Source organism: Saimiri boliviensis, chromosome 16 (genome assembly GCF_048565385.1).
Source record: "Saimiri boliviensis isolate mSaiBol1 chromosome 16, mSaiBol1.pri, whole genome shotgun sequence".
Lineage (NCBI taxonomy): Eukaryota > Metazoa > Chordata > Mammalia > Primates > Cebidae > Saimiri > Saimiri boliviensis.
Window position 1 is genome coordinate 63,955,431 of NC_133464.1, and position 144,179 is coordinate 64,099,609.

A 144,179-nucleotide genomic window follows, 5' to 3' on the forward strand; every position below is an offset into this window, starting at 1 on the left:
TCACAGAATCATCTGCCTCTTTATTCCCACAGTCCCCCCCCCCACCCCCAACTCTTTTTGTTGCCAGAAGCAGCTGCTGTTGCCTTGGCAACGTTACACAATAAACTTGTTGCTCGTGGACCATCTGTACCCAACCAGGCTGTGTGGAGGCTGTTTGCCTCCTTTGCTTGTTACCTACCAAAAATCAGAATTCGTAGTTCAGCTGCTGACCGTCCTGAACAGTTCTGCGGGGGCTAACTGAACTGCTCATTTCCATCTCAGACGCGGAAGCTGAGCCCTGGTTCATTCCTTTGGATTCAGGTCTTTTCCACAAGACCCCTGGTAACATACATGTCTGTTACCAGGGAGACGGGACCCATCAACACATTACAATCCAATGGGATTAGTCAATTTTCTTGTAGAAAATAGAATCTCGATGGATGAAAGCATAGGGACATCATGTGAAAAATTGAGTGTTTTAAAATTGTATGATTTTTACTGATTTTTTAAACTGACTTTTAAAACTGAGTTATCTATTTCTCCCTATTCTAAAAGGGATATAATACAGTGATCATAAAAATAATATTTGCTTCTTAAAACAGGTTTAAAAAATAAATTTTTAAAATTACCAACAATCCTGCTACCCGAAGACAATCACTGTTACTATTTTTGTATTTTTTCTTTCATACTGTACAGTATACTTCTTTTTTAAAAAGGTGAATTTATTTTATAAATACAATTTTATATTCGAATTTTCCTAACTTAATATATGTTGGACTTTTTTGCATATTATAAAGATCATTTAAACATGATTTCTTTCTCTTTCTCTCCCTTCCCCATCTTTCTCTCTTTGCAATGTGTACCTTATTTGTTAAAGAAGTGGATCACTTTTCTCATAGGGTTCCCTACAATCTGGATTTTGCTGCTTGGATTTTCATGCTGTCATTGCTAATGTTCCTCTGTCCCCTGTACTTCCTCAAAAATGGTGGCTACATCTAGAGGTTTGGTCAGATTCACGTTTGATACTTTGGCAAGCATATTTCATAAGCAGAGTGGCACGCTTCACGGGAGAGACATGGCGCCTGGTTATCTGTCTCTGTGTGGTCGGCAGCCACTGAGGGTCACTGCCCAGAGCCATTATTTCATTGGGAATCTCAAAAAGGTAATATTCTCATCTGACCAGTATTTCTTCATTTATTAACTGGAATACTTCTGCAAGATAAAACTTCTCCTCGCTGACAATTTGATTATACTGAGGTACAGTTGACACAAGAAAGGCAGGATAAATGCTCAATTTATTCCCTTTGTTTGCCAGTTATTAAAACAATGAATTAAGTGTCACACATAATCCAAAGCAAGCTAGTTTTTTAGTATCGTTATGAATGCAGGGGCTTAAACATATTTGATGTGTTTTAATCCATTGCAGCCATCATTTTAATGATGCTTCAATTGTCCCATCTTCAGCAAGTAAGAGCCTCTTCATGATCGCTTCTGAGTCTTTAACAAGACCTTAGTATTTTCTTCCTTGTCTTTTTTTAATTGCTTCCTTACTTTCTGTGGTGATGAGATGCTCCAAGCTGGTCTAATACATTTTCTGTTCCAGACCTAGAACTAGCCACTTCTTCAAAGATACCTAGTTTGTTTGCTGTTGGGAACATTTATGTGGAAACCACAATCTGTGTTCTATGGTACTTTTTTTTTTTTTTTTTTTTTTTGATACAGCGTCTCACTCTGTCACCCAGGTATGAATGTAGTGTGCAATGGCATGATCCCCACTCACTGCAACCTCCACCTCCCAGGCTCAAGGAATCCTCCCACCTCAGCCTCCCCAGTACCTGGGACTTACAGGCCTACACCACCATGTCTGACTAATTTTCTTTAATTTTGGTAGAGATGGGGTTTCGTCATGCTGTCCAGCCTGGTCTCAAACTCCTGAGCTCAAGGATCCACCCCACCTGAGCCTCCCAGAGTGCTGGGATTAGAGGTGTCAGCCACCATGCCTGGCCCTACAGTACTCATTTTTAAAGGTCTTTTCAGTAGACAGAACTAACTACCATACCTTCTTCTCCTTCTCCTCCTTCTCTCCTTTCCCTTTTTCTTCCCCTTTCCCTCCCTCTTTCCCTTCTCCTTCTCCTCCATCTCCTTTACCTCTGCTCTACCTCCTCTGCCTCCTTAACATAAAATACACCACTGCAATCATTGCAATTCAAATTCAGGACTACAATAGATGTATTTTTAACTTCATTCATTTTATACCTGTAACTTCTTTCTTTCACACCAATGACACCAACATAATTACTCATTTGCTTCATCAACAACACACACACATCAAATTACTCCAAAACTTGGTGGTTTGCCACAAGGACTAACACTTATTATATTACAGTTTCTATAGATCAGCAGGTCATAAGCAGCATAGCTGCATGGCTCTGGAACAAGGTCTCTCATAAGATTGCAGATAAAATATTGGCCAGAGCCGCAGTCATCTGAAAGCTTGACTGGTGCTGCATGATCTGCTCCCATGAGGGCATATTCCCATGGCTGGTGAGTTGATGCTGGCTTTGAGAAGACTTTAGCTGCCCTTCACGTGGCCTCTCACACAGCTGGGAAAAGGCCCTTACAGCATGATGTCTGGCTTCCCCCAGAGAGAGTGATTCTAGGTAGCAATATGTAAGTGGCAATGCCTTTGATGATGTTGCTTCAGAAATCCCACATTTTTGTGTATATCACATTTTATTGTTATAAGTGAGTCATTATGTCTGGCTTACAGTCAAGGGAAAGGAATTCGTTTCTCCTGTTGAAAGGGAAATGTTAAAGAATTTGCAGACCTATTTCTTCCTACCGTCTGGCTGCAGCTTACTTACATTTCTCCCATATGCAATATACACACCCTTTTTCCAAAGACCCCAAAAGTCTTATTCCTTTACAGCGTCAGCTCGCAATCCAGGATCTTGTTATCTAAGTCAGGTCCAGGCATGACAGAGACTCCTCAGCTGTGGTTCCTTGAGTTCAGCTCTTTAAGTACAGTTTCTCACAATCTGAGGAACTGTGATCTGAAGAAAACAGGTATCTGCCACCTGCTCTTCCATTATACACTTAATACAATGGTAGCAGAAGCAGAGGATAACTGCCACCCACCCCTTTCAAAACAGGAGAAAACAGGAAACACAAAAGAGTCCCTGACCCATAGCAATTCTAAAATTCATCAGAGCAAGTGTTGAAAGTTCCTTGATTAGAACGCAAGACCTGAGAATGAGTCTCCATAGCTCCCAGCTCCCATATCTGAGCCCTTGGTTCTACCCATTAGGTCATTCATTCTTTTTCATAAAAGGTAGCCCACGTTCTCTGCTGAATAGGTTTCTCATCTTGCTTTTTGCTTGTAGAAGCTTGAGGGTTCAAAGGCCTCTTCTCATTTTACATGGATTCTGCAAGCTTTCAATCCAAGCTCCTGATAGTTCTGCCAATTTACTTCTCTTAAAAACTTCCTGGATCTCCTGTGATTCTTTTTTTTTTTTTGAGGTCTTTATTTTTCTTAAAAAGTTTTTTTTTTAAATTTACTTTAAGTTCTGGGATACATGTGCAGAATGTGCAGGTTTTTTACATAGGTACACATGTGCTATGGTGGTTTGCTGCGCCCATCACCCCATCATCTAGGTTTTAAGCCCCACATGCATTAGGTATTTGTCCTAATGCTATCCCTCCCCTTGACCCTCACCCCTCAACAGGCCCTGGTGTGTGATGTTCCCTGCCCTGTGTCCATGTGTTCTCATTGTTGAATTCCCATTTATGAGTGAGAACATGCAGTATTTGGTTTTTTGTTCCTGTGTTAGTTTGCTGAGAATGATGGTTTCCAGTTTCATCCATGTCCCTGCAAGGACATGAACTCACTCTTTTTTATGGCTGCAGATCTCCTGTGATTCTTTCTGTAGCCTCCTTAGATTAAACACATCCACAGACTCCTCCAAAATAAACCCTTCTCAATCTTGGACTTCCTTTAAAAGCCTTTTCAAGATCCTTTAGGTTTTCATTAATACTCTCAACTCCTATCCACTACTGATTCCAAAGCTGCTCCTAAATCTTAGGGTTTAGTTTTGGAAACACCCTATTCCTGGTGCAAACTCTATATTAGTTATCTATTGCTGCATGACAAATTACCCTTGGAGACAAGTTACCCTAAAACTTAGTGGTTTAGAGCAGGCGTCCCCAAACTACAGCCCGCGGGCCGCATGTAGCCCCCTGAGGCCATTTATCCGGCCCCCCGCCACACTTCAGGAAGGGGCACCTCTTTCATTGGTGGTCAGTGAGAGGAGCACAGTATGTGGCGGCCCTCCAACGGTCTGAGGGACAGTGAACTGGTCCCCTGTGTAAAAAGTTGGGGGACGCCTGGTTTAGAGCAACACTAAACATTTATTCTGTCACAGTTTCTGCAGGTTAGAAATTTGAAAGCAGCTCAGCTGGACAGCTCTCATAAAGTTGTGCTAAAGGTATTAATTAGCCAGGACTACAGTTATCTAAAGGTTTGACCAAGACTTTGGGGTCGGTTTCCAAGGTGTCTCATTACATGGCTGGCAAGTTGGTACCCATGGTTGGTAGGGAGATATTAGTTCCTTTCCAAATAGGCCTCTCCAGGAGGCTAATGGAATCTCCTCATGGCATGAGGGCTGGTCCCAGATCAAGCCATCCAGAAGAACAATGGAGAAACTCCAATTCCTTTGACAATCTAACCTCAGAAGTGAGACATCATTTTCATACTTCTTATTAGAAGGAAGTCCCTACGTCTGGCTCAGGTTCAAGGGAAGGGGAATTCGGTTTTACCTTTTGAAGGTGGAGATATATTTTTAAACTACCCAAACACTACTACCAACAATATAATTACTAAAAGTAGTTAAAATTTTCACATTTGTTTTTGTCCTTAGAGGGTATCTTACTAAGGACTTCTAGTCTAATTACTATATCTAAATTCAATTAAAATTGTTCTCTCTATGTGCATATGCCACCAACTTCAAAAATAGTTGATTTATTTTGCTTTTGACAAAAGCTTGTCAAAAGTTTTTGTCAAGGATTTCTTGTTTTGTAATTTTATAAAACAATTTCAATGTTTAAAAGACAAACTGTAGAACAAGGTATATCAGAGAAGTCTGGCTTAATTTCTGCACCCTCTACCCTCTTTCTTCCCTTCCTGTTTATTAATTTTATTTTCAGTTTGTTAGTTATTCTTCTTTTTAAAAAATACAAATAGCTATTCAAATAAATATGTATTCCCCATTTGAAGACAAACATTTGCATGTTATGCTCACATTTCTTCATATTTCTTTCTTCTTCTACCAATATAAGAGTCTGAATTCAAGCCATAGTAGTATTTGGAGATAATTGTTATGTCTACAGCTAATGGTCACCATTGTGGAGATGTATATAGTTATTCAACCAGTCCCCTATAGAGGGATCATCTGGAGGTTCCTAGTGTTTTATCATTACAAACAGTGTTTCAGTGAATAGTGTTATGCATATAGCTTCTACATGTTTTACTGAAGCATATTTCAATAGCTATAATTTTTCCATATTGTGGATAGATAGGTATACCTTAAATACTTTGTCTACTTGTATTGTGGACATATAGTCTCTTTCTGTTCCCCCCCCCCCCCGTAGTATAAATGATACAACAGTGAACATCCTTGTACTTAAATCTTTGTTGAAATTTCTGATTATCTCATAAGAACAGATTTCTAGAAATTTCTTTTTTTTTTTTTTTGAGACGGAGTTTCACTCTTGTTACCCAGGCTGGAGTGCAATGGTGTGATCTCGCTCACCGCAACCTCTGCCTCCTGGGTTCAGGCAATTCTCCTGCCTCAGCCTCCTGAGTAGCTGGGATTACAGGCACGCACCACCATGCCCAGCTAATTTTTTATATTTTTAGTAGAGACGGGGTTTCACCATGTTGACCAGGATGGTCTTGATCTCTTGACCTCGTGATCCATCCACCTGGGTCTCCCAAAGTGCTGGGATTACAGGCTTGAGCCACCGCGCCTGGCCCTAGAAATTTCTTTAGTAGGTCAAAGTTTATGGACCAGCTAGGCACAGTGGCTCACATCTGTAATCCCAGCACTTTGGGAGGCCAAGGTGGATGGATCACTTGAGGTCAAAAGTTTAAAACCAGCCTGACCAACATGGTGAAATCCCATCTCTCATAAAAATTCAAAATTTAGTGGGCTGTGGTGGCACACACCTATAGTCCCAGCTACTCGGGATGCTGAGGCAGGAGAATCACTTGAACCCAGGAGGCAGAGACTGCAGTGAGCCAAGATCACACCCCTGCACCCCAGCTTGGGTGCCAGAGTGAGACTCTGTCTCAAAAAAAAAAAAAAATGAACCATTTTAGGCTGTTGGTGCATGTTGTCAAATTGTTTTCAAGAAAAATGTGTAGTAAGTTTATATTCTCAGAGGTAGTAAATCTCAGTATCTGTCATCAGAGAGGTCTGGGCTCAAATCCTACCTTTACAATTTATTAGTTGAGTGACCTTGGGCAAGTTACTTAATTTTCCTGAGTCATAGATTCTTCATCCACAAATGAGACCAATATTACTCATGGTTTTGTGGCAAAGAAATAAATAAGATGTTTGACTACATATGTACTTGAGTACATAGGCCGAGTATTTAGATTAGTTCTTGACATATGGCAAGTATTTAAATGTTTGTTTTTATCATTCTTACCACTAGCAGAAGAGAATGTCAGCCTTATAGCAGATTCATCATCACTGGATATATGTGTGTGTATATATATATATATATATATAAAATCCTCCAGTATACACTTTTTTTTTTTTTTTTTTGAGACGGAGTTTCGCTCTTGTTACCCAGGCTGGAGTGCAATGGCGCGATCTCGGCTCACTGCAACCTCCACCTCCTGGGTTCAGGCAATTCTCCTGCCTCAGCCTCCTGAGTAGCTGGGATTACAGGCACGTGCCACCATGCCCAGCTAATTTTTTGTATTTTTAGTAGAGACGGGGTTTCACCATGTTGACCAGGATGGTCTCGATCTCTCGACCTTGTGATCCACCCGCCTCGGCCTCCCAAAGTGCTGGGATTACAGGCTTGAGCCACCGCGCCCGGCCCTCCAGTATACACTTAATACGATAGTAGCATAATCATAGGATGACCACTATAGACCCACCCTGGGGTACACAATATAATATATATTATGTATAATACAATATTTTAAATAATTGTTATATTTTAATAATTTAAATATTATTAAAATATAATATTTTAATATATTTAATAATAGTAAAAATATAAAGAAGTTTAAAACCAGCCTGTCCAACGTGGTGAAGAGTAAAAGAATGTTTTCTTGTTTTAATTTGCATTTCTTTGATTTCTTGTTCTAGTGAACATTTTTTATTTTCATGTTAATTTTTATTTTTAAGACCACTTTATTGAGGTATGATTGAGATACAAAAATCTGTACATTTTTAACGTGTACAACTGGATTCTGGAACTCTCCTAAAGCTATTTTTATCTGTGGACGGTGGTTCACTCAGAGGGGGGTGGAGGGCAGGGACCTTCTATTTTACCATCTTGTGGAGCACATTACTCCCTACTGACTCATCTTTTCATTACTTCTTCTGGGTACTCTGTTGATATTCCTTGTCTATTTTTTTCTATATAATTTTAGTTCCTTACAATGCATGTACTAGAGTTCTTCATTAGAAATCAAAACCTTTTCTCATACTAGCTGCAGCTATATCCTCCATATTTTGTTTTTCCATTTTATTTGTTAGACGTTATTTGGACATACAGAGTTTAGTATTTTATTTAATCAAGGATTTCCCTCTGTGATCACTTCAATAGATTTTTGAAAGCCTTTGTAAAGTACTTCACTGTTTTAAAATTCAATTATTTGCTCATCCACGGGTTATTTTAGTGTTATTGAGGGCATAGATCTTATGTATAGAAAAGTGCGCTGCTCATACATTCACAGCCTGATGAATTTCCATGAAATGGGTGTAGTCATTATATGAGTTTGCTAAGTCTGCCATAAACTGTGTGGCTTGGATAACAGAAATTTATTGTTTCACAGTTCTAGAGGCCAGAAGTCCAAGGTGTCAGGAGCGTTAGCTTCTTCTGAAGGTTGCAATGGTCCCTTTCATGCCTCTCTCCCTGCTGCTAGTAGTTTGCTGGTCGTCACTGGTCCTCTTTGGCTTGTGGTTGTGTTGCCCCAATCTGTGCCTTCGTGTTCACAGGTCGGGCTCTCTTACATGCAAGCCTCTGCCTGCATTTTCCCTTTTTACAAAGACACTAGTCATATTGAATTATGTCCCACCCTAATGACCTCATCTTAATTTGATGATCTCTGTAAATACCCTATTTCCGAATTAAGTCACATTCTACGGTACTGGAAGTTAGGGCTTCAGCATGAATTTTTTGGGGAAAACAATTCAATTCATAACATTCATGAAACTAGGACATAGATCAGGACACAGAATAGTATCAGCTTTCTACAAGCCCACTTCACATGCCCTTCAACTGTCCCTCCTTGCCAAGGTTACCCTCTCCTGATTTCTCACACCCTAAGTCACCTTGTCCATTTACTTCCCATAGATGGAATCACATGTACATATTCTTTTGCATCTGGCTTTTCTACCTCAAATTTGTATCTGTGAGATCCATTTGTCTTATTGCATTGTTGCATGCAGCAATAGTTCGTTCTTTTTCATTTGTATGTAGTATTTAATAGAGGAAAAATAATGTAATGAATTCATGTTATTGCTGATAGACATTCAAGTTATTTCTAGTTTTTAGCTAGTATGAGTATGTTGCTATGAAAATCCTAGTGCATATCTTTTGGTGAGGACATGTTCACATCTCTATTACTCATGTATGGGGAGTAGAGTTTCTGGGTCAGAGAATATATATATGTTTAGTGCTAGTAGAGGATACCTAATGGCTTTCCTAAGTGGTTTCTAGCAATATATGAGAGTTTTGGTGTTCTGCAACCTCACTGGTACTTTGTGTTATTTACACAAATACGTTTTTGATAAGAAGAAGCTAATGATGATGATGATGATGATAGCTTCTCATTGCTACATGTATCATAAAAACTAGGCATTGGGCTGTTATTATCTCTATTAACCCATTTAATCTTTTAAACTATGCTTTAATGAAACTAATAGCTTTATTTTACAGACAACAAAACTAAGCATAAATGAGGTTGAGTAATTTGCCCAAAATTACAGTAACTAACAATGCAGGGTTTGAATCTAGATTTGTCTGATTGTTAATCCCAGACACTTCCTAGTACAGATAAAATGTAAATTTGGTTGCCATCAAAAAGAAGGAGATGTTCTAGGCCTCATGGATAGCATGAGGGGATTGGTGTGTCTCTTGCAAAAGAGCCAACTTGGTGGTAAAAAGTGGACATAGCTCCAGATCTCCACCTCGAGTCTTGTTTGTGCCACCCTATTTTGGGACATTAATCATAAACATTGATTATTAGGGCAAGTTCCAAACATTGCTCATTATTTTTAAGACTGTCTCTAGGAACAGATTGATGTACTTCATATCTTAAAATAGAGTGACAAAGCCAGTTTTTGGGTGTAGAGTTAAAGCTATGGCTTAAGTCTAAACCCAGGGAAAGAATCTGTAGTAGTAGGTGCATGCTGCTAGTCTCATGGCTGATATGGATCAGCACTCTGTAGCCTTTCAGGCTTCACCTTCTCAGTCCTGATCTCTGGGCAATATCAGGAACATTTACCCTTCTAAGTATATAGCCAGGAGCCAGCTCTACTTTTATCATGCCCTCTACTTGCTTGACCCTGGATGGTAGAGTGGATATCAGTGGGGAAAAATACTTCAGGGCACAGGAAAAAAAAAAACATATTACCAAATAATCACCCTTCTGCCAAAGATACTCAGTAGAAGCAAGTATTGGGAAGCGACTTCAAATCAGGCAGTATGCTGGTGTCTTCAAATATATCATCTTAGTCTTCACCATGTCCATGAAAAAGAAATAAATGTCTATTATTCCCATGTTATAGTGTGGGAATTGAGCTTTGGTGAGGTTAAGAAAACTGGCTGAGGTTATAATAAGGGGAAAAAAAACAATATAATAATGGGTTTGCTCTGGGCATACAAGGCTAGTTCAACATTTAAAAGTCAACTAATGTGGCCAGATGCAGTGGCTCACGCCTGTAATCTCAGCACTTTGGGAGGCTGAGGTAGGTGGATCACGAGGTCAAGAGATGGAGACTATCCTGGCCAACATGGTGAAACCCCGTCTCTACTAAAAGTACAAAAATTAGCTGGGCGTGGTGGCATGTGCCTGTGGTCCCAGCTACTCAGGAGGCTGAGGTGGAAGAATCGCTTGAACCCAGGAGGTGGAGGTTGCAGTGAGCCGAGATTGCGCCACTGTGCTCCAGCCTGGCAACAGAGCAAGTCTCCATCTCAAAAACAAACAGACAAACAAACAAAAAATTAATGTAATTAATTATATCAACAGGCTAAAGGAATAAAATCACATGATCAATTAATAGATGTAGGAAAAGCATTTGACAAAATCCAGCACCCATTCATAATAAAAATTCTCAGTAAACTAGGAGTAGAAGGAAACTTCTTTAACTTGATAAATAATAACTACAATAAACCTATAGCCAACATCATACTTAATGGTGAGAAAATAAAATGTTTCCCACTAAGATCAGGAAAAAGACAAGGATGTCTTCTCTTACCATTTCTTTTCAACATTGTACTGGAAGTTCTAGCTAACGCAATAAGACAAGGAAACGAAGTAAAATGTATACAGATTGAGAGAAAAAGAAATAAAACTACCTTTGTTTACAGATGACATAATTGTTCATATAGAAAATTCAAGAGTCAACAGAAAACTTCTTCAAACTAATAAATGATCATAGCAAAGGTGTAGAATACAAGGTTAATACATAAAAGTCAATTGATTTCCTATATGTAAACAATGACCAAAGTAGACTTTGAAGTTAAAAACACAATACTGTTTACATTAGCACCCAAGAAGAAATACTTAGTTGTAAATCTAACAATTTTTCAACAAATGGTACTGAAACTGAGCATCTGTATGCAGATTTTAAAAAAAAGAATCTGGACACAGATCTTGCACACTTCACAAAAATTAACTTAAAACTTGAAAGTAACCAAGATGTCCTTCAGTAGATGAACAGATAAATAAACTGTGGTCACCCAATGGGATATTATTCAGTGTTAAAAACATGAGCCATTACATCCTGGATATGGATATTAAATGCATGCTATAAAGTAAAAGAAGCCAGTTCAAAAAGACTACACACTATATGGTTCCAATTACACGACATTTTAAAAAAGGCAAAACAATGTCGTAGACAGCGTTAAGATTAGTGATTGCCAAGAGCTGGGGGAAGTTGGTGGGATGGGCTGAATAAGCAGAACACAGAGGATCTTTAGAGCAGTGAAAATTCTTTGTATGATACTCTAACAATGGATTTGGGTCATTACACATTTGTTCAAACCCACTGGATGTACAACACCAAGAGTGAGCCTTAGTATAAACTATGGACTCTGGATGATGGTGATGTGTCAGTGTGGGTTCATTAATTGTAACAAATGCACCCCTGTAGTGGGGGGTGTTAATAACAGGGGAGGCTGTGCAGGTCTGGGGCAGGGGGAAAATGGGATATCTCTGTGCTTTTCTCTCAATTTTGCTGTGAACCTAAGGCTACTTTAAAAACATTAGGTCCTTAAGTTAAAATTAAAGGAGAGTTGATTTTTACATCTTAAGCACAAACATGAAATTATCAACACAATGTTATAGATCTTTGACCTATTTGATGGAATCCTCGTTTCGTGTACAATCATTTTATTTTAAAAAATACTTTTTCAAAAAAAATGCAGAAATCCCCACTCTCATGGAACTGACTTCTAGCAGGGTGACAGAAACAATAAATTTTTAAAAAGTAAAGAAAAACGAAACAAAACAAAAAACCAACACAATTGTTCCACTAGAGCCAAAAATGTAAAAATAAATTTGAACCTTTCTGAATTGTTAATGTATCTTTAAGGAATCTTTAAGAGTATATGCATACTTTTATTTTTTAAAAGAAATAAGCCAATGAGAGGACATTGAATGTTTTCCCAATGAACTGCTGAAAGCTTATTTTCTTGACAATGCAAACTGTCGAAAGCAGATTCTGGTTTTGTGGGCCAGCAACCCTTATTATGTGCCATGTAACAAGTGGGTCCAGGGACTCATGTCCTATACAAATATCACATGGATGAGGTTCTAATCAGTTCAAATGTTGGCATCTTCTAGTTTGGTGCCAGTGTAGTAATTTTAGAAAGCACAAAGTTTCCTTTTTAGTTGGTGGTCAGCTTGTCCCTTAAAACATTGATTTGGTTTTAAATTCAAGTTAAAATGAACAGCCTGGACTCTGTCCTGGCATCAATAAACTTGTGCATTATTTTTCTCCTGTATGTTATTTTGTTGTTAGTTTAATTGCCTGACTAGGTCACAGACTTAGGTGTCCCACCTGGATGCATGTGATTTGCATACATTACAATTTAAGCATTGTAGCCAGAACAAGAGGCATGTGGGAGGGGCCGATGGGCTCACACTCACAGAGTACAATTCACAGTGGGGGCTGATCCTGCTCCAGGCAGCACTGGATCTGGGCTGACTTCTCAACAGAGAAACAGCCAGTGAAGAGGAAAAACACAATACACTCAACTCCCCTGCTTTAGCTGCAAAGACTAAAACATCAGAGCTAGTCCCCCGAAACCCAAAGCCCTTCAAGTACTGCTTAGGAATCTTTTCTTCAAGAACCAGCGGCCTCCCACTCCCCGCTCCCCACCAGCCCTGTTCTGGGGAGTAAGGATAGGTTTGCAGTCTGAGGACTAGAATGCCCTCTGCCTGTACCAGCACAGAAAGGTGCTGCCAGCATTTGCAGAAACAAGTAAGTGATGTGGTACGTGCATCCTTAATCTCTATTTTAATGTCTCCAACAATCTAGTGGTTAATTAGCAATTTGCTGCCCACCAATATGCAAATGAGTGAAAAGCAAAGGTTCTCTGCATCTGTAATTATTTTGCTGATTTACAAGCCTCTTTCCTCTCAGTGTAGGTTTTTGTGTGTGTGTGAGCATTCATGCATCAGGGATTTCATTATTTTTTGAAGCATACTCTGTGCATTTTTATCCTTTGATACTTTCAGACTTCAGTAATCACAGTATTTTGGGTAAAAAGAAAAAACTATATATAGTAATATGTGCTTCCCCCCACCCCTCAACTCCAAATGGATTTGTCAGGGGTTCTTTTCTTTGATAAAGAGTGGAGAGTAAGATTTATCAAGGGGCTGTAATCCAAATTACAGAAAGTCAGAACGCAAGATTGAAAGATACACATTTTGGCTGCTGCCAAGTCCTTATCTGGAATCAGAGTCTTGTAATATTTTATTTTCTCCCAAGCAGCTCTGGTGAGTCGAGCCACGATCTGCGTTATCCATCTGCCTACTTTGGAGCGGGATGTTGTACTATTTGGCGGCTTAAACGCTTTAGGTTCTTGCCAGGGCATTAAGAAAGGCTCTCATGTTAAATTAAGTCAATTAATAAATGGAGACACATTAAGCAATCAATTTTGTCAGCCTATCTCCCCACCATTATGTATGGTTGGCTGTAATCACAAGATAAATGCAATGTGCTGATCTATGGTAATGTTCAATAATACATTCTCCGCCAGGCTCAATTCATCAGGGAGTTTCGGTAGGGAAGGCATTTGTTATTGGCTGTCTCTGCACCTCAAGGATAACATTTCTGTCCTTTTGATTGGCCGCCTCACTGCTGCAAGATTCTAACCGTCTTATTTTGATGATGAATATGAAGGCGCGCTAAGCCGGGCTGGAGCGGAGTGTCTCCGAGGCTGCGCTCCTGCCAGAGCCCAAGGACTCACCGCTTCCTCCGCTCCCTTCCCGGGCCGACAGCCCCCCAAAAGTTGTGATGCTTTTCTTTACCCAGTGCTTTGGGGCTGTGTTAGATCTCATTCATCTCCGGTTTCAGCACTACAAGGCTAAACGCGTTTTCTCCGCGGCTGGGCAACTTGTCTGTGTCGTCAACCCCACGCACAACCTAAAGGTGAGTCTCTCTCTGTGTCATTTTCTCTTCCCCCGGCTCGGGTTCAAGTCCTTTCTCGGAGGCGGCAGCGACCCTCCAGCGAGCGCGTGCAGCCCTTTGCACCCCGCTTCGCGGGGGGCTGGGACTGTGTCTGGAACCCGGCGTCTGCCTGGCTCGCGGTCTAGGTGGCTGGGTGCTGGTAGTGACCGAGCGTGGTCTCCCTACCGGCAAGAAAAACTGGATTGTTGGTCTGGTGTCTTTCCCCGACGCTGTCAGCCTGAGAGGGGCCTGGGGGGCAGAAGCGAGGGTGGTGGAGGGAACAGGGGGGCGTCCCGATCACTCCCCCCAGTATTTGTGGGCGAGTGTTCAGGAGACAGGATATGAAGTTAGCCAAATTGCTCTCTTCTGTCCCATGTGTTCCGAGAGGTGGTCAAACACGAGGATTTTGGAAGCTACTAGGGGGTGAGGAATCCTGAAACACGGACCTGGGAGTTTTGGGGGGGGGGGGGTTCGGTTCTTTCTGCAAAGTATTTGTCCTTGTCCTCAGACTCGTGTGTGTGTGTGTGTGTGTGTGTGTGTGTGTGGTGTCGGGAGGATTTTGGCTTTTCTCCTTCCTGCTGGTTAGATGCGCTCTTTGCACTGAAGACAAGAGGAGCAGGATTTGCCTGGATTGTGTAATAATGAAACCAGCTCCAAGCTGCTGCAGCTACTGCCTGGAGCTCCCTAGGCAGCTGGGTGCTGGGTTGCTTGCGGCTGCCTTGCTGCCCTGCGGACTCTGCATTTGTATCCTCAAGTCAGTGCCCTTTTAGGGATCAGACAAAATGTGGGATCCAGCACAGCCGCTACACATCACAGCCAAAACCGACTGGGAAAGGAAGGATGGGCCACTGGGTAGGGGTGAATGGGGGAGGGGAAGAGAGGAAGTCAGGGGGCTGGGGGCTGGGGGCTGGAGAGAGGCCATAACTGAACTCCCCAGATGGGAAACTCAGCACCTTGCCTCTATCCTAACATAAGAGGTGGACTCACTGAAAGTTCCTTTCCTGTCCTCCTCTGTAAGGCAGAACTGGGTGCAGGGGGGAGGGGCCGTGTCTGCAGCGCCAGTGCCAGACAGTCTGTGAGGATAGATCTGTCACTTTGACCACTGCTGTAGCACTGCCTGTTGTCCGTCACTTTATAAACTCCCACGGCCAGACTGTCCTCAGCTGGAAACCCGCAGGTCAGCACTGATGGGTACCCTCACTCCCAATTCCTGGAAGTCCCTAGGAAAGACAGCTGGCTTGGAGCTGCTGGGGCTACATGCCAAGGCCAATCCTGGCGGAGGGGTGATGGACCGTCCTGGGACCCCAGTGGTGCACCTGACCTAGGATCTGACTCTGTCTGGTACCCCAGCTCTGACGAATGCCATCGCATGCCACTGTTCACACCTGCTCTTGCTTGCGCGCTCTTTCCTCTCATTTCACTATTTTTTTTTTCTTTTATGGCTTAGTTTTATAAATGAGAATTCACTACCAGTCATCCTTGGCAAAGCAAGTATACAGTATAGACATTAAAATATAATTCTGAATTCCATTTTATGGCCACTTTTGAGACCACATTCAAACTCCCATTATTTTGTCACTTTGCGTTTGTTAGTTCCCTGGAGCAAGAAATTTTGTTTACTTCTGTTTTGTATTTTAATACCTTTAAAAATTGCTTATGAGACTTTAGCATTTCCGAAGTTTGAATTTATGTGGTTCATGGACTGCAGTCGATGATGGAGAATAGAAGGGTGTTAAGGTCTCCGAGAGGAGTCCTCACTCCATTTGTGTGTATTTCTCAATGATGTCTCCCTGGATATTAACGAGTCGTCTTGCTGCCCTAACTCAGGAGTCCAGAGTCAGGGTTGGAGGCCTTGAGTCAGCTCTGGCCAGCTGTGTGAACTTGAATCCCTCCTCCACCTGTTTGAGCCTTCCCTTCCTCACCTTTTAAATGGGCTTATGGTCTGCTCTTTCTCCGCCTCAGCTTTTGAGATTGAAGAGAGGTATTAGAAGTGCTTTATTACTCTCCTCTAAAAATAATGTATGCTATTGTATATATAATTTGTAGAGTTCCAAAAGCAAATTCAAAAGTTGTCACTTAACACCTTCAGGCAATTTAGAAATCATATATGCAATAACATAAAAGTGGATGACATATGCTTTGAGAGGCCATGGCTCACTTTTTCACTTACACTTTCATTTGGCTTTTCATTTCCCATAAAAAAAACTCTTAGGGATTTTGCTCAGAGGAACATCACCGCAGGTACACAAAGAAAGTTGGGTGCTGCTACTGTCCCCAGGATGTAGGATAGGGCACACAGGATCTGAAGAGGGTGCCAGGTAGGGAGAGACCCTAAGGGTCCAGGTGGCCCATCAGAGAATTTTTACCCCCTTCTCAAACCTAAGGGCTAATAGCCATTTGGAGAGCTTTAAAAAGACTAACTCTATAGGAACATCACTGCCCTGCTGCTTGTATTAAAAAGCACATGTAACCTCAAAAAAAAATTCTCTTTCTAAACATTGATTTCCATAAACCGACCATGAGAATGTCCCTTGGAAGTAATAAGCTGTGATCTATGTAGTGGGGACGAAAGTCCTTTTTTTTTTTTTTTTTTTTTTTTTTTTTTAAGGAAAAAGAAAACGTGTGGCAATATTAACCCAGAATAGCTATTGATCTGCTGTGCTTTCCCACACTTTTTATGACAGGCCAGTACATGAGATGGTGACCAAGGAGAGAGAGACTGCAACCTGGCTTTCAATTCTCTGGGTTGCATGTAACTACAAAGAGGGCTGGGAAGCTTGTGTTTTTCTTTGTGGAAGTGTTTATGTGTTTTATCCTTTCTTGGGCTTTCCTGAGAATTTGAACCAACAGCATTTTAGAACCGGAGGCAAGTGCTGAGTTATAATCAAAATTCACTTACAAAGCAAAGAAAATGGTGTATTTACCATGCCTGTATAGGTGACCTTCATTCTCAGTCTTATTATGGTGATTACTCAGTAACCTGGGATTCCTTCAAGCAAGCTGATGCCTTTCCTTCTAAATGGAAGGCAGAGCCTTCCCGGGAACAGCAGATCCTCTGGCTAAAGCCATCAGACCCCTGAAGCTCACCCTAATTAAAAGGGACATTTAGAGTAGCCAGCCTTGAGCATAAGAGACCTCAGCTTGCAGTGAGTGCCAGTCAGTGGAGGGCAAACAAGACCGTTTCCCTCTGCCTCTCTGTCTCTGTCTCTGAGGACTCCTTGCACAGATTAGGGTTCCAAATGGTGCCCCCACTTCTTTCCACCCCATAAAAAGTGACCGTCAAGGAGCCGGCTTTCTTGGCTGCCTGCCCTCTGCTTCCTCATTCACAGAGGTTATTGAAATGTGGTGAGCAGACTTCAGGCTGGCGCTCTTGAGGGCGCCTGTCCCTGGTCCTGATTCAGCACTCCTCTCTCCCTCCTGTCCTTTGCTTTGTTTCTAAACCAAGAAAGCCTTTCTCTCCTGGCTGCGCTCCCATTGGCACTAGTAGCTTCTATAGTGCCCTGCCCTGGGCAGCCCTACCTTCTTTTGCCCAATCTGCAGAGGTATCCTTTGAAGGGAGGAGTAGTCCGTTCCTGTGCCCAGGTTTTTCCAGAGAAGGCTCTGTAGTGCTAGCCAGACCCCCCTGGGGTCGGGTCATCAGCACTTCCCAAGCAGGCAGTAGCTAGGCTGAGGCTGGCTGAGCGACTTCCTCTTCTTAACCGCAGCTTTTGATGAGCAAGTTTCTGAAAGAAGAAGAGCAGGCCGGGCGCGGTGGCTCAAGCCTGTAATCCCAGCACTTTGGGAGGCCGAGGCGGGTGGATCATGAGGTTGAGAGATCGAGACCATCCTGGTCAACATGGTGAAACCCCGTCTCTACTAAAAATACAAAAAACTAGCTGGGCATGGTGGCACGTGCCTGTAATCCCAGCTACTCAGGAGGCTGAGGCAGGAGAATTGCCTGAACCCGGGAGGCGGAGGTTGCAGTGAGCCGAGATCGCGCCATTGCACTCCAGCCTGGGTAACAAGAGCGAAACTCCGTCTCAAAAAAAAAAAAAAAAAAAAAAAAAAAAAAAAAAAAAAAAAGAAGAGCAAAATGCTTTCTGGCGAACTTCCATGAGGGCCCCCTCTGATACCTCCACCCGGTGTCTGTACCACCCCAGACAACCCAATTAACCTTTGCGTGCACACGAAATGGGAGGGGCGTACGGGACAATCGTGGCTTTAATTTAAGTGCCTGACAGATATGAAATCTGAAACTGGGACATTTCAGTACCATTTGTTGATGCATTCATGTGCCTTTCATTCTCAGACCAACCTGTGTGGATGAATGTGTACTGAGTGGCAGTGGGGAGGGTGGGGGCTGCAAGGAAGAGGAGGAGGCAGCTGGGACCAAGAAAGGAGACAGGTGAGATGTGTGGCTGCCTTTGCCATTTATGGGGTAATCTTTGGAAATCCCGTGCTGCCCCGGGCTTTGCTAACTCTGTTTCACACAGCACAGCAGGCTGCTGAATGAGAGCTAAAGACTTGAGCATTGTCTTTAAAGATTTAGAGGTGGCCTTTGGAGTGTTCTGTGTGAATACCTACTTTAAAGCAGCTAAAGGCTTCCAGCGAGATTGTTTAATAGGTGGTGTGTAGGTTACTCAGTTCCACCTCTGACAGTTCCATTCCCACTCCTCTGGGTATTTCACTGTCTGCTTTCTCTGTCCAGGCTGTAGCCACTTCGCCAGAGGGGCTGGAGAAAGGGTAAGGAAGGCGACCCCAAGCTGCTGATGGTCACTGTGCGAGCGTCATTCTAAAGGCTTTGCAGCCTCTTCCGGCCCATGGGTTTCTATGATGATTGTATGACACTCTGTGGGCTCAGAGCAGTCGTGCGGCTTTTCTGGTTAATGGTGATTGCAAATGAGGCTCCTGAGTCACATAACGGGGAGGCCCAGAGCACCAAGCAGTAATTTGGTTAGCCGTGTGCCGGTGATTGAGTTGCTGGGGAGGCTGAAGCCGGCGGCTGTGATGAGGTGAGCCGATTACCTCTGTACTGCATTTATCCAGCAGCGCCAAAGCAAATTTGGTGGAATTCCCTTCACCGTGATCCCTCAACCTGCAGGGACTGTTTGGGAAAATTAGAAAATAGATACTGAAAGCTTTCTTTGAAATCTGCAGAGAGGTCTGAGTTATTTGAATGGCTTCCCTGGGGTAAGATGGATTATTTTCCCAGCAATTAACAAGCAGAAAAAAAATTAACTGTCTGTGGAGGTATTTTACCCTTAGCAAAGTCATCTTGACCCAACTAGCTCTGTTCCCCCAAAGGGAAACAGTGACCTGGTTAGACATGAAATGTCCTATGGAAGGGATTAACCCGAAGAATGGAGACCTTAGTGACAAAATTGAGACTAGAAGTTAGGTCTTCTAGGCCGGGTGCGGTGGCTCATGCCTGTAATCCCAGCACTTTGGGAGGACGAGGCAGGCAGATCACCTGAGGTCAGGAGTTTGAGATCAGCCTGGCCGACATGGTGAAACCTGGTCTCTACTAAAAATACAAAAATTGGCTGAGTGTGGTGGCAGGTACCTGTAGTCCCAGCTACTCGAGAGGCTGAGGTAGGAGAATCACCTGAACCCAGAGGCAGAGGTTGCAGTGAGCTGAGAGCATGCCATTGTACTCCAGCCTGGCAACAAGAGGGAAACTCCATCCCCCCCCACAAAAGGTAGTTAGGTCTTCTAACACCAGATCTATATTCCTACACTGCCCCAGGTTGCCTTCAAATTATGCTAAGCTAAATGGCCCTTGCTCCAGATGTGTGGTGTGGGAGCAAAAACTTGCAAGGGTCCCTGTCCTATACGCTCTGTCCCCTCCGAGGCCAACAGCATGGCCCCCTCGGCTGCGCCACACACGCCGCCATCTCCCCTTTACCAGGGCCTTGTTTTCTTCGCAAATTAGAGCTTCTACGTCGTCATCCTTATTGCCTCACCCCCTCTATGAGTTTTGGGCCATAATTTTGAAAGAGACAATCCTCAATGTTGAAGTCGGGAAAGATGAAAATCCCGAAAATATAAGTATGGAAAAAAACTAAAAAAATTTTAACACCTTTATTTACATTTTTAAAGAGAATTTATTTGAGAAACATACAAAAGCACAACACAGTATGTTATGGCCACTTGACACAGTAAAAGAGGCAACAGTAACATACATATTTTTGCAGGCATAAACACTCATATATACTAACAACTGTAGCATGGGCATAAGTTGTAAGTAGACAAACTATATTCATAAATAGGTCAAAAGGGGAAATGTATAAACATGTATTACTATGGTTGGTAATTGCGTGCACCAGCTTTATAACCGTGGCCGTCTGAAACACTGTGACGGACAACTGAAATCTTTTGATGGATGGCTTAAAAACCAGTGAGTCACCACTGCACATACAGTCACTCAAACTGCCAAGATCTCAAGTAGTCGTATCTTTCATGAATGCAGATGTACAGAAAGGACATCTCTTTATTTACTGAGGAAGTTTCAGCATTTGTACACACACGCACAATGCCTACACACAAAATCGACGTGATAATACACTTTCCTGGAGTCAAATTTGCAGAAAAAAAAAACATAAAACAAATGAGAACTTTCTAAAAGTCCTTACACAAGGTATACACAATGTACACATCTATTATCAGAGATAATACCAAGATGAAATACAAAGTTTAGCATATTGGCACTATGTGTGAATACTACAGAAGCAGTACATGATTAAATAATTTGGTAGCGGAGTTTTTTTTGTATCTTTCACCTGCATTTTTATTTCTGTGATCTTTGAAATGGTCACTGCACTTGTATTTGGAGAGTGGTTGTGGTCTATACATTTAAGTGTATGCTGTCCATTTGAAAGTTTGGTTTTTGCTGGGCCATTGCAATTAAGTGATTTTCTGCTATCACAGCACCAACGTAATTAGCTTTTCAACTTTTATCTTTCACCATTAAGTAGCTTCATACACTTAATTTATCACAGCATTTTTGCGAGGGGTCGGTTTCACGGATCTCTTCCGTCGCGTTGTAAGGTATGCGTAAGAATGAATGAACGATATTCAGCTTCCCCAATACCAAATCTGTATTAGTTAGAGTTCTCCAGAGAGCCAGAACCAAAAAGATATGTATGTATGTATGTATGTGGATATATGAGAGGGGATTTATTAGGAAAATGGGCTCACACAATTATGATGGCTTAGTAGTCCCACGACATGCCCATCCGCAAGCTGGAGACCCCGTGATGCTGGTGGCATGGCTCACTCCAAGTCCAAAGGCCTTAGAACCAGGGAAGCCAATGGCTAACTCTCATTTAAATGGGGGTGCTGGTGTAAATCTTGGAGTCCGAAGGCTGGTGAGCTTGAAGTTCAGATGTCCAAGGCAGCAGAAGAAAAGTCTGTCCTGGCTGTCAGAGAGACATCAATTTACCTTCTGTGTTTCTCCCAGCCATCGGTCAATGGCCACCGACACTGAGAACACCTCTTCCCCAGCCGACCCACTCAGAACCACACACTAACCTCCCCTGGAAACACCCTCACAGAAACACCCAGTATAATTTACCAGATGTCTCAGTATTTTAAAATTCAGTCAACTTGACACCTAACATTTAGTCCACAAGTCCCCGATACCCACATGCATATCTTTAAATCACACTTAGTTTCCCAATGAGACGGTAACAAGGGAATTGTTCTGCCTAACATGATGCAACCGACATGGTGCCATTATCCTGCGCACAGCCTAAATGTACTCATCCTTTCTCTAGATTTTGACTTTCAGAATCTTAACATTTGGGATTTTAATCTTTTGGGAATGGGATTTTCAGGATTTTAGTCTTTAGGGATTTTGATCTGTGGGGATTTCAGCTTTCCGGTTTATGACGTTTGAGATTGCATCTTTTGGGATTATGCTTGGCACCAATTGTGAGCATGGTCATTATGATGAAAGCAGCTACTCAAAGCTGGCTTTGACTCCCCACCTGGCTGTCCTTCACCTTCTCTTCCTCTCTGTGAGCCTCGGTGCTTGCTGTTTCTTGGGGTTTTGTGAGTTATCTTTGGCCTTGAAGAGAACTGTAAATAGAACAATTTTTTGCCTTATGTGAAGTCAGATTTGTCCTTAATGTTTAGCTTCAAAGAAAGCATGGAACCTTGTTGGGCTCTGAGCTTGGAAGCCCAATGAGAGACAGGCTGGGTCTTGGGAAGACATGCATGCCTGCAGTGGGACAAGAGCTCAACGAGCTGGGCCCTGTCATTCACAGAGCCGGGAGCCAAGCAGATAAATCCCCCTCTCTGCACACCCTGAAAACTTGCCCCTCATGACTTATGTATGACTTCTTCTCATTAGCAGAGGCCTGAGTAAGCACATGGGTAGGTGGCTGTGGGAGGGGTACCCAATTCAAAGGGTGTATATCTGCAGGCTCAGTGACACCTCTCCGAGATTCAGCAGGGCAGAGAGAGATATGGAGGCAAAAACTGCATGTCCCCGTGAGGTTGTACATTTTCTTTCTGAGGACACAGCTTCCCTCTGAAGCTTCCCTCTGAGCGGGGCCTGGATGAAAAGGGGGATGATGCCCAGTCTAGGCTGTAGTCCCTGGAATCGAGGAAGGGCAAGACAAAACTCCTATCCCACTGTTATCAGAAAATTAAGCATTAATTAGCTAAGCCCTAGGCCTGTGTTCCCCGCACTTCAACCTGTTTGTGTGTGAGTTTCTACACACACACACACACACACACACACACAGAGAGAGAGAGAGAGAGAGAGAGAGAGAAAGAGAGAGAGAGAGAAAAAAATATTGGCAATTCCGAGATGCTCCCCTGTGTGGGCCCTGAGTGGTCTCTGAAAAGCAGTGTAAGATCACAGGATACAAAGCCCAGTGGGTGAGGAAACCTGGTCCCAGCACAGCAGAAGAATGAATGGAGATAAACAAGACCCTTCTTCCCCATCCAGTCTGTAACCAAGCAGCCTCAGGAAAGAAGTAAGTGGGGAAAGCGGTGTTGGGAAAGAAGAGAAGTGTTTTAGTTGAGGACCTAGCGTATGAGTTTTAGAGTCAGATCTGGGTTTGAATCTAATGTTGTATACCTTGGATAATACCTTTGGCCTCCCAGAGCCTGCATGTCCTCCCCTATAAAATGGCTGTTGTAAAGATTAAGTAATATGATGTACAGGTCAGGCATGCATGGTGGTTCATGCCTATAATCCCAGCACTTTGGAAGGCTGAAGTGGAAGGATTCTTGAGCCCAGGGGTTTGAGAGCAGCCTGGGCAACACAGTGAGACCTCATCTCTCCAAAAATGTAAATATTAGCCAAGCATGCTGACACACACCTGTAGTCTCAGCTATTCAAGGTGGAGGGGCTGAGGTGGGATGATCGCTTGAGCCCAGGAGGTCAAGGCTTTAGTGAGCCATGATCGCACCACTGCGCTCCAGCCTGGGTAGCAGAGCAAGACCCTGTCTCAGAAAGTATGCATAGGATGTACTCAAGTGTTCAGCACAGCACCTGGCATATTATAATTACTCCATCAACAGTAGTTACCATCATTACTAGTAGGTTGAGTCCCGCTAGTTGTTACCTGATGCACAAGATGTGACCCAAGTTCCTTTGCCAAAGTTTGGGTGACCAAAGTTTTACTCCAACTGGATGTTGGAGGGAAGGGGGAAGGTACAGCAGTAAAAGGACATACCCGTTGAGGACCATGCTTTTGAAGCACACAGTGTTCAAGCTGAGAGCCAGAATGATGTTCTAGTTCAAGGACCTGGTCTAACCAATGTCACTCAAGGGGATGAGGTGACTTGTCTGAGGTTTCCAGTGATGAGGCTCCCGCAGGGCTGGGGATGGCACTTTGGTTAAGGACACTGCCTCTCTAACATGTCCCCAGGCAGCGTTGGACCTCTTCCCAGAGGGGCCTTGTTCTCAGGACCTTGCCAAGGAATAAACCAGCTGGACCACAGTGGGGCATTAAAAAGACAAACATTCCTTGTGTCTCTAGTGCTGGCACAAATACATAGTGAGGGACAGGGATGAGGCTCCAGACGAAGTTACCAAACCCTTGCAGCTATCATCCCAGACTTTCAAACAGCAGAGGGGAGCCAAAGGCTACATATTCAGCTTCACTATGGCAGCATCAGAAAGCAGATCAGAAACAAACCTAACATTTTTAGCAGAAGAACAGGGTCTTTGTGGATAATTTAGAGTTGTGGTCTAACTGGAAATGTCAGTTTTACTTGCAAGATGCTAGAGCTTGTAATCACTTCTTGGTTCTTTAATGTATTTTTAATCAAGAATCCATGATAAGGAGTGAACTGCTCATGGCAGGCTGTTTCCAGCGGTGGCACCAGAACTCCCGCAAGGAGAGGGTAGCCTGAGGAAACAGCAGGCCCTCGCTCCCCAGGACAGAAGGACAGGATCCTCTGCAGAAGAGATGGGTCACTGCAGCCCATGTTTGGAGAGAAAGGGCAGGGCTGGTATTAGGAAGGCCCTATAGAGCTGAAATCAAATACAGATCAGTAACCCAGATTTCACAAGAGACTGGCCAGCAAGCCTAGCCACTTGCCAGCTTCATAACCAGACTTCATGGCCCCTCGGATCTAACTGCTCCGACTCTGCCAAGATGTGCCAGGGAGTCCGGGGCAAGTAGCCACGTGGACCCTTGGGTTCCCGTTGTGTACTTCCGGGATGTATGATGACCTATGCTAGGCCAAGGCGGCTACCCATCCTGAAACTCTGACAATAGTTTTCTACTGCATTAGTTACGCATGCAATAAAAACAATAACGATAGTAGCAACCGCAAAGTGCTACGTCCAGGAACTGTGTTAAAGGCTAAGGCATTTAGTCGTCACTGGGAAATAGTATGTTATCATTCTCCGTTATACAAAATAGCAAAACAGAAAGAGGTTAAAGAGCTGACCCAGTGTCACCTGACTCTTGGTGGCAGAACCTTTTTTAAAAATTAAAATTCTGTGCTTTAAAGCATGCCTTGATACGTCATCCTTCAGAGTTCACTTTTCGCGACAAACAACTGAGCCGACATGCTCGGCCTTAGGATTCATACTGAGCGTATTTCATTTTAAAATGCTGAGCTGGGACCCTGTCTTATTCATCTCATGTGTATAAACACACAGACGCTCCGGCTCCGGGTGGGCACCCTGGCAGCGTTCTGTGTGCTGCTCTGTGCTGCCTGGTGGCATCAAGTCCCTGTGGCCTGCAGCAGTGACTTGTTCCCTTCTTCCTGCTTGCTGGAATCACCTCCCAAATTTACTACTGCATCCAAATCCTTATCTCAGACTCTGTTTGGGGGGAACCCAATTAAGACTATGTGTATGTATATTTTTTAACCACTTAGCATTTACTGAGCACTTACTAAGTGCCAAGCACTGTACTAAGTGATTTACCTGAATTGCCTTTTTAAAAATCCTCAGGATAATCCATTAGCGTATTTCTATTTTACACATGAGGAAGCTGAGGCACAGAGAGATGAAGTAACCTGTCCAGAACCCATTCCATGAGCAGCAGAGTTTAGCTCATGCTTTTTCTTTTCCTTTTTTTGAGTCAGAGTCTTGCTCTGTCACCCAGGCTGGAATGCAGCGGTGTGATCTTGGCTCACTGCAACCTCCACCTTCTTTTGGGTTCAAGTGATTCTCATGCCTCATCCTCCCAAGTAGCTAAGATTGCTGATGCATGCCACCATGCCCAGCTAATTTTTGTATTTTTGGCAGAGACGGGGTTTCACCATGTTGTCCAGGCTGATCTTGAACTCCTTATCTCGGGTGATCCACCGGTCTCAGCCTCCCAAAGTGCTGGGATTGTAGATGTGAGCCACAACGCCTGGTCTAGCTCATGCTTTTACCTTGCTGTTGAGCTAGCTCTTTCTCCTGATTATAGAATTGGTTGTCTAGAAGCTTCTACAAAAAGCTAAGCCCTTCCCATTCAAGCTTGGTAAAAATTATGCTTTGTATACAATATTTCTGGAAAATCTTTGCCACAACTTTACCTAAATGCCCAATTCGAAATTATCCTGTAGGAAAGGAAGTGTGTGCTCTCTGACCGTGTCTTTTGAGAAATGAGTTACCTGGTTTCACGGGTGGACAAAACGTCTGAAATTTGGCCTGATCTCCTAATGTGGGTCCTGTGATGGTCTTGGCATTATCCAACAGTGGAAGCTAGTTGACCACCTTGGAAATGCACATGGTCTGTAAGCATCAAAATAGTATGAAACAGCTGCTTTTTCTCAAAAAAGACAGAAAGAAGGAAAAAGTAAAGGAAAGAAGTCTTTTTATACAAAGCAAATGGCCTTTAAGAGAATGCGGCTCTCACCGTGTAACACCTGTTCTCTAAGAGATCTACAGGCTTCTGAAACTTCCTTTCTCATTAGCAGCCATACTCTATAACTATTTTTTATTTTTTCTAAAATCAAAGAGGAACAAAATTTTAATGACTATTTTCTACCTCATTTAACTCAGCGTCTACGCTGGTTTCTGGTAAACCCTTCCCCTTATGCCCTTCGAACATTTTCTTTTTCAAACGCTGCTGTGAGAAGAACTGGGGGAAGGAGGCGTCAGGGTGAGAGGCGGGCTTCTGGAAGGGAGACGGGATGACGCCTCCAAGCTGTGTGTCCAGGTGAAAGCCAGAGAAAGAAGGGACTGCGTCCACATTGACCCTAGAAAGCGGGAGGGACACCCTCAGGCCAGGAGCCAAGGAGGGAAAGTCACCAAAGGAGGCCCCAGAGCCACCTCATTAAACAGCCCTGACATCTGGGAAAAGTCACCAAGGGGTGCAGAAGGCTCATAGGAGAGCCTGGAGCAGAAGGAATGAAAAGGAAACGTGAGGAGAGGCCTCAGACATGGGTGATGTGCAGTCTCCACCACTCCCTGCTCTCCATGATGTCAGCTTGTCACAGTGCCCCTCAGGGTGGTAGCCTGGGTACCCTGGGGCCGGCGCTGGCACTGCAGGAACCTAACCGTTCTCTGCCAACCTCGTGCCCTGCTCGAGCCTCCCCGTAAGCAGGAGGGCTGATGAGCACATCAAGAAGCTGCCTCATTGAAGCCAAAGTGCTACATCTGTTTATGGTAATTAAATAAATGCCAGTTGGACCCTTCTCAGTGTGCTTACTGAAGCAAGTGCCAGAAACGCGCCGCTCTCCAAGAATCGGAGAGAAATTAGAAACAGAAAGGCGAGCTCCCAGACACTTACCACCCACTCCTTGAAAATCTTGGCCTAGGAAGTTTTCCTGAGAATCAAGAGGCTAAGCTCTCATGTGCAGTTCTGGCTGGCTTCCGTGTGGGGTCTCCAGCTAGTCGTTTATACTTGGCTGGTTCTTCCGTCAGATGAGAACATGACACTTGCCCTTTACCTCCCTCCAAGGTGACCTTGATGTGCAGAGATGGGTCTTGACAGTTGAACTGATTTACAGGCTGCCGCTTTTCAAAAAAAGTTTGAGGCGATTTACACCAAATGGTGGGGTGACACGGTGAATACAATGGGAATAAAATGGAGAATGCAAACAGGTTAGTTTTATGGGCTTAACTCATTTATAGCGGGAGACAGAAATTGCGTAGAAAAGTCCACAGATGTATTTTAAACATTCCTCAGTGTATTGGAAACATCAGGGACTTTGGGCTAGGATGTGGCTTTAAATTTAGTTCTAATATTCCGATCTGTGAGATCCTTGGCAAGTTACTTAATCCCCTTGAGCTTCATTTACCTTGCCTGTAATCATGCATACAATGCGAGGCTAATGAAGAATGAATGTGGTAAACGGAAGCAGAAGCACCCAGGCCGGCGCCTGGCACACAGTGGCGCTCCCATCCACGTGGCTTTCTTTCGGCCTGCATGCATTCCGTTCTTCTTCCCTCCCTCTCCCCTCCCTTCCTTCTTTCCTTCTTGTCTTTCTCTCTCTTTCTTCCTTTCTCTCTTTATTTCTTTTCTTTCTTTTTTTTTTTTTTGAGACGGAGTTTCGCTCTTGTTGCCCAGGCTGGAGTACAATGGCGCGATCTCGGCTCACCGCAACCCCCGCCTCCTGGGTTCAGGCAATTCTCCTGCCTCCGCCTCCTGAGTAGCTGGGATTACAGGCACGTGCCACCATGCCCAGCTAATTTTTAGTATTTTTAGTAGAGACGGGGTTTCACCATGTTGACCAGGATGGTCTCGATCTCTTGACCTCGTGATCCACCCGCCTCGGCCTCCCAAAGTGCTGGGATTACAGGGTTGAGCCACCGCGCCCGGCTCTATTTCTTTTCTTTCTTCTTCTTTCCCTCTCCTCTCTCCTTCCTTCCTTTTTCTTTTTCATTCTGTTTCAAATTTAAATAAGGAAGTCCCCCAAAAGCTCCTCACAGTGTTTGATGAGTGAGTTAGAGAAGAACCTCTGGGAATGAGAACGAGTTTGAAATTAGGAAACGAAGTGCGCCTCGACAGGCAGGAAAGGGAGAAATTTTCAAAATGGGGAATGACTCTATGAACGAATCCAAAGCCACCAGATGAGTCTCTTCAAATCTCTGAGTCTTTTCTTTGTTACTGGAGTGTAGAATTAGTATGATTAGTTTCCTCCCTTGCCCCCTAGCTACATCTCCCCAAAAGATTTGGGAGTGGAGAAGGCAGAGCTGGGAAGATGTTTTCTCCCGTGAAACTAAGAAGACCAGGGCCACTGTTGTGGTGTCCCAGGGGGACACAAATCCAGACAGATGTGAAGCTGCACTGCGAGACATGGGCTGGGACTAGGGCCGCAGATGGCCACACATTGACCGCTAGCCAATTATAAAATAAAGATGGCAAATGCAATTCTCTTTTACTCTCTGAGCTCACGGGGGTATGTCCATGCAGGCAGAATGCGGGGTCTGCAAAGTGACCACTGGCAAATATTACAGGCAACTGGGGACATCCAGGAATGTCCAGCAGCAGGAAGCAGGGTCATGGCCACAAGGTGACTGACTGAGGCAGGATTTCTTTTTTTCAACTTCTATTTTAAGTTTAGGATACATGAGCATGATGTGCAGTTTTGTTTCATAGGTAAACGTGTACCATGGTGGTTTACTGCACGGATTATCCTGTCACCCAGGGATTAAGCACAGCATCCATTAGCTGTTCTTCCTGATGCTCTCCCTCCCCCTGCCCCCTCACAGGTGCCCAGTGTGTGCTGCTCCCCCAGCATGTGTCCGTGTGTTCTCATCAATCATCAGCTCCCACTTATAAGTGAAAACATGCTGTATTTGGTTTTCTGTTCCTGTGTTAGTTTGCTAAGGATAACGGCTTCTAACTCCATCTATGTCCCTGCAAAGGACATGCTCTGTTTCCTTTTTATGGCCGCATAGTATTCCATGGTGTATATGCAGCACATTTTCTATATCCAGTCTATCATCGATGGGCATTTAGGTTGATTCCATGTCTTTGCTATTGTAAATAGTGCTGCAATGAACATATGCATGCATGTGTCTCGATAATAAAATAACTTGGCAGGTCTTTTCAAGATGTAGTCCTTGCCTCCTCCTCTGTGAATTCTTTCCTGATAATACTTGACCCCCTCATTTACCTCACTGGTCCTCAGCAATTTTAAGCACAAAGCTCAGACTCTCCACTCTATGCATTCACTTGCATATCAGTGTCACTATCAACGGTGAGTTCCCCACGGGCTCTGTATCCCCAGGCCTGGTATAAATTGGCTTGTATAGTAGGTGCATAGTAGATGTAGGTCTAATTAATAAATCAAAGGCTGAAGACTGCAAGAAAAATGCAAGAAAGTGGGAAAACTAACCATGTTATCAACACAGAGGCTGAAAAACAGGAAAGAGTCAGGTGTCTCTCAAAGCAGGCTGTAAGGCAAAAACGTGATATTCAGAGGACTATGATGTACAAGGCCAGAGCCCGAGGAGCAGTGTTAAGAGTGTTGTTTCTGAGCCAGACTGGGTCTGAGCTCACAGATGGGGTCAATGATACATAAAGTTTAGCATAATGCTAAGCGCTGGTCTCTGCAGTCACGCTACCTGGGTTCAGCTACTTCCTCTACAGATGCCAGTCATGCGACTTTGGACTTGAAGTTTAGCTTTTTGGGGACCTCAGTTTCCTCATCTGTAAAATGGGGTAGTAATAACTGCCTGTTTCCTCTGGTTGTTCTGAGGACTAAATGAGTTAATGTAATAAAGTGCTTGGCACAGAATACATGCTATACGGATGTTAGCTGCTATGATTGCTATTGTTGTTGTTATTGTCATTACTAGGTGTGAGGAGGGCACCCTTAGTTCATTGATCCTGGTGCTGATGCAGAGAAAGGAGAGAGGAGAATCTAGTGTGTCCAGCTTCCATTTACTAGATTATAGCTCCTCTAATCTTGATGGATTAGTTGTTGATAATCCAAAGACTGGTTCTCTACATGCTATTGAGAAATGCTTCAAGTTCCATTTTTGGAGAGCCTGGGAAATAGTCACTAACACAATGATACCAAAGGTTGGCTTTTTAAAAAAATAGGTTGTAGATTTGTTTGTGAGTATATTTAAATAAATCAGGGAGCTTTGTGGTTTGGGAGGTGATGGGAAGGAATCAATCTTTCTCTTTTTGCCTTTCTAGTCTATCTTGTGGGCTTTCACAGCTGCTGAAGGAAACACAAGAACATTAAAAGGACCCTTTTATCATTGAAGGAAAGTTTCTATTTACTTGTCTTTAAATACACACTTATAAAGCACTTACTATGTGTTAGGCACACCCTGTTCTAATTACAAACATTAACTTATTTGATTCTCAAATAACCCTGTGAAATAGAGCTATGATTGTATAGATGAGGAATCTGAGGCCCAGAGAGGTTTAGCAGTGAGTCCAAGGCCACACAGCCGCAAGTGGTGGAGTCAGGATTGTGAACTCAGGAGTTTGTCCAGTGTCACCTCCAGACAGCCTAAGTTTAGGTACTTGCACAAGACGGTCAGTGCACCTCTTCTGGCTCAGGGTAGGTCAGCTTGGGTGGCCCGGCTTTGGAAGGGAGGTCCCATAACCCACAGACAATCAGCTGGAAGCCCAATGGGTCAGCCTCCAGGAGGACAGGGGCGCTGCCCACCAGCCACAGGCCCTGAGCTCCCAGGGAGAACTGCCCTGGAACCCAAAACCTCTCTGCTGCATCTTCCTGTCGGTTTCCTAGTCCCCAGTCTCAGAAGGTGCTAACTTCTGAGTTTCAGTGAGATTTGAGGCCCAGGGTATGTTCTCCCCGTTTCCCAAGCAAGAAGCAGCTCTAGGAAGCCCATCGATGTCAGTAAACAGGGCTGTGTGATTGCTGGGCCTTCACAATTGGACAGCCTTTTCTTTCCCCAGGTAGAGATAAATGTTGATAACTCAATGATGATAAAAACGTTGTAAAGTGTCAAGCACAGCATGTTTAGTTACAAAAGCTAGGAATAATTGCTTCAGCTTTGCTGCTAAGAAAACCAGTTGTTGAGTCCGGGATAATTCTAGTAAGAAATTGGCATTCAGGGATTAATCGTTCGGAATGTAATGACTGCTACAGCCCAAACTAATGAGAACAGAAGGCAGTTTCCAATTAGAATTCTGGGAATGAAATAGGCTTTGCCAGGCTGAATGGTACAGAATGGAAGGGCTTTTATTCCCCCGTTTCTTCTTCTTTTTTTTTTTTTTTTCTTTTTGACCTCAGTATTGGTTGGGCAAAAAATGAGAAAGCACTTTGCAAGAACAGCTTCTCAGAAGATTAGCCAAAGTCTGTGCAGACACCTCAGGAAAACGTGATTGATTGTGAAAAGCCTGGCTGAGCTCTTCCTGGAGGCCCTGAGCAGGTTGGGGACAAGAAGGCCAGGGTGAGTCATCACCACGCTAGGGAGAGGGAGCCAGCTCTGGGCATGGAATCAGACCTGTCCCTGCCACTTACCAGCTCTGACCTTCAGCAGGTCATGTCCCCTTTCTGTTTCTGTCCCCCTCTTGCAAAACCAGCATGGATAGCAGCACTTACTCTGCCAACCGTAATGGTTTCTCGTGAGGATCAAATGAGAAGATATCTGACAAGGTGCTCTGCAATCTTTAAATCACAGTGTGGGTAGAGAGCATCATTCAGATGAATCACCCTCTTTCTGGTCCTTGTATTTGTGTGCTTAGCTCTGCCTTGTTCTAAAAAGGACTGCCGTGTGTGTGTGTGTGTGTGTGTGTGTATTTCTTGCAAAGCTATGAGCGCCATGTAGAATAACTGTCATAGCAAGCAGTTGGTCAGTACCAAAAAAGACCCAGTGTAGTTGACCAGATCCAGCTACACGACAGCCTGAGGGCCCTGGGAGGGAGTTGATTCACTCTATGGGAGTCTAGGATGTCTGACCTTCAGTGATGCCTTTGTCAGACCTGGAGCTTGAATGATGGAGGAGAAATGAGGAAAAGAAGAGGGAGTAGCTCCTTCCTTCAAGTGGTTATTTATTGAGCACATGCTATGAGCATGTATTTATTGACACCTGCTGTGGAGAGAAGTGCTAACATGGAGGGAAGAAAAGAATCCTCGGAAGATGCCCACTATAATGGGTACCTCATGGGAGAGGTCCCAAATGTGTCACCAGTTTCCTAGTTTCTATCCAGTTTCCTCCCACCTCTGTCTCTGCTTCCTGGCTGAATAGAATTTCCCTGAATTCTTTCAGCTACCCAGAAGGCACATGCATCAAAGTCCCACCGCAAAATAAAGACTCCTCAGATTGCCAGCAGGACGTGGATGATCAGAGTACATTCTGAGAGAGGATTTAGACCCGATGCTCTTAGGATAAATCAATGTCAACAGAAAATAGCAAGTGTTGATGAGGATGTAGAGGAATTGGAACCTTTGTGCATTGCTGGGAAGAATGTAAAATGGTGCAGCTGCTATAAAAAAGTATGAAGCATCCTCAAAAAAAAATTAACATAGAATTACCATATGACCTAGAATTATACTTTGGGGCATATGCCCAAAAGAGTTGAAAATAAAAAGTCAAATGGATGTTTATTGCAGCATAATTCACAATAGCCAAGAGGTAGAAACAACCCTGGTGTCCGTCAACAGAGGAATCAATAAACAAATGTGGCAGATACATACAATGAGATGTTATTCAGCCACAAAAAGGAATGAAATTCTGACATCCTACAGGAGTAAACCTTGAAAACCTTGTGTTCAATGAAATAAGCCAGACTCAGAAGGACAAATATTAGATGATTGCATTTACATGAGATATCTCAAATACGCAAGTCCATAGAGACAGAAAGTAGATTAGAGGTTACCGGGGATGAGGGACGGGGAAAGAAGGAGTTCCCGCTTCACGGCCACAGCGTCTCTCTGCGGTGAGGAAAGGTTCTGAAAATAGGTAGTGGCGATGGTCACACACATTGTAAATGTAATTAATGCCACTGAATTGTACACTTAAACACGTGGCGAAAATGGAAGATTTTATTTTAGATATGTTTACCACAATAAAATATATATATACTTTGCTCAAATCAAAACAAACAAACAAAAGGCCAAGTCCCCAGCAGAGTTGAGCATGGCAGGGCCCTTAACTGCCTGGGTGGTGGCACCCCGAACCTCTCTTCCCTCCTTTCTAGGCACTTCTAACTGGCCCTCCCACCGCCGGCCTGGAAATGCTCTCCCACCCTCAACAAGTCCGTCTTCTCAGGTGGGGTTCCTTGGCTGTACGTTCTCCAGGACCTATGCTCTTTCTCCCCAGAACATGCAGCTTAGTGGTAGGAAATCTGAATGGTGTCTGACTCCCCCATGAGCCATGAATGCCGTGAAAACAGCGTTCTGGTTTCTTCTCTCCACCATAGAGACACTGCCCATAGTAGGCCCTCAACAAATACATACATGTTGGGTGAAGAGACACATGAAGGAATGAGCTGTGCGGTCTTTTTTCTCACATCCCCCCTTCCTCTTTACCCCATTATCCATCATTCACAGCACTCACCGCTGTCTGAAACAATGCGATGTCTTTATTGCTTTATGTTTCCACGGTGCCCCTGCCTTCTCATTAGAGTATAAACTCCTTGACGGGACAGATTATTTCTGCTTTGCCTACCATAGCTTCCCCAGTCTAGAACAGTGCCTGGCACATTGGAGGGCCTCAGTCAATATTTACTGAGTGAATGCATAGCAGACCTTCATTAGCTCCTTCCTGGATTATCTTCTGCTCCGTATCAGGGCCAGCATTGTGTGTCTACAAATGTCAACTTGCACGTGACCCGCTTCTACTGAAAGCCTCAGTGCCTCCCCCCATTCCTGGAGGTAATAAAATCTGTGTTCCTGTTGGAGCAAACACTGGCCTCTCCTGGCACCCCCTCGTCACTGATCATATCCTTTCACTGCTGGAAGGCTCTGAGCTCATTACATAGACCATTTTTTTTTTTTTTTTTTTTTTTTTTTTTGAGACAGAGTCTCGCTCTGTTGCCCAGGCTGGAGTGCAGTGGCATGATCTCGGCTCACTGCAACCTCTGCCTCCCAGGTTCAAGTGATTCTCTTGTCTCAGCCTCCCAAGTAGCTGGGACTACAGGCCACCATGCCCAGCTAATTTTTATATTTTAGTAAAGGCCAGGTTTCACCATGTTGGCCAGGCTGGTCTTGAACTCCTGACCTCAGGTGATCCGCCCACCTTGGCCTCCCAAAGTGCTGGGATTACAGGGATGAACTATCACACCTGGCCAACATAGACCATTCTTAACCCATTCTGTGCTCTCTTCCCGAAATACCTTCCTCTGCCTCTTTGGTTAGTACTTTCTCTTCCTCCAGGGCCACTCAGAGGTCCTCTCCTGCTGGGAGCCCTTCCTCAAACCTCCTATGTCTGTCTCTAGCATGGCATAACCTGCTACCCAGCTGGGTTCTCCCACTAGCCTTGAGGCCCTGAAGAGCTGGGAGCAAGTTCAGTTCATCTCCCTGGCTTAATGCCTGGCGGACCGCAAGCACTAGTGAAGAGGGCTGTAGCCAACCCCGGCTCTTCAGAGGGAATTTGAGAATGAAGCAAGTTGCCTCTTGATTGAGATAAATGACCTGTGTTATAAAACCACCCTTAGGCCAGGCAGGTGTGCCCCCTAAGCTCTACAGGACCCACCTGGCCTGCCTCGGGCTGTGCCCCCACCCCACACCTTGAGGAATGTGCAGCCCCAGCTGAATCTCCCCACTGGGAGCTCACACTTCCCTTTCTTGTTCTCTCTCTGGGTGCTCGGGGCTTGTCTTCTGCAGGCCGTCCTCCCAAGAGTGCACAGGGCCACCAGCGGGCACTCCCCTGACAGTTATCCAGGCTCACTTTTTATAGAGACTGTAGATAGAACTTAGAGATACAGGCTGAGGTGGCCACGTACATCAGGTGTCGGGTGGAGTCGGGGATGGGAAGAAAAGGGGGTGGCTGCCCCTGGAACCACAGCTGACTCTGTCCAAGGGACATATTCCAGAACTCCATGGAGTCTGAGCCCTTATTTCAAACCTGGCTTTCTCATGTGTTATGAAGATGTTCATTTATCAAGAGAGGAAGAAAAATGGAGTTTATTTAACAGCCTATTGGCTTAGTGTGTGACTCTGAAACATTTAGATAAATGGTTCATGCTGCTTTCTGTGACTCGTGCCCGAAGTCTCGCAAATGTTAGAGGCAGGCCTGCATCGCAGCCAGGCAGGAAAGCCGCACCCTGGGACAGAAGGCTCCTGGGGTGTGGTTTATCATGGCCTTGAACCCAAGCGCCTTTAAAAACACAAGATAATTGCTGCCCTAAATAGGGGCGAGATTTATTAGAAATCCTGAGAGAGAGGCAATGTGTGGTCTTCTCAGAGGGAAAAAAAATACTGAAAGGGAAACAGGCAAGACTGGTTTGCCTCAAACTAATTGATGGTGATAGATGTCAGGGGTTATCTCTGGAGGTGGGAGCGAGGGTCTGCCTGGGAAGCACCGTGAGAAAACGTTCTAGGATGTAGCAAATGTTTTTTTTGTTTGTTTGTTTGTGATAGGGTCTTGCTCTGTCTCCCAGGCTGGAGTGCAGTGGCATGATCATGGCTCACTGCAGCTTTGCATTTTGGCCTCAAGCAATCCTCCAACTTTAGCCTCCCAAGGAGGTGGGACTAAAAATTGACACCACCATGCCCAGCTAATTTTTTAAATTATTTTTATTTTTTTACAGAGACAAGGTCTTCCTATGTTGCCCAGGCTGGTCTCGAGCTCCCGGGCTCAAGCAATCCTCCCACCTCAGCCTCCCAAAGTGCTGGGATTACAGGCATGAGCCACTGCACCAAGCCATGTTTTATATCTTGATCTGGGTGGTAGTTACTGGGTCATGCGTATGTTAAAATTCACCAAGCTGCACACTTGAGATGAATGCATTTTACACACCAGCGATTTTTGGAGTCTGTCAGCTTGCTGACTTTTGCTAGCTCTATGCCCTTGAGCCAAGTTACTGATCCTTTGAAACCTCAATTCACTCTGTTGCAAAGTGGGTGAAATCAACACATCTACCTCACAGCACTGTGCTGCTAGTGAAAGGTCTTGGTGCTCAATCTGAGGTAATTCTAGATGAACTATTCTTAAATTAGTTATGTAAGCTATTGCTTATTAGAATGCTTTGAAACTTTGAAAAGGGTGGATTTTTTTAAATGCCATTTTTCTGCAAAAAAAAAAAAAAAAAAGAAGAGTTAATTCTGTTCAAAACTCCCTTCCTTTCTAACTATTCTGTCAATACCACTTGTTTTCACTGACTGATTCCTTTTAAACCGCACGTGGGTCTAGATGCTGGCTTTTCTGCACGGTTAGCAGGTTTCTCCTTCACCATCACGCATGACAATGAGACCGGAATTCAATCCTACAGGAAACCAGAGCACACTGTTGAAAATGACTTATTGAAAGAGACCTTTATTGTCACGGACTTCACCTCGGGCCCCCTGAAAGAGCGTTGGTCCTGGCTGCATTTGATTCCCTATGGAAATGTCCTGGCTCTAACCTAATGCCATGAGAAGCTCAGCCTGGATTGAGAGAAAATTTGGACTGTCTTTGATTAGATAAGCTGGGATAGCAGTTTTTGAGTCTCACAAAATAGTGAATATGCCTTCCTTATTATACTGTGGTTACATGTTGGTGTTACCGAAATGTGACTTCAAAAGGAAAAGTGGGCGACAACAGACTCCTAGCAGCTTCCAGAGCAGTGTTTGTTCCTTCGTCAGGTCTTCCTTTGGTGCCTGCTAAGGACAAGGAACCATCCCAGACACCACTGAGGTGAAGATCATCAGAATAAAGATCACCACGGCCCTCAAAGAGTCTAGCTAGTTCACTTCAGTTTTCTCATCTGCAAAATGAGAATAATAATAACTGTTTTGCTGGGCTGCTGGGAGGACTAAATGAGATAACACAAGCAAAGCATTCCTCCGGGCCTGACCCATGGGAGTGCTCCATCCATCCATCCACCCACTCAACCATCCATCCACCCACCCATCCATCCATCCACCCACCCACCCACTCATCCATCCATCCATCCACCCACTCATCCGTCCATCCATCCACTCAGCCACCCACCCACCCACTCATCCATCCATCCATCCATCCGCGCGATTGTTTATTTAGCATCTACTCTATGCCAAACACCATCCTAGGCTTCGAAGATGTATTAGTGAATGACATAAACAGGTCTGATCTCATGGGGTTTACAGTCCAGTCCAGAGGAGAAGAAGAATATAATAGTATAAATATATCAGGTAATATTAAATGCTTTACAGAGAACTAAAACAAGCCTCTATGGACTGACTCATCCAGGAAAGCTTTCTTTAGAAAAGCGTCACATGAGCTCACAGCTGAATGAAAAGAACACGAACGGAACCAGCCCTACAAGACTCAAGGGAAAACGCTTTCCAGATAAAGGCTAAGGAGAAACCAGGAAACACAGACAGGGCTGGAGCGTCGAGAGCCAGGGGGAGGAAGGCAGAGATCTTTGAATGCTGAGAGACTTGGGTTTTGGTCTTCATGGTCAGGGGAGGGAGCCTTTGGAGGAAAGCTGTAACTCAAAGAACAAAGCCTAGGAAGCAGGGGAGCTGGGGAAGGGCCATCGTACAAAACGAAGAAACGTTGCAGGCACAGAGGATGTGGTCAGAGCAGGTGTGATGTGAGCACCCAGACACAGGGGGTCTTTGAGAAGGGACCCTGCCCTAGATCCTCAGAAACTCTCTGGCCAGGGAGTGATCAGGAAGGGCATCATCAGGGTGTTAGCTTCAAGGACCACGTAGGGAAGGGGTGGCTGGAGACCTGTTAAAGGCCGTGACAAAATCCGGAAAAGAAAGAAGGAGGACTCATACCACAGAAAAGGCTAGCAGATGGGAAACACAGAGCTGATGTGGGAGATGTGTAGGAAGTAGAAGTGTCACTGGGCCTTCAACTGCAGGTACATAACCTCCTGCAGGTGTGCACTGATGCTGTTGAATGAATGAACAGATGAGGAAGCTGCTCAGAGCTCGGGAAAGCAGCAACAGAAAGTACTGCCCTAATAACTCCTCGCTCACCAAGATGTTTCCTGAGAGACACAGCTTTTTACATTTCCCCATGGTTATCTTCCGCAGAAAAGTGAGCTGGGCAAAGTGGACCCTCAGGAGGACTACTTCACAAAGATGCGAAAAGGTCAGTTCAGATGTCGCTCCCTCCAAGGCGACACTGAGCACACGTCCCGTCCCAGGTGAGGTCGGGGGCTGTGCTCCTGGCTCGGGTAAAATCCATTTTCTAGAGAGGAATGTGGTGTGAGGCCTTTTCTCCATCACCCACATGTCCATCTGTTAACGCAGTGCTCCCAGAGTCGAGATAATGATTTAAAAGCTCTAATTTTATTACATTCTGAATCCTGTCTGCCATCAAGGCTGATTGTAATGAGATTTGGGCAGGAGATTGGCTCTTAGCCGGGGTCAATTTATCTTTGGGAGAAAGTACTACCATCAAAACGCCCAGGAATTATTAGCACTTAGAGGAAAGCTGAAGAGACCTATTAATGCGAGATGCCTAGGGAGTCCTGAAGTGTGAGGTGCAATTATATTTCTTATTTATTTCCCCCAGCTTCATGTTTAAGGGTGAACAAAAGATGGGTAAGTAAGATCTCGTGGAAATCGATAAATATTTATTAAGCGCCTACGCTACTGTCATGCTGCTGTAAGTTTGCATACCGCTTTGCACTCACCGCAGCAAACACATCAGCGCACACGTGGGGACTCTGTCACCTCTCAGCACAGCCCTGCAGAGTCGAGGATGGGCTCTTTTTTGGTTTTTGTTTTTTAATAAATGAGGACTCGGGCTCAGAGCAAAGAAGTCCCCTTCTCTGATAAGTGATAGAGATTTAAACCTGGATTTTCCAATTCTGGTGCACTGCCTTAACAAATTATACCTCGACACGTTCTTTACGTGCCAGGCTCTATGTGCTGGAGGTCCGAAGACATTTAACATGGGTCTCTTTTCCAACAGTGGTTTTCAACTCCACCTGCACATTAGAATCATCTAGGGAGCTTTAAACCAAGGCGAAGGGCTCAAACCTGGGTCTCAACCCCAGAGACTCTGCTTTCATTAGATGAGGTCAGGCCCAGAGCCTTCCAGCTTACAAAGAGGGAAGAAAATGGCCAGTGACAGGGGAGGGGTATGGAGGCTACCCCAGACCACGCTGGGTATCGTTGCTGTTTTTGTTAATGGCAGCAGTGCTTTACTGACAGCAGAAACGGGCCGTGGGCCTGACCACATTCAATCTGACTTAGAACCCTTTGAGGCAGCTAACATTACTGACACGCTTAGGGAATTCAGTATGGCATTGTGAACAAATAAAGGGTTTGGCACTAAACGGAATTGACTTTAAAACCAAGTTCTGCCACTTTTTACCTGTGTAGATTTTTTTAACTTAAACTGAAGTTCATTTAAACCTGTCAGATTTGCCTAATGTGTAAAATGGTGTGAGATAGGGTAAGATTTATCTTCAAACAGCCTGGCTAATCTTTTGTTCTTTAATTCCCAGTACCCCTCCCCCCACCTTCTCTTCTCCTTTCCTTCTTTCTGACTGTACTCCATGCCCAGGCATGCCACAGCACCAGCGGCATTATCAGGACCAGCTCACATTCCTTCCTTTATTTGGGGAAAGACTGGCTCTCTAACTTGCCACAGATGACCCCTTCCCCCTCTCCCTTCTCTCCCTTACATGCCCACCTTGTATAAGATCATTTAAATGCTTAGCCAATCGGGTCTAGATTAGATTGTGTGGTCCGACCCCAGCCAATGGGGAAAGGACAAGGGGGCAGGACTCATGCCAGGAATAAAAACTAGCCATACAGGGGACACCCTTCCAAGCAGAAGTAAATTTGCCTTGCTGAGAAAAATTAAATGTATGTTCTAGTGCTATTTCTTTGCAACATTGAGGAACAAGCATTTTATTCCTGACAAATGGGATGTAAAAATTGCCTTAATTATGGAGTGGTGAAGATTAGGCATATAAGAATGGATATTTGACCTTTATAAGGCCAGTGCACTTTGTAATGTAGACTGTTGGGTACTATGTTCACTGCTTGGGTGATGGGTTTACGAGAAACCCAGACTCCACCATCACTCAAGATACCCATGTAACAAACCTGCACATGTACCCTTGAATCTCAAATAATATATTTTTTAAAAGTGGTCCCAATGTTACTGGAGAGGAGAGAGCTGAGGCTCAGAGCCAGTCATTTGCCCAAGGTCACACCCAGGTCACAGCCCAGGTCTTTGGCAGACACTGTCAGTACCACTCCCTATACTGTCAGGCCTGTAGGAGCAACCCACAGATTAACACTTGAGCAGTGCCTGCCGGGCCTGAAGGCCTTTGCATCTTTTGACCTGTCTTAAAGAGAGGGTAGGGTAGTGCTGGGAGATGAGAAGCGGAACAGGCTTCCTGGCGTCTTTAGATAGTAGTTTTGAGACCAAAGTCTTTTAAGTGCTTGGAGAATCACAGAATAGACCCACCCTCTAGGGCTGAGAGTTTACATTCAGACAACTGGAGAGTTTTAAAAGCTGAAAGGCATATCAACGGTAAATTTCAAGAAGGGAAAGAAAATTGGAAAAACTCCAGAAGTAGACTGAGATTTAAGGTTTCTAAAGTAATGCTATAAAAAGACCTGCCTGGGAAAATAGGGCAGACTCGCCTTGCCTATAGTGGTTCTGCGGATCAGCTGAAATAGAGCACAAGGGCTTTAGCAACTCAGAAGCAGCAGTTCTCAGCTCCGGCTGCATATTAGAATCACCAGGGGAGCTTTTACAGAACTCCAGCTGTAAGACCCACCCCAGACCGACAAAGTCAGCACTCTAGGGCGGGGCCAGCCAGTGGTCTTCCATAAATGCTCCCCAGGCAGTTCGATTGCGCCGGTACAATTAAGAAACCACCACTCTAAAGCATCAGGAGGATACGAGTTGTAATTATTTTATTATTCAAGTAGACCCAGGACTATCATGGAATAGGATGCCCACCTACTACTGAGGTTCAAATAGGAGCTAACAGCTTCAATCTGGAGAAGGGACGGGTTAAATCTAAGGAGAAGGTTTCTGTCTGGAGAGGGAAGGATACAAAGAGCCCCTCTCCAGGGTGACGCGAGGATAGACCTTGGGGCGACTTCATAGTCTCCGCTCTTCATTTCCTCATTAAGAAAGGAAATCAAAAGAACCTCGTGGAGCTCAGTTTTGAGGCTGGGGATGGAGGCCACGGGGCAGGCAGTGAAGGGCAAGGACGCAGCATTTCCAAAGCAGCTCGGTTCCAGGACGATGAAGAGTTTCTGTACCAGGCCTGCGGCACACCCCGCTCCAGACAGCAGACATTTGTCATCTTGGCTGAGGATTTCAACTCCTTTAACAGTCACATTTTTTTTCTGATTATATGAAAAATAAGTGTTCATTTTCAAAATTAGGAAGTCAAAAATGTAAGAAAATAAAATCACCCATAATCCTGCTGTCCAGAGGCAATCATTATTAATACAATGTTTTGCCTTTTCCGTATATATATTTGATAATGAAAATGTTAGCTCCCATTTTCACAGCATTGATCACTCTAGTTAGTGAATTCATAACTGAAGCTTAGATCAGAAAAGACTCATTCAAATGCATTTAATTATTTTAAAAGTCCTTTCGGCTCAGTCTGTTTTCAAACGATCCTATATACTGTCTTACTATACTTGGAAAAGATAATGAACGATTGCTGAGAAGATATGTTCACCTCTAAGAAAATGATATTGGAGAGAAGAACAAGTTCCCAGCTCACATTCCAGAAAGATGGCAATTTTTCTGTTCTCTGTTCCCGAGTCACGGCAGTGGGACACCATATAGGTCTGCATTGAGACCCCAGTGTCTTCAGAAAAGATCCCTGTTACACCAGCTAAGCAAGTCTCAGGGATGGTGCTGGCGAGCTTGGACTGGGAGCGCCAAGGAGCCGGATTTCTCTGAGACTCGATGTCCATGTGTCACTTGCAGCAGGGGACTCATGCCACAAGGGCAAAGGTGTGTAGTCCCGCTGGGGACACACAGGTGTGAAGCATTCCCTGTAATGGCAGCTGATAACCCTCATAAATCACACCTGGCTGGTACTCAGGCCCCTCCCCCTGCCCTGCGGAGGGTGGTGCTGAAAGAGAAGCAGCAGAAATCAATTCGGCAAATGAAAAAGAATCTCGAGATATGTCACAGTGAACATTTGTTCTTGTTCTCTCTTCCTACCCAACTTGCTGAGCAACAGACTGTCTCTTGACTGCCTTTTGGCCCCACTCTTATTGATTTTCAACCCAAGAATTGAGCACAGTTAGTTCCTGGGGGCCATATCTAGGTAATTATATAATTAAGAGGGCCACGAGTCATTTGCATAACACTTGCTCATAATTAGCATCTTTGTTATAGTTAATTAGGACAATGGTTAAAATTCTCTGTGGTGATTTTCCACCTTGAAATCTAACTAGTCTTATGACACCAGATTTTTCTGATGGCCTATGATTAGAGTGCCTGTGTCAGGCACTCTACTGGGCCGTGGGGCAATAGGTTCAGGCCCTTAAGAACTGATGGCTGTATTTCATTGAGTTGATCTTCGACCTCCGATATCCTTTCTTCTGCTTGGTCAATTCGGCTATTTAAACTTGTGTATGCTTCGCCAAGTTCTCGTGTTGTGTTTTTCAGCTCCATCAATTCATTTATATTCCTCTCTAAACTGTTTGTTCTCATTAGCATTTCGTCAAACCTTTTATCAGAGTTCTTAGTTTCTTTGCATTGGGTTAGAACACTTTCTTTTAGCTCAGAGACGTTTCTTATTACCCACCCCCTGAAGCCTGTTTCTGTCAATTCACCAGGCTCGTTCTCCATCCAGTTTTGTTCCCTTGCTGGTGAGGAGTTGTGATCCCTTGGAGGAGGAGCGGCGTTCTGGTTTTGGGTGTTTTCATCTTTTTTGGGGAGGCAAGAACTCAAATAGATGTGACACTGTGATTGGGTTACCAGTACCTGTATTAGAGTTCTAGAGCTGCCACAACACAGTACTGTGAATTAGATGGCTTGAATAACAGGAATTGATTGTCTCACAGTCCCGGTGTCGGCCCAGCTGTTTCCTTCTAGGCCGTGAGGGAGAATCTGTCCCAGGCCTTTCTCCTGCCTTCTGACAGCCTCGGGCATTCCAGGGCATGTTCTTCCTGTGTCCTCACATCATCTTTCCCAAGTGTCTACATCTGTCTCTGCCTCCAAATTCCCCTTTTTACAAAGACACCAGCCGTATTAGATTAGGGCCCACCCTAATGACCTCATCTGAATCTGATCATCTGTAAAGACCCTGTCTTCAAATCAGGTCACCTTCACAGGTTCACAGGAACTGGGGTTTAGGGACTGAACATCTTTTTGGGAGACAATTCAACCCATAATGATACGCATTGATATGCAGAAAGAACAGAGGGGAACACAGAGAAGGAAACAACAGACCCTGGTGGGAGAGTCTGGGGGAGGAGGGAGAAGGAGACATACCTGGAAGAGAGACTATTAAGTGCAGAGACCCAGAGGGCAGACATCAGCCTCCTAGAAACTGGAAAGGCAGTAACACAGCAGGAAGCACGCCCCAGGAGCTGCCTGGTTCCCTTAGTTCTAAGGGCCAGAGAATCTGGGGGAGGAGGGGAAAGAGAAGCCCCAGGTAACCCAGAGACTTACAGAAGCAGCAGCCAGGCAGAGTCTGCTCCTGGAGGGGATTTTGGAGGCTGGCGGAAGAGGAGGCCGGGGTGGTGGGAGGAGGGGAGGGAGTGCTGCTGCTCAGTAGTCCTCCAAAACTGCCTGGCTGTACCACCCACACTGTACCATATGTCTGCGCACTTCAGAGTTAGCAAATCAAGTGAACAAAATCTTAAACAAAATATGTTCTCTCCTTCTACCTTTACAAGCACAGGCCTTAAACAATCGGGAAGACCAGGTTCCAATCATAATCCCTGGATTCCGAGGAGCTCCTCACTAGAATGTCGTGGTGTGAGCAGACGCAGCCCCTGGCCCGCAGCCCTGTCCCTTCCCGTCCCGTCTCTGGCTCCATCCCCACCACAGGGTGTTCACCTGCATGGCACCCTGGCCCACTCATCAAAGCTTCATTTATCTTCATTTATCAAGCCAACAGGGCTTCTTGACCACCTCTTGGCTTAGGGGTTTGCTTGTGGCGTTGTGAGCCATCTGGGGAGGTGCTGTGGTGTGAATGTGCCCCTCCTAAATTCCGGGGTTGAAACTTAGTGGCTAATGTGATGGTATTAAGAGGCGGGGCCTTTAAGAGGCACACACGCCATGCAGACTCTTCTCCACCTGAACGGGATTTAGGCCCTTATAAAAGAGGCTTCGTGCAGCGTCAGGCCCTCGTGCCCGTCTTCCTCCTGCTGTGAGAAGACGCAGCCTGCCTTTCCCGCTGGGATGACGCAGCGAGGCACCATCTCGGAAGCAGACCGCAGCCCTCGCCACACGACTGAACCTGCTGGCGTTTTGATCTTGGCCTTCCCAGACTCCGAAACTGTGAGGAAACACATTTCTGTTCTTTATAAATTACGCAGCCTCTGGCATTCTGTTATAGAAGCACAAATAGACCAAGACAGGAGGGCCGAAGCTCTGCAGGTCCTGGAAGTGGGTTTGGGGCTTTGAGGGAAGAGACCAGATCCCCGGAGTGAGGTCTGTGTAGGTCACAGTCCTGGAGACCCTGCCCCCAGGGTGGCCACTGCCAAGGCAGCCAGAACCAGCCCTCCGACATGCAGGGCCCGTTTTCCCTGTGAGCACAGAGCAACTAGAAAGCTATTTCTAAAGCCACATTGTGTGGCCATGCAATAATTATGTTCCTCCTGAATACCAACTTCCACCACAACGTCCTTTTTCTCGTTTTCCAAAGTCTGATTTCCTCCTTGCTATTGTTTTCTTAGTTTGCAGTTATTGGTTTCTTGTAGAGGCCATGGTGACCTGACTCTTCCTCAACGACCCCCACTCCTTCCTGTGCCGTCCACCCAGCCGTGTCCGGCGCTGTGCGGCCCGAGGTCATGGCTGCCTCTTGACTCTGTGAAGGAGCGCACACTCTTTCTCCTTTCTTCCTTCAATGCTCTTCCCATCCTGTATCTGTTACAAGTCAAGTCCAGCAGCAAATAACGACCCAACAAAACAATCAAAGACAATGGCTCACGTGAAATTTACTGTGTTGCTGTGTTAAAGCAATCTGGAGGCAACCAGTCCCTGATGGTTTGGTGACAGCACAGGGCCGTCTGGGACCAGGCTCTTTTGACTTTCTGCACTGGCCTCTCTTCCCTTCTCAGCGTCATGCGTGGTCAGAAGCTGGTCCTGGTGCTCCAAGCCATCACATGCACACTGCAGCCGGAGCCCTCTTCATGGCTCTGAGTCAGCATTTAGCCAGCCCCCTGTAAAGGTGGGTTTCCTTGTCCATCTCTCCATTAGAATGAGAATCTAAGGGACAAAGACTGCCTTTCATTCATCTCCATATCCCTAACACCCTCGCACATGAAAAGGATTAAGAGTAAAATGTTTTTGCATGAATTACTATCTTATGGTAAACTGTTGATGATCCCCACCTCTGTCCACCTCCTAATCCCAGGAACTTGTGAATGTGACCTTATGTGGCAAAGTGTTTGTGGCTATGACTAAGTTAACCATCTAGATAGGGTGAGAATATCTTGGAGTCTCTGGGTGGGCCCTAAATGCCATCACAGCTGCTCTTATAAGAGGGAGATTTGACACAGGCACACAGAAGAGAAGACGGAAAACAGAAAGGTTTGAAGATTCTGGCCTTGAAATTGCAAGGATACAGCCACAAGCTGAGGAGTGCCAGCTGCCACCAGAAGCTGGAAGACAAACGGATTCTCCCCTAGAGCCTACAGAGGTAGCACAGTTCTGCTCTTGCCTTGATTTTGGCCCAGTGATAATGATTTCAGACTTCTGGCGTTCAAAACTCTGAAAGCATAAATTTCTGTTGTTTTAAGTCCCCAAGTCTGTGGCAATTTACTACAGCAGCCACAGGGAAAAAACAATTATCTTTTTAGAAGTCATTATATAACCTAACTACATGCATGAAAATAGCAAATATACATATGTATATAGTACAAATTTCTAATCATTAGCACAGCCTTTTGTCAATGAATATGTATGGTCTTGGCTTGAGTTCTTCCAGGAGCAGACCCTGAAACAAGGACATGAACACAAGTAGTTTATTTGGAAGGTGGCCTGCGGAAACACCAGTAGGGGAATGAGAACATGAGACACAGATAGAAGGGAAGCCATGCAAGGTGCATGCACAAGCAAGTTACCACTGTGGGCAGCTGGGGCACAGTCTCCCTGGGGACCCTGGGAGGTGATGTAAGATAGCTCAGAGTCATTCTGCTCAAGAGGAGGCATCGTTTCCTCCCATTTCTGTTCATCATTTATCAGTAGCTGCCCCTAGGGCACAGAGTTGCAGGAACTGGCAGTAGGGAGGCATCACATGTTGAGCATCAGTGAATACCAAAGGGATGCAGGCTGGGTCCCTACCGCACCTTCCGCAATGTGGATAACAAGCTGGTGGCCTCTCCTCACACATGCAATAGACAGCAAAAGGGGCACAGTGGGTAAGAGCATAGGTTCGGGATGCCAACAGACCTCAGATCAGATTTTCATCTCTAAAATGGGAATAGCAATGTTGCCTGCCTCATGGGATTGTTGGGAAGAGTAAAATACATATATATATTCTCTGTACATAAAAGCGCTAAGAGAGATTCATCCTTTGCGTCTTCCAGTTTTGGGTGGCTGCTGGCATTCCTTGGCTTGTGGTTACATCACTCCAATCTTCAAGGCCAGAATCCTCATATCTTTCTCTGCTCTGTCTTCACATCGCTTTCTTCTGCAGGTCTGTGTCAAAGGTCCTTCTGCCTCCCTCATATAAGGACATTTACATGATGGCATGTAGGGCCCACCTGGATAGAATCCAGCATATCTCCATATCTCAAAATCCTTAACTTTATCACACCTGCAAAGACTTGGCCTGTCTAAAATTGTGTGTTGTTTAACTACAGGAATACATTCTGAGAAATGCATCCGTCGACAATTTTGTCATTGTGTGAACATCACAGTGCACTCGCACAGACCTAGATGGTCTAGCTTACTCCACACCTAGGCCATATGGCATAGCCTGTTGCTCCTGGGTTACAAACATGCACAGCATGTGGCTATAGTGAATACTGTAGGCAGTTGTAGCAATGGTATTTGCGTACCTAAAAATATCTAAACATAGAAAAGATACAGTAAAAATGCAGTATTATAATCTCGTGGGACCGCCATTGTATATGACCTAAACATGGTTATGCAGTGCATGACTGTGTGTGTGTGTATGTTTACAATTGTCTAGACACTATTTTAAGTGCTTTTAACAAATTCATTTAATCCTCACAGTAATACCAAAAGGCCAGCGAAATTATTATTGCTATTTTACCCATGAGGAAATTAAGGCATTAGCTAGTAAGGAGAGGAAATGGGATGCGGGATGCATCTCATTGCCTAGTGCAAATTTCTAATCATTATGTAGTACAGCCTTTTGTCGATGAAATAATAGTACCCGGTTCAGTGAAATAATAGCCTGGTTGGCAATAATCACTCCATATGTTATTGTTATTACTGCTCATTGCTACTACCTATAGGCATATGTAGTTACCGTGGACCCTCTCTCCCCACGGCTGTCATACTCACGGCTGTCACATTGGATTGGCTGTCCTGGAGCAGGTGAGGGGCAGTTAAATGCCCCTCAGAGAGAAGAAAGGCCCTTGCCTAATGTGGATGATGTCAGAGGGCAGCCCGAGCACAGCCGCAAGGCCGCCAAGGTGCGCAGTGCAGTGCAGTGAGCCTCCGTGGGGGGAAGCATGATTACGGGGCGTGCCAGGCAGTGGGGAGAGCTGAGGTTGTGAGCGCTATGTTGACATTTACATTTGAATGAATGCCATTCCTCAGGGTTTATAACTCAGCTGTTGTAATTTATAACAAGGCTTTTAAAAATAGATGCACATTATTTTCCAGTCCATATGTTAGTGGAAATAAGTGGCTATACACACCCTGTCTTCTCTGGCTTGGATATTGCTGTGTTTTTCTGGATTAACCTCACTTCGTGTGTTTATTCCAGTTCAGTCAGTAGAATCCTAAGATGAAAAGGCCAGCAGAAACAGGGTCTCTAGGGTACCACTCTCTGCAGGGCAGTGTTCTCTGCAGTCCTTGTGAATAGAGGCAAGGGCTCCTGGAGTTGCACAATGCAGTGGCACAAACAGACAATCAGCAAGGATGTAGCTTTGACGTCACCTCCTTCAGGTTCTAATCAGGCCTCACAGAGCAATGAAGCAGAGGGGCTCAGGCCAGCTGCCTAGGCTCCAATCCTGCCTCCATCTGCCCATGTGTGCCTGAGCATGGCAGCTACATTTCTCTGTGCCTCAGTTTCCCCACCTCTAGAATGGGGTGATGATGGTTCCTAACTCATGGCTTAGCTGTGAGCATTAAATGAGATGGCATGCCATGTGCTTCATGTGGGCCTTGGCTCCTGAAATACAACACACTAATGCAATTTGCTGTGATTTTTGTTGTGGGGATGCCCCGTACTGCCATGTCACCTTACCAGCCTCTGTCGGCTGTGTGGCAGATAAAGAAACAGAATTCTAGGAAGTTAATTGACTTATCTGGACTTGAGGCTCATTTCAGGCTGGGGCAGGAATGAAATTTGTTTTGTTTGGGTTTTTCCTCCCCAGCCCTTTCACATCATGGAGTGAATAACTAATCATCAGGAAAACCCAGGAAGCATGGTCTTTCCTAGTGGATAAGATATAATGCTTTCAAATGAGTCCAGCAACCTAAAGAGACCTGGGTTTATGCAGTGTATTTGTCATGGTTCTCCAGAGACCAGAATGAATAGGATGCCTATATATACACATACATACATATGCACACACACACGTGTGTGTATATATATAAAGAGAAAGATTTATTTTAAGACATTGGCTCATGAGAGGCTGGCAAGTTCAAAGTTCCCAGGACAGGCAGGTAGGCAGCCTGGAGACCCAGGGAAGAGCTGATGCTACCACCCAAGCCTGAAGACAGTCTGTAGCAGAATTCCTCCTTCCTTGGGAGACCTCAGTCTGTTTTCTCTTAAAGCCTTCAACTGCTTGGGTGAGGCCCACCCACATTATGGAGGGCCACCTACCTCACTCAAAGTCTACTGACTTAAATGTTCACCTGATCTAAAAAAACGCCTTCATAGCAACGTTTAGCCTAGGATTTGACCAAATGTCTGGGAACCATGGCCTAGCCAAGTTGACACATAAAATTAACCTTTACTTCCAGAAAGAGGAAATGTCCCTCTCTAGCAAAAGCTAGAATTGTTTGAAATGATTAATTAGGAATAAGAAGCAGCAGCAGCAGCTCTATTACGTTGGTACAAAAGTAATTGCAGTTTCTGTCATTTAAAAGTAATGGCAAGCTGGGCGAGGTGACCCACACCTATAATCCTAGCAGTTTGGGAGGCCAAGGCAGGCAGATCACTTGAGGTCAGGAGTTCAAGAGCAGCCTGGCCAACATGGTGAAATCCTGTCTCTACTACAAATATAAAAATTAGGTGGGCATGGTGGCACACATCTATAATCCCAGCTACTCAGGAGGTTGAGGCTGGAGAATCACTTGAATCCGGAAGGTGGAGGTTGCAGTGAGCTGAGATCTTACCACTGCACTCCAGCCTGGGTGACAGAGTGAGACTCTGTCTCAGAAAAAAAAAAAAAAAAAAAAAAAAAAAAAAAATTAATGGCAAAACCCGCAATTACTTTTGCACCAACCTAATACTAGAACTTTGGAAGCAAATAAACTCGGGACTTCCCCCGCAGCACAGAAAGATCTGAGCAGTGTGGGGTTGTGGGGAGGGGCTGGGAACCTAGGCTGGAGAGAGAATGAAGCTTACTTAAGGTAGCAGCACCTCACATGTGCTGTCTCTTTGGCTGCAAGCCTGCTCCCTTATTCATCTTTGCCTGCCCAGCTCTTGCTCATCCTCCCAGAGGTCACTTCTGAAAAGCCTTCCCTGATTCCCCGAGATGGCACTGGTTTTCCTGCTAAATATCTCCTGACACCCAATGCCTACCCCACGCTGTGGTACTTTTCCTGAGTAATGTAATCGCCAACTTGCTTGTCAGTTTCTCCCATTGAACTGTCAGCTCCTTGGGAACTATACTCCAAAAACACTTCTTAAATAGATGCCTGAGTGTTATGGACTGTATTTTTGGATCACCCCAAAATTCATATATTGAAATCCTAACCCCCAATGGAATGTTTTTAAGAGGCGGGGCTTTGGAAGGTAGGTGAGTTTAGATGAGATCATGAGGGTAGAGCCCTTATGATGATATTAGTGTCCTTATAAGAAGAGAAAGAATCTAGAGCGTTCTCTTCCTCCCTTTCTCTGCCATTTGAGGATACAACAAAAAGGCAGCTGTCTGCAAACTGGGAAGCAGGCCCTCACTAGACACCAGATCTCCCAGTGCCTTGATGTTGGACTTCCTACCTCCAGAACTGTGAAATATTAGGTTGGTACAAAAGTAATGGAGTATTTTAACATGACTTTTAAATGACAGAAACTGCAGTTACTTTTGCAACAACCGAATAAACGTCTCTTTAAGCCCCTGAATCTATATTGTGTTATAGCAGCCCAAACTAAGACGGATGATGAACGAAAGAATGAATGGCTCTGTAACGCTGGGCAAAAGGGCTTGTGGTCACCAAACTGGCCAAGGGGGCAGAGCCCCAGGAACACCATTCTCCAGGCTCCCTGGCACCAACTCTTGGGCTTTTCCTTTTATGATCTTTGCTCTGGGGAAGCCAAAAAGCTCTTTTCCATCATCACCCTTTCCTTATTTCAGCTGCATGACAGCATCACAGACTGAAAGAGCTAAGTGCAGCCTGGTGCCAGGACGCAATACTGACACGGGCTCACCGTGTTCCCACTGGGTCTGGGCAATCACCTTCTGAGTGAGAACAGTGCAGACAGCCAGGGCAGGATACCCACTCACTTCCCTAACATCCACATGGGAGCCCAGAAGGCCTGAATGGGCTTCAACATATTGGCTTCCTTCTCCTGGGAAGACAGAGCCTCACATTTCCAGCCCAGGAGGAGACTAGCACCTTTATTTGCTGCCTACATTTGAGCATGTGAAGATATGCAAAACGTTCTCCAATTGTCTTAACTTCCCTTGTGTGTTTTATCTGCAAGCCTTTTATACCACCTGTGCAACAGAAAATCCTAGGAAATTCCTGTTTAGTCATGCTGGGATCTCAGGCCTCATTCTCAACACCTAAGGAAAGCTTTCTTACCTGGTTGCTATTTGGAGTGTGAGTGTGTGAGTGTGTGAGTGTGTGTGAGTGTGTGTGAGTGTGTGTGAGTGTGTGTGAGTGTGTGTGAGTGTGTGTGAGAGTGTGAGTGTGTGTGAATGTGTGAGTGTGTGTGAGTGTGAGTGTGAGTGTGTGAGTACATTATGCACCCATATGCATCACAGGAAAGCATGGCATTAAGAAAACTGTACCCCAGGGTTCTAGTAATTCTATGTCATGATAACGATCATTATAATCATTATAATCTTAGCCACCTGCTGCTCCAGAATGAATGTGAGGATTAATGGGATACTATTAATAATGTGCCTTGAGTCCTTAGGGAAAGCTCTTTAGCAGGCACTATTTTTTAACCTCTTTCAAATGAAAAGAAAAAAAGGATGAACTGGCAATTAGACCACATCTTGGCCTCTGCTGGCTGTGTCCGAGCCAGGGATCTTGAGCTAGTCATGTAACCCTTCCGATTCTGTTTCCTTATTTATAAAATGGGCTCACAGGTCTTGTCTGTCCCCTCTCCTGGGGTTTGGGTGAGGATGAACCTAGATAGTATCAGTGCATGCCCTTGAAAACTGGGAAGCGTGGGACACAGGACCACACTTGGACCTACACCATCAGCCCTCAGGCCGTGTCTACGTCAGGCAGCACGAGCATCCCCTGGAAGTTCTTCTACAGAATTCCCCGGGTCTGCTCCAAACATGGCTCACTTGTTTCTGCTCCATCTCCACCGGTGCTGGGCGGTGTCCTTTTGGTGACTGGCATGGGACTAACAGATGTGCATTGGGGAGAGTGTGGCTGGAGTCTCTGAAAGTCCAGGTTTCCCATGGGATTCCAGTGCAGGGCATGCTCGGGTCAGAACACTTCTCATAGCTGAACCAGGCTGATAGTTGTCTGGTGCTTCAGAGACGTGCTTTCCCTTTGGAAGGCTCTTTTTCTAAAATGACCTCCAGTCCCTAGGTCAGCAGAGGTGAATGCACCTAGGAGGCAAAAATAAAGAAGCCTGGCTGGGGCATACTTGGAAAGATAAAGTGAGTCACAGTGAGGGTGGCTATCTCCTGCCCTGTACTCTGACTTCAGAACACTAGGAGCCTGAAGTGGCTTCCTGAGATGCAAAGAAAATATCACCCATGAGTTTCATGAGAAGTGCTTTTACAAATACAAAAATAAGCTGGGTATGGTGGCATCCCACTGTAGTCCCAGCTACTCGGAAGGCTGAGGATGGAGGATTGCTTGAGCCCAGGAGGTCAAGGCTGCAGTGAGCCTTGATCGTACCACTGCACTGCAGCCTGGGCAACAGAGCAAGACCTGTCTCCGAAAAAAGTGCCCTTTAAAATGTTCTATTACATATCAACAAAGCTTAATCACAGAGTTTTCAAAATCTAGTTAGCCCAAAAACGCTAATTTCTGTTAGGAGATGTTCATTGCCCTCACCATGGCCAGAGTACCAATATCACCACCTCTCGCCCACTCCAACCAATCCTGACTCACTAAGCTCAAAGGAGAAGAATCATCACCACCATTACCATCACCACTACCACCAACACTGATTACCAACTACTGTACTGTGTTCCAGGCAATGTGCCAAAGTTTTAACTAAAATTCTTTTTCATTATTTTGTTGTTGTTGCTTTTTTTTTTAATTTTCTAGATTTTAATTTGTATATAAGCCTTCAGATTAAAACAAAATCAGATTTTTTTTTTTTTTTTTTTTTTTTTGAGATGGAGTCTCACTTCGTCGCCCAGGCTGGAGGGCAATGGCACAGTCTCAGCTCACTCAAGCGATTTTCATCTCAGCCTCCCGAGTGGCTGGGATTATAGGCATGAACCACCATGCCTGGCTAATTTTTGTATTTTTAGTAGAGACAAGGTATTACAATGTTGGCCAGGCTGGTCTCGAACTCCTTACCTCAGGTGATCCACCCGCCTTGGCCTCCCAAAGTGCTTGGATTACAGGCATGAGCCACCACGCCGACCTTGAAATTCTTTTTAATTCTTGAAATCACCCTGTAATTGTTTTGATTTTACAAATGACACTCTGAGAGGTTAAGTAACTTTGCCCAGGTTGCACAGCAAATGAACAGCTGAGCCAGGACTCAACCTTAGGGTTCCAAAGCTCATTCTCTTAATCTCTTCCCTATTTTGCCTCTCTGTCATACCAGAACAATCCTACAACCAAATGTCCATGGACGCCAACCAACAGATACTGATATTCGAGCAGTCCATCCTCTTTCCTTCTCGCTCTGTTTCTGCTTTCTGCAAAGTTCATCCCAGGCATTTCCAGGCCCTGTGAATACAGACCTTCCTTCTCACTAAAAGGTCTATGGAGACAGTGAGCCAGAGAGCTAGGAGATATTTGCCTCTTCCTGTCTCTAGAGCCATCTATAACTGACCAGCGGCGACAATGCAGAGCCAAATTTTAGCAGTAGAATTTGTTCAAATTAATCATTCTTGGCGAGTATCAATTCTAGGCTCGAATCAGTCACACTCATACTGCGGCACATCGTTTCTCAAAGGCTTTGCCTCTGACTCTAAGCCCAGGAGAGGAGAAACCAACCAGCCCCAGGCAAATGCACTGGGCCCCAATTCCAGTCTGCATGGGTCCCTGTCACTGCATTTTTCTGTTTGCAGAGGGTGATTTGTTCCAATTCCAGCATACATCAATACTCCCATATATAAGGCACCAAACACCAGCTGCTGGTAGCAGAGCTTGGAAAATACCTCCTGGATTTTAAGTATCCAGAGTGGTTTGCAGCAGCACTATAGCAGTCTGACAGCCACACACGCAAGAGTCAAGATATATGTGAGCTTCTGGTGCAGACTATTCCTCACCCAGGCGCTGGTGCTGAATGGGACTTCATCTATCCATTCAGCTGACTAGCCATGATGGAGCATCCCAGTGCATGACGGATGGGACTGAGCTACTCGTCTCTGACCTCCTTTGGGTAGTCAAGGTGGGACTGAGCATCCTGAGGAGGCCGGTGTCTCTGGCGAGAGGATGGAGCATTCAGGGCCCAGAATGTTGGCTATGGGCCCTGTCTTTCAGGCAACCTTTGTTGGATTGTGCCTTCAGGTCACTGTCCCAGGACTCTGGGCTGCTTTAGGAACTTTGGGGGCTGTGGCTCAGAACTAGCTCCACCAGGGGGCCCATGGCAACAGGACAACCTTCTGTCTGGGCTGCTGAAACACTAAACAGAAGAGGATTTTTTGGTTTGGTTTTGCTTTTGCTTTGTTTGTTTTATGTCTCCCCCTTGACTAAATTATTCTTTTTGTTTGTTTGTTTTTTTTGAGACGGAGTTTTGCTCTCATAGCCCAGGCTGGAGTGCAATGGTGCGATCTCTGCTCACTGCAACCTCTGCCTCCTCAGTTCAAGCAATTGTCCTGCCTCAGGTTCCCGAGTAGCTGGGATTACAGGCGCCCATCACCATGCCAGGCTAATTTTTGTATTTTTAGTGGAGACAGGGTTTCACCATGTTGGCCAGGCTGCTCTCGAACTCCTGACCTCAGATGGTTCACGTGCCTCAGCCTCCCAAAGTGCTGGGATTACAGGCATGATCCACTGTGCCCTGCCAACTACATTATTCTTAAAATAAGATTTGTTTTTTAAATTATAAAAAGTTGTATTTCTTCTGTCCAGACATTTGTAAAATATGGAAAACAACGAAGAAAAAAACTGCCTGTAATTCTACCCAGAGATAACCACCATTATCTGGCACTTTTGCTTTCAGTAATTTTTTAAATACAATACGTTCAATTTTTTTATAAGAGCATTAAATCTTATTATGCATACATGGTTTTCCCTTGCTTTTGTAAAAAGCCATATACTGTAAACATTTTACAGTGTCTGAATGAAGATAGGGGCTTCTTGGGTAAGCAGTTTGGGGACTTTCCAGCCCAGTAATTTCTGATTTCAATCTTGGCCAGGCTAGAGAAAGAGGGCCCAAATATTGATATTCTTGACTGCAACTTTCCTGATGGTAGCAAAGCAGACAATTCTGCCCTGGCAATTTCTCCATGAGGCACAGCCTCTCCATCTCTGCTGGGCATCTGCGATTTATCTGGGGCATCTGTTAGAACGTCCAGAGATTCGGATTCTGCAGATATGTGAACACAAAAAACATGTCTAGCGTCTGTAATGATTTTCAGACCACAGTCTATAAATTTCTAGTGTAGCCTTAAGGGTGGAACAAAAATTATGGAGTCCATTGAAAGGTCTCAGTTCTGCATAGCCCCCAACGCATGCATTCTTCCCACCTTAAGTCCTAGAGGCTGAGCCAATTACCTTAAGGCAGCAGCCACTGAAAGGTCAGAGGTTATACAGGCCAGCCTCAGGATTTATGCCCACTTCAGGAGTCATTGACCCACATCAACTTCTTTTATGAGTCAGGACCAGGCAGGGATCATCAATATTGTTACAATAGGGTTGGAAGCCCACTCATTCTCTGTATGGGATGCCCTGCTGGAGGCGAAAACGGAGGCCTCAGGGCCTCCTTGTTCAGCTTTTAGGTTTACTTTGCCTTATCAGATGGGAAATGGGTACAGATCTTAATCATTTTCATAATTTGAGATGTGCAATCAGTGTAACATTCTTTTCTCTGTAACTGAACTTAATATATATTCTGAGTTCCCATTCCATCAAGAATGGAAACTTAATCTTAACCAGGATAGAGATTCCCACTCTGCCTAGAGCTGATTGCAAGCATGTACATATGGACATAAGTTTATTATAAGTTTTTCTGATATGAAGTTATGTGTAATACAATTTATAAATAAAATATGCAATATTCTATATTTTAAATTTCATATAACCACACAGAATGTATTGGTTTTGTTGAATTCTTGTATCTGTAGCCAACCTACAGTTACAATTCAGCCATCATTTGACAAAATCAGACTATGTTGGCTATCCAGTTGTTGGAAAAAGTCACCATGTCATTGATGAATGTGTGTGACTTAAATACAAATGTTGGTGTATGTTTTCTTTTATGTTAACAAGATAAAAGTGAAACAACAAAGATAAATATCAGATTATCACTCACTGTTCAGTGATGTGAATATTTCTTTGCTGAGTTGGATAATAGTGTTAGGATATTAAAAGACTATTTCCATAATTTTTTGTGTTATTTAACACAAACTAACAGCTATATACCAGCACACTTTTAGGTTTAGTTTGCCCTTATTAACATTTTCTTTATCGCTTTCTTCAGTCTACTCTAGACAATCCGCACAATAGAAAATGAAGCCCTGATTTATATCATTCGCCAATTGCCATGGTGTAAATATTCCTATCATGACTAATTGTAAGCTGCCAACACATCATTGTACATGAAGTTGGGGAGAGGTTTTTAGTATTTCTACCATATAGAGACACATACAAATACAGATTTGCAGATATGTAAACAAACTTAAGAACATATTTAATAGCAAAATGTAATCAAATATTTAGTAATGAGCTTTGAGTATTTACTACCTGGGTTGTTAATATAAATTATTTAATTATGACTGTTTAATTTTAACAATGGCTGTGTTTAGCAATCAATTCACAAAATTCCTAAAACTTAAACAATTAGATCTTGTGAGCTAATACATTACTGGGCATATGTAATGTCAGTGACTGGATTTGGTGAGCATTCTTCCTAGCTGTTGTCATCTGTCCATACTGACACCCACTGAGAGTCCTTGCTGCCATCTGGTGTCCAGTCATTGGTCACAGCAAATTGCTGCTGTGTCCTAACTTTTTCACACACTGAGTCTTCTCTAGGTCTATAAGTTCTCTCCTGCTTCTGTGCCCCTCTAGGCAAATGGGATGCAGATTTTAAAACTCAGTAGGAGGGTGGGGGGATTTTTTTTCTCTAATAATATACAATGCTAAACTTTTTGCTCTACTAAATCTAATAAATAGAACCATGTGTATTTGGATCTCTGTGCTGTTCTATCAATCTGCTTTGTTTTCTCATGCATGTGAATCACCATGTTTTAATACTGTAGCTTTATTCCATGTTTTACAATTTGATTGGATAGTCTCCTTCATAACTATTTTTCAGCAATAGACTGACTATAATTACACATCTTTTTTTGTATAAACTTTTAAAATTACTTGGTTTTTTACTATTTTGGTGTATTTGTTATGATCTTGTTAATTTTAGGGAATATCAACATATTTATAACAGTGGACCATCTTACTGAATAGATGATACTTTTATTTACTCAATTTTTTCTGTGTTCTTCAGCAGCATTTTATGAGTTTTTTTAAATAGCCTATGACTGTTTCTTATAAAATTTATTCCAAGGTATTCTTTTTAATATGAACAGCTACTTATTTGAATGTATGTAAATTATTTATTTATATTTACTAAATTTGTGCTTTACTGAATTCTTCACATTTTATGATTTTTTCCAGTTCGTTCTTTCATTTCCAAATTTTTCTACCTTTTATTTCTTTTCTCCTGTCAAATTGCATTGGCTACTTCCTGTGGAATGTTAAATAATAGTAATATAGTGAACATTCATGGCTTGTTTTTGATTTCAGTGATGCTTCCAGAGTGTACCCATTAAAAATGTCAGTCTACTTGTTAAGGAAGTTTCTGTCTTTTACTATTCTTATAACAGTTTTATTGAAATAAAATTCACATACCTCTAAATTTTTATTTTCTTCAACTTTTAAGTTTAGGGGGTATATGTGCAGGTTTGTTACATAGGTAAATTGCATGTCATTAGGGTTTGGTATATGAATAGTGAGTGTAGTAGCCAATAGGCACTTTCTCAACCCTTGTCCCCCTTCTACCTTCCCCGCTCTCATAGTCCCCAGTGTCTATTCATCCCATCTTTATGTCCATGTGTACTCAATGTTTAGCTCCCAGTTATAAGTGAGAACATGTGGTATTTGGTTTTCTGTTCCTGCATTAGTTTTCTTAGTATCATGGCCTCCAGCTCCATCCATATTGCTGCAAAGGACATGATTTCATTCTTCTTTATGGCTGTGTAGTATTCCGTGGTGTATATGTACCATATTTTCTTTATCCAGTCTACCATTGATGGTCACTTGGGTTGATTCCATGTCTTTGCTATTGTAAGGAGTGCTGTGATGAAAGTATGAGTGTGTGTGTCTTTTTGGTAGAACAATTTCTTTTCCTTTGCATATATGCTCCATAATGGAATTGCTGGGACGAATGGTAGTTTCGTTTTAAATTCTTTGAGAAATATCCAAACTGCTTTCCATAGTGGCTGAACTAATTTACATTTCCACCAACAGTATATAAGTGTTCCCGTTTCTTCATAACCTCATCAACATGTTATTTTTTGTCTTTTTAATAGCCATTCTGATGGAGCCAAAATGGCATCTCATTGTGGTTTTGATCTACATTTTTCTGATAATTAATGATGTTGAGCATTTTTTCATATATTTGTAGGCCACATGTATGTCTTTTTTTGAGAAGTGTCTGTCATGCCCTTTGCCCATTTTTTAATGTAGGTATTTGTTTTTGCTTGTTGAATTGGATTTCTTATAGATTCTGAACATTAGACCTTTGTCAGATGCATAGTTTGGAAATATTTTCTTCTATTCTGTAGATTGTCTGTTTGGCCTGTTGATAGTTTCTTTTGTTGAACAGAAGCTCTTTAGTTTAATTAGATCCCACTTGTCAATTTCTGTTTTTGTTGCAATTGCTTTTAGGAACTTAGTCATAAATTCTTTGCCAAGGCCAATGTCCAGAATGGTATCTTCTAGTTTTCTTCTAAGATTTTTATAGTTTGAGGTCTTACATTTAAGTTTCTTACCCATCTTGAGTTAATTTTGACATATGGTCAAAGGTAGAGGTCCAGTTTTATTCTTCTGCATATAGCTGGCTAATTATCTGGGCACAACTTATTGAATAGGAAGTCCTTTTCCCATTGCTTTTTATTGTCGACTTTATCAAAGATCAGATGATTGTAATCATGCAGCTTTATTTTTGGGTTTTCTATCCTGTTTCATTGGTCTGTGGTCTCTTTTTATACTAATATCATGCTGTTTTGGTTACTGTGGCCTTGTAGTATAGTTTGAAGTAGGGTAGTGTGATGCCTCCAACTTTCTTCTTTTTGCTTAATATTGATTTTGCCATTCATGTTCTTTTTTCATTCAATACAAATTTTAGAATAGTTGTTTTTTTTTTTTTTCCAATTCTGTGAAAGATGATTTTGATAGTTTAATAGGAATAGCATTGAATCTGTAGGTGGCTTTGGGTAGTATGGTCATTTTAACAATATTGAGCATAGGAAGCTTTTTTTATTTGATTGTATCATCTATGATTTCTTTCAGCAGTGTTTTGTAGTTCTCCTTATAGATATTTGACTTACTTGGTTAGATGTATTCCAAAGTACTGTGTGTGTGTGTGTGTGTGTATTATAAATGGGATTGCGTTCTTGATTTGACTCAGCTTGAACATTATTGGTGTATAAAATGCTGCCAATTTTTGTACATTGATTTTGTATCCTAGAACTTTACTGAAGTTGTTTATCACCTCTAGGACCCTTTTGGTGGAGTCTTTAGGGTTTTCTAGGTATAGAATTTCCTATCTGGATACTTTTTATTTCCTTCTCTTACCTGATTGCTCTGGCTAGGACTTCCAATGCTATGTTGAATAGGAATAGTGAGAGCAGCCCTCTTTGTCACGTTTCAGTTCTTAAGGGGAATGCTTCCAGATTTTGCCCCTTCAGTACAAAGTTGGCTGTGGGTTTGTCATAGATGGCTTTTAATATTTTGAGGTATCACATATTTTTAAGTGTATAATTCAATTGATTTTAGTATATTCACAGAGTTGCACAATCATTACCATTTTCTAGTTTTAGAGCATTTTCATCACCCCACAAAAATCCCATATTTGTTAGCAAACACACCCACCCTCCCCTCCCTCCGACCCTTAGCAACTCATCTTTCTGTATCTATGGATTTGCCTATTTTGGAAATTTCATATAAATAGAATTATAGAATATGTGGTTGTTCGCCACTGGCTTCTTTGACTTAAAATAATGTTTTCAAGGTTATGTTGTAGCATGCAGTAATAACAGTATATTAATATTAAAGATTTTAATAGAATTAATAGTAATAACGAACTTACCTAAATAACATATAGCTTTTATTTTTTAAAATTTAATGGGTAAAATAATTATTTTTGTAAAAGTTCCAACCACAGTTTACTTTTTAGGAATCAGTGTGTTTTCAGTGTACAATTGTATGTATCTCTACAATTGGTTGTAGGTAACTGGGTAAAAATATGGATTTTCTTAGCTGCTACTAGCCTTATATCCTTCTTTACATCTGACCCCACCTACCTGGAATTTTTTATTAGGAGTTTTCTTATGTCATCTTTGTCCATATCCCCCTTAAAATCCTGGTAATAGGACTCAAACTCATATATAGCTCAGAGGCCTCATCTGTGTAATTTCTCATCATTTCCACTCACTTGGACCTCAACAACCTTGATGTTCCAGGACTGCAGAACAATTTGTAGCTTTCAGGGCTGCCGATTTCTACACGTCCTTGCTTTTTGTCTAGCTGAATGTTCTTTCCTTCTCCCTGGAAACTATCCTTTCCCAAGATAATTCCCATTCACCCTTCAAGACCCAGCTCAGCTACCACCTCCTCCATGAGACCTTCATTGGCCAGAGTTTTCTTTTGCATATATACTCCGTAATGGAATTGTCTTTCCTCTGTGGTCCCACAGCTCCCTGGGCTTATTTCTATCATAGCACTTCTCACACATTCTCTTGTAGTTGTCTATTTTCCAGCCAACCCCCATTAGACTGTACATTCTTTCGGGATCAGACATTGGGTATTATTTATTATTTTATCACCAGGATCTGGCACATAAAAGAGAGCTGATAAAGTTTGATGAATGAATGAATGAATAAAACTAAATCCATATACTCCAGCTTTAGGCATATCAATAGGGACTACCTGATCACTTGCTGTATATGCGCCTGTGACCTGAGCAAGACAGAGTTACACAGAATGCAGCTCTCACTTTCAAACGACTTGAAAGATGAAGGCACTCCTGCCCACACCCTGCCAAGCAGGTTTTCTAGTCTGCAGCTGCTTTGATCCAGCCTCCTTGCTCTGCCTTCTTTATCTAGGCTAACACATATTAATTTGGGATGGCAACATGCTGAATGTAGATCTGGAGCTGGCTGGGGACATCCTAAGTCTCACCAAGGCCTCTGATCTCTGTTTTAGAATATTGCATTATCCCAGAGTGTCCCCATGGCCTATCCCAAGATATAAGTTGGGGCTCCTAGTGACAGCAAATGCAGCTCCCCAGTGTCTGGGAGTGAATACCTCTGCTGAGAATCATCCTAAATATCCAGAAGCTTTTCCCGCTATTCTTTTTGAGACAGAGTCTTGCTCTGTCATCAGGTACCAGGCTGGAATGCAGTGGCGTGATCTCGGATCACTGCAACTTCCACCTCCCATGTTTAAGCAATTCTCCTGCCTCAGCCTCCTGAGTAGCTGGGACTATAGGCGCATGCCACCATGCCCAGCTAATTTTTGTATTTTTAGTAGAGACAGGGTTTCACATGTTGGCCAGGCTGGTCTCAGACTCCTGGCCTCAAGTGATCCACCCACCTCAGCCTCCCAAAGTGCTGGGACTACAGGCATGAGCCACCACGCCTGGCCCCAAACTTTCTTACTCTGTAACAATCTTTCAGTTGATTCTCTTGTGTAATATCACAGTTTCCAGGAAGGGCATTTTCCCTTCCTGCTACCTATGTCCTCCAGTGAATCAGCATGGACAGGCAGGATTTCCATCAAACCCAGCCCTGCAGACCCTCAAGATCTTCATCTGCTTGCCTAGACCAGTGCCTGAAGCATGCAGAATGTCAGCCAGCAGAAGCTATTCCCCAGGTGACCAAAGCACTTGACCTTACCTATATTCAATATTGCATGAGATACTAGGTATGAAAACACTTTGTAAAATGTTGAAATGATGGTTCAAGGTAATAGTTCTTGACCAGAGAGATGGCATAAGAATAATGCAACAAGTTATTAAGTAAACGCTGAGCCCCAGCTGGGTGAAAGGCTGTATACAAACACATTTTCATTGTAATTTTTAGTCCCTAATATTATAAAACATATTATATTCAATACAGCCTGCAAGTCATGGTCACATATCCAGGACACGGAACCAATCGAGTGTTGTGAAACTCCTTCTGCCCTTTCTCCTCTTGTCTTGCTTTCAAAGCTTTCTGTCATCTCATTGCACCTTCCTTGCTTAGCCTCATTTCTCCTTGTTCTGCCAAGGCCTCACCAGTCCGTGGAAGGCACAGCTCCTCCCTGCATTCAGAGATGTCCTCTGTCTTCCAGGACTGCTCGTCTCTCATCCCTCCACTATCCAGAGTTCCTCTGTTGTTTCTAAACCATTTCAAGAGTCACCCCCAACACAAACCTTTTCCTGCAACTCAAGCCATTTGGTACTGAGGGAGAGCGTACCCTGCATCACTCCATGCATGCGTATATTGCAGAAGCATATGGCTTCACACATGTCAGGTGCTGGTGAGCTCCCGGAGGCCAAAATAGCAATGTCTATAGCCGTGGCCACCTCATCACTTCGCACAGTGTCCAGCATCTTCTAGTTGCTTCACAGGCATATGCTGATGGATAAGGATCCTGGTAGAACATGACCCTGAGCTTAAAATCAAAGGCAGACACAGGCAGAGTCTACCCTTCTCATGGTATCATTGTGGAAGTGAGGCTTCATCCCCCTCTCCCTTGTGAACATGGCGCCAGGAGAGGTCGCCCACAAAGACGATGTTCTATCTCATTACCAATTCAGTTCCCATGGAAGCCCTTGTCAGGGCCCTTAATTTTTTGTGTTAAAACAACGAAAGAGGTGACCCAAGCACAATCTCTAATAGGTAGCATGGGTCAACAATTATTCATTTGTACTAGTGCTTTTCGCATGACGGGCTGAGATGAAAATTTGTCCTCTTCCTAGCAAGAGCTATAAATTAGTTTTATGCCACTGTTAAACCCAGAGGCAAAAACAGAAGGGATTGGAAGTGGGGGAGGGTCAGCGAATAAGGCCTGGCTGTTTCCAACAACAAAGCAAGCTGCTTCCTGGGTCATGTTAACAAGGAGGGCGGAAGGCGGGCAGCAGAGTTCAAGAGATTGGGCCAAAAAGAAATTGACGCAGTGACTCTGAGACAAGACAGAAAATTCTTTGAGGCTCTGAACTACACTTTATTTTTCTTTTCATCTGCAATATCTGGCAGGTTTGCCGAATCAATGAACAAATAAATAATTGGATGCATGAGGCAATTGTGTCTCTCTTAGCTAGGTTTGAATAAAACCAATTATGCTACATTCATATGCGTTCTCCAAGACCAATGGAGCCACTAAAAATAATGGTGTTCATCTACATCTCTTGATGCGTATTGTTCCACAAGATGTATCAAGTAGAAAAAAAAAGTTTACAAGACTACATGTGCAATATTTAGACATTTATGTCGAAAATGGCACTGAGAAAAGTATACGCCAAAATGTTAACAGTGGTACTATCAGGATGGTGGCATACTGAGAGTTTTCTATTCTCTTCTTTATATTGTGCAGACTTTTTTTTTGTTGTTTTTTTTTGCTTAGCCAGTTTGTCCTTTTTTATTTTTTATTGCATTTTAGGTTTTGGGGTACATGTGAAGAACATGCAAGACTGTTGCATAGGTACACACATGGCAGTATGATTTGCTGCCTTCCTCCCCTTCACCTATATCTGGCATTTCTCCCCATGCTATCTCTCCCCAACTCTCCACACCCCACTATCCCTCCCCTATTTCCCCCCAACAGACCCCAGTGTGTGATGCTCCCTTCTGTGTCCATGTGTTTTCACTGTTCAACACCCGCCTATGAGTGAGAATATGCAGTGTTTGATTTTCTGTTCTTGTGTCAGCTGGCTGAGAATGATGGTTTCCAGGTTCATCCACGTCCCTACAAAGGACACAAACTCATCATTTTTGATGGCTGCATAATATTCCATGGTGTATATGTGCCACATTTTCCCTGTCCAGTCTATCATCGATGGACATTTGGGTTGGTTCCAGGTCTTTGCTATTGTAAACAGCACTGCAATGAACATTCATGTGCATGTGTCCTTGTAGAACAATTTATAATCCTTTGGATATATACCCAGTAATGGGATTGCTGGGTCAAATGGAATTTCTATTACTAGGTCCTTGAGGAATCGCCACACTGTCTTCCACAATGGTTGAACTAATTTATACTCCCAGACTCTTTTAAATATTTCTTGATGAGAATATATGGTCTACTAATCAGAAGAAATTAGGTTTAAAAAAAAATGTCATTAACCCATAGTTATCTGTGCTAGAAAGAGAAAGGGAAAACATTGATGTGGATTATCTAAGTTGGGAAAAATCGCCCGTGCTTGACTTTGGAATATGTTACATACATTTTCCCCCCAGAAGATGCATCTTCCTAATTATGCTTTGCTCTTAATATTAGGATTAGTTCTAACTCCCTTAGCTCCCCTGCCAACTAAATGAGCTAAGTTGGTTGGCAGGGAAAAGTCAGCTTGGAATGAAATGAAATATGAGCTGCAGGTAATTCACACAGGGATAATTGAGTGCCGCTGGCTGATTGCAGGGAGAAGAGCGGGAAGCCTGGGGCACAGCCCCACACTCTGCAGCCAGAATCTGGAGAATTAAAACCCAGCTCCACTACCACCAACCCCCAGGTCTTAGGAAAGACCCTCTTCCATCCTGTGTTCTAGTGTCCCTGGGTATGAACTCCTGTGATAAGGATGCCTACCTCCTGGAGGCCACGTGAAGGTTAAGGGAGACGAGGCATGTGATGTGCTTAGAACTGACACTCAGCAGGTGTTAGCCAGGATCATTCCATATTTCATGCATGCCCTTCCATGATTTACATCCATATGATACTTTCTTCCAAATGGATCTCACCATTTAAAGCACATTTTAATGCGTTCCTATTATCCGGGAGGGAGACAGACATCATCATTCTTGTTCTATCGTCATGGAAATTAAGGTCTGAAAAAAGTGAAAGGAACTATCCTTGGTCACGTAAGGAGGGGAAGACCCGAACCCGCACCTTTGTTCTCCATGCCCCTTCATGCCACGTGCTCCTGTGTCAGCCCCATCCGTCCATTTATGCCTCAATTCCCTATGTCAGCCAATGCAGGGACATTGAAGTTTCATCCTGAGGTCTGTCTATAATGACCTGTGAAGATTACCCAGGGAATTGCTGTTAAGTGCTTGGCCGGGATCTAGTGCTGTGGAAAGGCCGAGTTCTGGCAGCGGGGAGGAAGTGAAGAGGTCCTGGCTCACTCTGACTACTGGTCGTGAGGTGGGTACGTTAGCAAATCTGGGATTGAGGACTTGCCACTTCTGTGTTTTACAGAGGAAGGCTTGAGTGCCATCACCAACTTGTCTTCCAGAAGAATTAGTCACCATATTAGAATCATGGAACGAGATAGGACAATTTGCACTTGGACCCTTTGAAAGATAAACTTTGGTACACCATAATTTTTTAAAAATGTATTTGCACAAACAGCAGTTCCTGAATCAGGAAGCTCCAAACCAGAAGTTGTTCAGGGCTCTGCTGGAGGTGATTGCAGGGAGAGCTTCTATAAGGCCAGTGCTGAAGTGAGCAAAGCCACGACTGGTCTGGTTATAGTTAGAGCACTGCCTCATCTAGACAGTTCCAGGGCAAATTTTAAGACAATTTAACTAAATACCAATTAGTTGCTTGTGATTGGTAGTCTAAATTACCTCCCATTTGATTATATTAAAAGACAGGATACTATCCTGAATGTTCCCCTACAAATCCTGGCGTGACTCCCAGAAGCAATTCCTTCCACTCCAGTAGAAAAGTAAGCTCTCTGAGGATAGGGATCACATTTGCTCTGTTCACCATTTTATACCTATCATCTCCCATAGCCCATAGTGAGTGCTGAATTTATATTTGTTGCATGAATGATTGATTGACTGATTGAATGAATGGGTTCACTGTGTAACAGCAGAATGGTATGGAAATCAATGGGCCCTGCTGAAAAGCATGATATTTATTTATGTATTACTATTTAAAACTGAAGAGAGGAAGCTGCTTCTAAATTCCGAACATGAAAACCAGATTAAACTAAATAGTAAAGAATTACGAGTAGCCATAAAAATGGAGAATTTATTAAAGCAAAGCTCTCTCTTAACAAATGAATTTAAATACTGTTAAAGAAGATAAACTTCCCATTTTCTGCTTAAGAATTTCCTCACAGCTCTGCTGCTTCTCTGCCCCCCATGAAGTCCCGTGTTACCATGCTGTCTGCAAGGGGACACTGCTTGATTAACAAATCAAGGTGCTCCCTCCCTGGAACAGGGCAACCCTATTACCGCCATCATGAAAGTCACCAAGGACCCTGCAGGGACTTGTTAGGGAATCAGAGAGCTAGAAAGAGATGTCAGAGGTTATTAAGAATCTGCTATTTGATTCCTAAAGGGATGTTAGGGCTTTTGTGAAGGAAGAGGGATTCCCGGCATGATGTCAGTGGGCAAGGATGAGTGGCTGTAGCTCCTTGCCCTTCACAGTGTGGTCTGTGACCCAGCAGCTCTGACAACCATGGGAGCTGGTTAGAAATGCAGAATCTCAGCCCTATCCCAGACCTGCTGCATCAGAGTGTGCATTTTAACAAGATGCCCAGGTGATTTGCGTGCACCCTGCATGGTGTTTGAGGATTGCTGGTCTACCCCTCTCTCTGCAGACTCATGAATGGAGAGTTTTGTGGCTCATGTAGCTGCAAGGGAAGTTATGAGAGATTTTTGCAAGTGCAGAGCAGAAAATCAAGTGCCTCAGATCCATTGAAGCTGTGTATGTACCTTCCCTTCTACAGTGCCCCTTAGAGGATGAGGAAATGCAGACAGAGAAGAAGAATGTCTAGCCTTCAGGATGATCCTAGAGGTCACCCAAGCTTCAGGCGTTATGCAGACTGGACCACTCCTGGCCTGAGAGAGGGCTGAGCTGTAGCCTGGGGACTTCATCTCCTTCCCCTTGGGCTACTGGAGAGCATGGCACTGTTGTCAAAAGTTAGCACCCTCTGGCCGGGCGCGGTGGCTCAAGCCTGTAATCCCAGCACTTTGGGAGGCCGAGGCGGGTGGATCACGAGGTCGAGAGATCGAGATCATCCTGGTCAACATGGTGAAACCCCGTCTCTACTAAAAATACAAAAAATTAGCTGGGCGTGGTGGCGCGAGCCTGTAATCCCAGCTACTCAGGAGGCTGAGGCAGGAGAATTGCCTGAACCCAGGAGGCGGAGGTTGCAGTGAGCCGAGATCGCGCCATTGCACTCCAGCCTGGGTAACAAGAGCAAAACTCCGTCTCAAAAAAAAAAAAAAAAAAAGTTAGCACCCTCCAATGGGGGAAATAGGAAAGAAATAGAAGCAACGTTGAAATGTAGTCATGGTGAATTGTGTAAAAAAAAAAAAAAAAATCCTACATAGAGACTATTTAAATTGCCTTGAAGTAGATTAGGCTAATTATCTTAGCAGACAGTAATAAACTTGTTCCTTAGAGATACTCAGTGACTATAATAACCCAAAGATGAATATTGAATGAATGAGTTATTAGGGACCGGCCAGCCTGCCAGCCTCCCAAGCCCTGGGGGCAGGAATCCTCCCTTCTACCTTCCCATCCCAGCCCCTCAAGCCTAAGATTTTTATTAAATATGTACCCAGCTACTAGCAAAGATTTAGAGTCAATAAAACATCTGCCCTACCTTGCTTAAGGGGATTTACTTGGAACTGTCAGCAGCTTTTTATCGTTGCTCTGTCCCCCAGCTTGGGGTGAAGAGAGCTACATTGCAGAGAGGAGGAGCCATTCACACAAAGTCGAGGTGCGCCTCCTATGACACAACCACCAGGCCATGGCACTAGTGTCAGGCCTTAGCCCCCAAGTCTAATCTTGGGGAGGAGCTTTCTGCCTCTAGGACCAAAGGGCAAGTCCAGGGCCACTCCAGGCGCAGTGTGAACAGCTTCAGCACCTTATCTTCTGGGTCTCCAGATCCTGCGTCTTTCTCGGAGTGTCAGCCATGACCCCACCTCTCTAAGCCACGAGACTCACACTCCCTGGGCCCCTCACTGATCTGACTCTCATCCCCATCCTCCAGTCCCCCTGGCTACTGGCATCTCAGGCAACCTGATGCTACCAGACCTACAGACAGGCCAAATGAACAAGTGAAAAAATAAAAGACCCCCTAGGTTTCTTGAGCCCCATGAAATATATCCATTTAACAGGGACCTGAAGACAACAGCCACATGCATTCATTCTCTGTCTCTGTCTCTTTCTTTCATTCTATTTTGTTTTTTGATGTATAGCATGCAGTGAAGTACACAGATCTTAAGGGTATTTTACACATAAATATGTATATATACACATATCCATAGAGCCACCACCCACCCAGACCAAGAGTTAAAATATTTCCAGCCCTCTGGGGCTCCCTCAGGTCCTACCAAGTCGATATGTTCACACACAAATGTAACCACTGTTCAAGTCTTCGTTACTGATCAGTTTTGCATGTTTTAGAACTTCAAACAGAATTCTTCAATGTGTATTCTTCTGTGTCTAGCTTTTTAAAAAATTCAGCATGTTTTTGAGATCTATCCATGTTGTTGGGTATAGCAGTAGGTCATTCTTTTATTATAGTTGCATATTATTCCATTGTGTAGATATATCACAATTTACCCATTAGAACATTTAGGTGATTTTTGGATTTTGGCTCTTATGATTTAGTGCTGCTGTAGACATTTTGTGTGCATGTTTTCTGATCACACCATGCTCATATCTGTCAAGTATTGATTATAACTGTAAAGGGGCTCAGATCTTACCCCCTACTTGCAAGCTCACAAGGTGACCTGCCACAGTTTCATGGATGCTGTTAGAAGACACGAGATTCCTGGGTCAGAGATGAACGGGTGCAAAGTGTCAGCTTGTGCCAGGAAACTAATGCAGACAGGGCAGGAACTCAAGGCATAAAATTACAAGCAGTACACTCTTTATCTAACCATGCCAAGCTGTTAGGAGAGTCTGTCTTAATAAAGAGGCCCCAGTCTATAAGGGGCATTTGTGACCTCAGCCTCTGTTGCCTGCTTAGTGCTGGGAAACTCTCAGACAGTATCACCTACGTGGTGTCACAGATTAGCAGGTCTGTGACTGGAGGCATCCCACGTGGTGCCATGAGGAATGTGGGTGACTAAGATGCCGTTCACATAAACATCCTTAAATGCTTCTGGCAACAAGGTCTCTTGGTTTCTTTGTGTATCTCTGGAAGTGAGCTTCTTGGATCATGGGGCTCACATCCTCTGTCCTCACTCTGGGAATGCCATAGTGTTTTCAACTGCAAAATTACCTCTGGTTCTCTCCATGAAAGGCTTATTGATTTGAGTCCTGTTTGGAATAAATACATTAGCCATATATATATACATATTTTAAAATATATATTTTATTGTGTTTTAGCTATTGGGGTACATGTGAAGAACATGCAAGATTATTGCATAGGTACACACATGGCAATGTGGTTTGCTGCCTTCCTCCCCATCACCTATATCTGACATTTCTCTCCACATTATCCCTCCCCAACCTCCAACCCCCTGCTGTCCCTCCCCTAGTTCCCCCCGACAGACCCCAGTGTGTGATGCTCCCCTCCCTGTGTCCCTGTGTTCTCATTGTTCAACACCCGCCTGTGAGTGAGAACATTCGGTATTTGGTTTTCTGTTCTCATGTCAGTTTGCTGAGAATGATGGTTTCTAGGTTCATCCATGTCCATACAAAGGACATAAACTCATCATTTTTTATGGCTGCATAGTATTCCATGGTGTATATCTGCCACATTTTCCCTGTCCAGTCTATCATCGATGGGCATTTGGGTTGATTCCAACTCTTTGCTATTGTAAACAGTGCTGCAATGAACATTCTTGTGCATGTGTCCTTATAAGAGAATGATTTCTAATCTTTTGGATATATACCCTGTAATGGGATTGCTGGATCAAATAGAATTTCTATTTCTAGGTCCTTGAGGAATCACCACACTGTCTTCCACAATGGTTGAACTAATTTACACTCCCGCCAACAGTGTAAAAGCGTTCCTATTTCTCCACATCCTCTCCAGCATCAGTTGTCTCCAGATTTTTTAACAATTGCCATTCTAACTGGCATGAGATGGTATCGCAATGTGGTTTTGATTTGCATTTCTCTATGACCAGTGATGATGAGCATTTTTTCATGTTTATTGGCTTCATATATGTCTTCTTTTGTAAAGTGTCTGTTCATATCCTTTGCCCACTTTTGAATGGGATTGTTGTTTTCTTCTAAATTTGTTTTAGTTCTTTATAGATTCTGGATATTAGTCCTTTGTCAGATGGGTAGATTGCAAAAATTGTTTCCCATTCTGTTGGTTGCCGATTCACTCTAATGACAATTTCTTTTGCTCTGCAGAAGCTCTGGAGTTTGATTAGGTCCCATTTGTCTATTTTGGCTTTTGTTGCCAATGCTTTTGGTGTTTTAGTCATGAAGTCCTTGCCTATGCCTATGTCCTGGATGGTTTTCCTTAAATTTTATTCTAGGGTTTTTATGGTGTTAGGTCTTATGTTTAAGTCTTTAATCCATGTGGAGTTAATTTTAGTGTAAGGTGTCAGGAAGTGGTCCAGTTTCTGCTTTCTGCACATGGCTAGCCAGTTTTGCCAACACCATTTATTAAACAGGGAATCCTTTCCCCATTGCTTGTTTTTGTGAGGTTTGTCAAAGATCAGATGGTTGTAGATGTGTGGCATTGCCTCTGAGGCCTCTGTCCTATTCCGTTGGTCTATATCTCTATTTTGGTACCAGTACCATGCTGTTTTGATTACTGTAGGCTTGTAGTATAGTTTGAAGTCAGGTAATGTGATGCCTCCAGCTTTGTTCTTTTTGCTTAGAATAGACTTGGCTATACCAGCTCTCTTTTGGTTCCATATGAAGTTTAAGATGGTTTTTTCCAGTTCTATGAAGAAGGTCATTGGTAGCTTGATGCTGATAGTGTTGAATCTATAGACTACTTTGGGCAGTATGGGCATTTTCATGATATTGATTCTTCCTAACCATGAGCATGGAATGTTTCTCCATCTGTTTGTGTCCTCTCTCATTTTCTTGAGCAGTGGTTTGTAGTTCTCCTTGAAGAGATCCTTTACATTCTTTGTTAGTTGTATTCCTTGATATTTTATTCTCTTTGTAGCAATTGTGAATGGCAGTTCATTTTTGATTTGGCTCTCTTAGAGTCTGTTATTGGTATATAGGAATGCTTGTGATTTTTGCACATTGATTGTGTATCCTGAGACTTTGCTGAAGTTGCTTATCAGTTTCAGGAGATTTTGGGCTGAGATGATGGGGTCTTCTAAATATACCATCATGCTGTCTGCAAATAGAGACAATTTGACTTCCTCCTTTCCTAATTGGATACTCTTTATTTCTTCTTCTTGCCTGATTGCTCTGGCTAGAATTTCCAATACTATATTGAATAGGAGTGGTGAGAGAGGGCATCCTTGTCTAGTGCCAGATTTCAAAGGGAATGCTTCCAGTTTTTGCCCATGCAGTATGATACTGGCTGTGGGTTTGTCACAAACAGCTTTTACTATTTTGACATACGTTCCATCAATACCTAGTTTATCAAGAGTTTTTAGCATAAAGGGCTGTTGAATCTTGCCAAAGGCCTTCTCTGCATCAATTGAGATAATCGTGTGGTTTTTGTCTTTGGTTCTGTTTATGTGGTGAATTACGTGGTGAATTACGTTTATAGACTTGTGTATGTTGAACCAGCCTTGCATCCCCAGGATGAAGCCTACTTGATCACAGTGGATAAGCTTTTTGATGTGCTGTTGCAATAGGTTTGCCAGTATTTTACTGAAGATTTTTGCCTCTATGTTCATCATGGATATTGGCTCGAAGTTTTCTTTTCTTGTTGAGTCTCTACCGGGCTTTGGTATCAGGATGATTTTGGTCTCATAAAATGACTTGAGAAGGATTCCCTCTTTTTGGATTGTTTGGAATAGTTTAAGAAGGAGTGGTACCAGCTCCTCTTTGTATGTCTGGTAGAATTCGGCTGTGAACCCATCTGGACCTGGGCTTTTTTTGGTGGGTAGGCTATTAATTGCTGCCTCAACTTCAGCCCTTGTTATTAGTCTATTCAGAATTTCAACTTCTTCCTGCTTTAGGCTTGGGAGGATGCAAGTGTCCAGGAATTTATTCATTTCTTCCATATTTACTGGTTTATGTGCATAGAGTTATTTGTAGTAATCTCTGATAGTGGTTTGTATTTCTGTGGAATCTGTGGTGATATCCCCTTTATCATTTTTTAATGCATCTTTTTGATTATTCTCTCTTTTCCTTTTTATTAATCTGGCTAGTGGTCTATTTTGTCAATCTGTTCAAAAAACCATCTCCTGGATTTATTGATTTTTTTTAAGGGTTTTTTGTCTCTCTATCTCCTTCAGTTCTGCTCTGATCTTAGTTATTTCTTGTCTTCTGCTAGCTTTTGAGTCTTTTTTTATCTTGCTCCTCTAGCTCTTTCAATTTTGATGATAGATTATCAATTTTAGATCTTTCATTGCTTCTCATTTGGGCATTTTTTGCTATATATTTTCCTCTGGACACTTTTTTAAATATGTCCCAGAGATTCTGGTGTGTTGTGTCTTCATTCCCGTTGGTTTCAAAGAACATCTTTATTTCTGCCTTCATTCATTGTTTATCCAGTCAAAATTCAAGAGCTAGTTGTTCAGTTTCCATGAAGCTGTGCAGTTCTGAGTTAGTTTCTGAATTCTGAGTTCTAACTTCATTGCACTGTGGTCTGAGAGACTGTTTGTTATGATTTCCATTCTTTTACATTTGCTGAGGAGTGATTTACCTCCAATTATGTGGTCAATTTTAGAGTACGTGTGATGTAGTGCTGAGAAGAATGTATATTCTGTGGATTTGGTGGGGAGAGTTCTGTAAATGTCTATTAGGTTTGCTTGGTCCAGGTCTGAGTTCAAGTCCTGGATATCCTTGTTAATTTTCTGTCTCCTTGATCTGTCTAATATTGACAGTGGAGTGTTAAAGTCTCCCACTATTATTGTGTGGGAGTCTAAGTATCTTTATAAGTCATTAAGAACTTGCCTTATATATCTGGGTGCTCCTGCATTGGGTGCGTATATATTTGGAATCATTAGATCTTCTTGTTGCATTGATATTTTTATCATTATGTAATGTCCTTCTTTGTCTCTTTTGATTTTTGCTGGTTTAAAGTCTATTTTATCAGAGACTAGGATTGCAAATTCTGCTTTTTTTTCCTCTCCATTTGCTTGGTAAATCTTCCTCCATCCCTTTATTATGAGCCTTTATGTATCCTTGCATGAGACATGGGTTTTGGCTTTTTATCCAATTTGCCAGTCTGTGTCTTTTGATTGGGGCATTTAGCCCATTTACATTTAGGGTTAATATTGCTATGTGTGAACTTGATCCTGCCATTTTGATGCTAGCTGGCTGTTTTGCCCATTAGTTGCAGTTTCTTTATTGTGTTGATGCTCTTTACCATTTGGTACGATTTTGGAGTGGCTGGTCCTGGTTGTTCCTTTCTGTGTTTAGTGCTTCTTTCAGGAGCTCTTGTAAAGCAGGTCTGGGGGTGATGAAATCTCTGAGTAATTTCTTGTTTGTAAAGGATTTTATTTCTCCTTTGCTTATGATGCTTAGTTTGGCTGGATATGAAATTCTGGGTTGAAAGTTCTTTTCTTTAAGGATGTTGAATATCGGCCCCCACTGTCTTCTGGCTTGTAGGGTTTCTGCTGAGAGATCTGCTGTGAGTCTGATGGGCTTCCCTTTGTGGGTGACCTGACCTTTCTCTCTGGCTGCCCTTAGCATTTTCTCCTTCATTTCAACTCTGTTGAATCTGATGATTATGTGCCTTGGGGTTGCTCTTTTTGAGGAATATCTTTGTGGTATTCTCTGTATTTCCTGGACTTGAATATTAGCCTACCTTGCTAGGTTGGGGAAGTTTTCCTGGATTATATCCTGAAAAGTGTTTTCCAGCTTGGATTTATTCTCACCATCACATTCAGATATACCTATCAAACGTAGATTAGGTCTTTTTACATAATCCGATATTTCTTGGAGGCTTTGTTTGTTTCTTTTTACTCTTTTTTCTCTAATCTTGCCTTTTTGTTTTATTTCATTGAGTTGATCTTCAACCTCTGATATCCTTTCTTCTGCTTGGCCAGTTCGGCTATTGAAACTTGTGTATGCTTCGTGAAGTTCTTGTGTTTTTCAGCTCCATCAATTCATTTGTGTTCCTCTCTAAGCTGTTTATTCTCATTAGCATTTCTTCAAACCTTTTTTTCAAGGTTCTTAGTTTCTTTTCATTGGATTAGAGCATGTTCTTTTAGCTCAGAGAAGTTTCTTATTACCCACCTTCTGAAGCATGTTTCTGTCAATTCATCAGACTCATTCTCCAACCAGCCTTGATCCCTTGCTGGTGAGGAGTTGTGATCCCTTGGAGGAGGAGAGGCATTCCGGTTTTGGGTGTTTTTATTCTTTTTGCACTGGTTTCTTCCCATCTTTGTGGATTTATTTACCTGTGGTATTTGTAGTTGGTGACTTTCAGATGCGGTCTCTGAGTGGACATCCTGTTTGTTGATGAGAAGTTATTTCTTTCTGTTTCTTAGTTTTCCTTCTAGCAGTTAGGACCCTCTGCTGTAGGACTCCTGGAGGTCCACTGCAGACCCTGCTTGCCTGGGGCTCACCTGCAGTGGCTGCAGAACTGTGAGGGTTGCTACCAGTTTCTTCTTCTGCCATCTTTGTCCCAGAAGGATACCGGCCGGATGTCAGTCTGACCTCTCCTTTATGAGGTGACTCTTAGGATATATGCGGGTTGGGGAGTTGCTTGAGGGGACAGTCTGTCCTTTATAGGAGATCAAATGCCGAGCTGTGAGCTCTGTTTTTCCATTCAGAGTTGCTGGGTATGTACATTTAAGTCTGCTGCAGCAGAACTCAACAGCCTTTTTTCCTCCCCAGGTGCTTTGTCCCGGGAAGGTAGGGCTTTATTTATAAGTTTCTGTTGTGCTGCTGCCTTTTTTTTTTAGGGATACCCTGCCCAGTGAGGAGGCAGCCTAGTCACAGTCTGCCAGCAGAAGCATTGCTGAACTTTTGTGGCTCCACCCAGCTACCATGTGAACTTCCCTGCAGTCCTGTTTATAGGGTATAGTTAGAACTGCCTCGTCAATGGCAGCCCACCTCTGTAATGGTGGACTACCTCAGTAGTGGTGGACTGCCTTGGTAATGGCGGATCCCCCTTCCCCACAAAGCTGGACCATCCCAGGTTCATCAGTGCTTGCTGTGAAACTCTCAATCCAGAGCGTTTCAGATTGCTGGTCTTTGTGGCGCTGGGACCAGCAGTGCCTGATCACCTGGCTCCCTGCCTCAGACCCCCCTTTTTTTCCCCAGTTGAACAGGTGACTCTGTCTCCCATGCTTTCCAGTCACTAGTTGAAAAGGCGCCCAGATTTGTGTGGGTTCTTGTGCTAAAACCCGCTTTGCCAGCTGAAACAGCCACACTGGGGGCTCATGGTTCTTCTTTTTTTTTGAGACAGAGTTTCACTCTTGTTACCCAGGCTGGAGTGCAATGGCGCGATCTCGGCTCACCGCAACCTCTGCCTCCTGGGTTCAGGCAATTCTCCTGCCTCAGCCTCCTGAGTAGCTGGGATTACAGGCACGCGCCACCATGCCCAGTTAATTTTTTGTATTTTTAGTAGAGACGGGGTTTCACCATGTTGACCAGGATGGTCTCGATCTCTTGACCTCGCAATCCACCCACTTCGGCCTCCCAAAGTGCTGGGATTACAGGCTTGAGCCACTGCGCCCGGCCTCATGGTGCTTTTTTGCCAAGGAATCTCCTGGCCTGCCTCTCTGTTTCAGTCCCTTTTTCTCAGTTGAATGGGTGACTCTGTCTCCCAGGCATTCCAGTCGCCAGTTGAAAAGTCTCCCGGATTTGTGTGAGATTTTTTTGTGGTGACCTGCTGCCCTGGCTGTGCGGGAGGCACTTTTCTGCCCAGGAATCTCCTGGCCTGGCTCCCTGTTTCAATCCCCTTTTTATCATTTGAACAGGTGACTCCATCTCCCAGGCACCCCAGTTGCCAGCTGAGACGGCATCTGGACCCATGTGAGTTTTTTGAGTGGAGAGCTGCTGCACTGGCCAAAACACCTGGGCTGGAGACCCATGGCACTCCTCTGCCCAGGAATGTCCTGGTCTGTGGGCAATAAAAATCCATCTGGAAATGCGGTGATCACTCACCCTATGTGCCCTTGCTGGAAGCTGCAATCCAGAGCAGCTCCTACTAGGCCATCTTGGATCCCCCTACATTAGCTATATTTAAAAGAAAGATCTTTAAAGGTGAGCTCTCATCCTAAACAACTACTGGTTGTCTATGGAAAGATCAAAATAGAAATTTTTTAAAAGTAGAGACACAATGAAATGTAATAACTAATTTTGGAAACTTGCTTGGCAAGACTTTTTTTAAAAGTTGGTCCTAGTGAGAATTCTCAGAAGGCCTTAAGGGCAACATAAAAGGACATTAGTCTTTCTATGATTTAATGTTACTCATACATAATCCTAGAAATTATGGAGATTTCATTTCCTTAGGTTACACCTCAATCAGCTAGCTGTGTGTATTAGTTCATTCTCTTGCCATCAATAAAGACACACCTGAGACTGGGTAATTTACAGATAAAAAGAGGTTTAATGGACTTACAGATCTACATGGTTGGGGAGGCCTTAGGATCACAGCAGAAGGTGAAGGAGGAGCAAAGGCACATCTTACATGGTGGCAGGCAAGAGAGTGTGTGCAAGGGAACTGCCCTTTATAAACCATCAGAGCTCATGAGACTTATTCGCTATCGGGATAACAGCATGGGAAAAACCCAGCCCTATGATTACATTACCTCCCACTGGGTCCCTCCCATAACCTGTGGGGATTATAGGAGCTACAATTTAAGATGAGATTTTAGTTGGGACATATCACTGTGCAATAATGATGGTAATAACATCTACCACTTATGCCTTCTTGCTCTGGACTAAGCACTATACAATGTCCTCTGTATCTCTGGTATTAGCACATGAGTATGGAGTTGATAATCATCATGGGAAGGACTATAGGCTACATCCATGTGTGTGTAGACTCTGTGTTTCCAGATATTAAAGCCATTCCCAGTCTACAGTACCTATAGTCCCAGCTACATGGGAGGCTGGTGCAGGAGAATTGCTTGAACCCAGGAGATGGAAGTTGCAGTGAGCTGAGGTCATACCACTGCACTCCAGCCTAGGTGAAAGAGTAAGACACCATCTCAAAAAAAAAAAAAAAAGGCACTAGGGAAGAATTCCTCCTTGCTTCTTGCAGTTCTGGTGGGTCCAGGTGTTCCTTGGCTTGCAGCCACATCACACCAATCTCTACCACCATCTTCACATGACTTCCTCTGCATCTGTGTCTTCTCCTCTTCTGTCTTTTCTAAGAATACTGTCCTTGGATTTAGGGCCCAGCTGGACAATCCAGAATGATCCATTTCAAGGTCTTTAACTTAGTTACATCTACAAAGACAATTTTTGCAAATAAGATTACATTCACGGGTTCTGGGGATTCAAATGTGAACACATCTTTTGAGGGCAGTCTTCTAACCTACCATAACTAGTTAGAAGGCTATCATGTAGCCCAGAGAGATGATGAGGGTGAGTGCTGTCAGAGGGTGAGAAGTGGTTGAAATGCGTTAGGATAACAGGTCAGTGAGGAGGAGTTATTCATTCATCCTCTCCCCACGTAATTCCTGGGTACCCACCACGTTCCAATCACAGTGCTGACACTTCAGATACAGTGGGGAAGAACACAGTGCTCACCCACCTGGGGCTCTTGTGGTCCAGCAGGAAGTCTAGATGTTGAATAAGTTTGTTGCATGTTATAAGGGAGCAGGCAACATACAGACCTGTCCTAGTCAGATTAAGGAACCCCTGAAGGATGAATACAACTTAATCTGGGGATAGGGAATAGGGGAGGCAGAGAGTTCTAGCAGAGAGAGCTGAAGCTGTAGAGTTCCTGGTCATGATGTTTTTGAAGTACTCAGAGAACAAGGATAGCATGTGGCCTGGAGGCATCAGATTGTCTCAGGCCACCCAGGGCACACCTCTGTCCACTTGTGACCTGCTGACATGTTGGGTATAGCAGTAGCTCATTCTCTTTTTATAGTCTGCTTCTGTAGTTTGTATTTGCATGTTAACCATTTCCAGTAACCTGTCTCCTCTCAAAGGTCATGGCACTGACTCCAGCCACAACAGTGTGAGCAATACTGTTGTCCACAATCTGAGGTTGTCCAGATTGTTGGACAATCTCTGGACATGGTGTCCAGTCACTGCTGTGATTCTAAAGTCATCATAAAAAAAGGCTCATAGTTTCTGTGGCTTTGAGTAATTAAAAAGGTTAACCTTTCAACTGCTCACACAGGTCCCAGGTTTCACTTGCCAATTATGGATATATAACTACACAAAAAGTTGCCTAGAGGAGAAAGCCTTTCATCTGCAAGATTGATTAGACTCATTAGCATACTCAAAACCCTGCAGATGAAAAGCAGAACCAAAGAATAGAGATGGGGGGAATGCTCCTCTACCTGGTTTGACTGTAAGCCTGCCCCTAAGATTTGCAAGACTGGAGGCAAAAGTATACATGGCAGTCCACATACTGTCTATATAAACACTCAAAAAGAATAAAACAAGGTATGAGATTCTCAAAATACATATTGTCCTCCTACCTTAATAATTATCCCTTCATGGGTGGACACAGTGGCTCATGCCTGTCATCCTAGCACTTTGGGAGGCTGAGGCAGACAGATCACTTGAGATCAGGAGTTTGAGACCAGACTGGCCAACATGGTGAAACCCTGTTTCTACTAAAAATATAAAAATTAACCAGGCATGGTGGCACCTGTCTATAATCCCAATTACTTTGGAGGCTGAGGCAGGAGAATTGCAGGAACCCAGGAGGCAAAAGTTGCAGGGAGTCAAGATCATGCCATTGCACTCCAGCCTGGGGGACAAGAGCAAAACTCTGTCTCCAAAAAAAAATTATACCTTCATAATGAGCTGCATGGTGGTAGCTGCCAGGCAGCAGCCTGTCTCACTTTCTTCCTAACCCAGCTTCCTCCTGGGCTTTGATGGGTCTCTTACAAAGGCAAGTAGACAACCCCGCCCACATTCAAGCTCTGCTTATAATCCCCTGAAATAGTCATCCATTGGCCATACCTCACATCTAATGGTCTGCATTCCAGAAGATGGATCCCAGAAAGAACATGGGCTGCAGGAATTTGACTTAGAGACACTAGGTAGGGAACTCCAGCTTCCCACTTATGGGGCGTGTGGTCTAGCAGGTGGGCTTGGGGATTCTGTGTGGGTACAGCCCATTAGCTCTTCATCTCATGCATGGGTAGGGACAGCTGGAGGAACTACGGTAATCTTTGCTTGGGTTAAAGTTACCTCTTGGTGATTGTTAATAGAGAATGGATAAGGAAGTAAGGAGGCATCCAACCTTTGTGGCTCAGGGGTCCTGCCGAGGTGCAAGAGGGGAACGTGGGCCTAGAGCAATCCAGGAGGTGGCCAGATTGATCTGGTGAGTGAACGCGGCAGACTGTCCTTCCCAAATTGGAAGAAGCAATTCATTACTGAAAAAGAGAATGCCTGAAGCATCAAGTAATCTCGGTAAAAAGTAAAAGCAAAGCAAGTACCTCTCTGGCAGGAGAAATTTCTTCTTCAAAGCTCTTGTCATACTTCTCACACTGGCAGCTGGGCCTGTGTCAGTACTCTCCTCTTGGTCAGAGTCAAATGCAGCTTCGGTGTCCCTCACTGTTGGGTTCTGGGTGAGAAGCTGCCAGGGCACCTTACTGAGGAGCTCACAGATGTGGACACTTAGACACACACACATACACACACACACACACACACACACACACACACACACACACACACACTGTATTTCTATAACAACTGAGACAGAAGGGTAGAGGACAGAGCCTCTGACGGAAGACAAGCAGCTTTTCCCTGGATTTGGTCCAAAACAGGAATCTGTTCATGAATCATTCATTCTTTTTTTAAATATATATTTTATTGTGTTTTATATTTTGGGGTACATGTGAAGAACATGCAAGATTGTTGCATAGGTACACACACAGCAGTGTGGTTTGCTGCCTTCCTCTCCTTCACCTATATCTGGCATTTCTCCTCATGTCATCCCTCTGCAACTCACCACCCACCACTGTCCCTCCCTTCCTCCCCCACATACCCAGTGTGTGATGCTCCCCTCCCTATGTCCATGTGTTCTCATTGTTCAACACCTGCCTATGAGTGATGACATGCGGTGTTTGATTTTCTGCTCTTGTGTCAGTTAGCTGAGAGTGATGGTTTCCAGGTTCGTCCATGTCCCTACAAAGGACACTAACTCATCGTTTTTGATGGCTGCATAATATTCCATGGTGTATATGTGCCGCATTTTCCCTGTCCAGTCTATCATCGATGGGCATTTGGGTTGGTTCCAGGTCTTTGCTATTGTAAACAGTGCTGCAATGAACATTCGTGTGCATGTGTCCTTGTAGTAGAACAATTTATAATCCTTTGGATATATACCCAGTAATGGGGTTGCTGGGTCAAATGGAATTCCTATTTCTAGGTCCTTGAGGAATCGCCACACTGTCTTCCACAATGGTTGAACCAATTTATACTCCCATCCACGGGTAAAAGTGTTCCTATTTCTCCACATCCTCTCCAGCAAATGCTGTCTCCATATGTTTTAATGATCGCCATTCTAACTGGTATGAGATGGTATCTCAATGTAGTTTTGATTTGCAGTTCTCTAATAACCAGTGATGATGAGCATTTGTTCATATGTTTGTTGGTCTCATATATGTCTTCTTTTGTAAAGTGTTTATATCCTTTGCCCACTTTTGAATGGGCTTAATTTTTTCTTGTAAATCTGTTTTAGTTTTTTATAGATTCTGGATATCAGCCCTTGGTCAGATGGGTAGATTGCAAAAATAGTTTCCCATTCTGTTGGTTGCTGATTCACTCTAATGACTGTTTCTTTTGTGGTACGGAAGCTGTGGAGTTTGATTAGGTCCCATTTGTCTATTTTGGCTTTTGTTGCCAATGTTTTTGGTGTTTTAGTCATGAAGTCCTTGCTTATGCCTATGTCCTGGATGGTTTTGCCTAAATTTTATTCTAGGGGTTTTATGGTGTTAGGTCTTATGTTTAAATCTTTAATCCATCTAGAGTTAATTTTAGTGTAAGCTGTGAGGAAGGGGTCAGTTTCTGCTTTCTGCACATGGCTAGCCAGTTTTGCCAACACCATTTATTAAACAGGGAATCCTTTCCCCCATTGCTTGCTTTTGTGAGGTTTGTCAAAGATCAGATGGTTGTAGACATGTGGCATTGCCTCCAAGGCCTCTGTTCTAGTCCGTTGGTCTATTATCTCTATTTTGGTACCAGTACCATGCTGTTTTGATTACTGTAGCCTTGTAGTATAGTTTGAAGTCTGGTAGAGTGATGCCTCCAGCTTTGTTCTTTTTGCTTAGAATTGACTTGGCTATGCCAGCTCTCTTTTGGTTCCATATGAAGTTTAACGTGGATTTTCCAGTTCTGTGAAGAAGATCATTGGTAGCTTGATGGGGATAGTGTTGAATCTGTAGATTACTTTGGGCAGTATGGGCATTTTCATGATATTGATTCTTCCTAACCATGAGCATGGAATGTTTCTCCATCTGTTTGTGTCCTCTCTCATTTTCTTGAGCAGTGGTTTGTAGTTCTCCTTGAAGAGATCCTTTACATTCTTTGTTAGTTGTATTCCTTGATATTTTATTCTCTTTGTAGCAATTGTGAATGGCAGTTCATTCTTGATTTGGCTCTCTTAGAGTCTGTTATTGGTGTATAGGAATCCTCGTGATTTTTGTACATTGATTTTGTATCCTGAGACTTTGCTGAAGTTGCTTATCAGTTTCAGAGATTTTGGGCTGAGACAATGGGGTCTTCTCAAGATACAATTGTCTTGTCTGCAAATAGAGACAATTTGACTTCCTCCTTTCCTAATTGGATACCCTTTATTTCTTTTTCTTGCCTGATTGCTCTGACTAGAACTTGCAATACCATATTGAATAGGAGTGGTGAGAGAGGGCATCCTTGTCTAGTGCCAGATTTCAAAGGGAATGCTTCCAGTTTTTGCCCATGCAGTATGATATTGGCTGTGGGTTTGTCATAAATAGCTTTTTATTATTTTGAGATACGTTCTGTCAATACCTAGTTTATTGAGGGGTTTTAGCATAAAGGGCTGTCGAATTTTGTCAAAGGCATTCTCTGCATCTATTGAGATAATAATTTGGTTTTTCTCTTTGATTCTGTTTATGTGGTGAATTACATTTATAGACCTGTGTATGTTGAACCAGCCTTGCATCCCCAGGATGAAGCCTACTTGATCATGGTGGATAAGCTTTTTGATGTGCTGTTGCAATCAGTTTGCCAGTATTTTATTGGAGATTTTTGCATCTATGTTCATCAGGGATATTGGCCTGAAGTTTTCTTTTCTTGTTGAGTCTCTGCCAGGTTTTGGAATCTGGATGATGTTGGTCTTATATAATGATTTGGGAAGGATTCCCTCTTTTTGGATTGTTTGGAATCGTTTCAGAAGGAGTGGTACCAGCTCCTCTTTGTATGTCTGGTAGAATTCAGCTGTGAACTCATCTGAACCTGGGCTTTTTTGGTGGGCAGGCTATTAATTGCGGCCTCAACTTCAGCCCTTGTTATTGGTCTATTCAGGGTTTCGGCTTCTTCCTGGTTAAGGCTCAAAAGGATGCAAGTGTCCAGGAATTTATCAATTTCTTCCAGGTTTACTAGTTTATGTGTATAGAGTTGTTTGTAATAATCTCTGATGGTGGTTTGTATTTCTGTGGAATCTGTGGTGATATCCACTCTATGGTTTTTTATTACATTGATTTGATTATTCTCCCTTTGCTTTTTTATTACTCTGGCTAGTGGTCTATTTTGTCGATCTTTTCAAAGAAGCAGCTCCTGGATTTATTGATTTTTTTTAAAGGGTTTTTTGTGTCTCTATCTCCTTCAGTTCTGCTCTGATCTTAGTTATTTCTTGTCTTCTGCTAGCTTTTGAGTCTTTTTTTTTTTTATCTTGCTCCTCTAGCTCTTTCAATTTTGATAATAGAGTATCAGTTTTAGATCTTTTCTTGCTTCTCATGTGGACATTTTTTGCTATATATTTTCCTCTAGACACTGCTTTAAATGTGTCCCGAAGATTCTGGTATGTTGTGTCTTCATTCTCATTGGTTTCAAAGAACATCTTTATTTCCACTTTCATTCATCTTTATCCAGTCAACATTCAAGAGCCAGTTGTTCAGTTTCCATGAAGCTGTGCAGTTCTGAGTTAGTTTCTGAATTCTGAGTTCTAACTTCATTGCACTGTCTGAGAGACTGTTATGATTTCCATTCTTTTACATTTGCTGAGGAGTGAGTTACCTCCAATTATGTGGTCAGTTTTAGAGTAGGTGTGATGTGGTACTGAGAAGAATATATATTCTGTGGATTTGGTGGGGAGAGTTCTGTAAATGTCTATTAGGTTTGCTTGGTCCAGGTCTGAGTTCAAGTCCTGGATATCCTTGTTAATTTTCTGTCTCCTTGATCTAATATTGACAGTGGAGTGTTTAAGTCTCCCACTATTATTGTGCAGGAGTCTAAGTCTCTTTGTAAGTCCTTAAGAACTTGCTTTATGTATCTGGATGCTCCTGTATTGGGTGCATATATATTTAGGATAGTTAGCTCTTCTTGTTGCATTCATCCTTTTACCATTATGTAATGTCCTTCTTTGTCTCTTTTGATTTTTGTTGGTTTAAAGTCTATTTTATCAGAGACTAGGATTGCAACTCCTGCTTTTTTTTTTCCTCTCCATTTGCTTGGTAAATCTTCCTCCATCCCTTTATTTTGAGACTTTGTGTATCCTTGCATGTGAGATGGGTTTCCTGGATACAGCACTCCAATGGGTTTTGGCTTTTTATCCAATTTGCCAGTCTGTGTCTTTTGATTGGGGCATTTAGCCCATTTACATTTAGGGTTAATATTGCTATGTGTGAACTTGATCCTGCCATTTTGATGCTAGCTGGCTGTTTTGCCCATTAGTTGATGCAGTTTCTTAATTGTGTTGATGCTCTTTACCATTTGGTACGATTTTGGAGTGGCTGGTCCTGGTTGTTCCTTTCTGTGTTTAGTGCTTCTTTCAGGAGCTCTTGTAAAGCAGGTCTAGGGGTGATGAAATCTCTGAGTAATTTCTTGTTTGTAAAGGATTTTATTTCTCCTTTGCTTATGATGCTTAGTTTGGCTGGATATGAAATTCTGGGTTGAAAGTTCTTTTCTTTAAGGATGTTGAATATCGGCCCCCACTGTCTTCTGGCTTGTAGGGTTTCTGCTGAGAGATCTGCTGTGAGTCTGATGGGCTTCCCTTTGTGGGTGACCTGACCTTTCTCTCTGGCTGCCCTTAGCATTTTCTCCTTCATTTCAACCCTGGTGAATCTGATGATTATGTGCCTTGGGGTTGCTCTTCTTGAGAAATATCTTTGTGGTATTCTCTGTATTTTCTGGATTTCAATATTAGCCTACCTTGCTAGGTTGGGGAAGTTTTCCTGGATTATATCCTGAAAAGTGTTTTCCAGCTTGGATTCATTCTCTCCATCACATTCAGATACACCTATCAAATGTAGATTAGGTCTTTTCACATAGTCCCATATTTCTTCGAGTCTTTGTTCGTTACTTTTTACCCTTTTTACTCTAATCTTGCTTTCTCATTTTATTTCATTGAGTTGATTTTCGACATCTGATATCCTTTCTTCTGCTTGGTCAATTTGGCTACTGAAACTTGTGTATGCTTCACAAAGTTCTCGTGTTGGGTTTTTCAGCTCCTCAATTCAGTTATGGTTTCTTCTCATCTTTGTGGATTTATTTATTTGTGGTCTTTGTAGTTGGTGACTTTCAGATGGGGTCTCTGAGTGGACATCCAGTTTGTCGGTGATGAAGTTGTTTCTTTCTGTTTCTTAGTTTTCCTTCTAACAGTCTGGCCCCTCTGCTGTAGGACTGCTGAGGTCCACTCCAGGCCCTCCTTGCCTGGGGATCACCTGCAGTGGCTATAGGACAGTAAGGGTTGCTGCCAGTTTCTTCTTCTGCCATCTTTGTCCCAGAAGGATACCTGCCAGATATCAGTCTGAGCTCTCATTTATGAGGTGACTCTAGATATACGGGGGTCAGCAGCTGTTTGAGCAGACAGTCTGTCCTTTATAGGAGCTCAAGTGCTGAGCTGTGAGCTTCATTGTTCCATTCACAGTTGCTGGGCAGATACTTTAAAGTCTGTTGCAGTAGAACTCATAACAGCCTTTTTTTCCCCCCAGGTGCTCTGTCCCTGAATTTAGTGCTTTATTCATAAGTTTCTGTGGAGCTGCTTCCTTTTGTCAGGGATGCCCTTCCCAGCGAGGAGGCAGCCTAGTCACAGTCTGCCAGCAGAGGCATTGCTGAGCTGTTGTGGGCTCCGCCCAGCTGCTCTGTGAACTTCCTTGCAGTCCTGTTTATAGGGGTATAGTTAGAACGGTCTCGGCAATGGTGGTCCACCTCTGTAATGGCGAACTCTCTCTGTAATGGCAGGCTGCCTCAGCAATTGCAGACTACCTTGGTAGTGGTGGACTGCCTTGGTAATGGCGGATGCCCCTCCCCCACAGCTGGAACATCACGGGTTCAGCTGTGCTTGCTGTGAAACTCTTAATCCAGAGCGTTTCAGATTGCTGGTCTTTGTGGGAATGAGACTGTCCATGCCTGATCATCTGGCTCCCTCCCTCAGACCCCCCCCCTTTTTTTTTTTTTTTTTTTTTCAGTTGAACGGGCAACTCTGTCTCCCAGGCCTTCCAGTCACCCATTGAAATGGTGCCCAGATTTGTGTGAATTCTTGTGCTGAGACCTGCTGCACCAGCTGAAATAGCCACACTGGAGGCTTGTGGTGCTTTTCCACCCAGGAATCTCCTGGCCTGGCTCCCTGTTTCAGTCCCCCCCTTTTTTTTTTTTTTTTTTTTATTTCAATTGAATGGGCGACTCTGTCTCCCTGGTGTTCCAGTCACCTGTTGAAAAGGCGCTGGGATTTGTGTGAGATTTTGTGTGCAGACCCACTGTGCTGGCTGTGCTTTTTCACCTGGGAATCTCCTGGCCTGGCTCCCTAATTCAGTCCCCTTTTTACCAGTTGAATGGGTGACTGTCCCCCAGGTGCTCCAGTCACCACCTGCAACGACGCCCAGACCCATGTGAGTTTTTATGTGGAGACCCAGGTGCCAGCCGAAACAGCTGTGCTGGAGACCCATGGCACTCCTCTGCCTGGGAATCTCCTGGTCTGTGGGTAGTAAAAATCCATCTGGAAATGTGGCGTCCACTCACCCGCACTCTCACTGGGAGCTGCAATCCAGAGCTGCTCCTTCTCAGCCATCTTGGATCCCTCTCTCTTTTTTCTTTTCTTGAGACAAGGTCTCACTTGTGCCCAGGCTAAAGTGCAGTGGCATGATCTCAGCTCACTGCAGCCTCAACCTCTGGGCTAACCTAATCCTCCCACTCAGTATCCAAGTGGCTGGGACCACAGCTGCCTGGCTAATTTTTGTATTCTTTGCAGAGGCAGGGTCTTGCCGTGTTGCTCAGGCTGGTCTCAAATTCCTGGGCTCAAGTGATCTGCCCATCTCAGCCTCCCAAAGTGCTGGGACTATAGGCATGAGCCTCTGTGCCTGGCCGTAACTAGTGATTTTCAATGCATGTTGAAGTAAGCAGTGAGTTGTCTGGGCAGATCTTAACTGCTGCATGACTACTTCACAAGTCAGGTAGGGAAGCAGCATTCTCGTCTTACAGCAGCTGATTGTCTCAGACAATGCCAGGTGGGACGGTGGCTGGCACCTGTGAGTGATATGAAGGACAGAACCAGTGTGACCCTCATATCGGAAGCTCTTACTGATGCATCGATGTGTGCTATGTATATGTGGCAAGCATACATTGCATGTCGGGCACTGTACTAGCAGTAAGGATGCATGAAAAATTAGTCCCTGTCCTAAAGGCACTCAGCAAGCAGGAAAATATTCATGGATAAATCAACTAACGCTTGTCAGCCAAGGGCAAGGATCTGGAAACTAAAGAGCCCTGGAATCTCGGGGACATATTTTTTTTTACAGTGTCATCCATCTATTCCTTCCCCTGTATCTGGCAAATGCATTTATAAGAGGACCAGCTTGGTCAGAAGCCTTTTGAGATCATAGGACCAGTGTCTATAAAGACATCTGTATGGACCTTTTTCATTATTTTGCACCCATAAGTCTTGGTTTTAAACAGTTTTGTTCACAAAGTTATCTTTTCAAAGTCACAGCCTATATTAGCCTCTTTTCTAGCTAATCAATGGCATAGATAGGTCAAGACTTAAGGCTTCTGTGTGTACTAACCAGTGTCTCCACACTCAAGTTACATAATTTTTATCACCAGTAAAGAAAATTTGTATGCAGTGGTATTTCAGAGGTGAGATTCCAATACAGTTAAGAAATGGCATCAGAGCACCAGAAGTCCTGACTGAGCAGCTGAACATGAGGATATTTAGGGAACCAGCTTTCAAGGCCCATTCATAAAGTAAGAAATCTTTCTGTACCTTTAACTAATTTTCACAGCTCTAAAACCACTCATTTCATCTACTAGGTCCATTTCCAGCATCTGTTATGCCAATTAACAAACTACTAACTTCACCAACAAAAACATTTGTTGAAGTGTTAACTAGTAGCATCTGATGTGAATCTGAGCGATGGATACTAATCAAGGCCATTGTAATGTAGTTATTATCTCAGGTATGAACTTTTCCAAAAAAATGGTAGGTGATTACCTTGATGTTTGAATTCCTGATTCAGGAACTGACAGGCCCTAGAGATAGTTTAAAAATACATACGTTTAGGCCGGGTGTGGTGGCTCACGCCTGTAATCTCAACACTTTGTGAGGTTGAGGCAGGCGGATCACTTGAAGTCACGAGTTTGAGAGCAGCTGGCCAACATGGTGAAACCTGTCTCTACTAAAAATACAAAAATTAGCCAGATGTGGCAGGCACCTGTAATTCCAGCTACTTGGAAAACTGGGGCAGGAGAATCACTTGAACCCAGGAAGCGGAGGTTGCAGTGAGCCGAGATCACGTCACCGTACTCCAGCCTGGGTGACAGAGCAAGACTCTCTCAAAAAGGATGGATGGATAGATGATAGATTTATATCATATTCTCTATACAAAAGTATTTTAAAGGAAATTGCAGACATGCTCATACTGTCCATGTGAAGATCTCATCTATCTTGTAGCAAGAGCTGAATCTGCTATGGAGGAGGATACACTTTCTAATTAAGATATTCCTATCCCAGGTGGTAAAAGGCTTACTGTTGTTTTCTCTCTTGGTTTAATTTATTTCTTACCTGTTTGGAAGCATCTGAAGTACTCCTGAGTTTTGCGTGCAGGGCACAGTTCTGGAGTAGTCAGTTACTCTCCGTTCCTAGCAGACCTGACTCCCAACTTGGCTCAGACCTGGACTTTACCTTAGTTCTCTGATGCCTGCAGAGGAATGTTACCCTACCCTCCACCCCAACCTGCTCATTCTCCCTCTGTGTGAAATGCACTGATAGCATTGCTGCCTTCCCCATTTCACCCAGGACTAAAGACTTCGGTTAATTAATATTCACAAATAAGGTCGTGAGCAAACTCAAAGCAAGCGCCTTTCATGCAAACTTGGGCACAAAATCCTCTTTCAGCTAAAATGCATGATGGTGTTCCTGTAAGCAAGTGGAAAGGAAAAGCGTTCCTCTAATCCTCAGTGGGCTTGCTGACCACAGGGAGCAGAGGCCAGAGAAAGAGTCATGTATTTCTAGAGCCAGGTTTCCCCTTCAGAAGCCAGGATTTGGAGGGCCATTACCAACCATGGGAGTGTGGCTGATCAAATTAAGGAATGTGTTTTTAAATTCAATTATACCCTCAGTGGAAATGGCCTCACTAATGCTTAGAGAAAGCATTATGCCCAACCTATAAAGTCTAACATTGCTAAACCCAATTTTGTGCATTATTCTAAAGGTTAATTCAAGATCTCTCTTCCAAATGGGGAGTTAAACACAGCCACTGGAAGGAAGGCATCCACTGACTGACTGAGGGGTTTATCAGTCTGTAAGAGTTCATTAGTTTTAATTAGTGTAATCACTAATGTTGCATTAACAGTTTAGTGAAGGAAAGTAATTACTCACACATCCACTGTATTAGATGGGAAGATTGGAATTCATTTTCTGAAACGATTAGCATTTTGCCAATTAAAAGAATCCCTTCTCCCTGCCAGCAGCCCTGTGACCTCACTCACCCAAGGATCGTTTAAATGAAACATATTTTGCATCAGAAGATGGAGCAGGAAGAAGTAAAAAAAAAAAATAAGGTTGCGTTTATTCTCAGCACCTTCCCGGGGTGACAGCAAGTGCACAGGTCTCAGTGAGTATATCATGTCCCGCTCTATTTGCATAGTTATTCACTTCAGGCTCTTCAGATTATACCCTTGACTGCTTTGTAACACGGCAGCAATTAAAAAACAAAACAGCCAGGGGACGATGAAGCCACAAGGAAGCATCGGGAGAGTCTAGGGGGAATGACCGTTGCTGCGGTCCGCTGGTTGGACAAGGGTTGATTCTTGCTCTGGCCCCATTCTGATCACCAGCTTACAGCAGGTTCTGCTGCTGGGCAGGGAGGGCATCGTGCTGCCCACAGGGGGTCCCTAAAGCACACAGCTGGGTCTCTTGGATGTTCCTGCTAATATGCACTGTGCACTGGGTGCCACCTCAGAGCCCCAGCGTGGCTTACAAGGCCTGGGCAATATGGTCCAACATCTCTCCATCTCCACCAGATTCCCTGTCAGCCACTTGGGACTTCTTGTCAAATCTTGAACATCCATGTTCTTTCATACCCAGCTCCTTCAAACCTGCTGTTCTCCCTGTCGGCAAGCCTTTTGCCTGTTCTGCTCGAGAATTCACCATTTACGCTTCAATCAGTTTACATGTCACCTCACACTGGCTAGAAGAGCTACCTCCCCGACTTGGTGCTCTCAGAGACCCTGGTGCACCCTGCATTTTTGAACTATTTTATAAAACACCCACAATCAAAGTGAGCTGGTGAGGCAGGAACAAGGAGCTAATTCTGTTCAGTATTTGCAGCCCCTCACCCATGATAGGTGGTATGTACGTATATGCTGAACAGCTTAATTATGGGCATCTCTCTTTCTCTCCACCTACCATAAGCCCCATCAAAACAGCAGCATGACATACGAGGAGTGTATATATTTGCATGCAGGTGCAAATATCTCCATTCACTCATCTGCCTGACCCAGTACCACTTTCAAAGGGAGCCAAACCTTGCTGAGTGCATTTGCTGGGCTCCCGTTGCTGCTAAATTTCTGCTTGGGTTTAACCAATGCAAGGCACTGTCAGAGACTGGAGAGAGGGAGACCCAGGTATTTCTTCCCACTCCCTGCTAATTTCACTTCCCATCTCTGACATGAGCTGCACAGTTCAGGACAGAGAAGATGGAAAATGGATCCAGGGAAGAATATGGAGAAATGGGAAAGAATATGGGAAATCCCAGAGGCCATTTCTAAATGGGGATAGGACATTTTGTCTGTTCTCACAGGTCAGCACTGGGAATGGCAGCCCCAGGCGAAGTGTGAGGTTAGGGTTTTCTCCATTTTCTGGTGGCCTGCACTCAGCCCAGATTGCTGCTCGTGTGTGAAAGTGAGTTGATCAGAATGGAGACAGGCAGACACAGACTGAAGTGGAAGGCTGCCAAGTCTTCACCCAAAACCACATCTAAATGGAAATGCCCTCTCGAGGAAACACTTGATAAAGTTTGTAATGCTGTTTTACAGGAATTCTCTCATTTGATCTCCTGACATGCCCTTGAGATAAATATTTTGCCAATGAGAGAACTGACTTAAGGCTGCTGTCCATGTAAACAGTGCAACAGACGAGTTGTTCCACCTCCAGCCTGTGATCTTCCCGGTGTACGATCTGTCACCATTAACCAATCTGGACTCCATTCCCAGCTGCAGCCCTTATGAGCTGTGTGACTTGGGCAAGGGACTCACACTCTCTCTGTGTCTGTGTTCATTTACCAGCAAAGGGAGCCCAGCAGATGCACTCAGCAAGGTTTGGCTCCCTTTGAAAGTGGTACTAGGTCAGGCAGATGAGTGAATATGAGTGAATGGAGATATCTGCACCTGCATGCAAATATATCCAAGTCTTCATGCAAATATGTCCATCTTCATCTAGAAGACAAACATAAAATGTTTCTCTCTTGTTTCTTGTAAAGACTGGGAGAGAGGGACCTTCTCAGAGACTGGAAGAGGTCCCCTTGAGCATAGGAGAAGAAGTTGTGTAGGAGATTGGTCAGAGAGGTGGGAAAATTATAGGAAAGACGTAAACCTTCTTGGAAGGCTGAGAGGTTTGCATCTTTCCTATAATTTTTCCCACCACCCTGAGCGATCTCCTACAAGGTTCCCTGCCTACCAGGCCTGCAGATGGTGGAAGGACCATGGGAGGATCCTGAGTCTGGCTGATGAAAGGTGTGGGCCCCCAGCTTCCTGCATCATCCCAGGAGAGGGGAGAAGCCCCCCAACCCAATGACTAAATGGTCCATGCCACCAGCAGGCAGGTGAGGACAGAGCCAGATTTAATTTCACTTTTTAATAAGGAAATTGATCTTTTCTGTGAAAAATTAAATTAAATCTTCAAAACATACCTCCTTCCATAGTGCGTATCACTTGGTAAGTCAGACTCATCACCAGCGGGATTCTGGAACACAGCTTGTTCCTGCATAGCTGAGGATCCACTGTCTCCCTTGGGAAAGGGGGACCAGGTGGGGTTGCAGGATGGAGGACAGCATGACTGCCAAGCAGCTGCCATCCAGGGGCCGGAAGGGCGCTACTGGAAGAGCCCCTGTAGATCACGCTTCTTGGGGGAGAATGCAGAAACTAGAGAATGGAACTAACAACGGCAGAGGAGAGCCAATCTGGCCCCTCCCTCCTCCAGGCCACCTCTGTCACTAGGGTGACCATCCCCATGCACTGTGTGTGGTGTGTGTGTGCACGTGTCATGAGCATGTGTGTGTGCATGCATGTGTATTGCGTGCATGATTGTGCATATTTGTATGTGTGTGTCCTGAATGCCCTAAAGAAAGGAAGCTAGCTGGCTCACTATTAGCCCCAGGGAGCCAGGGTAGACAGAAACTCTGGCAGCAACAGTGGCAAGTGACCTTCACCACTACCCTCTGTACTTTGGGAATAAACTGAAGCAGGGCGAGGAGGCAAGTGCCCAAAGGCATCTCAAGTTCAGAAAGTATTTGGAGAGCTAGGGCAGAAGGGACACTCCCTACCTGAGTTCAGCCTAGAAAATGGTTGCAGGGTGAGCTTCCCGTACACAACCCAGTTCATGCAGGCTAATTATGGAAAAGAAGGACTCGGGAAACGGAGAAGGGAGCTGAAGGCAGGCATCACTGGATGGGGCTGTGCTCCTGTGTTCAGAGTCGGGGGTGGCAGTGTGGGGGGGCGGTGAAAATGAATCCGTCTTTCACTTACCAGTTTTGCAACCTCTGTCATATTACAGAAGCCTGTTTCTTAAGCTGAAAAACAAGAATCACAGTCTTCATGTCACGTGGAGGACCTCTGTCAAAACTGTAATTAATTATAAGTGTATTAATATCTGTGCCACCCACACCAAGAGACACGGTGTCTATTGTACTCACAGCTGTATCCCAGCTGCCTGCAAGGACCAGGCCACAGCAGATGCTCAATAAACGTCCACAGACACGTGATCAGAAGGTGTCCTCGCAGCTCTTGGTGTTTTGGGGGGCACTTGTGGGCATATCACCATGAGGAACAGAAGGTAGGGAGATGCTCCAGGTAGAGGCTGCCTGGTGGTGAGGCCCTGGGAAGCTGCTCTGGGGCAGAGAGCTAGAAATGGGGTAGATATTTGCCTGGTGTGGTGAAGTCTCAGGAGTCACAGTAGGGGCTCTCTCCTTAGGGACTGTGGTCTCACTGCACACTGTCAGCTCCGTATCCCACCAGACGCCTTAGGACACAGGAGGAGGGCACTGAAGACAGGATAGCCCCAGGCTACACTGGAAGGAAAAATGGGCACCATGTAAACTTTGTTCTAAAATTAATAACTATGACAAAATAGAAAAAAAAAATCTATCGACCTCCATTGCCTGCACAAAAAATATCAACAATATCAAAAAAGCAAAACAAACAACCCCCCCCCCCAACACACACACACACAAAACCCACAGCTGTCTTTGTTCTTTATGATTGATGACCATCCCACTGCATGTTACTTCAGGGGGAAATTGCCTATTTGCTTGTGGATCTTATTAAAGAACCAGAAAGGCATAAATACTGCATTTTCTTGGACTGAGATTTCAGAATCTCAACACTCCACAACCCAAGGTGCCCACTCTGTCCCTTGTTTTGGGTTTTTTTTTTTTTTTTTAAGAAATGACCCTTTCTCAGCCTGCACTGGAGAGTCTGCTTTTAACACGTTGAACATCAGAGTGGTGGCAGCCAGGGAGAGACAGACCTCATTCTCCGACTGACGTTCTTCTCTTTCCTTACAGTATGTGTCCAGTCGGCGCGCCGTCACTCAGAGCGCTCCAGAGCAAGGCAGCTTCCACCCTCACCATCTCACCCACCACCACTGCCACCACCGCCACCACCACCACCTCCGCCACCATGCCCACCCCCACCACCTCCACCACCAGGAGGCGGGGCTGCACACTGCCCCGGTGACGCCCTGCCTGTGCCTGTGCCCCTTGTTCTCCTGCCAGTGGGAAGGCTGCCTGGAGGTGGTGGTGCCCCACCTGCGGCAGATCCACAGCGTTGACATCCTCCAGGGAGCTGAGATCGTCTTCCTGGCCACGGACATGCACCTGCCCGCGCCGGCTGATTGGATCATCATGCACTCCTGCCTCGGCCACCACTTTCTGTTGGTGCTGAGGAAACAGGAGAGGCATGAAGGGCACCCCCAGTTCTTTGCCACCATGATGCTGATTGGGACCCCCACCCAGGCCGACTGCTTCACCTATCGCCTGGAGCTCAACAGAAACCATCGGCGTCTGAAGTGGGAGGCCACGCCCCGGTCTGTCCTCGAGTGCGTGGACTCGGTGATTACTGACGGGGACTGCCTCGTCCTCAACACCTCGCTGGCACAGCTCTTCTCTGACAACGGCAGCCTTGCCATCGGGATTGCCATCACCGCGACGGAAGTCCGCCCCTCAGAAGCTGAAATGTGAGGCCGGGAGCCCTGGATGTTCCCACGGAGCCTCCCTAGGAAAAGCCTCGGACCTCCCAGTGCCGTGCCGGGACTCCAGACTCCTTTTTATTCTTCTCCTTCCTTTCTTTTTTTAAATTTAATTTTTTTTGCGGGGGGGCGGGTCTCAGGTACTTTATGGGATTTAGTCTTTGTCTGCCATGGGCATTGTATTATGTAAACATCCTGTAATTCAAGATCTTGGTGTGGCGTTTGTCCTGTATTGTTGGTGTTGTTTCATAGAAGGTTTCTAGGATTTAGTCAGAATAGTTTTTTTTTTCCTGTCACCTCCAATTCCTTTCTCTGCTGCTTTCTAAAGGATCAAAACACCATGAAGCAGACTGCTGGGGTTGAGAGGCTTAGCTTGAGAATCATTTCTCGTTTCTCTTTTCAGTCTATTTCAGAGCAAGCTAAATCTGAACGTGTGTAGTCAGCAGGTTGGGGAAGGGGCCCTGCTCAGAGATGGATCACATTTCAGACCAGCCAGACACGACTCTGACACCTTCCCAGGAACCTCAAGGTCAAAGCTGGGTTACCCAGGCATGAGGAGATGGTGTCTCCTCCACATGGCTGGAGGCTGGACTAGAGGCATCATCCTGTGCTGAGCGCTCAGGTTGACACTGGGGCTCAGGAGAGTGGTCAGAGGCCCACCTTCCTGTGATGGGCTCTCGTCGCCTTGTTCCCAGGCTGTGCCATCTTTTCCTGCTCTAGAATCAAAGTCCTCAGATTTTTGGTGCTTTCTTAAAAACCCCTTTGCCTTCTGTTGAGCAAGCAGCAGAAAAGAATAGGCACGATGGGGCGTGGGGAGGAAAAGCAACAGGGAAAAGAGAATATAAAATTCATCTCCCGTCTCTGGGAGGGCACTCCCTCCTCAGAGAGTTTCATTATTTTCATTATCAAGTTATAAAACCCATCAGTCCCTCCCTAGGGTGCTGTTCTTTCACATCATGCAAAAAGCAGAACCAGGACTCAGCATCAAAGGCAAAGAACTCAGAGGGCGGCACCCAGGACGTCTGACCTGGCGGGCTGGCCGTCGCTTACAGACGTGGGAGGCTCTCCTTCCTTCCCTTACTTTCTAAAACGCTCCGACGGTCCCATTCAGTACACAGCCGTGACCACGGCTCCCGTGTGTATTCGGCACCCTGTTGCAGTGTAAATGAAACAGTGACAGAAATCCATACGGCCTCCGCACAGCTTGCTCTCACTTACCTGGTTGTTAGACCAATTAATTCACCAACATCTTCCTGCAGACGTGTCTCGTGTCTCTGAAGAAAGTCAGCATGTTTAGTCAACTTTGTCTTTTGTGTTCTAAGGTGGACACCTTTAAGCCTTCCCAGGAGGACCTCTTCTAGCTCCTTTTTGTCACATTCATCCCTTCTTCTGGCTGCTCTCCAGACACTGCAGGAGCCAGGCACCCCATCCCCAGCGCATCCTCATGAGAGCCCACTCTCTGCGCCCTTTCCTGCACTTCACCTCCTCGGCTGGGTCCTGGCGGGCCTCCAAATGACTTATTTAGTTTCAGGCAGATTGCCCTGGCTGGCCATCGCAATCTTTTCTTCACCAAAAATAATTGATCCTGAAACACAACACCCTCCCCCCAACAACTGGGTCCATTCTCCAGCCACTTTTGTGGCCAACCTGCAGCCCACACGCCAGAAGGGAGGTGCCAGTTGATGGAAGGTTAAATAACAGAGGCCGCTCTGGTCACACAGTAATCGCTGGGCCACTGGGGCGGAGACTGCATTCCATCAGAGCCCTGAGAGGGGCAGAAATGTCACCACAGATGGAGGCAACTGTCAGACGCTGCAGTCTCAAGGAAAGGGTGGGGGCCTGCTTGTTCTTTGAGCTCTCGGACGCCCTGCCAGGGTTCCAGCCACCTGCCTCCACCCACACTCCAATCACGCAGATGCCCAAGAACACCTGAGGTTGGTGGGTCTGTGCTAGGAGAGACTGGCTGTCTTAGCTCCTCACTGTATCCCCAACCCCCTTCCCAGAACCTAAGACACACTTGGCTCCAAGTCTGATGCCTTTAGAAGCCACAGGTCCTCTCCTGGTTTTGGGGACTCAACCACTTTGAAAGCATTTGTGTAGCATCACGGGTGCTCCAGATCAACAAACAAAACCTCACAAAGAGCATAACTAACATTCACAGGACCTCAGGGCTCCTGCAGACATCACCCCTGCCTTCTGGTTGTGCCAAGTTACCTGAGCCACACTGGGACTGACTTCAGGTTATTTTCACTGCACACAAGACTGTATTATGAATAAGTGATCCCAGGTGGGAGTTTTTATGTTGGTCCCTAGAAACCTTTAGGACAAAGCATGGGAAATGTATTATCTTCCATCTATGGTGCTCCCCCAAAAGGCCTTTCTGTATCCATGTGTGAAGAACTGGAGAAAAAGGAGCAAACGAACAACCAAGAATTGGGAATAGAAAATGGCAACAACTGTGTGTATTTGAACCTCATCGTTCCTGAAGGGCTCTTTCATGTGAGTCTCAGGTTAATCCTCATTAGTATCCTCAATAAACTAAAAAAATAGAGGTTCTGAGACATTAAATCTTTTCAAGGTCACACATCAAGTGGTTAGACCACAACCAAAACCCAGATCACCCGCTTGCACACTTGGTGTGCTTGAAGTAAGACTCTCCCGAGATACTCAGCAGTCTTGGCAGCCCACCAGTGGACTGAGGACCTGAGAATCAACTGAGTCTCGGTCCTGGGTTAGTTGAGGGAGCAGGGAGAGAAAGACTAGAGTGGATTTGCCTTTAGAAGCGTCTCTGCTTTAAGAACTAGGCTGGGCACAGTGGCTCATGTCCATAATCCCAGCATTTGGGAAGGATGAGGTAGGAGGATTGCTTGAGCTCAGGAGTTTGAGACCAGCCTGGGCAATATAGCGAGACTTCATTTCTACAAAAAAATTAAAAATCAGCTGGGTATGGTGACACAAGCCTGTAGTCCTAACTACTCCAGAGGCCAAGGCAGGAGGATGGCTCGAGCCCAGGAGGTGGAGGTCATGGTAAGCTGTGATTGCACCACCTGTAACTGCAGTCTAGGTGACACAGTGAAACCCTACCTCTTTAGATTTTTTTTTAAAAAAAGCACTAGTCCACCTGGAAGCAGGGGGCCAGGAAGTGGGTGGGGGGCAGGCGGGGGCTTCAGTGCACCATTGCCTTTCAGAATCCCTTTGCCCACACCCATGGCTCATCTCAGAGTCCCAGAAGTCCCTGTGTAGAACCCTGGGATCAGGTTGCCTCATGCACACCAAGGGGCTAGAGTTAGACTCACTCTCTAAAGAGTAATTGCTTTTTAAAAGAAGGCCTAGAGAGACAGCAGCACTTCACAGTGAAAAATGAGTTACCAGAATTTGAACTTCAGGCATCTGCCAGAGGGTTTTTTCAGGAGGTGTGGAGACAGGAGCATTCCTCCCCTTGAGGCTGAGCCTACATACATGGTTGACGCTGAAATGGAGGTCAGGCCACACGAAGCTTGTCTTTCACGATCGGTATCTGCATGACTCTGTACCTGGTTTACCCCATCACTGGCTGTGGCTACTGTGGACATTGTAGGAAGAGATCAGCACAGTAATCACAGTAGTACTCACGGCTACCACTTGTTGAGGCTTTTCCACATGATCCAGTAGGCTATGTACTTTGAATAAAGTATCTCATGTAATCCCCATAACAACCGTAGCAAGCAGGTGCTCTTTAATGTACTCATGTTACGGGTGGGAAATGTAAGTGAAGAGAAGTTAGCCAGCTTACCTAAGGTCATGCAGACAGCAAATGGCAGAGCTGGGCCTGGGACCCGGCACGTATGGCTTCTGACCAACAGCAGCCATGTCATTTCTATGAACATATGGACCTAAGGCTCACGAGGACTAAGTCATGAAGTGTGAATGGTACAGAGGCCTTTTGCTGCTTTCATACTCAATATAGCCTTTTGGTTCGCCTCTTTCTCCATCTTTCTTCAACCCAAGACCTAGTGGAGTATTAGAGCTGGCTTGCATTCTGGTTGTTAATCTTTCAGGAATTTTGCAAGCTGATTGTTAATTAAGTACAGCCAGCATTAAACATGATATACATTTACAATTAAATGAATTATATTTAAAGCAAAGGTCATACGTACTTACAACTCATCACTTCCTCATTAGTTTACTCTTGTTATTTTCTATGTTTCTGGGGTTATTTACATTGATCACATCTGTATGATGAACATGTTATACAACGATGTGCTACACTGCATCTTCCAGCTCCACATTTAGTGATACCATGCTGATTGCTTGAAATTAGCCATGGTGGAAGTATTTACACCACGGAAATTAGCAAATGCTACTAGATGGGGATTTTTCTCCCTAAAAAGCCAGTTGTTAAGCATTTACCAGTATGGTCATTCCTCAGTATCCTTGGGGAATTGGCTCCAGGAATCTCGTGGACACCAAAAGCTGAAGATGCTCGTCCCTTTTGTAAAATGGCAAAGTATCTGCATATAACCTACACAACCCTCCAGTATACTTTAAATCACCTCTAGAGTACTTATAATACCTAATACAATGTAAATGCTATGTCAATAGTTGTTATACTGTATTATTTCTTATTGTTGTATTTTTTTTTTCCTGAATATTTTTGATTCACAGTTTGTGGAATCCATGGGTGTGGAACCCGTGGATACAGAGGGTTGACTTACCACCACCGCCTAGACACTGCTGATGCACACAGCAGGGCGGAAGAGGGGACTTTGGAAGGAGAAGCAAGGTCCCGAAGGCCATACTGACAAAGACATAAATGACAGCCAAGCCAGCAGAACAGCATATTGTTGGGAAAACAGGGACTCTTCTGGAGAAGACTCCAAGGCTTAAGCAGCAACAAGAGCATTTTCTGCCAAAGGGCACCCTCTGCTCTCCCCCGGACAATTCCCTATTGCGTTAGTGTGGAAAGTTCTATTTGGTGGCTTTCATGGAAAAATTCAGCTCCAGAAACTCGGCCTATTGGCTATCCCAATCCAAAAAGCAAAGCCAGCTCTATAAAGCTCAAATTCCTGTTACTTGTTCTTACAGGTCACCCTCCCTACCTCTTTCTTACATCCTGGCCAAAATCTAATCTAAAAAAATGTTTTACTTTGAAATTAGAAATTGTAAATATCCACCATTCGAGAAACACAGCCAGTGGTGGTGTGAAACATCATGTAAGATGCATTACCACAAAAGTGGGACCCCCGTAGGGCACGAAGCTGAGAGACAGGAAACAGAAGGAGCCGAGGACTGTCACAGGAAGAACGGGGCCCAGGGCTTCACTTTCCTACTTGGCTACTTCACTTTATTGCAACCCAACAAGGACCCTGTTCAGAATCCGTAGCCTACCCAGACCAATACTCTTTCTAAATCCAGGCCACAGTTCCCACTAGGACATGAGTCACTGGAAACTCCCAGCTAAGTGCCTCGAAGCAGGCAGAATCTTCAAGGTCAACAGTGCATCAGTTACTCCGGTCCCAGTGGTTTCAATGGAAGGGATGAAAGAAGGGAGGGTTGCTGAAGCTTCTCCTTGGATGCATTTCTAAGGGAAAGGGGAAGAGATCGCGGATGGGACCCCAAAGAGTTAGACTTTAAGTTTCTGCTGCAAATAGCATTATGCGTGGAGTCGCCTAGTCAGATGGTTAAATTTCAGATTGTTTTGTTCGTAAGATTTTCTTTAAGAGTTGATGAGCTCCCCATTGTGTTTACCTGGAAAATACCCAGCTGAAGACAAACTTCACTGAAAAGAGATCCAAGAGATCTAATGTAGATAAACATTAATTTCCCCCCAAATCAGGTCATCACATGAACTACCCACCTGGATTAGAATTTGTCTTTTCCAATATTTTCTGAAAGTATTTCACCTTGAGTACTATACTATAAATACTCCTCAACCTTTTTCAATCTTTTTTTTAGGGTATTGAGATAAGAAAGAAAGGAAACTGAGAAGCATTTTACTTGCCCTGAATTAACGTATATATAATTTTCTAGGCTTTCTTACAATGTTAAAGACAATAACTTGAACAAACTTAGACTGCTACTTCACCTCTGCCCTGTCTCTCATAAAAAATGTCATTAAATTGCATTTAACATCGTTTCCTTGGACACTCTGGAGTTGTTTCTGTGGTGGGTTTCTGTTCCTTCCACAGGCTACTGTGCAGCATGAAGGAACAGAAGTCAAATGCTACGAGAGAAAGTGCAATTATCAGGAAGTTGCCAGCTGCCACATTTGACTTATGCTTCATTATCTTCCTCCCCTGTTCTTTTTTCCCCCCATTTTGAAGTCATAATTGAATTAAGGGAGAAAGTGCTACCAGAAGTAAATAGAAGCCCTGACAACTAACTTGCTCCCAGAACGATTCCAGCATCTGCTGGTGCCCTGAGAGGAGACACCAAAGCCTCTCACTGGATTGTAATGAAAGTGACAGGGCTTCCCTCCTGCTCCAAGCACCCCTGTGCCCCTTATCTTTGCTCTCCCCTGTCTCTGCCTGACAACACTGCCCCTGAAATTTACTTCTGAGCCTATCAGATCAGTTGTCAAGGCAGCCTCCATGGTTTAATTCTTTAATTTCAAGCCACTGTTAGTTACTGGCAAGATCAGGATTGAGCGGAGTTCTAATCCTATTGCCTGTCAATTCACTTAAACCTCAATCTTCTTCCCTGTTTCCCAAGACCTGTTTCCTGCTCTCACAAAGGCTTATAGCAAATGCCTTGAATTGATCTGAGTGATCAAAACTGACCGCATGGCCAGCATGAATATTCATGAGGCAGCATACTATTCAGGCCAAGTCCTTTCTTGGGACTATTCTGCACCCCCCCCCCCCCGCCCCCAGTGTCCCAGATATTCACTTCTGCCCTCAAAATACCTTCTAAGACCTGCACGATGGTTGCTCAGTACTGGAGAGAGAGACTTCCCTGAGAGAAGGGAGAAAGTGGCCCTCCTAAAACTAAGCAGGGGAAGAGAGGCCCCCACTCAATCCCAATCCTGGTGGAACCAGGTTCCAGGACAGGACCGGGCTCAGCTCCCTCCCCAGATTGGATGTGCCCCAGCTTCTGGGGCTCTCACTCACCCAAGACTGGGGCGAGGGCCCTGGAGTAAGCTCGTTCAAGTAAATATCAGACCCAAAGAGTTCTGCAGAGAGCAATTTATTAGGAAAAGAGAGAGAGAGAGGTAGAGAGAGCTCCCACACTGTTGTGGGAGGGGATCCCAGAGAGTGAAATCCCTGTAGGGAGAGGGAGAGACAGCTCCCACATTACCATCAGAGGCGATCCAGAGATGGAGTCCATATAGGTAAGGGAGTAGGGGGGATTTTAACCCCAGAGTTACTCCCACCCCATTCAAGTTCCCATCCAGTGAGAGGAGCTTTTCCAAACTTCCTCGGGAGCGGTTGATTTTCGACTCTGATATTGGATTGGTTGCCTGGCCTGCAATCAAAGCCTCCTCCCTCAGAGCTTTTGGCGGGCTTTCCAAACAAAGGAAGCTCACCTGGGCTTTCTACCCAGACCGGGCACAGGAAAGTTAGACAAAGAATTCTAAGTTCCCAGATCGCTGGGAAGTTTCTGCCTTTAAAACCGCACCCCTTGTGGACACGGTTTTCCTTAACACAATCCCTCACTGAGATCCAGGGTTTTGGCTTCCAAATGTCAGTGTGCTTCAGAATTACCTGGAGAACTTGATTTCTAAGACCCAGAACCAGAGATTCGGATTCAGGAGGTCCAGAGTGGAGGCCAGCATCTGATTTTTAATAGTCTCCATCGAGAGATTCTGCTGGGGTTATCTGGCTGAACTCTAGATTCTTAAATTTAGAGCCAGGGGTCTGGTGAGACAGTGGCCACAAGAAACAAAGAAGCAGGTAAAGTCGCCTGAAGAAGAGAGCCGGTGCTTCTGCAAGAGAGAGGAAGGCAGGAAAGTGACTGGGAATGGCCACAGTTACATTCTGATGGAGAAGCAAGAAAATCGTAAATGGAGTCCAGAGAAGGGAGCAGAGTGGCATTAGGTAGGAGGTCCCCATCGCCCAATACTAGAGGGAACACTAGGGTTCTGTCATTTGGGCATAGGAGGGGAAGGCGGAGGGGTCAGAAGAGCAAGAGGGTCATCCTGGCAGATCTAGACCCCGGACCTCATCAGCATGACAGATGGACTGGGGCTGGCTGTGAGGCCAATGTGATACGGTCCCACTGCTGAGTGTCACACAGTCACAACCCCCACAGCTTGGTGCTGATTAGGTGCCTGTGTAAATCTTCCTGTGAGCACAAAAGGGGCTAATTCTATAAATCCCTGCCTGGTTGGGATAGTAATTCATATTTAAATCTCTGCCCCCAGCTTTGACAGGGAGCTACCTAGCAAATCCCTGGGGAGGCATTTATTCATCCTGCAAATCTCCCCTGGCCGCCTGAGCAGGGGGTCACCATTTCAGGGCCTTCCAAAGGGAATGTGAATTATCAGACCTCTTTCTCTGGAAGCTCAGAGCTAAGGCCCTTGTAAGCCTTGCCTTCGGGGTGAGGGAGAAGAAAATCTCTGAACTAGTTCCTTATTAGTCTAGAGGTAGACAAGATACACTCTGTGCGCTCTCTGCAAGGGGGCCAATGGGAAAAGCATATATTAAGTATCAAAGTCAGGGGCTTTGATTACCACCCATTTAGGAAGTAATTGAATCTTCCATTCTCTCTGTCTCTTCCTTGATTCCAAATCAACTTCCATTAGTACACAGGAGGTGGACATTTCTTGATTTTTAGATCTGACTTTACAAACAATTCTGGGAATTGCAGATTTTAAAAGTAAAACACAAACAGAAAAGCAAGCACCCCAAAACACTGAAATGCTTCCAGGGCATTCCAAGGTGAGCCCACCACCCACCTCATGGTCCTGCAAATAGTGACAAAATCTAGGCCAATCAGCAAAACTCAAGGAAGTTCTCCTGAAAGGCTATGTGTATTTCCTAAACACCTAGCTCTGCACCTTCACCAACCAGGAAAGGTGCTCTACTGAAAAAAAGTTAAAAAAAAAAAAAAAAAAAAAAAGCCATGATCATGGCCGGGCACAGTGGCTCATGCCTGTAATCTCAGCACTTTGGGAAGCCTGACCTGAGGTCAGGAGTTCAAGACCAGCCTGGCCAACGTAGTAAAATCTCGTCTTTATCAAAAATACCAAAATAAGCTGGGTGTGGAGCCTGAGGCAGGAGAATCTCTTGAACCTGGGAAGCAGAGGTTGCAGTGAACCAAGATCATGCCACTGCACTCCAGCCTGGGTGACAGAGCGAGACTCCATCTCAAAACAAGCAAACAAACAAATCATGATCACAGGAGATAATTTAGAGAAATGACCAAATCTGAGAATGAGGCATAGTTGGGGAATGGGCATAGTTCTGAGGGCATAGTTCTCTAGAGGAAAGAGGGCAGAGAATAAGCTTCCTTGGTAAAATAAAGGACACCTAGTTAAATGTAAATTGTATATAAACAACGATAACAACAAAACTTAGGGTAAATATAGTCCATTAAATATTTGGGACATATTTATGCTAAAAAGGACTTAATATTTTATCTGAAATTCAAATTTAACAGGGCATCCTATATTTTTATCTGTGGAATCTGGCCAACCTAGGAGAAAAGAGTCCACAAAATGCATTGGTTTCATTGTGGGCACAGGTGGCTACCTGAAGTAAGCAAGCAGAAGGGAGAGTTCCCCCTGCCGTGCCAACCGTGCCCCTAACTTGGGGAGCTAAGTGTGTGGCTAAATGCCTCTAGCCACAAGGCTGAAATGCCACAGGCCTGTTTTCTGTGTGGACACTGGTGAGCTGAAACCTAACTCTGAATCTTAAGAAAACCAGAATGGCTTTAGATCCCAGAGTCTCGGACTACAGGGGCACTTGGGCAGTGGGAAGCCATGACAATTTAGAAAGCAGGTCCAAGTCTTTGTGCACCACTAAGAAGAGAATTTCAGGACAGGATGTATGCTTGAGCAACAAAACATTACTGAATGCCTGCTGGATGTTGGGCTTGCTGGAGGATCCAAAGGAAACAGCAGATTGGTCCCTTCCCTAAAGGACCTTCTCAGTGCACTTGAGGAGACAGAGCACATGCATTTCTACCTGCATCGAGCAACTATCAAGTGGTCCATCGGTTCCTTAGCAGCAGTGGTTGGGTGGGTTTGCACAATTCCATAGACTAGGCCAATAAGGAGACAATGAGCCTGCATGTATTTAGACAGCTTATTGATACAGCAGCAGGGACATTGTGGTGCAGGTTCCCTGAGCCCCAGTTCCAACAGACAACACAACAAGGGCTGGGTGCTGCCTGCACATGCAGTGGATGGGCATCACGGCACAAAAACCCTGAGACTAGGGAAGAAACTCTGATCTTGCGTGGGGCTGCGAGCATGCCTGCCATCTTCTTCTGTGAAGAAAGAACCTCATTTTATTACCCTGAAATATAAGCAAATCTCTCAAAGGAGGGAATGCATCTATCTTTACTATCTGAGAATATAAATAAATTTGCTCCACAGTGAGTCACTGTCTCCGTGCTTATACAAACGTTCCTGAAAAGATAGCTCTGGAGCAACTGACTATTCACGCCTAGACATGTAGAAACATGAGATTCATGGACAGTTGTCTCCCAACAGCAATACACAGCCTTATATGATGAAGAGTTAATGAAACGATAAGATTTTAATTGGTATGGTTTGAGAAGGAGCTTGATGGCAGCTATTATGGTTAAAGAAAGCTTCATCAAGGAAGAACTTGACATTGTCCCTGAAGACCTTGTAAATATGTCCAATATTACCAGCCCATTTTATCCACTAAAACGGGGGTCAGCAAATGTTTTCTTTAAAGAGTCAGATAATAAATATTTTAGGTTTTGAAGACTGTGTAGCCTCACTCACAACTATGAAAGTCTGCGATTATGGTGTGAAAGCAGTCATAGACAATATGTAAATGAATGAATGTGGCTGTGTTCCAATAAAACTTAACTTACAAAAACAGGCATAGTCTGGATTTGTCCCATGGGCTATGGTTTGTCAACTCTGCATGGAACATGCAACAATTAACATTCAGACAGATGCAACAAGATAATCAATTGTGGGAAATGGTAGAAGGAATTTATTCAAGAGGAAGACAGTGGATGGAAAAGCACCGAATAACAAAAAAAAGTAATAGAGAAAATACCTTGATGAGGTTATTCTAGGGTTCTTTATCACTCTGAAATTCCCTAAATGTTTAAGGATTGGGTAGAATGACTACAAAGTATACAGGCATTCTGGACTTTTTCCCAAATATAAGAATAAAGTCAGAGTACTGTGTAAACTTAATCTATATATTTGTATCCAAGTTTTACAAGGGCAGAGCAAGCTACAGAATCTTACTCATATGGTATCACCTAGGTTCCCTGAAATCAATGATAAAAGAGACTTTGAGTGTGATGGCCCAGGACCTGTCCCTAACATCTGGATGGAGTCTTCATCATAGCAAGGAGGAAGGCATTCCCAGGGAATCCTGCAAGTATTTCCTGAGGCAGAAGACAGTCAAAAGGTCAGGACTTTGTCTTGAGAAATCTACTTCGTGATAAGAGATAACATTTTGGAATATGATACTACGTGGTGAGATGACAGACATGGAGACATCTTCTTTTAAAAGAAAAGTCTATTACTTACAGTTCCCAAGAGGAAGGGGCACATCACACCATGCATGGCCACACAGGAAAGAATGAGGTCAATCAGGAAGCAGAAGGATGAGGGAAAAGCATGGGCAAAACCTTTACTGTTGTTTTCACAGAAATGGGTGAAACAGAGTAAGCAGCCAAGCAGGTCGAGGATTGGACAGTTTTGATCACTTTGGCAGGCTCTAGGCTATGGGATGGTCTCTATTTGTCTGGTTCCTGGCCCTGGGGTGATTTAGGGCAGGGAGACAGACTGCAGGAGCAGATAAAATAAAGACAGTGAGGGTGTAAACTCGTGATTGGTTGGTTTGCATACTAAATACGTGCTCTCAGGTAAACTGTTTGCTCACTCTAGCAATTAGCTAACCCTGGGATGGGCAGTCTGCCCTCTAGGTCTGCAAAGTTCCGAGATGTCCAAGCCTCATAAAATAAAGAAAATAAAATGGATAATTAATATACCCAACCCCTCAAAACTTTTGTTCTAAGAGTGTAGAAAAAAGAAGCAATAGCCTAAGGAGCTTAATCTCTTGGAGGTCTTGTGGACTGAGTTATGATCTTTGTGGAAAATCCTCCCTTCATACTCAGGTGGAAATAGAGGCCCACACTAAGGCAGTAGGAGCAGAAAATAACTTAAAGAAAGAAAGCAGCCTTTCAAGAGGATAAGAATTCATAAGGCAATGTTGGTAAGCGTATGTGAATGGTGCCTCTGGATTGTGCAATGCACTATCTGCACAACTGTATACAGTAGTCCAGTGTTTGAGTGCCCAGGACACACAAGAAAGGGAGGGCATATCAGTCAAGGTTTTTAGTTACAAACAACAAAATCTACTTTAGCTAGTTCAGTTAAAAAATATTAGGTCATTTATAGCACTGGGGCTCAGAAAAACATATCTCAGTATATGGTGCTTTGGCATGCCAAGAACTCTGAATCAAAGAAAATTGGAAGGTCTTAGAAGCTGCTTCAAAATTAAGTCTTTCTCACCTTGTTTTTACCCCAAGGGTAGGGAGGGGCTGTCTCTCTCTCTCTCTCTCTCTCTCTCTCTCTCTCTCTCTCGCTCGCTCGCTCGCTCTGTCTCTCTCTATCTCTGTCTTTCTCTGAAGTTTTCCTATTTGACTGAGGAAAGTTTTTCCAAAATAAATACAATTGTCTTTAATCCCCTGTCTGAAATTTTATTAGCCAGCGAGGATTAATCACCAAATATGAAAACGAAAGTTATCACCATGCCCCCACCCAGACAGACTTTTCATCTATTCATTTGAGGGCTATTACCTGAGAGACTTTATCTTTCTTGTAAGACAACCATTGCTCCTCGCCTTCCCACAACGTGTCACCCCCTCCCCCCAGGCCCAGAAGAACCTCATCCCAGGCTATTATTTGTTCTCAGGCCCATCTTATCCCCTGGAGACTGTTTACTCTTCCTTTTAAATTGCCTCCATTCCCCACTTTCCCCTCCCCTAGGAAGCAGGTATTTGAAGCTTTATTCTGGCCCTTCTTTGAGTTTTGTATTTTGTGTGACTCCCATGCGTTTGCATATTAATGAATTTGTATGCCTTTTCTCCTGTTAATCTGCCTATGGACAGTTTATGTCAGCAGACTCAAGTATCCAACCTTCAGAGGGTGGAGAGAAAGTTCCCTCTGCTGTGCCGACTGGAAGGCTAGCGAGTGACATCCAGGGGCAAAGCAGCTGGAGAAAACACACAGCTACAGTACAGAGCTCTTCTAGCAGAAATGCCACTGCTGCTGCTTTCTGTTGCTTGGCAACTTGATGCTAGAGACTGACCTCTAGGAGCAGAAACTCTACCCCAGCTGCCCCAGAAGAACCAGCTATGCCTGCCAGAAGAAGATTAAGTCGCTAAATCATATGAGGATTCCTAAATGCCAGGGAAACTGGGGAATATGGGTGGGTCAGCCTTTGGGCATTCTAGCTCAGGAAGGCAGATTAAAAGGGCACTGGAACCTGGGTTAAGTGAGCCAGTTCATGCTATCTGCCACAGTAAAAAATGAGAAACTTGGAGTTTCAGGAATAAAACTGGGGATGAGAGGCAACTACCACCGGGATTTTCACCTCAGTACTTGGCTGTCCTCACGCCAGCATGAGCTGGGGAGCAAAGGCTGAAGAATCTGAAGTAAGAAGCACCAGAACTCTTGGAGTAGACAGCCTTTTGCACAAAGACACATTCCCAAAACAATGCACTAAATCACATGCTAAGTGCCACATATAATATTTATCACTTTAAGAATCCCATTGTGAATTCTTTTGCAAAGTGAATCACCATCCTTCTATATTTCTTTCCTGTATAACTGGATTTAATATATTGAACTTTCTTACATCAAGGTATATTGTCCCATTGGAGCCTTTTAAAAGAACAGAACATCACACATCTCATAAAAGGAGGCTGTAAAAAGTCTCAGTTTTGGTATAACAGGCATCACATAACTGCACATGGAAACTGACAACTGTCAATGCCGTCATTCAATTTCCAACCTTCCAAATTAAGAGCTGGAACTCATTAGTTTGGACATGGAGGGAGAGAGCTGCATGATACTCATACCTGGCCGTGTCTGCACTGTAGCTAAAGCCCTCAAAGGATCAACTCAAACGTAGATCATGGGCCCCACATTCACATGTGTGCTATAAATACTCACCATGGTGCCACTGGATTCGAGGAACGGGTAATCAATGCTCTTATAAAAAGCAGCAGGCAGATGGTAATTAACACCTCACACCTTCCTTCCTCAACATGCAAAGTAGAATTGCTACAGTGGCAGCAGCACAGAGAGGGGTGTTGGGCTTCATGTCCAAGCTTTCACTCTTATTTATTATCTTAAATTTTTTTTTTTTTTTTTTTTTTTGCCCAGAGAGCTGGAGGCCAAAGCAGCACATTATGGAAGATTTCTCTGCCTGCTCACTCAAATCTCAGCTCATAATGGAAGTTAGCACTCGTTAATAGATTCATGTACTCCTTCCCCAGTGCCTTGTCAAATAATAGCACAGTCAAAGCAATAGCAGAGAGTCCACACTCACACATCTCACAAGCCCAGCAGGAGGAGGGGGCTTGTTTATTGCACTGTCTGGTGCAGAATCAAATTATTTATGGACCATTTAAATGCAAATGTATCATTCATTTAGCAAACATGCTGCATATGCAGACAATTTAGCCAAACAATGGATCTATAAAGGACATCCCCGCTAATCTCTGAGTATCAACTGTGCCTTTTCAAAGGGGATTTGGATTTTCTGTGAATTGATCAAACTTGACAAGTAATTTCTACCTAATGTTTAGGCTAGCCTCTTTTCACTATCTGCAGGTGAAAAATCCTATTTTCTGCTACTGACGAGGTAATGCAAAAGGCTACAGATGCGGGTTAAGGAAGAGAAAAAGATTTTGTGCCCACAACTATGTCGCCACAGAAAATAAAACCATTCTCAAGGATCTATTTTGTTTGGTTGCTTTGAAATTACAAAACATTTTCATTCAACACACGCCTCATCCCCCAACCCATTTATGCTTCCTAAGCTATTGCAGGAGAGGAAGCTGCAAAGAAATCTAAGCCATCTTTGTACAAAGAGAGAGAGTGATCTTGCACACCCACTCAGAAGAATGTCTGAGTCTCTGCCTGGGAATTATAAAAAAAGCCTCGGCTGTTACAGCAACTCTCGGAATCAATGAAAACCGTATTAGGGAAAGAGACACCAAATTTGAAAACTCCACTAGTCCTGAAGTTTATTATCAAAATGTCAGCCTGATTCAGTTGTGCTAAACAATTTGGTGAATAGGAGAAAGGTAACATAATAAGCACAGCAGGTCAGGGAGATAAAACGGAATTAGGTGAATTCTGCTGCTGCAGGCTGGGAGAGAGGGGCAGAGGAGCTGTGCTGCCTCAGTGAGGTCTGGAGATCAGGCTCTAAAATATTTTAATTTGACAACTAAAACTTACATGCGTTGCTGTCCTGGTGCCAAATGAAGAATCGTTTTTTAAAAAATGGCATCATCCTTGTCCTCTTCCCATGTCTAAATGGAGAAATGGTAACCTGTGATCTGTCCATCACCTCCTCAAGGAGATTTAGCCCAACAGGAAACTCAACTATTTCCAACACATTCTTTAAGTTACCTCTTGTTTTACCGGAAGGCCAACCAAATGCCTGGATTCAACTGACAAGTGATAAAGTGCCTGTGACATGATCCAGGAGCACTGCGCTAGGTGCCTTTGAAAGTTCTTAAGGAAAAAAGAAAACTTGATATGGTTTTCTATTAATTCAACAGATTGTGTAAATAGAACTCATATCAAACGAATTGTAATTTATCCTCATCTACCTTACTCTATATCTCCCCGTCAGTCTCCACACACACACACACACACACACACACACACACACACACACACAGTACCCACACTCATTTTCTACTCTCCAGTCCTTACAACTGCTAAGGAAATCCAGAGCCTGACAGTAGTTAAAGTGGCAAAAATAGACTTTACTCAGGAACAATTACAGGAGGAGACAAAAACCTCAATATAGAACGGGGCTCAATTCTGAATACAGCCATGGCAAGTGGGGATTTATAGCCAAGGAGCAGAGTGGGGAGGGGGCTGGTGGACAGAAAATTACTAAGAGGAGACAGCAAGGTAGGGGAATTCTTGATAAACTGACCTAACAGGAGACAGGCATGGTGGCTCCCTCCTGTAATCCCAGCACTTTGAGAGGTGGGAGATGGCGGATCACTTGGGGACGGCATCTTAGACCTGTCCCGCTTTCTCACCTCACCTCCAAGGCACTGGCGCTCCCTGGATTCTTCCTCCCCATCTCTGCTTCTCCAAGACATGGCCACATTTTCAGAAAGACCACATTGTACATGGCAATGTCTCTCCAGGTATTTGAAATGCCACATAAAATATCCTGCATGATATTATGTTGTAGTATGATGCAGTATGTAGATGATTCTAGTATGGGTGAAAATATCTATTTCACATTGAAATGCATACTATATTATTGTAAACAGCTTTCTTTCTGTTTCTCCTGTATTTTACACTTGCTGTACTATAATTTCTGAAATTGTTAAGAGTAGGTTTATTATATTATTTGTTAAATTTATTTTAGCTGGGTTGATAATATTGCTCTCTTTTATACCTTGTGCTTAATCTTTCTTTTCCAGACCCACTCCTCCTCCCCAAAGTCTTGTCTGGATTCCAGAATTATTATTTGCCACACCCCCCACATCTGAATCCTTTTATTTCCAAATTCTTGCCTCTGCAATTCTCCCTTTGCACTGCCGGAAAGATTATCGTTATGTAGCACACATAAGTCCATGTTACTCCCCTCCTACAAAGTCCGCCATGGATCTCTAGTGCCTCAGGAGGGATTTTAACTCTCCAGCCTGGCACGTAAAGCCATTGCCACGGGGCCTCTGCTACTTTTCAAGCTGCATTCCCCCAGGGGTCCACCCCACTTCCCATGCTTCTGTGGGAGACTGGAATACACCACCCCAAAATACGAAGGATTGTTGAGCTGAATTAAGAAGAAAATGTAGGACAGCTCTCTGCCCCTGCCTCTATTTGCCTAAAAGCAGGACACAGGTTTGCAAAGACAAAAGATAACTTCCCCAACCCCACAAGGGAGAATAAACATTAACCACCAAAGACAACCTTGGAACCTGAGTAGAAAATCAGGCTCTGTTTCTCCCACTAGATTCTCACTAGATGAGTGTCTTCTGACACTTCATGAATGGAGATTTCTACCCACACACCAAGCAAGCAATCAATTCTGCAGCAGGCTCCAGCTGGGTGTCCACTAATTCAGTTCAATTCTGATGCTATCTACCTGGAGATGGCGTCACATCACACTGGCTGAGGACTCAGTTCCACAAGACTGTCCCTACTTCCAGTGCTGACTGCAAGCACCAGGTTGTTTTGCTGATGCCTCTGATCAACCAGCTATATACACTGGGGTTCCCAAGACCCCCCACCTTGGGTTTGATGAATTTGCTAGAGTAGCTCACAAAAATCAAGGAAACAGTTACATTAGAGTAGCTCACAAAAATCAAGGAAACAGTTACATTTACTGGTTGATCATAAAATATATTACAAAGGACTCAGAAGAAGAGTTGAATGCGTAGGATGAGGTATGGGGGAAGCTCCAGGCATGCCACCCTTTGGGAACCTCTTGAAGTTCACTGAACCCCGTCTTTTTGGGGCTTGTTTGTTGCTGTTGTTGTTTGAGATGGAGTCTCGTTCTATCACCAGGCTGGAGTACAGTGGCAGGATTTCGGCTCACTGCAACCTCTACCACCATACCCAGCTAATTTTTGTATTTTTAGCAGAGATGGGATTTCACCATGTTGTTGGCCAGGATGGTCTTGATCTCTCGACCTCATGATCTGCCTGTCTTGGCCTCCCAAAATGTTGGGATTATAGGTGTGAGCCACTGCGCCCAGCCTTGGGTTTTGACAGGAGCTTCATTATGTAGGCATGATTGATTGCATCATTGACCATTGGTGGTCAGCTTAATATTACCTTCAGCCCTTGTTCCCTCCTTAGAGGTTGAGGGTAAGGCTGAAGATTCCATCCCTCTCATCCTCCCTTGGTTTTGCCACCAGTCAGCTCATTAGCATATGGAGAGACATCTCTTTGGAGATCCCAAGGGTTTTAGAAGCTGTATGGCAAGGCAAGACCAAATATATATTTCACAATATCACAGACCCTTATCAGCCCAGAGATGGTACCAGAGGAATTCACATCCACAAGCTTTCCCAACTAGTTTTTCCTACATGAATTTGCCTTCCCACAATTTACTGCCCCGAGAGACTCAAAGTCCTTTTCCTTCGTCTTGTCACTTCTCTAAAAATGTACTGTTCTTTGTTGAAGAGGCCATGCAAGCTGGGGTTCTGACCTTTTTGAGAACTGCTCATCTCTGGATGTCTCCCATATATTTATAAGACATACATGTTCATAGACTTGTTTTTCTCTTACTGACCTGTCTTTTGTTACAGTTTATATTCCAACTATAACTCGAGAGAGCTGAAGAAAAAGTTATTTTTCATCCTTTGCACTTCAGTAACTGGGATTTACTCCTGTAGACCTTTGTCTAAACTGTTCCCTCTGCTGGAACTCTCTTTCCCTCCTATCATGACAATATAAGCCTGCAAAACTCAGAACAAGGGTCACCCCTCAGTGAAACATTCCTTGCCCCAGCTTCCATTTCTGCCATTTCTTTTGGGCGCTTTACTTGAACCCCATTAGAGAAAGCATCCACTTATTCCTCCTGGTACCAGAGTTGCTATTTCCAGGCCTCTCCCTAAGTAAGGTGCCAGTCAGTGCCCTGAGCCAAGACGGTCTCATTCATCTTTGTATACCCCTCCGTACCTAGCATTTTGACATAGTGGGGCCTCAAGAAATGCTTATCAAGTTGAATTAAAACAGCAAATCCTGTTAGAGTTGGTGAAAATTGTCAGAATCAAAATGGAGTCACCAATGTTAAGAAAACTTTGACAAATAGAGTCCAGGAAGGCCTTTAGAGCAGGTTCTCATGCTTGAACGCCTGATAACAAAAGAGACTCTACAAGAACCACAACCTTGCACAAAGGCCATCCCAACCTTACACAAAAAATTATGTCTGCAAGGACATCTGCCCAGCAACTGCCTGTCCAACCTTGAGCTGGCATCATCTTTGTTACTGATCTTTGTAGCCAAGGTTAATTATTTTAAAACAATCATGGAATCCTCCTTATTTTTCCCTTTAAAAACCCTTGTCTTCCTTTACCTCCCTGAACATGCACGTAGTTTGCTGTGCATGTGTGTTCCCATTGCAATGCTGTATTACGAAATAAATATCATTTTCTTTTAAAAATTCTCTCTCCGTTTGTTATTTAGGTTGACAAGCTCAAAGTACTTCTGGAAAAATATGGGTTTGGTGAGACCGAGGAAAGGGAAGACAGAGCTGCTGCCTCCACAGTCCTATCAACAGAGCTAAATTCAGGGCTCCCCCAGACATTTCCATCCTAGTATTTTAATTAAAATTAAGAGCACACATCAATAAAACAACGAGAAATAAATGAAACACTTTTTTTAAAAAAAAAGAAACACAGTGATACTGACTCAACTCCCAGAGCTTTGCTTCAAAGTACCTCTTCTCCGCCCACCACCATCAGTTCAGCAGCAGAGGCTCCTCCCAGTGGTACTATTGGGGTCAGTGAGACTCTACTGCCAATGTTCTTTCGATAAGTGTGGATTCACACCACTCATTCAGTGGTGGGCCTGGGGTCAGGACGCCCATGGGGGCCATCATCCCTGCAGGCAACAGTCACACACAAGGGACTACAGTGCCTAGCACTCAGCGCTGCCCTTTACCTCTTTGGGGCCTCCGCAGCCATCTGACCCTGTCTGGACCCTCCCGGGTTCATGCCCCCAGCCTGCTTTCCCTTCTGTCTCTGCCAGCTCCGCCCACGTGGCCCACTTTGACTCTACCTTCTGCATCATTCTCACTTCACCCACCTTCCCTCACTCTCTGTTCTCCTGCAACTCTGACCGTCTCTCAGGCCCTGGGATTTGCTCGGTGTCCTCTTTCTTCAGTGTTTTTGTGTTGTCTCCTCTGCTTGCAACGCTCTTCCTGCTGACCCCACCTCGTTTTTCTGGATAATTTCTATTTCTTCATGCCTCAAGCCAATCTTTGCTGACACCTCCAAGTCTAAAGTGTGCACTGGGTTAAATCCTTCTGCTGTGAGCTCCCTGAGTCCTGTCACCCCGTAACACCTGTCACACTTATAGAAGCTTGTGTTTTGTTTGGGTTTTTCTATCACAAAAAGATTAAAGGCAATTATGATCCACTAGGTATAGGTTACGCATTTCCACAGCATGATTACTACGTGAATGAATGACATTATGTTCCTAAAATAAACAGCTGCTCCATGTGATGGTAAACATTCTATTGTTGGTCAAATTATATGAGTTGGTTTTACTTGATCTTAGTCAATTTTCTTCACTCCATTTATAGCAGAAAAGCCAGAAATTTTACTTTCTGTTTACTTTTGCATTTTTGCCATAAACCTGCTGCTGCATTGAATTCTGGATGCATTTACAAAGTTTAAATTGTTTCTGGTTGATGTCCAGATAAAAATGATCTAGAAAAAACAATGATTAAATATGTTTACAAGTTAGTTTTGAAAGATCAGTTTTACTCTTAGCAGCAAATACAATGGTCATCATACAAATTCTGTAGGTATTGCTACTGGTATCCCCGACAAGTTTTAAGATCATTTTAACATTCTTGATCTTAAACATAGCTTAAAAACTTTTCATTTATAATATAAAATTTGGAAAGTAACCAATGGTTGAAAAAATATCACTGTTTAAGTGTAACTAAGATAGCCAAATAACCCTGTGGATAAGTAAACATGGCATGATTTGTCTTCTGCAGAACTCAGGAACAGCTAAAATAGAGATACACAGAGCAAGGTGGTGAGGGAGGGGGCATCACTCAGAGCTTCTGGAGCTTCCATGCCCTCTCTGGGCACTCACCCTCCCAGGCCCTCCATGTGTTCATCAGCTGGGAAGCTCCTCTATTCACTTGTTTTACATTTGTCTTCCCAGATCTGTGTCTGTTCACCAGGTCCCCATGGCCCAACACAGGGTCTGGCACATGAGAGGAAATCAATAACTATTTGCAGAATTGAAATAAGTGTCCCGACGGGGTTGGGCTGCATATTTCATGTGAATGTCAGACCACACGCCAGACGTTGTTCCCAAAGTGTTAGGGGAACAGCCCTGAACAAGGCAGGCAGAATCCCTGCTGTCAAGGGTCTTCTGTTCCAACGGGAAGAGACAGATTTTAAAAAGATAGAAAGAGATGACAAATGAATATAATTACTTCCAGCAGGGATGTGTTTGAAAAAAGTTAACATCCTCCCTTTCTACACTGACCTGTTAAGGTTGACAAAATATATAAGCTCCAACTCCCTTGAAGCCCATGATCAAAATCAGAATAATGTTAATGAGAAAGAAGCAAGACCCACGGCTTTTGGGTTGACAGCCGGGGTGTCTGCCACCCTCCATCATGGGGGATCCATCTCTCCCACCATCCCTGTGTCTACACCACATCTCCAGCTCAGGCCCTCTTCAGTTCCAGTTATTGGCAAATGTCTCCCTCTCCATTTGTGAACAGGAAGGCAAAGACCATCACTTCCCCAACCCTGCACACAGCCCAGCATGCAGTAGGAGCTCAAAAAACATTCACTACTTTTGATAAAGCTGAACTTTTAACTTATGCACAGAGAAATAGAGCGAACAGCAACTTGAGTTTTATAAACTCTGAAATAATCATTCTGCACAATTCACCTCTTGGTCTTTCTGATAGTATCCACTGGATCCCTGTTGGCAAATTTGGGGATTGGCTGGTGTGACACTGGTCAAAGACCCTGTTCTGTTGCCACTCAGATATCCAAGCAGTTTGGTTCACTCAGCTTCTTCTCCATGCCTGGCCCCAGACCACCCATCACCAATATAGTTCCACACCAGTTCTCACCGTTCCAGTCCAAGTCCGAACCAAGCCCAACGGACTGGGCACATCCAGATCTCAAGAGCCTGGATTGGAGGGTGAGCAACTTTTCAAAAGGGTGGCATCGAGTTGTCCCATTCCTCTCTCCCATGGGGGTGTCAGAGGAAAAGCAAAAGGAAGACGACTGCTAGCTGGCAGCACCCCAAGGGAAGGGGCAGTGCAATGAGAGAGGCAAGGGAAGTGTTGAACTTGGGAGGGGAGACGGATGGAATCAGGCCGGATCAGTGCTTCTCATGCTTTTAGGGTGTCCCAAACCACCTGGAGATCTTGTTTCTGTTTTATTTTATTTTATTTATTTATTTTTAATGATAGGATCACCCACTCTCATCCAGGCTGGAGTACAGTGGCGCAATCATAACTCACTGTGGTTTGAACTGCTAGTCTCAAGCAAACCTCTTGCCTCAGCCTCCCAACTAGGCAGGGCTACAGGCGTGCACTACTAGATTCAGCTAATTTTATACCTTTGTGTGTGTGTGTGTGTGTGTGTGTGTGTGTGTGTGTGTGTGTGTGTGTATAGAGATAGAATCTCTCCATGTTGCCCAGGTTGGTCTTGAACTCCTGGCCTCAAGTGATCCTCCTGCTCAGCCTCCCAAAGTGCTTAGGTTATAGGCATGAGCCACTACAACTGGCTGGAATCTTGTTAAAATGCAGATTCTGAGTCTGTAGGGCTGGATAGAGTCTCAGATTCTGCATTTCTGACAAGCTCCCAGGTGACATTCAGGCTGCTTGGCTTCAGATCACACATTGTATAATAAAGAACAAGATGAGTTCTAAGGCCCTTTCTGCTCTGGGGTTGAGTCTGACTCTCTGAAGGGTTAAAACTGGGGTGACCACACTGACTTATGGGTGCTGGGGAAAGAGTCTTTATTCCATACAGCCATTTGCCCAAATCAAGTGGAACAAAATAGTACTATATAAGAAGGAAAACAGATTTTGGAGGCTAACTACCACCTCCAACACAGTAACATTGAATCACTACTCATCTTGTGGTAAACACTGTTTGTATTTTACCTGCAAAGCACTACCTTTAAGGTGGATACTCTCATTATTCACATTTTACAGATGATGAAACTCCTCTAGGCTAAGGTCTGGGCATGGTGGCTCATGCCTATAATCCCAGTACTTTGAGAGGCCAAGGATTTCTTGAGCCCAGGAGTTCGAGACCAGCCTAGGCAATAGGGAAAAATTCCATCTCTATAAGAAATACAAAGAATTTAGCAGGGCATGGTGGTAAGCACCAATAGCCCCAGCTAATATCAGGAGACTGAGGTGGGATGATCTCCTAAGCCTAGGAAGTCAAGGGTGCTATGAGTCATAATCATAATTCTGCACTCCAACGTGGATAACAGAGTGAGACCCTGTGATGGTTAATACTGAGTGTCAACTTGATTGGATTGAAGGATACAAAGTATTGATCCTAGGTGTGTCAAAGGAAATTAACATTTGAGTCAGTGGGCTGGGAAAGGCAGACCCACCCTTAATCTGGGTGGGCACAATCTAATCAGCTGCCAGCATGGCTAGAATATAAGCAGGAAGAAAAATGAAAAAAGAGAGAGACTGGCCTAGCCTCCCAGCCTACATCTTTTCTCCCATGCTGGATGCTTCCTGCCCTTAAATATCGGATTCCAACTTCTTCAGTTTTGGAACTCAGACTAGCTCTCCCTGTTCCTCAGCTTGCAAACAGCCTACTGTGGAACCTTGTGATCATGTGAGTTAATACTTAATAAACTCCTGTGTGTGTGTGTGTGTGTGTGTGTGTGTGTGTGTGTGTGTGTGTGTTCCATTAATTCTGTCCCTCTAGAGAACCCTGACTAATACAGATTTTGGTAACAGGATTGGTTCTAGAGGAACAGAATATTAAGGATGGAGTTCTTTCATTAGTTTTGGGGTTTCTGGAGTTGGCTGCTTAACATGATTAGACCCAAAACTAAGCACCCTATTTCTTTCTCTTTTTTTTCAAGTTTATATATTTATTTTTTTATTGCATTTTAGGTTTTGGGGTACATGTGAAGAACATGCAAGATTGTTGCATAGGTACACAAGTGGCAGCGTGATTTGCTGCCTTCTTCCCCATCACCTATATCTGGCATTTCTCCCCATGCTATCTCTCCCCAACTCCCCACCCCCCACTGTCCCTCCCCTATTTCCTCCCAACAGACCCCAGTGTGTGATGCTCCCCTCCCTGTGTCCATGTGTTTTCATTGTTCAACACCCACCTATGAGTGAGAACATGCGGTGTTTAATTTTCTGTTCTTGTGTCAGTTTTAAGCACCCTACTTCTAATAGTACAGAGAACACTGGTAGATAGTTCTTGGCCTGAACTGTTTAGAGAGTTATGCAAAATAAATGCATTCAACATTCCTGATTCATCGCTCATGAGAGGCAAGGAGTTGAGTAACTCTATACATAATACCTTGGACTATATGTGGAGAACCCAGGAACATAATGAAGCTGGTTGGTTGCTCCTAAGTTCAGTGGACAAAGTGATGAAAGAAAATGATGAACTCAGGGTTTCTATTTCCTAGCTTCAGAAGCAAATACTGAGCCTCAAATCTGTTAAGATTGCCCTGAGTGAGAGTCTTATCTCTTGTAGAGAAAGAGCTGAAATTGTGGGAAAACAGACACAAGCTCTTATCTTGCGAGTGGCTGACCTGCAATGATAGGTGCATGCACTTGCATCACCAGGTGTCTACTGTTAAACTAAGGGCATGGATTGGAAAAGAATAGAATCCTGCAGCTTTGAATGCGGACATGTGGGAGGACCCTGATGAAACTGGGGATGCTGAGTTTGTAAACTCTGATTAACCTTTTTTGCCAGAGGAACAGCTTCCCCATCCCCCGTAGTGGCAACATACCTTCCCTGACCCATGCTGCCATCAGCCTTTCCACCTGTCTGAGGAGATAAAGCCTGTGCTGCCTCCGCTGAAGCAGTTGGCAGGCAAGATAATCTCACTTCTCCTCAGGAGCTGTTCCCAACACCCCTGTTTGCTTCTAGACCTATAACTAGACTAAAGTCTCAGCAGGTCCCTAGAGGTGAAGTTGAGAGTGTGAACCATGAGGAGGTGTGCTACACTAAAAAAAGAACTGCTTGAGTTTTCTAATTTAAATAAACAGAAATCTGGATAGCAGGTATGGGAACAGATATTAAGGGTGTGGGATAATGGTGGAAAGAACATATAGTTGGATCAGGCTGAATTTACTGATTTGGGAAGATTAAGTAGAGACTCTGGATTTAGCATTGCAGCTTGGGGAGTTCAAAAAGGCTCTAATAGTTTATTTGCTTGGTTAGCTGAAAGATGGATTGAAAGATGGCCTACTGTGAGCAAGGAAATGCCTGATTTCCCTTAAAGCTGAGGAAGGGATCCAAAGGCTTAGAGAGATTGAGATGGTGGAGCAGACCTACTCATCCCAGCTGGGAGTGTCCAGAAGATATCCTCTTGACCAATACCTTGCAAAACAGATTTGTGAGGGCAGCACCTGCATCTTTGAAGAGCCCTGTAATTGCTTTTCTCTGTATGTCAGATCTAACAATGAGAACCACAGTCACTCAACTATAAAATTTAAATACAATGGGAATAATTGGATCCCCAGGTGGCAGGGACCAAGTGGTGGCACTCGACTTTCAAAGGCAGAGTGGGCATAGGTACTGTAATGGAGAGCAGTGGCAAAACGGCAATCAGAATAGTCTGACTCATGTAGGGCTCTGGCATTGGCTAATGAATCACGGTGTTCCTGGAAGTGAAATTGATAGGAAGACTACTGCATTTCTACTTAATTTTAAACAAACAGAAAACTTCTATGCTGAATGGACAAAAGACTAATTTGAATGATAAAAACAGAGAATCATGGCCCCTCAATTGATTTCCAGACTTGAGTCAGTTTACAGACCCAGAACCCCTTGAATGAAGGGAGGCCAGGTCTCCTTGAGGAAGGATCCCACCATGTTACTGACAACTTATGCAGCTATTCTTTCTCCCATCCTTCCCCAAGGAGACCTCTGGCCTTTTTCCAGGGTAACTGTGCATTGGGGAAAAGAAAATGATCAGACGTTTTGGGGACTAACCGATACTGGCTCTGAGCCGATGTTGATTCTAGGGGACCCAAAATGTCACTGTGATCCTCTAGTTAAAGTAGGGGCTTATGGAGGTCAGGTAATTAATGGAGTTTTAGCTCAGGTCTGACTTAGAGTGGATCCAGTGGGTCCCCAGACTCATCCCGAGATCATTTCTCCAGTGCCAGAATGCATAATTGGCATAATAGATACTTAGCACCTGGTAGAACCCCCACATTGGCTTCCTGGCTGAAAGGGTGAAGGCTATTATGGTGGAAAAAGCCAAATGGAAGCCATTAGAGTTGCCTCTACCTAGAAAAATAGTAAATAAAAAACAATATTATATCCCTGAAAGGACTGCAGAGGTTAGTGCCACCATCAAGGACTAGAAGGATTCAGGCGTGGTCATTCCCACCACATCCTAATCAACTCTCCCATTTGGCCTGTGCAGAAGACAGATGGATCTTGGAGATTGACAGTGGATTATCATAAACTTAACCAAGTGGTTATTCCAATTGCACCTGCTGTACCAGATGTGGTTTCATTGCTTGAGCAAATTAACACGTCTCCTGGTGCCTGATATGTAGCCATTGACTTGGCAAATGCCTTTTTCTCTATTCCTGTCCCTAAGGCTCACCAGAAGTAATTTGCCTTCATCTGACAAAGCCAGCAAAAAGCCTTTCTGTCCTACATCAGGGGTATATCAACTCTCCAGCTTTGCGTCATAATCTTATTCAAAGAAATCTTGATCACTTTTTGCTCCTGCAAGATATCACACTGGTCCCTTACATTGACAACATTATGCTGATTGGATGCAGTGAGCAAGAAGTAGCAAACACACTGGACTTATTGGTGAGACATCTGTATGCCAGAGGATGGGAAATAAATCCCATTAAAATGCAGGGACCTTCTAACTCAGTAAAGTGTTCAGGGGAACCATGGTGTGGGCCCTGTTGAGATATTCCTTCTAAGGCAAAGGATAAGTTGCTTCCTTTGGCCCCTCCAACAGCCAAGAAAGAGGCGCAATTCCTAGTGGGTCTATTTGGGTTTTGGAGGCAACACATTCCTCATTTGGATGTGTTACTCTGGCCCATTTATCAAGTGACCTGAAAAGCAGCCAGTTTTGAGTGGGGTCCAAAACAGGAGAAGGCTCTGCAACAGGTCCAGACTGCTGTGCAAACTGCTCTGCCACTTGAGCCCTATGACCCAGCACATCCAATGGTGGTTGAGGCATCAGTGGCAGATAGGGATGCTGTTTGGAGCCTTTTGCAGGCCCCCATAGAGGAGTCACAGCAGAAACCTCTAGGATTTTGGAGCAAGGCCCTGCCATCTTCTGTAGATAACTACTCACCTTTTGAGAGACAGCTCTTGGTCTGTTACTGGACTTTGGTGGAAACTGAACGTTCGACTATGGGTCATCAAGTCACCATGAGACCTGAACTGCCCATCATGAACTGGGTGCTTTCTGACCCATCTAGCCATAAAGTGGGTCATGCACAGTAGGATTCCATCATCAAATAGAGGTGGTGTATATGTGATTGGGCTTGAAGGCACAATTTGCACAAGCAGGTCCTGAAGGCACAAGTAAGTTACATGAGGAAGTGGCTCAAATGTCCATGGTCTTCACTCCTGCCACACTCCCTTCTCTCCCCCAGCCTGCGCAAATGGCCTCATGGAGAGTTCCCTATGATCAGTTGACAGAGAAAGAGAAGAATAGGCCTGGTTTACAGGTGGTTCTGCATAATATGCAGGCACCACCTGAAAGTGGACAGCTGCAGCACCATAGCCACTTTCTAGGACATTTTGGAAGGACAGCGGTGAGGGGAAATCTTCCCAATGAGCAGAACTTTAAGCAGTGCACCTGGTTGTGCACATTGCATGGAAGGAGAGATGGCCAGACGCACAATTATATATTGATTCATGGGCTGTAGCCAATGATTTGGCTGGATGGTCAGAGACTTGGAAGAAGCATGATTGGAAAATTGGTGACAAAGAAATTTGGGGAAGAGGTATGTGGATGGCCCGCTCTGAGTGGTCAAAAACTGAAGACATTTGCATCCCATGTGAGTGCACACCAACAGGTGACCTCAGCAGAGGAGAATTTTAATATCAAGTGCATAGGATGACCCGTTCTGTGGATACCACTCAACCTCTTTCCCCAGCCACCCGTTATCGCCCAATGGGCCCATGAGCCAAGTGGCCATGGTGGCAAGGATGGAGGCTGTGCATGGGCTCAGCAACATGGACTTCCACTCACCAAGGCTGACTTGGATCCACCCACTGCTGAGTGCCCCATTTTCCAGCAGCAGCAGAGACCAACATATATCTCCACAACTATCCACTTCTTTCATCAGACTTAAAATAAAAATATACAGTTTATCCTGAGTCTTTGGGTCTTTATTTCTGAAGACTTCCTGTGTCACATAAAACTTTGGTTACATAAATATATTATGCTTTTCTCTTGTTAATCTTCCTTTTATTATGAGGGTGTGTTAGGGCTCAGAAAATGATCCCCCAATACACAGTGCTTTGGTAGCTAAAGTAGAGAAGCAGCTTCAAGGACTCTCAGAATCTCCCACCACTGCCTCCTGTGTCTCAATCCCGTCTCTCCCCAAGCACAGGATGGAGCTGTTCTCTGAAGTGCCTTGTCTACCTAGAAACCAGACCCCCAGAGAGGCAACTGCTTTTGATTCTTTCCCTTAAATTCTACTAACCAGAGAAGATTAAAACTCAAACCACAGAGAATGGAACTAAAAATGAAAGACCACAACTGGAGCTTGGATGAACTTTGAACTTTGTCCCAAATGATTATTTGTTCTTTGGTCCCTTCAATTTCCAAAGAGAATCATTCACAAGCAAATGCCTGCCTCCTGAATCCATTTTCCCCTAAAATTATTTGTTCCTACACCTCCAACTCCCCTTCCCCTGAGAAGATTATATAAACATCAGGACCTCACTGGGTAATCATTCTCCTGTGATTCCCCTGTGCCATGGACATATATATACTTCGTATACCTTTTTCTCTTATTAGTCTGCCTATTGTAAGTTCATTTCCAGTGAACCTTCAGAGGGTGAAACCTTTTGGCCCCATAGGTATCAGCCATGAACCTTGCAACGAATAAGGAAAAGATAATTACTTTTTCTCCCCTACAACACAAATGCATTTTAGACCACTGGACCATCCTAACACTACACAAATGCTTTTTAACTCAGCAATTCCACTTCTAGAAATGTATCTTAAGGAAATAATAACAGATATGTAAAAAGACATTCATCATTGCACAGTTCATATGAGAGAGATATTTAAAGCCCCCTAAATGTCCAAAAATTAAAGAATTGTTTTAAAAACAGTAATAAGATATCAGCATAATAAAACACTATTCTGCCATTTAAAATTATGCTGCAGAAAACTTGTTAATGATGTGAGAAAAAGCTCATGGCACACTGTCAAGTGAGGAAAGTAACATAATATGTATCTGTGAAAACTCGCTAAAGGGCTAAAAATGATCACCTAGTAGTATCTATTTTGTATTAACATTCTCTAAAATGAATTGCCCTTCTGATCAAATCTTAACATACAATTCTTTTTTAAGAAGCAAGGTCCTATTTGCAGACTGCTCACGCTCTAGAGTTCTAAGAGGAAGGAGATTCGTGTAGGATGCTCTCCTTGGAGTAGAAGGCCTGGCCAAGTGTAGTGGCTGAAGAGGGAGGTAAGAGAGCTTTCCAGGGAAGGTGGTGAGCACAGGCAGAGTGGGGTGGCCAGGCTGCCCGCAGCCGAGGGACAGAGGGGCGCAGGAGGGGAGGAAAGTTTCACTGGGCTCAAAGCGGGAAACAGCCGACCACACAGCTGCCAATTCCAGAAAACCCTAATAATCTCAAATCCTGTGAGAAGGATCTGGTGGCCTGTTCCATCAGAGGAAGGAAGGAGCCACAGGCACAATTCTAAGGCCATGATGAAAGTTCCAGCAGCTCCTCTGATTAAAACCACAAATCTACGTCTCTCCACCTAATCCTTGGTGAAAAGGGGAGATTAGCACAAGTCACAGCCCTGATAACTCCTATCTCTTTAAGTTGCATGTAAAATGTCAGGCATCTCCCTGGAGATCCCAAGCTGGCCTACTGCCATTGCTCTCCTGCTAATTGGAAAATTGTAATAAGAAAGCAAACATTGCCGATTCTGTAATAACCTGGATAAAGAGTAGCCTGCCTTGTGCTCCCTGATTACTAAATAGACTTGCATAGCTTGAAAGGATGAGTTATGGGGGGCTATTGTAAGCCACTGATGTCACTGCATTTTTCATTATATTAAAACAATAACCTCTGAATTGAAGGCGATCATTTGGTCCAGAAAACCTTTGGACTCCCCCGGGTTGGGATGGAGGCTTTGCAAATTTGAATGACTCCCTTTGGGGACATAAAGCCATCCTGCTTTCTTTGCCTGCAACTGAATTATTAAACCACAGCAGGAGAAGGAGGCAGCATGAATACAGGTGCCTTGGTGAGGCTGTCACTTCTTCCTCCCTTTTGTTCCAAACCATTTCACATCTGGAGTCTGCAATGTCTTAGGAGGCTGTCTCTGCATGAGGCAGAGGAGGCCAGGCAGAGACCCTGGGGGTGGAGAGATTGGAGCGCTTCTGCAGAATAGATGATGTAGAGCCCAACTCTGCTACCACCCAGGCACTGCCTCCCTGCCCCTCTGGTCACAAGGTCCAGAGAGCTCTGTGGCCTCAGTCTGCCTACTGCACCTGGAGAAGACCCAGTCACCCCCTACCACAAAGCCACTGAGAAAACTGCCATCCAGGCAATTCTTACATGGAAGGAAAGAGGTGCCATAGATTCCCAGTTCTGGGTGGTCCTTCTCAGTAGAACGAGAGCTCAGGAACCCAAGGAGCCCTAATGCAGGAGCCACTGATTTCCTGAGTTTTCCCAGAAGTTTCTCTAAGGCTCTCTTGCTTGTATTGCTGATTCTGGAGAGTTAGTGTGGTGTGGGAATGGGACAGGGTGTGCAAAACACTGCATCAGGATGATTACTTTAGTTCAACCATTCCGCATTGCTTTTTCTCACATTATTTGCAAAAAGATATTAAAACATTCTGAAGCTATTAAAATAATGGACAACATCAAAGGAAGCTTAATAGAGTGATGTGCTTTTTAAAGTATCAAATTTAAAACACTCAGAATAGACATCAATGACATTTTAGTGAGATGTCAGCTTCTGTAGTTTTACAAGTAATGATCATCTTAATTCCAAAAACTGTCTGATTAACTGTCACCACAGTGATGTATGTAGCTAGCAAAAGTATGTATTACTAAGAAAACCAGTCCACAAATAGACCGCAATGGTTATTTCTGCTTAAGAGTAGCAGAAGTGTTAACTGGTCAATCTGTCTAAGGCTTTACACAAAGGGATTCGTTTTTTAAATGGTTTCCTAGTGTGGGATAAAATTGCAGGTGCATTTTACAGGTGTTAACAAAGGAGAGTGTGCTGGAGCACAGTGGCCCATACCTGTAACCCCAGCACTCTGGAAGGCTGAGGCGGATAGATCACTTGAGGTCAGAAGTTCAAGACCAGCCTGGCCAACATGGTGAAACCCCCATGTCTACTAAAACTACCAAAAAAAAAAAAATTAGTCAGGTATGGTGGCAGGCACCTGTAATTCCAGCTACACAGGAGGCTGAGGCAGGAGAATTATTTGAACCTGGGAGATGGAGGTTGCAGTGAGCCAAGATCGCACCACTGTACTCCGACCTGGGTGACGAAGCAAGACTCCATCTCAAAACAAAAGAAAACGAAACAAAACAAAGGAGAATGCCTCTGACAAATGCAAAGTAACTTTCCAGAATACTACAGATAATACCATTTCCCTTTACCTGGACTAAGCCCTGGCAATGGACGACCCTTGAACCGCAGAGAGCATTCAGGTCCAAGAATAAACCAGGAGCCGTGTGGTAAGATATAGGTGTTTCGCTGCAAGCCGCAAGGGAGGAGGTGCTAAAGGACAGAGTATAACACAAAGGGAAGATAAGACGACGTTGCTGGACAAGTGTACAGTGGTGTGGCCCGTGGCACTGTCCTTCACTTGGCCTAACTCCCAAGTCCATGACGTTTTAAAAACCCTGCAGCTTGGGACTGCATCAGTTTTTTAGGAAGATGTCTTCCAGATGTATGACAATGCTCTTCCACATGGTAATACTAGTTAAGGCTTACTAGGAAAGCAGGCTGGGCTTTCTCAAGTCTTAAGAGGCACGTGAATCATCTGAGGATCCTATTAAAATGCTGATTCTGTTTGGTCAGTCTGGGTTGAAGCCTGAGATTCTTGCATTTCTCACAAGTCCTTGGGTGATGTAGATGCTCCTGGTCCATGAACGAGGAGGAGCAGTGTTACACCGCATTACCGCACACCAGGCACTGTTACGGGTGCTTTTTGTATAGGGTTTACTCATCACAATACACTTTTTAGGTAAGTACCATTATTTTTCTCCCCTTTTGTAGATTAAAAAAAGGTAGACATGGAGAGGTTATATAACTTACCTAAGGTTACCAAGTCAATAAGGAACAGAACCAGGATTTGACCCCAGGCAGTCAGTGCCAACATCTGGGTTTCTTTGATAGCTGACTTTTTAAAAATCAGATTTAATTGTTACGGATGCAATTCCTCATACTCTCGTATCCCACTGTGAAGTCATACATGCAGGTTGAGCTTTCTACTTGTAGGCATTTCTTCAACACATTTATTTGACAACACTGATAGTGCAACTACTTCGAACCAGCCCTGGGCTAAGCTCTAAGTGTATAAAGAGGACACCTGTGCTGAATGGAGCTCACAGGTCAAGGGAAGCAGGCAGGACAGAGGGAGAAGTAAACTAACAGCTCTAATGCAGGGGGACCCACCTGGGAGCACGAAATGCATCAGATACACTTGCATTTCCAACATGGATGTAACTAGGCTATTGTTTAATTCTTCCTTAAGTGGAAAGGAACAGAAAAAAAGGGAAATTAAGATTTTTTTTTAAACTCTTACGTAATAGGCTTTGGACATACTACCTCATTTAACCCCCACATCAACCTGAAATACCGGTTATATTATCCCCACTTTAAAGCTGTATCAAACACTCTCCAAGATCACAGAGATAGCCAAGTGGGAGTTGGCATTTGAATTGTTGTCTAACTGACTCCAAAGCTGGTATTTTCCACATATACTACTGTTCTAACAATTTATTACTGCAAAACTATCCCCAAACTAAGTGGCATATAATATCTGTTTCGTTATGTGCAAAGATTCTATAGGTCAGGTATTCAGAAAGGCCACAGCTGGGAAGGTTTTCTGCTTCAAGATATCTGGGGCCTCAGCTATGACTCAAAGGTGGGCAGAATGTAGAGACAGGTGAGGCTGGAGGATTCACTTCCAAGGGGGCTTCTTTCCTCACCATCTGGTGCCTGGGTTGGGAAGGCTTAGGGTATGTGTATTCATCTGGAATTGTCACTTGTCACACTTCCACGTAGCCTCTCCAGCATGGCAGTCTCAGGACAGTCAGGCTCTTCACATGGTGGCTCAGGGCTCCTAGAGTGAGTTTTCCAATAGAAATGGAAGATGCATTCCACCCTTGGAAGTCACATAGCATTACTGTGCTTTTCTCCGTGGTCCATTCATTGGTCCCACACCTTACCAGTGCAAGGGCAGTACACAGCACCCATCTCTTAATAAGGGATGTGCCAAGGAACTTGTAACCACCTCTTAAAACCACCACAGTCACTTTCACCACAAGAACCAACTTCTTGTCTCTTAGAACCACATGGAAGACTTCCAATAACTCAGCCCTTTTAATAACAATTAGAGGACATCCACAGTCCAACATGGGCCTACTTGGACCCCCATCCAAGACAGTGAGTTACCGAGTGGCTGAAAGATATCAACAGAGTGAGCCCCTCTCTAATCCACCCTTGGGGAGTGCTCTGAGAACTGTGTTTACAGTGAATCACGGAACCAGCAATGACCCACATTCTCCCCCATTAACACCCAGCCCTGCTGGCGATGCTAATGTTGAAGATATTGCTGACAAGCAGAAATAGCTTTTGACCTATCCACATCTTTCTTGGATCTATCTCCAGGCCACAGGATCAAGAATAGAATGAAAGCTTCCACATCAGACTCACACAAGCCAGTACCCCCAAGAAGGCCTGGTTTCTAAGGGACACCCTCAGTAAGAATAGTCTCCAACAAGAAGGTTCTCTCAACTTGTGTTTAGATTAGAATCTCCTTCCACCCCACCTCAGTATCACACACCCTATAGCTCTGAGAGCCTGAACAGGAGCCGGAGGAAGCCATCCCCCATTCAATATTGCTTACGGGTGAGAACACAGATAATAACTGATGGAGAGTTGATTAGGCAGGAAGCCATTTAATCAATCTGTGCAGGTGCTGCAGACCACTCATATAGATTTCAATCGGAAACAATCAGTGTGTGAGAAATGCTTCCTGTACCAGTTCTCAAAAAATTTGGTTCTCTTTCCTCTACTCAGCATGAATTAATGTTAATTTCAGCTTAACAACCTCTATTTCAATATTTAGGACTTCTACAAATGGAGTCCCTTTCTTCCTTCTTTCCTTCCTGCCTGCCTTCCTTCTCAATATTGACTTAATAGTTTAGGCAGTAGAGAAATAGTGAACAAAACAGACAAAAAAAAAAAAAAAATCCCAGCCCCACTTTCATTCTGGTTGTGAATAAACAAGACAAATAAGCATAATAAATAAGAAGTGTACACGCTATGCTAAAGTGTGGTAAAAAGCTGAGGGAAAATTAGGACTGGGTAAGAAGATTACAAGCACTGGGGAAATGGTGAAGTTTTAAACTTAGTGGTGAGGGATGGAATTGCTATGAAGACGGCATTTGAGCAAAGACGGGGACAAAGCAAGGGAGTTATCCATTGGACTCTTTAAGAAAAATGCATAGAACAGACATCCTGGGAAGGGAGTGCCTGCTATGACCATTGAATAACCAGGAGGTGAATGTCACTGGGGCAGACTGAGCACCAGGAATAGAAGAGGCCACAGAGATACAGAAGGGCCTCATTATGGATTTTAGCTTTTATTCTGGAAGAAATTGAGAGACAAAGGGGTGGAGAAGGCACTTCAGCATTTTTAGCAGCAGAGTGACATCATCTGACTTGATTCAAAGGATTTCCTGGACTGCTGTACCAAGAATAGACTACAGTAAGGCAAGGGTGAAGTCAAGGAGACCACTTAAGAGGCCATTTCAGAAACGCAGAAGTGGAATAATGATGGCCAAGACCAAGGTGGTATCAGCACAGGGTTGACATGCAGTCAGATTCTGAATCTATATTGCAGATCGATTGGGGTGCAGAGGAAGAGAATTTGCTGCAGAGATATGGGGTGCAAGAGGAAGAGAGGCATAAAAGGCTGCTCCAAGGTTTTGGACCTAAGCACCTGGAAGCCTGCGGGTGTCACTGCCCAAGATGGAGAAGATGGTGCGCAGATCAGAATGGACGGGGAGGATGAGAAGTTTTGTTCGGAGCATGTTGAGTTAGAGACTTCCACTAGACATCTAGGAGGCAGTTAGGCAGTGGCCATTACCTATTGCAGAAGCCATCTGAAATGCAGCCATTCTGGAGTAATGTCTGGTAACTGCCAGCAGGAGCAGCTTTCCCTAAGGACATGAGGGCATTCATCAAAATGAGATAAGGAGTCAAAGGTCAGCAATCAATGAGCATGTGTTTTCCGGACACCAGTACGTGGCATCACAGTTCCAAGCATGTGAGGGATGGAGCAGGAGACTTAGGAGACTCAGGCAGACGCATCTCCTGCAGGATGTCTTGAAGTTCCCGGCTGAACTGACATTTGAGCTGCACCCATATTAACACATTCATAGATATCCTTACAGCACAACCTATGTGCTGGGCACCAGAGGAAACACGGAGTGAGCCAAGACAGCCAAGAGTCATCTATAGTTAGAGGGGAAAGACGTAGACTTATAAAAATGAAAGGAGAAATCCATGAAAAATCACTAGAAAGGCAAAGAACTAAGGTAATCTAAAAGTGAGAAAATCCCCAGCAAATGACTTGTTTAGGATGCTTACTGGAGATGTGAGTAAAAAATCTGGAAAGCAAGTCACTGCTTAGATTTCAGGATGCTCCCTCTCCACAGTCCAGCTCTAGAACCATCCACCTCTGGTTTTCATAAGGCTTCCAAGATGTAATGCTCTGGGCAGGCGCGGTGGCTCTCACCTGTAATCCCAGAAATTTGGGAGGCTGAGGCCAGCGGATCATCTGAGGTCAGGAGTTTGAGACTAGCCTGGCCAACATGGTGAAACCCCCATCTCTACCAAAAATACAAAAATTAGCCAGGCGTGGTGGCGTGCATCTGTATTCCCAGCTACTCTGGAGGCTGAGGCAGGAAAATCACTTGAACCCGGGAGGCAGAGGTGGTAGTGAGCTGAAATCCCACCACTGTACTCCAGCTTAGGTGACAAAGTGAGGCTCTGTCTCAAAAAAAAAAAAAAAAAAAAAAAAAAAAAAAAAAAAAAAGATGTGATGCTCCTCTTTGTTGACATTTTAGGAATTATTTCATACAGGAACAGTAAGTCACTGGTTTTCAAGCATCAGTGTTTTAGAATCATGCAAAAATCCAGGCTCTCAAACCACATCTCCAGGAATCTCAATTCATTAAGTGATTTTTGAGAAACCTTTCTCTAAGCATTATGTCATCACTCCTATGGTGGTTAATCAAAAAGCCTGATAGACTATAATCCAGTCTCTGTTGAAGGTGTAGAACAGAGACTGAATCCTACACCTCAGGGAGGTGTTACCCTAATAATAAGTCACTGCAGCCGCAGATGGGAATAAGCAGGAGGCTGCCAGGTCCCCGAGGATTAGATTTAGGGAGATGACAGTCAACAGAATTTAAGAGGCCTTTGCTTTGGTAACAATCTTATTCTTGGTGTTGATTTTCTCAAAACTCATGGGTCTTTATTTCAACCATGGATCATTATCATACTTTCACGCTAATGAAATAGAAAACAAGAAATATGCCTTACATCCATTTTCCGAAAAATGCAATGGAGTGTATTCGTCCAGCACTGAGGCGTGTTTCTCTTCAGTAATGAAATAATAGATGCAACCACCTAGGCTGGACTCCTTTCCCTTCCTGTTTTTGATGCCTTTGGATGCTGTCATTTTTTAAACCAGGCAGCTTACTACACAGTAAGAGGACAATGTCTGTCCCTACCATGAACTATTTTGACATCATTTTCCTTGAAAGGCCTTTTTACTGGTGATCTCCATTTATTTATTGGCCCCCTAGATACGAACCACACATAGAAATATGTTAACTTTGGTTCTTTGAAGAGTGAGATGACAAATTGATACATGCCTAGGGACTCCATGACTGAACATAAGCACAGCCCTATGAGTTCATTGCCATTAAAACTTTTCAACTCTGACACATCAGAATCAAAGACTACTGCCTTCCTTATTTCATGTCTGTTTAAAGAGACCAACCTCTTGAGCACTTGTTGACAGCGAGTTTACAAAGGATGAACGGATCTACCCAAGATCACACACTAATAGGTGGTGCCGCTAGAACTGGAACCCAGTGTCTGTGTGACTCCAGAATCAACTCCCTTTCCCCTTTCTCCTTGTGGAGAGCACACCACAATCAACTATGTTTTCAGTTCAGCCTTTCCCCCACAATCAGTCAGACCAAGAAGTAGTGACAGGTCTCTTCCCTCCTCTTTCCAAGGCCAATCCAGAATCTAATTTGATGGCAAGTCCCTGCTTGGTGAACAACTGCATCTTGTACACAACAAAAGTAGTACAGACAAAACTAAATGACTCTATCGCATGATGGGGAGAAAGGGAATCCCACAGAGCTCCCTTCTGTAAAAGCATAGTCAGGAGATGGTACATTAAATGTTTACAAATACATTCTTGTTCTTCACCTTTTGCAATCATGGCTTCGTTCAACACTTTAAATTACTACAGATGAAAATTTCCTAATGCCAGCATTGCAGTCCCAGGACCTGACAGGTGGATGGGGGCATAAGCAAAGGAGGGAAGCAGAGAGAAATGGATGGAGCAGTCACTGAAATCAGGAAAGTAACCAGCTAAATTGAGTACTTTCTAATCTAATGCATTTAAATCAGACTCAACAAAGCTTGGCACTGATCCCTGTTCACTGTGCTACCAGGATCTCAGCAGATTCAGATTAGTAGTGATTTCTCTCTTTCGAGATGGAGTCTTACTCTGTCGCCCAGGCTGGAGTGCACTAGCATGATCTCGGCTCACTGTAACCTCCACCTCCCAGGTTCAAGAGATTCTCCTGCCTTAGCCTCCCAAGTAGCTGGGGTTACAGGTGCCTGCCATTATGTCCAGCTAATTTTTGTGTTTTTAGCAGAGATGGGTTCAGCATGTTGGCCAGGCTGGTCTTGAACTCCTGGCCTTGGGTGTTGCCTGAAATCCTCTTTCTCACAGTAGTTCAGACTGAGCAAGGTAAAGATTGATGCTTAGTGTTTACCAGCGATTGTTTGCTCCTGCTGTCTTTGGGCACATGTTAGAATCATACTTCCTGTTCTCCTGTGGTTGAGTGGGATCTGTAACCAGTTTGGATCCATGGATTATGTGCCTTTAATTGCAGGTGCAAGAATTTCCTCTGGTATGGCAGCTGCCCACTTCAAAATGATAGCTTGAAGCTGCTCCGTCATCCTGGGCCTTTGAATGATTTCTATAAGTCGAGACCCTTTGGCAACTTGGGATAGGCATGTAATATGTCAGTGCTTGTCTACACACCCATGACCTGTGGGCATGTAACATGTGTGAAAAATAAACCTTTGTTGTTTTAAGCCACTAAGATTTGCCAGTTGGTGTTACTGCAGCATACTCCAGCCTAGCCCAGTTGATTCAGCAAACAAGCTTTCGAGCCAGTAAGGGAAGTGGGAGATTTGAGATTGCAAGGAGCCTTTGCCAACCATCACCTTTAAGGAATTACAGATACCCTAAGACTGTGTGTGTTTTCTGAGGACCTCTATTTCTGGAGAACTACAATATGAAGATACTAAAGTCCTACTAAAGCCTTTTTTACTTTAAGGGTCATCTCACAGTTCTGAAGGGTATGACTTTTGGGACCTGAAAAATGTCACGACTTCCTACAGAGATACTCAATATACATCAATGCAGACTGAAAAGTAAACTGGGACAGAGATAATGCTGCCCTTCCAACTGTGCTACATGGTTTGGGATTATGAACATGCATTCTGGAGCTAGACTGATAAGGTTCAAATCCCAGCTCCATCATTTACTAGCTGCATGATCTACAGCCAAACTGCTTAGTCTCAATTGTTTCCATCAGTGAAGAGGAAATAGCACTACTACCTACCTCATTTGATTGTTGCAAGGATTAAACAAGTTGTTAAATAAAGAGCTTGGATCAATGCCTGACACATAGCAATGTGAAAGTATCACCTATCATTACTTTTTGGTAACATTATCTTTAGTTCACTTTTCCTTCATCAGTGAATATCTTTTTTTATTAGACTGGTAAATCTGACTATGCATATAAAATTTTTTTTTCTTGACCATAAAAAACATTTTCAAGCAAAAATATGGATTTTGAATATATTTTTCCAGTCCAGAGAAATTTGGTAGCCATTCTGCTGCCAACATTCAGATGCCAATCCCTTGACAGACCTCTCTGTAAAGCACCATGCGGATACCAATGGCACACGTGCATTGAGCCCCGGTACTCTATGCTTCAGGAAGCCATAAAACGGCCATTGTTCTTGGCTCTAGATGCCATCATTTAGGAGGTCTCCCTGCTGCACAATACTCACAGATCCCCAGGTCTATAGGATGTATTGAGAGATTCAGACCTTTTGAGACAGATACTTATTTATTTATTTATTTATATGAGATGGAGTCTCACTCTGTTGCCCAGGCTGGAGTGCACTGGCACAATCTTGGCTCACCACAACCTCCTCCTCCCAGGTTCAAGTGATTCTCCTGCCTCAGTCTCCTGAGTGGCTGGGACTACAGGTGTGCACCACCATGCCCAGTTAATTTTTGTATTTTTAAAAGAGATGGGGTTTCACCATGTTGGTCAGGCTGGTCTCGAACTCCCGACCTCATGATCTGCCCACCTCAGCCTCCCAAAGTGCTGGGATTACAGGTGTGAGCCACGGTGCCCGGCCTAGATACTAAATTTTTACCTCCTGGTTGAACTCTGCTCTATTTTGTTGAATGAGCCATAAGTTTAAGAGTTGTAGGGAAGCTCAGAGGGCAACCAAATGGTGCATCAACATTTTTCAGGTGACACTGCTCCCACTTGACTTTCCAAGTGCCTGTCGCTAAAGTGTGTAATGCACTTTGGAGGGACTCCTAGAGTTCAGTGAATTCACAGACACCAACATGCATCAAGAACATCAAGCATCTCTTGCTGGGCCTCCAGCTGCTCTCCAAAGTGCTAGAGACCTGGCACTTAAAACGTGGAGCACTGACAGTCCGAGCCACGTTAGGCAGCTGTGAGAGTCAGTCATCCCTGCATGCCTGGTCCCACTCGACTCCCCCAGTTTTGGTCTCTCACTCGAATGTGAGTCTGCTCCAGTGAAAAGGGAAGAAAACAAATTAACCTTTATTTCATCCTTAGAAAGTTCGGGACAGCTCTGTTACTTATTTTTTAAGTTCAATTTATTGAGCTGAAATTTCTGTAGTGCAATATCCTTTTTAGGCATACTAAACTTTCACAAAGTACACAGTTATTATGGCTGTTGTTTTTTAATACAAAGATAACTTCTCATGCAGTCCATGTGGGGACACCAGGGACTCCACTTAGGACTACAAATGCAGCTCAGGCCTCTGACTTCCAGACTTGAATTCTCACCATTTATTACCCCAATGACAAGTGACAAAAACACTTTGAACACTTCCCAGTAAAGGACACATAAGCCCCAGTTTTCTACTGGCCCCAAGAGACTGAAATGGCACCTTTCAACTCAGCAGAGTCATTTATATATGGATTAATCATGCCTTTTCATTTTCTGTCTTTCTGATGCTTTGACATCTGGTGCCTTGCTGACCCTGGAGAGTAGCCACAGAGATAGCAATTTCTAGAGACTACAAAGAACAGCTACAAATGTGCCTTTCATATACAAACAACCAATCCAAAGCCCACATTTTCATCACTTCCTGTAGGGCTTTAACCGGGCTTTCACACTCTGAGCCACTATCTCTCTGCCCTAATGACCCTAGGGCCAGGTACCAGACAATGGAGAGAGCCCCTATACCACAGAGCCTGCTCTGAAATTATTCAAACTAGCCAATCCCAAGTCTGTTTACCCTGCCTTGCCTGCTCCTCCCCACAGAAACCACAATAAAGGCTCATGGGCATGGTTTCCTCCCTCTTCTCTGCCTCCTGACAGATGCTGGTGCCTCCCCAGGTGGCCTGGTGTGGTATGACATGCCCCCTTCTCTTGGAAACTATCAACAATAAACTGTCTCCTCAATGGCAGCCATCTCCTCATCTGTTGGCATCACCATACCTGAATAATAATAAAATCTACAGTCTAAAACAATGTACGCTCACAATGTTATGTACGTTTTAGAAAGCACAAGTCCAACTGTCTACTCGGAGGGCTGTCACCAAGAGGCACATCGATGACTATCCTCATTCTCTTCAGTTAACAGCTGACACATGGGCCAATTCCGACTCTCAGTCACAGCACCACTAAAAATATAAACAACGTAGGAATAGTTTTGTGAAAATTAATGTGAATTCATTCCTTTAGACGGCTACTGAGCCATCTACCATGTCCCAGGTACTGTGAACCATGTATCTGGTTCATAGGTACTCAAAGAAGAATAAGTCACGGTCAAGGCCTCTAAGAGCTTCTACTACTACAAAAAAAAAAAAAAAAAAAAAAAAAAAAAAAGTACCTGTACATCACCTTATGATCTATAGAGAGTGGTGGACGGTCATTGTGCTAACTGCTTCCCAGTGGTGGTGTCACAAGTGGGGGAGGGGAGCTCAAAAGACTCAGCAATAAGGTAGCCAGAAAAGAAGCTAAAGATGTCAGCAAATGTAAATGATTAATGAAAAATCCTTCTGCTCCATGAATACCTCCCCTTGCTTCCTGAATCTCCAGGCTTTGGGCCACCCAGTTACCTCCATTTGTTAGTACTTTCCTCACAGTTCCAGGGATTTCTTACTTTTTAAAAAAGAATGTGGCACTAGTATCTTCTGGGTCACTGACTGCAAGATTTGGCATATTTGCCTTCCACTCCTCATAGCCAACCAAGAATGGAGTCAAGCTGTAGCAGGAGCGGCTGCGGGAAACAATCTCTCAGACACCAAATAGGAAGGAATGTATTACAGCTGGGAGCTTTGGTGGCATAGGTGCCTAACAGCCAAACTCCTTTAACAAAGGGAGGTTCAGCCTTTATATAGGCTTATACTTTAGATGTTACATGTGGAAGAATCTTAGGTTCATAGTTTTTAGGACTCACATGTGAAAAGGTTTCTGCTTACAGTTTCATGAATTACATATGAAAGGGTTCTGGTTTACAGTTTTAGGACTCACAAGTGAAAAGGTTTCCGGTTTGATCTTGTTTTAAGTAAAAATGTTGCCTTCTGAAGTTTCCCCAAGGTCTAGCCTGTTGTTTTCAGGAAGGAGATTCAGGAGGCGCCAGCTGGCCTGCTCTCTCTTCTATTGAGATGCACAGTGGATGTGACACAAGGGGGAGGGAATCCCAAGTGCCTAGGTCTCCCTCCTCAAAGCCAATACTGACTGCTGGCCCGGGAGGTTTTCATACCAGAGAAGGGACCCCCCAATGGGATGTCCCAGTGAGGGGCAGTATCGGCTGAGGAGGGCTTAGTGGTCATGACTGCTATACACCAACTGTTCCCACCTGTCCATGTTAAGGCACAAGGAGGAATTGCCCTTGCTGGCTCCCTGGGATTGGGTGGAGCCATGTGATCAATTTTATCCAATGAGTTATAAGCAGAAGACATATGTCTTGGTCACTGCTAGATTGATTATGTAATTATTGAAGTGAAGCCCTAGAGATGCGCTATCCGATATGGCAGTCCACATGTGGCCACTTGTGCATTTGCAAAATGGCTGGTACAAACCAAGATGCACTATAAGCATAAAATACTCAGACTGGATCACAAAAACTTAGTACCAAAAAACATGCGTGAATGTGTGTGTGTGTGTGTGTGGTGACAAATTCAAATTTTTATATTGATTAGATGTTAAAATTATATTAGGTTAAATAAAATATTAAAATTAAATTTGCCTTTTTAATGTTCAAGAACACTTGAACTTACATAATGTGGCTCACATTTGTATTTCTATTGCACAGAGCTGCCCTACAGCTTTTTTTTCCCCCCTTCTGCTATAGCAACTGGGAATGTGCAAAGTAAGGTCACTTCTGACAGCCAGAGTCCTGGGGTGAAGATGACAATGATGTGGAGAGAGACCCTCAGCTATCCTCAAAGGACATGCAGCACAAGCAAGAAACACACCTTTGATTAATCTAAGCAAATGAAAGTTGGGTTGGTTCATTACAGCAGCATGACCCAAGCTAACCTGATATAAGAATGAAGACCTAGGAGCCGGTCTGTGGGGAGGTAAGACATGTAGTGGGAAAGGGACATAGAGGAGTAGACATTACCTATATCAGGACCCTGCCTATGATCATTCCTGCACACACGTGCACACAAGTGTACACACACACCCCCATTTCTGTCCTAAAGAGGAAGAGCTAGGACCCAAAATGCTCTTTTTCACTCCAGTGACACCTCAGGCCACCAGCGTTAGATAAGGCTGCACATGTCTCATGGAGAACTTGGCTTACGGGGATAGTTAATGCTGGCGGGTTTTGCTTGGCTGTGTAGTTCCTGCACATGCTGCCATGTTTTCATCTCATTCCTGCCCACGGAGCCATTTCTGATATTTTACTTTTAGGGCTGACAGTCACAGTGATGCCTCATTCAATCTATATCCTTGATTCACTCAGGACTCACGGTGACAGTGCAGAAAAAAGCAATCCTGGAAGCGAACGGCTGAAGGAAATTCCGTAAAGGGGCACAATGCAGGATGGACTTAGTCATTTGGTCTTCAACAAATATCAAGGAAGAGAGATCCTAAAGTCCCCCTGTAAAACAGGTATGAGTGGTGTCTCTGAAGGTGAGTTTGCCAAGAATCAGAAATCCAGCCTTCTCTACCCGCTGCCTATCACAGCTCTGCTACTTCCTTTATTCTCTGTTTTGATTAGAGGTCTTTTGGCTGCAAAAGAATTCTTAACATTGGTTTAAAATAGAGGTTTCTCTTTCTTACACAAGAGGTTTAGAGCTAGTCAGCCCAAGGCTAGTGGAGCAATTCAGCAATGTCGTTAAAGACCCAAGCCCCACCCATCATTCCTTCTGCCCTCCTAAGCTGGTTGGTGTGTTGTCTCATGATTGTAAAATGGCTGCTTCAACTCCAGGCAGTACACTCAACCTCAAGACAGGAAGAAGAGGAGAAGAGGAGGAGCAAGCTTCTGGCCTTACACTTAGGGAAGGGCTTACTTTGGAGAAAGGCGGATGGGGCAGAGGAGAGATATACCTTCTCCTGAATTGATTGGCCTTGACTCAGGGCTTCATCAGTTGGGAAAAGGGGGCATATTTTTTGAGGTTTTTCTGCCCAGGGGGTCTCCCTTTTGCAACATGCACAAAACCACTGCTTATGCTAGTGGCATCTGGTCTAATAACCTTGGCTGAATGGCCTCTGTTTCATACTCTCCCAGGGATGTCCATAGCCAGCTGTAATGGTCACTTTTATCACTAAAAGTGATCAACAGTTTGGAAAACGGTGCCTTAAAGGTTAGAATCCATAGTACAGGATGGGTAATCCTCAGCCTGTCCCCAGCTGAGAGAGGGCAGCTCTGGAGGCAGCCTGTCTCACTTCCTGCCCCTGCCAGTCCAGAGACTAGGTGTGATTTTCCACCACTCTCAACTCTGAAGAGGGAAGCTGTGCCCATTAGGCAAAGACTGCTCTCACAAGTGGCATTTCTGGCTGGGTAAATTGCCCTGCAGCAAAAAGAGCTGGTGCTAATTTAGTGTTCACTGCTCATCAGCTGAAATGTTTTTATTTTTGGAGGGATTTGGTGAGCTATAATTATTATTGATCTTTGTGACAGCAATCAGAGAAAGCTTTCATGTGCCCTCCAACAAGCAGGGCCTGAAATAAATGCAGTGTCTTTCTCAGCCAATCATAGCTTCTTTTTGCTCTAAATTGATTTGATAGCTGACTTGCCATTTAAAGAAAAAAAAATAAAGTTCTACATAGTGAATTTGGGTGCCCTAATCCTTCCCCTGTCAGTATTTATGGCACATTCATTGGTACTCTAGTCTTAGAGAATGCCTTACCTGACTTTCAACAGATGGATGTTAATGGGATATTTATTTACCGAGTAAAATTAAATTGGAGCTGCATCTTAATGCACAATTTACATAATCAGCTTTGTTCTGAACTGATGAGCTGTTTTCAATAGCACTTGGGACCTTTCCGCCACAGCTGTCTCAAAGCAGCAGCCACTAAGAATGGAGATTAAACAATTTCCTAAAGCTGGAAGTCTTGATGAGGATCTATTATCCCATTCTGGAGATCTCATAATTTCTCTAGACATTGGCATAGGATCAAAGATTCATGTTAGTTTCTTGCCACAGTTTGGGATCAAAAGAAAGATGTTCAATTTGCATTTGGAAACCATCACAGTCTTGGATAATCTCCACGCTCACCCTCACTTCATAAAACGCATGACATTTCTATTTTTGTAACACCTCATACTCCAAACAACACACATAATTACCAATGTGCCCCACGGTGTGCTTGGTGAGCCTAGGGGGAAACTTTCTAATGATGAATCTCATTATAACTATATAACACATAAAGCTGGCTGCAAATAGAGCAGAAATAGGTAAGATGAGTTTAGAGCCTGGAGGGGTAGATGGAGTAAAGCCTGGGGTCGGGAGTAAGGGGAGTAGGGTTACCAAAACTGGACCCTTAATTTAAAAAAAAACTGTAACCTTACAGGTGTATCACTACACCTGTAATCCCAGATACTCGAAAGGCTGAGGTGGGAGGATCACTTGAGGTGGTCCACAGTGTGCTACGCCTATTGGGTGATACCACTAATTGGGTGTTCGGCATCAATGGAGTGACCTCCCAGGAGTGGGAGACTACCAGGCTGCCTAAGGAGGGGTGAACTGAGCAGGTCAAAACTCCTGTGATGACCAGTAGTGGGATGCAGCCTGTGAACAGCCACTGTACTCTGGCCTGGGCACCACAGCAAGATCCTATCTCTTAAAAAAAAAAAAAAAAAAAAAAAAAAAAACTTACATTTTAACCCTAGTTCAGCCTATAGGGTAGCGCATTGATCAAACACCATTTGTACTTCCAACCTGTCTGATCCTGACCAACTCCCAAGTGAATAGTATTTCTTGGAGAAATAATAATAGACACTACCTAAAAATTTTTTAGACTTGCTTTGTTTAATCCTCCCTCCAACCTTAAGAGAGAGCAACTATCATTGTTTCCCCTCACCTGCCCTTTTTACGGGTGAGAAAACTGAGTCCCAGAGAAGTTAAGTAATTAGCCCAAAGTCCCCCAGCTACTCAAATGGAACAACCAAGATTTGAATCTGGTTTATCTGGCTCCAGAACACAAAGCACTTACCTGCTATGCCGCATGGAACCTCACAGAGCAAGGGAGGGCAGTCCTATTCAGAGACTTGGTGTTCCCATTTACAAACAGAAACAAAGGGTGCTCAAAATGAGACGTCCATTCCTCAGGGCTGTATTTGCTTAACCTTGAACATTGGGCAAATACATAAAACCCTTAAAGGGAAAATTGATCTAAATTATTTATTCATTCATTCTTCCGTTAATGTATTCCTTACAAAGTGGCTTATTCCAGTCAGCTATGTTTAAGTATAATAGAGAGATCAAATCCATACACCCTGGGGTGCAAGCCATGTACGTAACTGGGATCTCAGCAAATTCGGGATTTGGGGATGCCAACTGTTGCCTAAATAAGCTCCAATCCTAGCAGGGTGCATTGAATACTTGAAACATATTCCTGAAATCCACTGAGATCTTTGGAGACAACCAAATGTAGTAGAGGAAACATTCAACTGGAAGTGAGGGGTCTGCAGGGCTCCATGGCATCAGGCATGTGATCCTCAGCTCGTGTGTTTCATGACAGGCTGTTGATGCTAAACAGCCCAGCTCCTCTCTATCACAAACTCTACACTTGCTCTGGCACAATCCAAAAACAAATGGAAGAGGGCAGGAAAGTGGTCACTTTTCCCTCTGGAGTCCAAGAAGGTAAGTCCAGCATAGATACAAGGCAAAATTAGGAATGGCCAAACTCTGCTTTTGGCTTCCTAACTTCTCGCTTGGGGTGACTTGTCATGGGTTCAGTCTGCTGCGGCCCAAGGTCTTCAAGGCCTAAGGTCTTCTGCTGCCTATTACTGCTTTACTAAAATTGGCCTCATCGTCCCCTTCCTCTGGGATCCTGCTCTCTGCCCTGGACTAACGGGCACTGAATGTTCACATGATCTCTCTCAGAGGTACTTTACTTTTTCATAAGGGCCCTCTAGAGACATAGTGCTTAAATTTCAGTTATGTTTCTAAATGGTAACAAGATAGAGAGTGGGGAGAGAGCTGGCCACAGTCATGGGTTGAAAGGTGGCTTCCAAAAACGAAAGTCCAGGTTCTAACCCTTGGAACCTGTGAAGGTGACCTTATTTGGAAAATGGGTCTTTGGGGATATAATTAAGGTAGCATCTCAGGATAAAATCATTCCGAATTATCTTAAATCTAATGACAAATGTTCTTAAGCAAAAGAGGAGAAGATACAGCCACAGAGACAAGGTCAATGTAAAGGTGGAGGAGAGACTGGAGTCATGCAGCCACAAACTAAGGAGTGGCAGAAGCCACCAGAAACTGGGAAAAGCAAGGAGGGATTCTGTCCTTGGGACTTCAGAGGGAACACAGTCCTGCCATGGGACACTAATGCAGCCACATGGGGAGGAGACCTTTCTACATCCTCCCAGGTTCCGCACTGACTTGGAGAAGCAGTCTAAGCAGTTCCCTCACCTTTCTGTGGCTTCTCAGAAAAAGGACTAGCTTCAGGAGAAGTGGCTCATGCCTATAAATTCCAGACACCGAGGCAAGGCAGGAGGACCGCTTGGTCTAGGAATTTGAAGCTGCAGGAAGCCATGATGGTGCCAGTGCACTCCAGCCTGGGCGACAGAGTGAGACCCCTTTCTAAGAAAATAAAATAAAGACTTTGTGGGCCTGAGAGGCTCTGGTCTTGCTGTCTCCTATGTTGCAGTCTTTCTGTGTGGCAAACGTCCCCACCAGCCCCATGTATCTACCCTGGGAAGAAGATGGGGTTGAATGCAACATTCTTGAGACCCCGATTGGATCATGAGGAACACTCAAAGGAGTAAGATCTATAGAGCCAGGACATGCTTGAAAGAAAATGTCACAACTTCCTAAATTATTGGAGAATGGT

At 44.1% G+C, this 144,179-nt stretch overlaps 1 protein-coding gene across 1 annotated transcript; it reads left to right on the plus strand.

The window, feature by feature from the left end:
* Nucleotides 1-13,862: 13,862 nt before the first annotated feature.
* On the plus strand, nt 13,863-98,456 carry SIAH3 (siah E3 ubiquitin protein ligase family member 3). The gene is made up of 2 exons (XM_010344914.3): nt 13,863-14,102; nt 94,659-98,456. The coding sequence occupies exons 1-2, from the start codon at nt 13,968-13,970 to the stop codon at nt 95,331-95,333; spliced, it is 810 nt and encodes a 269-aa protein (XP_010343216.2). The 5' UTR covers nt 13,863-13,967; the 3' UTR covers nt 95,334-98,456.
* The last annotated feature ends 45,723 nt before the right edge of the window (nt 98,457-144,179 follow it).

Coding starts and splice junctions, on each gene's coding strand:
- SIAH3 (XM_010344914.3), top strand. CDS start 13,968: ATGCTTTTCTTTACCCAGTGCTTTGGGGCTGTGTTAGATCTCATTCAT. Junction 14,103..94,658: donor ACCCCACGCACAACCTAAAG/GTGAGTCTCTCT, acceptor CTTTCCTTACAG/TATGTGTCCAGTCGGCGCGC.